We start from the raw sequence: 118429 nt of genomic DNA, 5'->3' as shown, positions 1-118429 counted from the left end.
AGTTACACTGGTATAAATCAGGAGCAACTGTACTCAAACCAACACCGGAGGTTCATCAGAGCACAGATTCTCTGCACTCTACTTCCCGCAAAACTCAACTCACTCCTCATTTCTACTATTTCACTCTTCCACTGGAATTCACTTTCCTCTGCTAATGCTTCTAGGGTGTTAATTTAGGTGCTGAAAGCACCATCAATTCAAAATCCAAATTCTCACTGACTTTAGTCAATGCGAAGATGGCATCAAGGCCAAATACCCTTGTGAAAATTTTGAGGCATGTGAGCCCCCAAGTTGTTATATGACTTGCTCCTCTACAGGAACTTCAGCTAGTACCAGGTCACCAAACACCTACATGCCTATAATCATGAGAGACACTAAGATTTCATTTGCATTATTACTTGTTATGTGCCAATGCTGTGCTTCTCTGTTATGTGAACTGCCATTTTTCTCGTGTTCACTTTAGTCACAGCTTACAGATTTCTTAGTTAAATTCTATAGTCAAAAAGATACTTGCTGAACTATGAATACAGAATTTTACATAGGTCCATTGCTTAACAGTCTGAACATGTTTGTAAATGGCCACCTATGTCAAATGGCTACATAAATAATATTTACGCAATGTTCAGTCATTGTGGTATCTAGGCAAGAACAAAATAGCATTCCAACATACAATACAAATAAATGGAATGAATAGCAATAAGAAATGGAATAAAATAAGAGACTAAATAGGAATATAAATGCAAAAATAATATAGAAAAGTGTGTGTAGACAGGCTTTTTATTTTTAAAAATATTTCTTAATTTCATGAAATATATGTAAAGTACAGCACAGGTACGATATCAAGTCAGTTTACAGGTAACATGCCAATTATTTACATGTGATATATGTACAGAGTGCAGATAACTGAAATCCCACTACAAAATAAACAAAAAGTTCAATATGATAATTTACTACTAGTAACTTTTTAAATATATTTTACTTTCTCATGTTATTGATTGCATATAAATTCCTGGTATTAAAACACAGTATAATATCTAAGAATTCTATAAACTCTAGTATCATCAAAATAATCATCATAAATATCTTTCAGAATTGAAATAATAAATGTATGATCTGCCAAACGACCTTTACATTTGCTGCAGTCCAAACCCTCAGAAGGCTGGGAGCAAATCCTGACCACCAGTGCCAGAATATTAATGCTGATTCCCAGCATTACCTTTACAAGAAGCTCAGATACACAAGGACTTTAAAATAAAGTATCCAAAGAGGAAATCACCATTTAAAGCAACAAAGACACTCAAATAACCCATGATATGATGCCACATACAGAACAACAAATACTATATTATGATCTTTAATGGCTGAAATACAGAGGATCCAACATATTTTGATTATCCTGGTTAATAGTTTGGTCAACAGTCTCAAGCCATGTCTTCACTGAGTGGAAGATCGATGCTGCCACGATCGATATTCTGGAGTCTGATTTAGCAAGTCTAGTTAAGACACACTATTTCAGACTCAGAGGATGCTTCCATCAGTGGCTGGTGGCAAAAGCTCCCATCGGCCTCCCACAGTGGGGATGGCAGGGAAACTTGAATTACAGGACATCAACTCCAGCTACGTAATTAACGTAGCTGGAGTTGTCTGTCTTGATTCGACTTTCCCCTTTAGTGTAGGCCCATCCTCAGTTTTGCATAAGCAATACCGAGAGGGGTGTTACAGCAACAATCACTAGAGCTGTGTGGTCTGGAGGAAAATGACAATGCCCTGTGTTTGATCCCTGATGGGTGGGGTGATTTACAAGGGGATCCTTTACTAGAGAAAACAAATGTTAGAAACTTTAAAGATAATATTGGGCTATATCAAACCTTCTCCTTTTAGGCAGAACACCTATTGATTTCAATGGACACTTCCTTTAAATACTGAGGGGCAGATCTTCAGCTGGTGTAAATTGTCAGCCCTTCATGTTTATGTCAGTGGAATGATGACAATTCACACCAGCCGAGGATTTGCCTTATGATTATATGATAAGGTCTTTGATTAGGAGAGTCGTCTTCTTGTCCCTTACCCAATAAGTGCTTGAATTGGTTTTTAACACAAGAAACATTCAGATTAACGTGTTTTTTTAATATCACTATTTATTCTGATGCAATATTACTAAATAGAAAGTAAAACAGGCCCCAGTGCACAAGTATACAAATTATTCCTGTGTTATAATGCTTTTTTGCTGTTGAATTACTCACTCTGTTCTGCACGCTTAAATTTTACTCTCACCCCTGCTAAGATTACTTTCCTAAAGGAAATCAAAACAAAACCCTGATTCCAATTACAGACAATAAATAGGGAGTTTGAAGGGAAAATAAAAGGAATGACGTGTTACTTATTACTACCAAGAATTAGCTCGTGAGTAATTCTCTGTATAATTTTCTCCAGAAATAATTCAACAATGCACTTGTGGGTTAGTTACATTATTATAAACAGCACCTGGGAGAATAGAAAAATTTATCAGGGCCCAAAACTATCATTTAATTTAAAAGCCATCTCACATAGTATTCAAAACTCCAAAATGTGGCAAGAACATTTTAATGCTGAACTTGTAGAAATGATCATGAAAACTAATTTTTCATTCTGACCAACTTTAATAAAAAGTTTGGCTATAGAATACTTTACAGATTTATCATAAACTATAAACAACCTTTCAACAAATTTATTTGTGCATGTTTGATTGCGATAAGTAACAAACGGTTTAACAAAGAAATACACACAAATAATTAAACTGTATACACAGACACGGTTTTCACAAGTCACTAACATCATTTTGAATATGCTAGCAAATGTGATTCTTACCCAGATACATTTGCAAACTGTGGTATGCTTGAGAAAATTGCTACATCTTTTCTAGCGGGATAATACAGAAGGCTTACCATAAGCCTGTAGTGCTTGTAGACTGAATCCAGGGCTGATCTTAAAAAAATAATACAGGGATCCACTCAATCAATATTTTAATTGACTAATTTCCTGATAGAGCAGCCTTCACACACTGTCTTTAAAAATCCTTAAAACAAACAAAAGACAAAAAGGAAAAAAAATAATACAAATCATTTAAAGAACCCAAGCCCCAAAACACCTGGAAAGGTTTTCTGCTCTGGGAAGCAGTGGGCGTACCACTACCAAAAAGCTCAGGTCCAACACTCTCTCCTGCATTCATGTGTCCCTAGGTACATGGCTTCCTGATGTCTCTTCAGTGCCAGTTTTGCTACTTTGGCTACTGGTGAGTACCTTCTTGCAACGCTTGAAGCTGGATGTGCACCATCAGCACAACAGAGAAACTGACTGCACTGGAAGTGCTCACTCAATGCACCATGTAATAGAGAGAGGAATAAAAAATTAACAAATATCTTTCATCTCTTTCAGCTCAGGTAATGTGAGAGTCACTTGTAGCAAACCACAGGAATCACATTTTCAGATGGAAATGTGAATTAAAAGGAGGCATTGTCCCTTTAAAATTATATGCAGGATGCAGAGTGGCTGATTGACAGATTCCGTATGTACCCCATCCATGCACTACTGAGGAAAAGAAGGAAAATGCTCACACAGTATATAGGCTTAAGTTAAAAAAAAAAAAAAAAAAAAAAGCAGCACTGATCTTCCTCTTCAGAGTTCCAAGACTGTAACTCACCCAAAGGGCTCTAAGGAATTGTTCGACTCCACGGGATTCACAAAAAGAGCCAGACTGTGATTGCCCTGATGGAGAAATCAGGGTGGGGGAAGGATAACTCAAATAAGCGTTTTGCCCCCGCCCACTGCACCCCTGTGCAGAGGCCAGATAGTATGTCTCAGGATACTACTTCACAGTAGGGTCACTGATAGTTCTAGGCTTCTGAGCAGGGTCTTGCCTCTTTCTGCACTCACTACCACCAGGAGTACAGATAGCGCCTCTCCTTGGATTGTTGTGAGGAGGCAAAAGCTTTGTTACCCCACCATCTTAGGATGGAGCCGTCAAGCACAGCCCAAACATCGGCAACCAACAATATGTTAACGCAGCACGAGATAAGAGAAGTTAAAATCGCAGAATTAATTACATAGCTCTTGACTCAGAGGAAGTGCCCATTGAAGTCAACATGAGTTTTATCAAATTTAAGAACTCCAAGCTTTGAGCAGCTGAGGAGCCTCCTTCCTATTTTACTTCGTCTCTATTGGATATTTGTCTTGACAATTCAAGAGGACCAGCTTTGGAATTATCCATCACAATGTACCGAGGGAATGCTCTTCATGACACACGGGGGGGGGGGGGGGGGGGGGAGGTATCACCTACTGATAGTGAACAAGGAGAGTATGAAGCTGTTGATAGTGAAGTAGAATTAAGAGCCCAAATTATTGTGAGTCACTTAATTATGCAGTCATGGATCTCATGGTCTATCCTCCAGTACCTGGTTCCAATCTGCCTCTTACTAGCTTACTTGAAACTGGTGAGAAGCCTCTATCTGTGTCATACAAAGGATTCCAAGAGTCTTCCAGCTGAGCTCCATCTGGTGCCCTCATTACCGTAGAGATGGCTCTTGCCACCAGCCTAAATTTCAGCACTAAAATTACTTTGAAGAAATGACTCATTATTAGCAACTCCCACTGCGTTGTCCAGCAGGCTGATTCAGAAGCTGAGAGAAGTACACTACTTTTGAAAGATGGCATATATTGGCTATACTTAGCCTACTAAGACCACCAAGGAAAGTATCAGAAAATTTGGCAGTGATAAATAGGTTTGTAAAGTTTTCAGCCTTGGGAAAAACTCTTATTTAACTCACTGGAAAGCGGTGCCCACTGTTTCAGTAAATAAAGGTTTAATATATTTAGCAGAGCTGGTAGGAAAAATGCTCAGAAAAACGTGTTGCTGGAATATGCGGCTTTGTCAAAATCAAATTGTTACATAGAGAGAGTTTCATTTCAACAAAAGTCTGACGGAACCTTGCCTGGTGGGCTTCCAAGGGCTGCAGCGCCAGGACAGCACGGCAGGTGTTGTGCCTCAGAGCTGAGGACCCCTGGGCTTCCAGGGTCTGTAGCTCTGGGACAGCCCATGAGGCAGTGCGCGCTGGAGGAGAGTGCCATACCATTTTGCAGAAAATGTCAAAGTTTGGGGTTTTCTTTCTGAATCAGAACAAAACCAAATTTAGAAATATCTAAATCTGTGGCACAATGGAATTTCCTTGTCTTGCCCACCTATAATTTTAATACTGTTGCTGGAGAAACAGCTAACAAGCAAAAGAGTTTGTGTGCGAGGCAATTCTTCCCATAGCATTAACACAGGCCAGCCAATGGAGAGCTGGGGGAGTGCAGCGCGGAGGACAAAGAGGACAGTTGCCCCAGGAGCACAGCAATTCAAAAGGGCCCCAGCCACCATAGAGTGGTGTGGCTGGAGCTTTGGACCCTTTACATTGCCACCAGAGGGCCTCGCAGCATGCTCCAGGTGACTCTTTGGGCCACCTGGGAAAGTGGGGGAAGGGTGCGCTGCCTTCCAGTCAGCACTGGCTGCCCTCAGCCCTGCCCCTTCTGGGAGTGTGGAGCCAGCCTCCCCTCCACTTTGCCCAGGAGCCCAGCAAGTCTGTTCCCTTCCCCGTCCCCCCGGCACTAACAGCACTGAGCTCTGCTGGCAAGGTTTGAATGTGGTGCTGAAATGGTTTTGCTTTGAATCATACATGATGACTAGCCATGCAGTTACTGCAATTTTACTGGAGCAATTCAGTAAAGAGCTACACCCTGATTGAGTGCGTTGCTTAAGCACATGTGAGATTCTGTTGACATCAGTGTAGAATTTTGAGGCCACTATGTATTGACTCTCAAGAATGGATTCACCAGGTTAGCAGCTCTGTTGATTAACTAACTTGGGATGTCCAAATTCAAGGGGAGTTTTGCCAATAAAGCCTTCAGGCCTGGGCCTTTGGTAGTTCTTTAAGCAAGCCCAGTGTTTACCTTGGACATATACTCACTGTTTACTTGGTTTCTGATATTTGTATTTTGTTCTCTCTGTAAAGGATTGTTATTCCATTATAAAGTGCCAGTGCCCTCACTGTTTATTACAGTCTTTTATCAATACAAGCCACTGAACTTTGATGGGAAAACTTACACAGAATTTAATGCCAGTAGTTACAAAATGACTGCATTTTAGTTGCAGCTGTTATTTGTAAATATCTACACCAAGCAGTTTTATTATCATGTTTTGGAATGGATGTCAAATTGTTCAATGAAATTCTAAGGAAACGATATTTCAAAAATTACCAAAATAATTACATTTTGTCTACTTCGGGTATTTTTTTATAGCTAAAAGGCGCCTTTAGAATTCATAGCTTATAAAACTAGGTACTTCACAGATAATTTATCTTGCAGCAGTGGAAAATCTGAAAAACAATTAGATGTCTGATGGCACTGTGTGACTCTGCTGGGTTTTTTTCAGGTTTTTAGATATCTTTTCATTCTTTGTTGCTAACTTCACATATTTTCCCATCATTTTAGTTTCAGGATTTCTTTTGTTTGTTATGGTCGTTTTTGTGAGACAAGCTGAGAATCCCTTAGAAAAGATGGGTGCTAGAAATATAATTTATTATTAATATTAATTATATTGATAAAACAAACTGATGAAATATATGAGGAAATAAAATAAAGCTGTACAATATGTGAATTAAAAGTTGATTTTAAAAATATCACATTTTAAAAGAGAACTTCTTGCTTAAACAGTGTACAACCTAATTTGGTTATCAATTATATAAATTACATACATTACTGCATCTGTATATTGTGATCTCATTGCATAACAAGAGGTTCAAAACTTTGCTTCATGGCAGATTAACTTCTTCCTTGAAATGACTGGGACCAGTCTCACAATCAAGTTTTCTAATCCAGAAGACAGCTCATAGAAATATATTTTGTTTTATGAACTAATATATAATTTTTACATGTAAAACAATATAATTGTAAGCATTGTCAGAGTGCATTGCTGTAAATTTCACACCAGTTGAGCAATATCTCAGGTGTCATATGTTTAACAACTAATTTTCTGATTTTATTGCTCAAATGTTCCTTAACTGTAAAAGAAGTATGCAACATGCTTGTGTTATAAACAATGGAAATTATTTAAACAGAGTACCATCTGCAGTACAAAAAACTGTGAACTATTTCATTACATCCTGTTCCATTTATAGGGAGCTACCTAATTTGCCCTTACAGAATTTGAAGAAAAACTAACATTCTCTGCTAGTGGGCTGATCCCCATATCTGTGTCAGATAAAATCATAGTGCTTATTATTTGTTACCATGGATACCATGAAGATACTGCTGTCCACTAAAGATTACTAGAGGAAGACAACGTAATTCTCAGGAACGAGTCCTGTTTTGCCTTCATAAGTTGCTTTTAACCAGCCTGGTTCCACTGATGGGTACACTGCAAAAAATTATATATAAAATATATACATTAAATTTGTTTTAGTTAAATTTAACTCTTATCCTATATAATTACATTGTCTGATTTTAAAAGAGCAATACCGTTATAAAAGAACAGCATAAGATTGATGGAGATGTAAAATCTTAAATTGAAGTGAAAATCTCTTGACTTCATCTCAAAGATGCAGTTACATTTAAATATTGTGTATAAAGGTAGACACTCTACTACAGCTTACCATTTGAAAATATTGCCCCCTGTGGGAAGGAGAGCTCATGACTGTGCTCAGCTTTACAGGAATACATGGCTTTGGCTTGTCTGAAAGAGATAAACAAGAAAAGGGGGAAGAAAATGTATTTACAAATCTGAGAAGCAGTCTGATGAGCACTGAGCTAGGAACCAGGAAACCTTGACAAAGTTCTAGAGAAAATGCAGGAATCCATTCTAAATTAACTTCAGATTTGCACATGATGTTCTGTAAGCCCTTGGGCAAGTCATTTATCTTCTTTGTACTTCATTTTCCCTAGCTTTAAGTATAGATATAGAAATTTACAGGCACCATACCACCACACTGAGGTTAGGCGAGGATACATTTGTTCAAGGAATATATTAAGTAAAAGTATTGCAGTTGTAATGCAACTGGAGATTATCAGTACCAATTTCTTCCCAATCAGGATGTTAATCTGATCTAATATACCATCTATGGTAGATTTTAATTTTTCAGCATATTATTTTATGTATAGTACATAACTCTCCCTGACTTCCCTCCTATGAAATAAAATTAGTGAACTCAACCTATTACATTAAGATGGACAAAATTTGCACACTAAGGACCTCTCCACTTTACCCTGTGTGCTAGTGCTGCCATGAAGAATGATGAAGAAGGTTGGTTCAGTCATTCCCTTTCCTTCTCCACACCCACTTTTGGAGCTCCATTCCATACACTCCTGTAGGCATTAAGCGGGAATGGAACCGCCCCACCCCAATGGGGTTCCAAATAAAATACAATGTATGGGTGGTAGTTGCTGATATTATGGTGGAAATCTGAGCGTTTAAGCAGTCTGTCTAGAGCATCGGTTCCCCAATTGGTGGGCATGAAGAAATTCCAAGGGGGGCACGAGGCGACCCAGCCCCCCGTCATTCCACCCCACCCTAAGAAAGAGTCCGCATTGGTGCTACCTCCTGCAAAAATGGAGGTAGCACCGGCTTCCTGCGGCATGGGCGGAGGGGGGAGGGAGGGAAAGTCCCGCAGCTGCACACCAGGTCCAGGTCTCACGAAGAACATGAGCTGCTTTCCCCCTCCCCAAACAGCTGGCGCGTTTCCTGAAATGCCGGGTCTATTATGCCGCCAGGGATTTCCTTCCCCCTGTTTCCTGCCTGCGTGGGGGGAGGGGTGGAGGGCGTAGGAGTCCTGGGACTGTACCAGCTCCAACTGCTCAGGCAGCACACACTTTTTGTTCCACTATTTCTTATGTTAAATTACATTTATATTAAATTTTTGTGCCAAGAAAAACTATTTGTGTTTATTTTTAATTTTAAATAAAAATGTTTATACCAAGATTTTGTGTTTATTTTTAATTTGAAATTACGAATTGAATTTGTATTAAAAGTGGGGGTTGGATGATGGTAAAGAGGAGGTGGGCAGGCGTGAGCATTTCTCAAAAATCAAAAAGGGAATGTGATGCTGAAAAGGTTGGAAACCACTGGTCTAGAGGATTCATGTATTATCAATGTGCCTTAGATACAACATTGGTTTCACAGTGCATTTGTCCAGAAATTCTTCTTCAAGGTGGTTCATGAAGAGGTTGGCATATTTGGGAGACATTTTAGTACCCATGGCTGTTTCCATGGTTTGGGCAAAGTGCTCGTTGTTGAATGTAAAAATGTTACAGGTGAGGATGAAATGCATTAGTCTGACAATGTGTTCATGGGGAACAACTGAGGATTATCCACTGTCTTGTAAACATTTGAGGTAGGAAACTATCATGTCATTGTGAGGGACATTGGTGCATAGTGAAGTGACATCCATGGTAGTGAGGCTGATGTACTGAGGGAGGATGCTAATCTCACGGAGTTTATGGAGGAAGTTGGTTGGGTCTTGGAGGTTATGTCTTGGCCCTTTGTCTGGTGAGTGGTTTGAGGATGGTTTCTGTGAGCCCTGATGTTAGTTTATGGTACTCTTGCTCTCAGGAACACTCCTACACTAGCAAGAACTTTCTAAAAACCATAATCAGCTCCAGTAATGGAGGCTTATAGACAACTGTGTATCAGAAATCCATTGATCATCACATGGACTTTCACAGACCCAGAAATTACCCCAAACAAACCAAGAAATCTGTTATCTACAGCCATGCAATCAGATACCACAGAACATGCTGAGGAGAAAGTCTGAGATATTCATTAATGCAGGGTTTTTCAAACTTTGTGATACTACGACCCCCATAAATGCTAAATTAATTTGTGTGATCCCTCCCCACCCTCACTGCCCTGGGTTGCTTCCTCCCCCCTTCTCACCAGACTCCTTGCCCTCCTGGGGTTCCTTGAAGGCATTTGCAGTCCTCAACGCCCTTGCCCCCTGCAGGTCCCTTCCCCCCCGTCTCTTTCTTCTCTATGCCTCTTTTCCGCTCCGCATCCCTCTGGTTCCTCTTTTCTCCTCTCCGGTGTCTCCTCTGCCTCCTCTTCTGACCCCCACATGCCCTTAGGGTACATCTACACTAGCTCATTAGTTCATAGGGTAACGGTAGTTCAAATTAGGATCTTTAATTCGAACTACCTACTCCATGCCGCATATAGCCACGGGCACGGAGTTCAGACTAAGGGGGATTTAAAAATGGTGGCGCCTGGGAACATGCAAATGAAGCCCGGGATATTTAAATCCCGGGCTTCATTTGCAACTCTGTTTGCCCTAATTACCCTAACTAGCTCGAACTAATGAGCTAGTGTAGACGTATCCTTATTTACCTCCGGGTTCTCTGCCCTGACCCAATCCCCCTCAGGCAGCAGGCTGGGAGCCCACCCCCTCCCAACTTGGGAAGAGTTCGGTCGCCCGGCAACCGTGCCCCAGCTGGCCCCTTGCACATCCGCTCCTGCGCCGGCGCTGGCATCACTCTCCCACCACCTTCCCTCCTGCTGCATCCGAGCCTTACTCTAGGAGACCCGTGGCCCTGGCCATGCTGCGCAGCTTGCCGGCGGCTGCCTTCTGCCGTCCTGTCTCTCTTCGTGGCTTGGGGGAGAGGGGTCGCAAGTGAAAAACCAAATCCAGCTGCGACCCCCCTCTAAGTTGCTTGTCACCCCCCTGAGGGTCATGACCCACAGTTTGAGAAATGCTGCGTTAATGAACTTAAAAGTATCTTCACCAAATAAGGACTCTCCAGAGAAGTAGATTGCACCATGAAAAGGGACACTGAAATACCCCCAGGAGAACCTGCTACAATACAGAAGTAGAACCTCTTCTGCCCACACATTGGAACTAGGGATGTAAGCAACTAGTTGACTACCCAATAAGCATAGGCTTATTGGGTAGTCGAGTCACTACTCAACTAGTCGCTCCCCCCAGCTTACTGCCTCTGTATCAGAGGCAGCAAGGGGTTGGAGCAGGAGCCAGTGCTGGGGGAAGCTGGCTTAAAAGCCGGTTCTCCCCAGCACCTTCTCTGCAGGGGAGAATTATTTCAAAATAAGGTGCTATTCTGAAATGTCCCTTATGCCTCATGCAATGAGGTTTACAGGAACATTGGAATAGTGAGCTTGTTATATTGAAATTATAAGACGCGGAATAGCTTAAGACGTGGAATAGCTATTTCGGGATACCGGAGATAGATGTAGTCTTCCAGAACAGCAAATGCAAAACCCAGACATATTTCCAACAATATAATGGTCAACACACACTGCAACATAACTTTCAATATCTATGGATCCCATGCACTCCTATCACCACTATGTGGGTGAAACCAGACAATTACTACAATCTCAAATCAACTCACACAGGAAAAGGATAAATGACAAAAATGTCCTATCACCTGTGGTCGCATGAACACTTTTGATAATGCAATCACATAATATCTGACCTATCAATCCTCCTGAGCAAAGGGAATCCACACAACACACACAAAATGCAAGCCTCGGAGCTTAAATTCATAACTCCACTAGACACTGAAAACCATGAACTTAACAGAGATACTGGATTTATGGTTTATTTACAATAATCTGTAGTCCACCCTTCTTTTTGTCCTATGATTGCAGAGATGTTAATGAGCCACTTTCCCTTGAATTTCCCTTTGAATATATGTGAATTACTTATGTTAAATAATCCATTCTACCTTGCATTTAGATGTGATGCTCGGAGTACCTGAAGAAGAGGTCTTTTTTGTGTCTCAAAAGCTTGTCTCTTGCACCAACAGAAGCTGGTCCAATTGAAGATATTGCCTCATCTACCTTATCTCTCTAATAAACTCCAGTCAACACAGGCTTAGATTTTCACAAGGCTCATACTTCAGTTTTTGGGTCTCCTCTTAAACATACCTTAAAGTGGCCAGATTTTCAAATTTTTCTGATAATTGAGCCCTTTTAAGGGGACTCAAGATGGATACCCAATAGCACTAGATACCTTTGAAAAGCGTGACCAAGCGTATTTTGTGTGGTGGTGGCAGTGTTCCGAAGGACAGCTCACCACTCCAGGAATTTATTATTTCTAGCTGGGAACAGAAATCCTGAACCCAATCCCAAGTAAGTAGACGGTGCTTCCCTATTGATGCTACTAGTATGTGGTGTTCTAGTAGCACTTAGCAGAGCCAACTTTGATTGGTGTTTCCAAACGTGACAGGCACAATAAAGAGACATAACAGGCGACTGTAAGCCCCTCAGGGCAGCGACTATCTAATCAGACATTTTGTTACCCCCTTGTATAACTGGAGAATTAATGGAAAGAGAAATTAGATTGCCTGTCTAAAGTTACACAGGAAGTCTGGGACCAGAGACCGAACCCTTACCTACTGAGTCTCAGTCTGGTGTCTTAGCCCCAACCTCCCTCTTTAATTTCCTATGATAAAAAGCTCTATAATCATTTACAATAAGTATGCCGACATAACCACAAAATATCTATTTGCCCTATTACTTAACCATAAACCCACAAAATATCTAATTCCCCATCACTTAACCATAAAACTATACATAATACATGAGACACAAACCCAACAGATAATACAAAGTATTCTGTACTGAATTTAGTAAACCACAGAGATGATTATAAACAGATGGTTAACATATAGTACCCCTTGCTATTCAGTAAGCTTGTACAGTCAGGCTGTGTTCTAAATCAAGGTTGAGAGCTGAAATGCTAGTGATAAGCGGACACTAACACCGCAGAGAGAAGAAATGATTTTGTGTGTGTGTGTGTGTGTGTGTGTGTTTTATTAATATCATTAAAATCAGATAAGAGGAATAAATGCAATTCTTTCTTCTTCTAGCACTTTCTTAAATTCAGCGAAATATACCAATTTCAGCTGACTGGTGGCTATTTATCACCAAAAATGAAATACATTTGAAGAAAAATAAGGTCTCGGTCTTTCATTCTCTAATTAAGAGAAAGTTTGTAAAGACCAGAATCTTTAAGCCATTGCACCTATGAGTGAACGAAATGCAGTGATTAACTGTCTGCACAGCAATATACATGCTCTCCAGTTTGCTAGAATTAACAGTTTCTTCAAGTGATCTTCTCATTACTTTAATTTGTTGTTACTGTTCTTGACATACAGAATAATTATACCCCACTGACTAACATTATGTACAAATAAAACGGTGTGCGTGTAACAGACCTATTCTAAGAATATACGCTCATGACTTTTTGTCTCATTTTCAGGTTCCTAATTATTCCCTCCATCTCCATCTGCCTTTGTGATTTTTAAGATATAATTTTCCTAGGTTGGTACTGTCCAGCCACAAGTGTTATCAAGTTTTCGCAGCTCAAGGCAATCTTATTGTGTGCAACTGTGCAGAGGGACATTTTCTCTTGCGGTGCTAATGCTTTCTTTCAACCAATGCTGCCAGTAGAAGAGGGTGTGAAATAGCACTATCATCTATTGTGAGGCTCTTAAAATGACTAACATTATTTTGAAGAAGAGAATTACTCATGCCATTCAGAACACAGTAGAGTTAGATAATGGCACCTAAAAGCTCAGTCTTTCTTTAACTTTTGATGAATTGGTTACTTCTCATGACAGGGTGGCTGGCCTCAGTAATGAAATAGGTCAGCTCCCCTGTGCCACAGCAGATGCTCCCATTTAGCTAATGAAGAAGGCAGGGCAGCACCTGAAAGATAAAGAATCAGAGCAGAGCAAGTGAGAGGAAGTCTCAGGAAGTCCCAGCAGGTTGGTTCGGTTAGAAATGGAGGTAGCCTCTGTCAAAGACCATAGGGCTGGAGTGTGGAGTGGTCCTGGAGGGAAGCAGAAGATGGCTCCTGGGTGAAGGCTGAAGTCAGGAGAGCAGCAAAAGTGGCTTCCTGGCTGGCATCCCCAAATCAAAGAACCAGGGCCAGAGACCTGGAGAGGGCTGATGGCAGGAGTTGCAGCAAAGGGCGTTGCCTCTTGGCTCTAAGTTGGAGAGCTACAGCCAAGGTAGAAGAAATAAAGGAAGGAGAGCAATGGAGGAGCTTGAGTTTTGATGTCTCCAGGGTCAATGAGCTGGACCCATAAGACACATGAGGCAGCCAGGGTACTGCGGGATATGCCCTTGGCAAGGATGCTCCCACAAGAAAGGCTGTGGAGATTCCCGATTGGAAGAGCGGACAGCTGTCCTGGTATGAGAACTAGAGAATCCACCACGGCCAAAGGCATATGTGGCATGTGAAGCAACAAGGCATGGAGGAGGTGTCTTGAGTTTCAATGAACACTTGTGCTCTGGTGAAAAACTGGAGAGAATTAGTGGGTTACCTGGGAGGTAAAACTGAAACAAATGTACCTGTCATGCAATGGCCTGCCACAGGAGAGTACCCTAGGACACAACCCATTCTCAGGCCTAGTTTTACATTTTTCCAGAATCCCCAATTATGAGCTTATGATTGTTAGCATCAAAACATTTGGGTGATTATCTAAATTTCAGCAGATGATCAAATATTATTGATTACTGCATGGAGTCAATAATGTGCCAGGCACTTCAGATAAGACTCCCAGCCTCTCCAAGTTCACTATCAAAAGCAAGCCCTCCACAGAACAGGTCTCGCCAACTGAAAAGGGCACCAGACTCTAGCAGAACAACAAATGTAAAACCCACAACCTATCTCCACTGCTCCAATGACCAACACCTTTCAAGATCCATTGGTTTTAAATATGTCTACCATAACATGTGGTGTACCTCCCTCAGTGCATTGAATTTCCCAACAACTATGTGAGTGAAACCAGACAATCACAATGTTCTCAAATAAGTTCACAAGAAAAATAATGAAAGACCCTCTGGGTAAACAAAGCAATCACTTTCTATCTGATTTCTCAGTCCTCATCTGCCAAGGAAACCTGCACAACTCCTTCAAGAGAAGCTTGAGAGCTTACATACATAACTTTGGCTGACACTAAAAAAAAATGGAATCAACAGACACACTGAATTCATTGCTTATTACAAAAATCTAACAACCAAAGCTGCCTCCCCTCCCTTTCTTTTACTTACTTATGCTAAACAATCTGTTCCACCTTGTAATTCTCTGACACACTGAATAACCTTCCCATACCTTAAGGAGAGCTTTGTGTGACTTGAAAGCTTTTGTTTCACCAAGAGTAGCTGGTCTAATAAAAGCTGTTAGCTCACCCATTTTGTCTCTCTAGACCCTTTATAGGCATCCTGAAGGTTAGATTCCTGCTCTAAAGAATGTAGTCTCGATAGCCAACGTACAAATGAAAGAAAGGAATGGGATGCAATTGTTAGTGCCAGAGAATTTGTTTGGATTCTTGTAAAGTTTTATGCTTTGTATATGGTGGTCAGACAACTGGTTAGGTAACACTCCTCTGCATGGATTTATAGACCTTGAGGTTCAGTGAAGATGGCACTTGAAGGAGAACAGAGGATTCCAAGGGTACATCCAGACTATATTCTTTTTTTGAAAGGAGATTTGCAAATTTGGTGCTAATTTGCATATCTTCTTCTGACCGCTTTTTTGAAAGTGTTTTTTTTTTAAAAAAGAAAGCAACTTAGACACGGTTCTTTCGGAAAAAAAAAACCCTTTTTCAAAAGAACCCTACACACCTCATTTTTTGAGGAAGAAGGGTTCTTTTGAAAAAGGGTTTTCCTCCCCAAAAGAACCACGTCTAAACTGCTTTCTTTTTTGAAAAAGCAACCAGAAGATATGCAAGTTAGCACTGAATTTGCATATCTCCTTTCGAAAACAGAATATAGTCTAGATGTACCCCAAGGCTGTGTCTACATTGGCACCCCTTTCCGGAAAAGGGATGCTAATGAGACCAGTCGGAATTGCAAATGCCGCGGGGGATTTAAATATCCCCGCGGCATTTGCATGAACATGGCTGCTGCTTTTTTCCGGCTCGGGGTTTTGCCCGAGAAAAGCGCCAGTCTAGACGGGATCTTGCAGAAAATAAGCCCTTTTCCGGAAGATCCCTTATTCCTACTTGAAAGTAGGAATAAGGGTTCTTGCGGAAAAGGGCTTATTTTCCGCAAGATCCCGTCTAGACTGGCGCTTTTCTCCGGCAAAACCCCGAGCCGGAAAAAAGCAGCAGCCATGTTCATGCAAATGCCGCGGGGATATTTAAATCCCCCGCGGCATTTGCAATTCCGAAGTGTCTCATTAGCATCCCTTTTATGGAAAAGGGTGCCAATGTAGACACAGCCCAAGTGTATAAGGACATGTGCAATAAGACACAGAAGCAAGAGGAGAAAGATGACCAGATGGATATGTTTAATCATAGTCCGGGGAGGAGTCGGGGGGAAAGAGGGGAGCAAGAAGGAAGCAAAGGGAATGTAAGACATCCATCCTCCCCTATACATTATAGTATCAACCCCCATGGATTCAAATCCTGAGCCTATTTCTCTGGGACCTCTCTGTCAACATAGATGAAATCATGGTCCCTTGTTTATTCTTTTGTGCTGTTCCCTTAACTCTGGTAGCCTCTGCTATGGTGTTCACTCCAGTCAGTGCTTCCCATTTATCTCAGCCCCCAAGAGCTGTATGCCCTTAATGGAATACCAGAGATCAGGAAACCTCATGTTTCTCAAACTGTAAGCTCTTTAGGGCAGGGCTATTTTCCGTGTGTTTCTGTACAACATCTATCACCATGAATCCCCACTGGAGTTGCTGGGCAGTAGAGCAATATCTGCATAAAGAAATAATTATGCTACTCTGTTGTGGGTGTTATCCATGAGTGACAGGGAATCCAATCCAGTGAGAAGCAAGGGGATATATGATGTCTTTTGGCTTGAGAGAAAGGAAAAAGCAGTGAGGAGATGGGGAGGCAAAAATGACACTGGGATTGGAATGAGAGAAAAAGCATGATCAAAATCTGAGTAAAGATCTGGCAACGGGCATAAATTCTGGTCTAACCTTTTCTGCCTAACAAGATGCACAAATTTAAAACACTGATTTTGTTCTTTTCTGAATAAAGAGATCAAATCTAACTTAGACCACTTCAGATAGGGTGAACAGATAACAAGTGTGAAAAATCGGGACATTTTATTTTTCCGGTGTGGGACGAATAGTTGCATATAAAAGACAAAGCCCCTAATATTGAGACAATTCCAACAATATTGGGGCATCTGGTCACCCTCGCTGCATAAGACTCACATTCATGTACAACTGAAAACAGCACACAGGTTTAAGATAAAGGAAACACGAAACAAAGAGGTTCGTGGATGGGAGTACATAATAACTGACTAAACTAAGAAGAGGTGAAAAAGACTTTTATACAGAGGGCATTAAGTATGGCCAGCTCAGAAATGTGATAATTTTAAGACAATCTCTAGACAGCTGTTAGAAATGAAAGTTAGGTGCTTTTGAAAATGCCACCCATAGTGTAAATAACAATGTTTCATTTCAGGTGGTAGAATCTACAAATCGCAACCTAACTATTTAGAGGCTAGATTCTGAATAGAGAAAAAGCAGTTGAAAATCTGAAAGCAAGGGACACTGGTGGTTTCAGGGATTAGTAATAGAATAGAGGCCTTCCTCCAGGATGCTGGCTCTATCTCAGCAGGACCAAAAGCTCTTACTATCTGACAACTGTTTGTTGGCTTATGTGAAGTGAGTTGTCAGGAACTGTCCAACTTCTTCCTTCGGTGCTCAATGACCATAGAGATTGAACTATTCTATCAGCTGGGAAACTCTGCAGAATACAGACTTAATTCTCTTGGGCTACCGCAACCTGGTGCTATGCACAAACACTAAATTCAACACCGTGTTATTTCTCATAGCCAAAAGCACTTCTATTTGTTTGAACTTTGCAGCAACGGTGAGGAAATGGAAAAAATCCTTGTTTTAGATCCTGATCTTGGAAGCTGAGAACACTTCCCATGAGCCCCACTGCCTTGCCAAAGAATTGAGGTCTATCTGGGAAGAGCAGCATGAAGGGCCAAAATCTCACGGTGTAACATATTTGGCGTAGTTTTAGTTGGCAGACAGAGATGTCAGAAATGGAATTACACACTGTACTGCAGCTTAATTTATAACAAGAGTGAACCGTGCCACTCTAACACTGCAACATTTACGTGTGTGAGCTAACTACATGGGTTCCGCTAATAGAAGGGCATCAGATCTCAAAGCTCAGATACCAAGAAATAGACACTCCAGAAATAGCTTATATAGATGAATGGATGAAAGTGGCAGCAATACAGTAAAGTTAGTGTTACCATACTTTTACTATTGGACTTTCCTGCATATATATATGAGCGAGAGAGAGAGAGAGTATTTCTCTCCATCTCTGTTAACATTTACAGGTTAAACCTCTCTAGTCCGGCAACATCAGTGGTCCAGCATGATTTTAATTAGCTGGATGTCCACTTAATCATGGGTATGGCCAAGTTTCCTGCAGCCTCATAAAGTTTTACAGACACCAGTCCTGGCTCCCAGTGTTCTGCGATGTTATTTAGCTCTAAATTACCCTTAAATGTCTTCTAAAAGCCCAGTAAGCAGTGGAAGTGTTGGTAATGTTGCTAGACAATATTGACCTCCTGTGGTTTGGCAAATTCTCTGGTTTGGCAATGGTCAGGTCCTGAGGGTGCCAGACTAGAGAGGTTCAACCTGTATTTGTATTTTTATGAATATACATACCCTTTCTAATAGGCTATTGTGGAGAGATAAAAAAAAATCACTTTGTGGAATGAGACTGGTCACATTTACATTAATTTCAATGGAGTAAAGGACAGAGGAATGCTTAAAGGGCTCGGACTGGCCCTCTTGTGCATGTATGCTGGCTAAGCAAGAATTGACAACGACTGCTCCCTTGCTGCAAAAGCTGGCCTGACTCACACTGCCCTGCAAAAACACCTGAGCCACCTTTTGTCTCTTCTATCTTCAGTCTGTCTGCAGACCCTTTCCTTCTTGTTACTGTCACTATTCTGCTTTCTTATGAAGACTGCACAGAGGAGCTATTAAGCCTGTCAAGCCTTTCCTCCTTTGCCATTTATCATCTGCTCTTCATCCCCATTGTGAAGCAGTACAGCTACTTTCTTCTTTGTCAGACTCTTGCATCATATGTGTTTTTTATATACAAGTGCAACAGAATGGGTGCTGAGAAGGAGGAAGGGGCGCATCAGACTGTGGGAAGGAAGAGGAACAGAGTATGGAGGGGGAATCGAGCCAAAGAACAGGAGAGGGGTCTCTATCCACACTCCCGCAGCTTATGTGCCACATAAAACAAGCTATGTGCCCCCTCGTCTCAGACATGCTGCTGCCTCCTCCCTCTCTCATGTAACATCATAAGGTCCTGGCATCTCCAACTGATCAGCTTTCTCTTGACCTAGACTGAGAGTTAGGAAGCATGTTTGTGCCTGCCTGCTTCCCAGTTTCATAACAGCCCCAGTGGTTCCATGGATTATTGTTATTATTAGAGGTTATATGTCTGTTACTCTATTACTTAGAGGCCCTATTTGACTCAGGTTCTTGCTGTTATTTAAGCTGAATGGATCGAGTGCTTGGAGTCTCACTATCTGAAAGTTCTTACAACAGTAAGCCTCTTGTGCAGGAGCAGCTGCTAGCCCCGTGTATTTTTAGTAAAAGTCAGGGACAGGTCTCCGACTTCTGTGAATCTGTGTTTTTTGCCACGACCTGACCGTGACTTTTACTAAAAATAACCATGACAAAATCTTAGCCATTTTTTGACTGTGCTTGAACACTCTTCTGGTGCAACTACTTATTTGCCTTTAATCTAGCTTTTTGCTGGGAAACGTACGGAAGCCCACAATGAAATATGTTTGAAAGAAAAATAAAGCAGAATGGAAGGAAGAAGAGGCTGGACAACATAAAGATAGTTCCACTTTCTAGAGGAACTCCATCCAGCAAATGGATGTTTGTACTACTACAGTTCAAGTGACAAGACAAAAACAAATCCCAATGATTGTGTAAACAACTAAATGGCCTGTGGGAAGATCACAGAATTCCCCATATGGGAACTGAAGCAAAGGAGACATAGTGGGAAGAATAGTAACAATCCTGAATATCATTAAAGTAGCCGTGTTAGTCTGTTTCAGCAAAGACAACAAGGAGTCCAGTGTCACTTTTAAAGACTATCAAATGTATTAGGATATTAGGGCATAAGCATTTGTAAGCTACAACTCACTTCATCAGATTGTGATGTTCTCACATTACAATAAGTAATTTCCCATCAGGTACTCTCACCTTCTCATCACTGCTGGAAATGAGCTACATCCACTCTAATTTAATTAACACTGATATCACACTCCCATCTCTGTATCCTTTTTCTTTCTGTCTTCTTTAGATGCTGATGAAGAAAGAAAAAAAGAAAGAAAAAAAAAGGATACAGAGATGGGAGTGTGGTATCAGTGCTAATTAAATCAGAGTGGATGTGGCTCATTTCCAGCAGTGATGAGAAGGTGAGAGTACCTGATGGGAAATAACCTACTGTCATGTGAGAACCCTCAGGCTATGTCTACACTGCCCTCTCTTGCAAAAGAAAATATGCAAATGAGGCAAAGCGATGAATATTGCCACACCTCATTTGCATACTTAATAAGCCACTATTTTTGCCATCTATACAGCTCCTTTTTGCGCAAAAGCCCCTCTTGCGCAAAAGCTGTTCTTCCTGAAAAAAAGCGGCAGAATGGCTCTTGCACAAGAGGGGGTTTTTGCACAAAAGCCCCTTGCGCAAAATGGTGGCTCATTAAATATGCAAATGAAGCACAGTAATATTCACCACTTTACCTCATTTGCATATTTTCTTGCGCAAGGGAGGGCAGTGTAGATGTAGCCTCAATTTGTCTATTTAAACCTTGGTTTAAAGTGTCAAATTTGCATATAAATTCTAGATCAGCATTTTCTCATTGCAGTCTGTTTTAGATCGTTTTTTTTGCCTGAGAATGGCAACTTACAAGTCAGAAACTGTGTGTCCAGGGAGGTTAAAGTGCTCCCCCATAGGTTTTTGAATGTTGCCATTCTTAATGTCTGATTTGTGTCCATTTATTCTTTGGCATCGAAACAGTCTGATCTGTCCGATATACATGGCAGAATGGCACTGCTGACACATGATGGCTTTGATGGGATGGCTGATATGGTAAGGCCCTGTGATGGTGTCACTAGAGTAGACATGTGGACAGAACTACCAACAAGGTTTGATGAAGGGATAGGTTTTTGTATTCTGTGTGGGGGGAGAAGTTGGTGGTGAATAGTATTTGTATCTAAAGCCAAATTTTGGAAAGGGCAATTTCACTAATGCTACACTATACAGCTTTTAGTGACAAGGCTGTGTTGGCACAGCCCTGTCACTAGAAGTCAATGCATGTGAATACAGTTTGTTGGTACTTTTGCTGACAAAATACTTCTAGCCCCCAAAAGTGGCTTTTGTTTTGTCGGCAGGAGAGCACTCCTAGAGACAAAGCAGTGTTCACACTTGTGCTTGCTGCACCAAAACTTTAGTTGATAAAAGTGTTGCTGATCAATTGCAAGCATAGACAACATCTAAGAGGCAACCTATTGTCATCAGCTTCTATACAGGTACTGTCACAGCTGATGGATGAGAAAATCAATAGTCTAAAGCTCCCTCTGAGAAATGTATAGAAAGGATGAACCTGACAAATGGTGGCATGTTTGCATGGAAAGGGATACTTCTTTGGACGGTACAAATCATTGTTTCCCACTCCTCCTGTAAATCTTTGAAAGCACATGGCTTTAATTTTAACTAAAATAAATAGTGTAGGGTACTTACCGTCCTGAAGAAGTTTGCTTAAGTGAACCAGCACTTTCGAACAACTGGGCTCTTGCAGCCACTCTGAAAATTAAGTTAAGAGGCATCTGGTATTAAACATGTTCCTTTCAATGAACTGCAGAGTTATGCTGGTGTTAATAAACTAAGGTTTTTTTCAGTTATATAGACTTGAAAATATAATTTTTTATTTTATTTTTTTATTTGATTCTTAAATTGTCGATGCTCTTTTTTTAACCTGAAAAATGTAGGAGCAGTGCAAGAAACGAAGAAGCAAGTAATGCTTAGCTTAGGTCTCAGTTCAGCAAGAAATTTACATATGTGCTAAATCTGAAGGAGCCCTGCTGAAAATGTAACACAAACATTTGCATATTTTGTAATTCGTATTAATGTCTTGCTCCTGAATAAACCTAAAATGAGGGATATATAGTGTCTGGAGAGGGAAAATGAATGTTATCATTTCTGGGTTCTAATCCCAATGATCTCACTCATCTCCAGTTCTGGGCTATAAATACTAGACAATATTTTTAACCCAAATCTTATATGAAATTATTTCCATCCCGAGAAATAACTAGCTACAAAGAAATTATCTAATAGTGTGTGCAATGGAACACATCAATTTCAGAGAAGAATTGCATTTGTCTTGTTCTGATTCTGATGGTCAGGAAAAAGAGGTGATGAATAATAACACTTTATTTTTGACATATTGCCTGGTCAGTACATGGCATTCATATCTCTTAAGATAAATAAACACAGAAGAAGCAGAGACACAATGTTAAAGCTGGCTGAATAGTATTAATCAAATAATTTATTTCACAGATTTTCTCTGTTCATTACTGGCTTAATCCAAAGCCCAGTGAAACTACTATGACTAGAGATGGGTGAAATTTTTCAGGTGAAACTTTTCCATCAATAAGTGAAGATTTCGACTGATCAAAAACATTTAAAGAATGAATACTTGTCAATTTCAGCAAACTGTTTTGGCCAAAACAAAAAAAGAAAGTGTTTGGAAATGTCAAAGCAGACCTTATGAACATTGTCACAATGAGACATTTTGATTTTTCAGGCTACTATCACAAAAGGATTTAGGCATAATTTACAAGCTAGTAGAGGAGGAGGTCATGGCAGTTGTGTTGCCCCATCTTATAATGTTTAGCCCAGTGGTCTCCAACCTTTTTACACCCAAGATCACTTTTTAAATGTCAGGGCAAGACAACATTATCCGACCCCTTCCTTAAGACCCCACCCCTTCCTTGAAGCACCACCCTCTCCGTTTCCCCTCCTCTCCATTACTTGCTGTCCCCAGCCCTTACTCGCTCTCACTGGCTTGAGGCAGGAGGTGTGGGCTCTGGGGTGGGAATGAGGGATTTGGGTGTGGGAAGGGGTAAGAGGTGCAAGCTCTGGGGGGGAATCTGGATACAGGAGGAGGTGGAAAAGGGGATGCTGGTTCATGGTGGGGACTCCAGGCTGGAGAGTGTTGGGGTCAGGTGGAGGTCTGAGCAAGGCGCAAGCTTGTGGATGTGAGGGTGCAGGAGTTTGCGTTGGAGTGTATGAAGGGCAGGGGATTGGGAGTATGATGGGCTCAGGGCACAGATTTTAAGTGTGTGGATGGTGTAGTAGTGTTGTGGCAGAAGACTGGGGATGTGAGGGTGCAGGAGTTGGGGATGCAAGGGGCTCAGGACAGATGGGCTCAGGGTTGGGGCCTGTGGGAGTGCAGGAGTGTTATGATGCTGCAGCCAGATGGGGGCTTGGCCCTAATTAGGGGCTAGTTGGCCAGGCTTCATTTTTAAATGAAATAATATGTCCAAAACAAAATGTTTCAGAATTGTCTTTATTTATGGGAGGGGCAGGGAACCTGTTTTGGGTCAGAGGTCACTGACCCACAGAAAAAAAATCAGTCAAAACCACACAAGTGAGATTTAAAAAAAAAAAAAAAAAAAAAAAACCACACAACCCTCCAGAAAACCCCAAAACTCAATGATTTTGTGGCCCCAACTGAGACATGTTATTCCTCTGGCATTCTAGCCCCATGGGCAGGGAGCGAAGGAGGGAGCAAGGAATAGGGTAGGTAGGACTGAGGTTCAAGGCATCCAGCCAGATTAACTTTTCTGGGGTTCTACGGTTAGTAGAATTTGTGGGACCCACTACAATCTCAGATGGGGTCAAAAACGAGGGATTCAGTGTGTGGGACAGGGCTGCCAGTGAGTGGGATAGAGATGGGAGGGGCAGAATCTGGGTGGAAAATAGAGTACAGGAGCAAGCTGGGGGTAGGATGTCCAGCCAGGAGGGAGGGGGCAGGAGCAGGGTGCTGGTGGGTGTCTGGCCAGGAGGCAGGAACAGGGTGCTGGATGGGGGTCTGGTTACGGGATAGGAGCAGGGTGCTGGTGGGTGTCTGGCCAGAAGGCGGGACAGGGTGCTGGTGGGTGTCTGGCCAGGGAACAGGGTGCTGGATGATGTCTGGCCAGGGGGCAGGAACAGGGTGCTGGTGGAGGTCTGGGCAGGGGGAGGGGGCAGGGTGCTGTTGGGGGGCGGGTCTGGGCAGGGGGCAGGGGCAGAAACAGCTCGGCCATACCTAGGGATCCCATGGCATGCGTGGCTCCTCCCCTCCTCCAAACAGCCGGTGTGCTTTCTGAAAAGTCGGGGACTTCCTTCCCCCTGCTGCCTACCTTCCTGCGTGGGTGGTGAGGGAGGGGAAGTCCTGGGCTGCGCAATGAAGCCAGCATCTCAGGAAGCACGTGGGCTACTCCTTTCCTCTCCCAAATAGATGGCGTGCTTCCTGAGAAGTTGGATCTGGCGCATAGCTGGGGACTTCCTTCCGAATGCTGCCTGCCTTCCTGAGCCAGCTATTTGGGGGAGGGAGCAGCCTGTGTGCTTCCTGAGACATTGCATCTGGAGCGCAACTGCGTGACTTCTCTCCCCACGCCACAGGAAGCTGATGCTACCTCCATTTTTCCAGGAGGTAGCACCAGCACGGGCTACTTCTTGGGGGTGGGGGTGAATGTGGGGTGGCAGTGGGAGCTGGAATGCCTCGTGATTGACTGATCGTGCACTCAAAATCGATCAGTCGATAGTGATTGATGGGTTGGTGACCACTGCATTAGCCTATAAGTTAGGGGCCTTCCTTTTGGTGTTGGAAACTCGGGCTTAAATCCCTGCTTTGGAGGAGGGGTTTGAACCCAGGTCAGCCCCTCCAAAGTGATTATCCTTGCCACCAAGAATAGGGTATTTTACAGTGGGCATCTCTCAGTCTCTCCAACTGAAAGCATATTATTTTGTGCAAAATACTTGAAGAGCCATTGGAAGAAAGAGAATGGTGTTATAGCCAGTGGCTTGGGCATTCCCTTAAGAGGGATGATACCCAGGTTCCAGTCCCTACTGATGACTTCTTAATTATTTAGACAAAATGGAACAGCTTCAAATGGAGAGACTGAGACACCACCGTGCTAGAGTACTCTATAGTCTGGTGGTTAGCATACTTCCTTGGAAGGGGAAAATTTGCATATAAATCACTAGTCCAACATTCAATACTGGGTCTTTCAAATCCCATTAGCGAGTAATAATTATAAGGAAGGTATCAGTTACTTGTCCTGTTCCTGTGAATCTAGCTCTTCAATTCTTTTGCTTTTATTAACAACACATGAAATGAAATGTCTTTGTTTAATTCAAACCAATTAGCCAAAAATTAAACAAAAAAAAATTGATGTCAATTCAACTTACATCTCATTTTTTATTTATTTTTCAGAACTTCCAGTAAATTGTTCTGAGAGTTCTGCTATTAAGTTCAAGACACTTTAGGGAAGCCCCCATCTGCCTAGTTTTCAGAGCTTATGAAGATTAATGAATAATTCACAAATATGACAATTTCATCTGATTTATCTCATCAAATATTCATGAATACTTTTTCCATCATTCAGCCCACTGTATAGGATAGTTTATGTGGGCACATAACGCAACAAATCAACTCTCTGCTAAGTCTGGATGACTTACACAGATCCTGGTCTCTGATAGCCATTACTCGAAGCCGTATCCAATCTTAATCTCCTGCGCATTTTGGGAGGCAGTTCTGGATTTGGTAGAGCCTTTGGTGTGTCTTTGGCATCAACTGAGGCTAAGCTCTGTACAGATCCACTGCGGCTTTTGTTACCTATAAGGAACAATCAGAGTGCGTGGACTATAATAAGATTTCAGTGTGCCTTAATAACATTTCTGTCATACATAACAAAGCAGGATTTTAAAAAAGAAATAAAATAGCTATAGCCAATAAAAAAGACTGCCTATCAAAGATAGCTAGGAAATTATTGCTACCAAAAATTGAGAGAATTATACTAGAACTCTGAAGACAGCAGACTGTTATGTTGCACTGATGATTAGAACATGTTCTCTGAACACTGATGATACTAAAACTTCATTAATAAAATACTACACAAGCCAGTCTCCTGTGCTATGCAAACTAATAGCCTCCCCCCTAAAAATCAGAACAAACAAACAAAATCAGGTTTATGCAGTTTATGCAGATGAAAATTAAAACTTGTTTAAATGACTATTCTGTTACCATATCTTCTTAAAATAAAACAAACTGTGCACAACTTGGATTTTATCTGTCAGAAACAGAAGGCCCTAATGTAATATTATAAAAATATTTAGTAATAACATCCAGGAAGCCTTCACAAAAGATCTGTCCATGTACTGCTCTATTCTTATATATGACTTCCACACGTTTCTAATAGGATTGATGATAATAATAGAATGGTTGGCATTTTCAGAGCACTGTATAAAATCTAATGTATTTCATACATTTCTTGCAAGACAGGTAGACTGTACTTTAATAGGACCCCAATTTTTAGATGGAAAACAATTACCCACGTTGATCTATTTATTTGTACTGAAGCAGCACTTAGGCATGCTAGACCACAATCCCATTGTGCTAGGCACTATACAAATTTACATAGCAGATCAGTGGCAGAACTAGAGGTAGAACTTGGGTCCATGGTTCTCAATCTCATGCTCAGTCCATTAGAATGTACATCTCAGTGACTGTGTAACCTTAGTAATTCACAATCTTATATATAAAATGGACTTCTTTTGGTACTAATTTTTAAGGGCAATGCTGAGTCAATTATCAAGGTATTACGAAAATCATCTCAATAGCTTCCTGGATTCAGTTTCTGGATTCTAAAACAAGAGAAGTGGCAAGAAATCTCGTCTTTCATCCCATGTGTGCACACAGACATGTTCAGCCACACCTACCTACTGGCTAAACTATATGCTATACTTGGGTTCACTCAAAAGAAAAGCCATCTTCTAAATAAGACACGCTGACTAGCGCACATTACAATAGCATTTATTTAGCCTTCTGCACCATTTGCTAATTTACCTTGCCGTTCAAGGTATTGTTCGTCTTTACAAAAATCCTACATGATCCATTTATTGTAGAAATAGTCTCAATCTTTTATGAGATGCAGCTAAAAAAAAAAAAGCCAGCACATAGCCTGATGAAAGTGAGGGTGCCGGGAACTGGCTGTCTAAGTCTTATGTTCAGTCATGGTGCAAGACTAGCCTCAGAGAGAATGCTGAACCTTGGCTAGCTACTCCAACCTTTCATGTAATTAAGCAGTGCTGGAAGGTAAGACAATTGTTTCAAATTATGAGGAAGCTTGATGCCTTAAAAGCAATGCAAAGGGCACAAAGGAAAGGCACCTTCAAAATATTGCTCAAAAATGTCTGAACGAATGAACACGTTGGAAAGATTGGAAGTAAATTAACAAAATCAAGGAATTTCAATAGCCTTTTGAATGGACTTACATTTTTCGGGTGCATCATGTTAAACTAGTAGTGCCCTGATAGAACAAATTAATACAACACATAGGACCTACCTTCTGCTGAAGTGATTGATCTGAGGGATGGAGCTGCAGATCTTGTCAGCCCAGACAGACCATAAACACTTTTTTTGGTCAGATCTACTGGTGGAGATGTATTCTCTGGGCTAGTGACAGAAGCCACACTTTGACAGTCTGACTCCACATCTGTTTTTGTAGCATCCTCCTTAGAGGAGGATTCTGGACTTGTGGTCCAGAGGCCAGAGCTCTTCTGTCCATTGGAAGACGGTGGAGAGGCAATCCATGGAATTCCTCCTGATTTCTCCCTGGGTTGGGATGAAGCAGACTTTGTGGTGCTGTTTTGTTCTGACGAATGAGAAGAGAGTGATTCTATGCTGCCCATAGGAGTGCTGTCTGGGCTACTACTGTATGAATCACCTGAAGAGGAGGGGAAAAAGAAGAAAAAATGATCTTTTGTGTGTAAATTACACTTTCTGAAAGTGTCCATTTTCCTAATACACGTGTGGTCTCTGGGGCCTTCAAAAATCATCACAATCATAAGTATGTGGCTTTTGCAGATAACAATTTTCAAGGGAGACTGGGTATTTGGTTAATTTGCATATCAACTGTTTTATGCCCCTCTTATGTGAAGGATGCAGTCACAAATTCCTCTGATGACTGCTCCAACTATAGGCTACCATGACAATGCATGTGCCTCATAGTGATGCCAAAGTCCCTGGTTTTATTGTTTCACAGCTATTCTGTCCTTTATTTTGTTTTAATTTGAATTTTCAGTCTCTTTGCTGATTGCATCCCTGGAAACCTTCTACTTCTGGCTCCCTGTTCTCCAATCCCACTGGTGAAGATTGAGGGGATATAGCTTTTGGATCGTAGGGTTAACAGGAGGTGCACCTTTGCCTCTGTAGATTCAGTTCTCAGAATGCTTTACTACTTAACCTGAAAATGATCCTGGAATTAGGCCTCATTAAAACAAGTTAAATAATCTTTATTGGGCACAATGGGTTGATTTTATATATGGTCGAATACTGATGCTAATTATGGCATTTTTTTAAGGATCAGAAGGGACCTCTCGCAGTAACAAAATTTGTGCTATTTCTTTACACAAGGGGTGAGATGGCAGAAGTCCATGGGCAGCCTGATCATGGAGAACAATTCCCTATAGCTTTGCTGTGTGGAACAGAGACCACCTAATTCTTTTTTAAACAAAGGACACTGAAATTACTTTAGCCAGTATGCTGGAGTAACAACTAAGAAGTTCCATATGTTAGAGGTGGTTCCTAACTAGCACTTAACTTGCCATCTGTGCATGCAGACACTCAATTGGAGTCCACGTTAGGAACACATAAGCATTTGCATGTTTGGAAAGTTGAGGCTTAGGTACCCAAGACCTCCTATTCTTTGGAGACATGTACAACAACTAGACACAATAGATACATTTATTTACAGATTTAAGTATGAATTTACTTTTTTTTTTTTTGCAGTATCGTAAAGGCTCCTACATTAGCAGATTAAATTTAACCTTGGCTACAATTTGAACTGAAACCCAATCACTCTTAATGGTAATATTAGAAAACAAAAACGTGAGCGATAATGACTCAAGTGGGACCTTTTATTCTAGTATTTATATGAAAATGATGAATAACTTTAGGTGGCAATTTACTGCTAATAAAACCCTCTACTTTTAATTATAAATCCATATATAGGACTAGAATAAAGTTCTGTCTCCATGCCATCCAGTGCTTGGCCTTTTTGTTAAGACTGCCAACATGGGTATCAATCAACGACAGCTGTGTAGTGGTTTTGGAGGTATAGATAGTTGTCTACTGGAACCCTGACAGAGACCACACAATTTATTTCACACACATGGAAGCGCTGCCTAATGGTAACAACTTTTGGCCAAGACAAACCACAACTGGATTGACCTTATTATGGATGAGGTGAAATGCTCTATTATACCATTTCTAATCTTAAAGATCTTATTAAAAGCAAACAAGGTGAAACTTGTACTCTTTGTAGTATTTTACAGTCTGGAGAAGGTCATTTCAAATCACTTAGTGGTTACTTTGGAATAACAAATAAACCACAATGTATTTTCAAACACTTTATGCTGCACAAGAGCTGCTTGACAAAGGGAGGGCAAGCACTAATTAAACACCACTGACATCTGATCTCTTTATTGTTTCCTCTAATAGAACCACTGCAAATAAGCACCCAATGTGCTTGGAGCACAACAAGTACCACTGCTTACCAATTAACAACCAGAGAACTAAAGAAAAAGACATGAACAGAGGTAAATAGCCATTAGTATGAATAAACTTACTATCAGGGTCTGCCAGACAGGGGGTGTATCTGCCTTTGGGTTTGCGTGAGCCTGTTGAGAGGCAAATTGCTCTTGTTCTCCTGGAAGCTGAACGGGATTGAGGCTGGGGAAGAGGAATGTTGGGGTCTGGAGCGGTGTGAAATATCTGTAAGTACAAAAAATTACCATAAATAACTTCCATTTTCTTCAAAGCTATGATTAACAATCACCCACTTACAGTTGCACCTGACAGGTTTGTTGTAAAAACATGTAATCATGTTAATAGGAATTTTTTGCAATGAAACTAAAATGAAAGTTGACAGAAGAAAGATTTTTGTTTTGATTTGATTTTGCCACCTAATAACTACAGCACTGGATTAGTGCATCACAACATGCAAGTGAAACTGACAGATACAAGACTATAAAAGAAATTAACTGAAATAGTTTACTTTCAATGTTCCTATTAAGAGAAATAAACAGAGCACAAATAGTAGAAAATACTACAGCTGATTAACATGACATCCATTCCAATAACCCAACAAACTATTAGTAACAAAGTAAGAGCTGGGATTTCAAAAATCTTGATTTTTCATCTGAAAACATCATTTGGTATAATGGATGGTGTGGGAAAAGAGTTGGGGGCAAGGCCATCATAGCCTATGTTCATTCTGCCTGCTTCTAACCAAAAGGAGGGACTACATTTCCCAATACGAGTCTGGACAGCCTCTGCACAGAGCGGGTTGGCTGCGGCTTGTGCGTACACCTTTCATTTCCCATATGCTAGGCCACATATGGCCCGTAGCTTTGATAAAGAAGGAAACATTCTGTCTGAAGCTGGTCTTCTATAACTGCAGCAGCCTCTTTTCTTATTTGTAGGAATTTGCTGAATGTAGTGAATAGGAGATCCGGTAGCATGTTTAATTCCAGTTGCATCACAAATTAGATTAAAGTAAAAGGTCCCGGATAAAGGTTTTTTTGTTGTTGTTTTTTTTTACCTTTTCATAATGTTCTATCAAAATTTCAACTACAATATTCTGAAACTTAATGTTCATCATTGCAGCCACCGTTTCCTCCTGAGCTCTCATCAGAGTTGGTCCAAAGATAACACCAAGATTGGAGACGGTCATGAGATTTTGCTGACTGTGCAATGATACCCTGCAAAGGAAAGTTTAAAAAAAGGCAAATTAACCATTCCCTAAATAGCGTGCTTATCTCCCATTCCAATAAGGCATACGACACCATAGGAGTGGACTTATTTTTTCTCCGTAGCTCAAGAGTCCCTTTCAAGCCTGTCAATGAAAAATTGGCCCCAAAAGTTAGAAAATGCTCTTTTTTTCTTACTGCAAAGCATAATCACCTCACGAATAGCACACAAATGATTCACACAGTAGAGACGATGGGGACAGGCAAATGCAGACCACATCAGCAGGTGGAAAAAGATGATTATGCAGGACAGAGATTAAAACTTGGTCTGCACATCCAAGAGAAAACTATCAAATATGAAATTGCAGAACTGCTAACTGTGGCATGTAATGTATCACTTATATCAGCCTTTGTAGTAGATTGCTCTTATAATGCCTGTTCTTTAAAAAAGGCTCCAGAGGCAATCCTTGCAACTACAGGCCAGTAAGCCTAACTTAATTACCAGGCAAATTGGTTGAAACTAAACTAAATAACAGAGTTATCACACAGATGAACATGATGTGTTGAGGAAGAATCAACACAGCCCTTTGTACATAAGAATGGCCATACTGGGTCAGACCAAAAGTTCACTTAGTCCGCAGTGGCCAATGCCAGATGCCCCAGAAGAAATTAACAGAACAGGTAATCATCAAGTGATCATCCCATCACCCATACCTAGCTTTGGTAAATCATGTCTCACCAATCTATTAGAACGATTTGAGGGTGTCACCAAGTACCTAGAGAAAAGTGATTTAATGGAGGCAGGGTATCTGGACTTGAAATTCCGAAAGCCTTTGACAAGGCTCCTCACCAAAGCTCTCAAGCAAACTAAGCAGTGCAGAGCTTGCCCTCCCTCTGTGCACAAACACACCAAAATGAGTGCTTGTATTGGAAAAGCATGTGGAAATCAGTGTGTGGAATCTGGCAATTTTAGACTGCTACAAGTCAGACACAAATCAGTTTGGAGTTGGGAAGTCGATCGTTGGGGCTGCAATTATGCAAGTGTGCAGGGCCATTAATCATGTCCTGCTATGAACATGCTATGTGACTAAGCAATGTGCAGAAAGTAAGTGGATGGCTCTGCAGTAAATAGTTCTGTAAGTGCATCAGGCCAACAGATGATATGCACAATATGGCATTGGGGTGTATTAGGAGGAGCACTTCCAGCAGATCTAGAGAAGTCATTATTCCCCTTTATTCGGCTTTGGTGAGGCCACATCTAGAGTATTGTGTCCAGTTCTGGGCCCCCCACTACAGAAAGGATCTGGACGTATTGGAGAGGGTCCAGCGGAGGGCAACCAAAATGATTATTTTTTTAAGAAGCACAAGTTACTATTCTGCACAAAAAGTTTTAAAATCTTTTAAGCAAACTACATCATCTCAAAATACAGACTACAGAACACAAAAAAGTAATGTTTGCCTTATACTTGGGTTTCCATGGTGATAAATTGGTACATTTAAGCTAATAAACAGAATGCTGTTATTTAATATTATTCTGACAACAAATGACTAGGCAGAAATTTGGCTATCGCATCAAAGGGTCACTCTGTTGCAAAAGGAAAAAAATTGCTGTTCAGAATGCTTATAATATGGAACATTTTGATAACCAATTTTCTCTTCACTAGTCCTACTTTTGCTGGGGTACTGAATAGATACAGACCCATGTAATCATACATTTCAGGTGGCTGCCTGTCTCATTCATCTAGGCACAATTGCTTTCTCTGGAAATCTCACTCTTTAGTGTATCACAGGTGACAGTTAAATTCGGATATTGCCACTTTGGAGACTCCTGGCTACTTGTATCATGGGAGTGTAGCGTTACTATATCACATTATGAAATGATTTAACTCTCAAGGAGGCAAATATGTAATTTCCATGGGAAGTTTTTCAAAGAGGAAAATACACGTTTTTTTGTTTTTTGCAAATGTCATGTCTCTATGTTTAAGTGTCTGCTAATGCATTATGTATTTGCACAGCATCGTAACTTTGCCTGCTCTTTTTCAGAGGGTATCTTAAAAAAAGTCTGTCCCAAAAGGTATGAAATCTGGGATTATACAAATATCTGAAGACAGATACAGGGAAGAGGGCTACAAAAAGAAAGCACAGAATTGGACTGGTTACAAACCAGGGAATCTCAATGCCGTGCGGCTCCATAACCACCCTGTCTCTTCCTCCAAGCATCCCCCTTGTCCCTGCGCCTCCCCATCACTCCGTGTGTTCGATCTCTGCAAATGAACTATTTGGGGTTCTGGGAAGGAGGGGGAAGAGTTGCTGAGCATGGGGCCTGATTTTTCCCCACGGGAATCCATGGGAATGCTGGATCACAGATGTTGTCAGACTATTGAAGGTCTGGACTACAGAGGTCCAACCTGTACCAGAATGAAAACAAATTAAAATAGCATGACTTATATTACATAGCCAGCAAATCACAGTGTGGGTTTTTTTAAACAAAAGCAAGAGAAGAATAGACAGCACAAGAATGGATTTAATGGTCAAATCAAGACAAAGGAAATGCATTTTGAGGAGGGATTTGAAAGCGGAAGTGAAGACATTAAGGTAGTTATTTTCAAAGGCACAAGCTGACTTTTAATAAGAGCTGAGAACTTCTAACTGCCAGGGCCATGGGTACCTAGAGGGAACTACCAGCAGTTCTCTTGGGGGGGGGGGGGGGGAGGGCAAAAACTTTGCACTTTCTCCCACTCCCAGGCCAATCAGGCTTTGTGGGTGGGGAAGCACGGAAGTGTCCTGGCCCAGCCCATTCCACCTGAGGCCCTGTCCCTTGTGGTATGGCCCAGGACCACTTCAAACATTTCTGAAGTGGCCCCTGGTCAAAAATTATTGCCCACCTCTGGCATAGATCCAGCGGGGAGGCTCGCATGCCACTTATGGGATGCATGCCATAGGTTGCTGACCCCTGGTCTACCGCATCTTAGTTTAAAAATAGCTTTAAAACTATATCGTTCCCCATCCCGGCTTCCATTGGACATAGGGGCACTAGTTTATTAATACTGCATAGGGTCCCATAAATCCTAAGGACATTCCTGCATTTGCGCTTTTGAAAATCTCTACCCCAACCTGAAACAGCAAAACCCACAAGCATGTGTTTCAACTTGAAACAGATGAACAGTTCCATTCAAGTCAATGGGTCTTTGAATCTTACTGCACAGAAAGGGGGATGTAACTTCTGATCCAGACAACCTCTTGTAAAATGACACTAGGTAGGAGGATGAGGATGACCATGCAATTTGTGAAACCAATAAAAAGGAGCATAAATTACAGCAGACAAGATATGAGAGGTGACATTAAAAGGTTCCAAATAGATTTTTGATGAGCAAATAGCTAATAGTGTAAAATTAAAAAGGCAAGATTATTTAAGTAAATAGAAGCAGGAAGCTTGCAAAAGAACTATTAGGACTGCTGGGTTCTCAGGAGTTAAAGGGAACAGTTAAGGATGACAAAATTATGTCATAACAAAATTATGACTGTGCATCAATCTTTACTGCAGAGGATGCTGGGGACAGAGACCTGTTCTTTTCTAGTAGTAAATATGTGGTGTTACTAGAGTTTGAACAGTCAGAAGAACAGTTGGAACAAACAGACCACATAAAAAAGCAGTGAGGTCAGTAAGTCCAGATGCTATATGCCCAAGAGTTCTGAAGGAAACTAGGAAGCTTCTGAATTACTAACAAAAAAAGGTAATTTCTCATTAAAAATAGCTATTTTTTCCAGGACACTGGAGGGTAGCAAATGTTGTACCTTTATTTAAAAGCTCCTACAGTTGATCAGGAAAATTAAAGACAAAATAAGCCTTCCAGCTGAATCTAGCATACGGACTGAAATGATAACTTACAACAGGCTAAAGAACACCTGAAGATCATGATATGATACAGCAGAGGTCAGCAGCCTTTCTAAGAGGAACCATTTTTTGTTTTTGTCTTTGACCAAAATAATTTGAGAGTCACAGCACAAATTCTGACAAACAAACAGAATAGGTGATGGAATAAACTGGTCTCTGGGAGGGAGTCTTGGTGCAGGAGGGCACTCTGGACTGGTGCAGAATATTGGCGAGCATGAGAGATGTAGGCTCTAGGGTGAAGTTTGGTGCAAGAGTCCAGACTGAGGCAGGGATTTAGGGTGTGGGAGGGGATGCAAAGGTGCAGTCTCTGGCCAGGCAGGGTGTACCACAGGTAGGCTCCTGGCCAGCGACACAGCATGGCTCAGGCAGACTGCATGCCTGCTATGGTTCAAAACCATGTCCCCTCGCTGCTTTTGGAAGCATCTGGCTGCTGGCATGTGTCCACTGGAAGGAGGGGAGCAGGGGATCTCCGTGTACTGCCTGCACAGGCAAATGCTGCTCCCACAGTTCCCGCTGAAGGAGAACTGGCCAAAAACATCCTGTGAGGATGGTGCTCTGGGCAAGTTCAGTGCACGAAGCTAGCTCACCGCTGCCAGGAGTGCACAGAGACCCACCAGCATCCAGGAGCAACACAGGGCCACATCAGGCAGACAGCGTGTATGAGCCCAGTTTGCTGCTGGACTTTGAGTGGCCTGAAGATCTCGATTCACTGGCAAAGGCTCCAGTTGGCCATGAATGATGGGTTGGCGACCATCGCTTTAGTGTGCAAAACAGTAAATACAGTAAATTCAGGTTCATTTTCAAAAAACAGCTGCCTGCTAGGGGCAGCTAAAGAGCCACATGCAGCAGCTCCGGAGCTGTGGCTGCTGAGCCCTGTGACTGTGTTTAATTAGCATGGTTTCTGCATGTATAAGGACTTCAAAAGAGGCTTTTGCCAAGATCCTGCCCACAAGGCTACTAAAGAAGCAAAGTAGCCCTGGGGTGAAACACAAAGAATTGCACTGCATCAAAAATTGGTTAGAACACAGAAAGCAAAAAGAAGGAACAAACAGTCAATTTTCATCCTAGTAAAGGGTTAACAATGAGTGCCTCAGGGTCCTGTGTGTGGTCTTGTGATGCGTAGCATATTTGTTAATGATCTGGAAAGGGTGAATGAGCTGAGGGGTAAACAAAAATGTGCATAGAGCAGTTATTCATATTAGTCAGGACCAGAGAGGATCCTTAGGAACTTCAAGGGGGCATAAACAAGGCTGCGGAACAGGCAACACAACAGCAAATAAATAATGCACTTTGGGGGAAAAAATTAAATTACTCATTTATCTTCCCATGTTCTAACTTAAGTATCAACTCAGGAAAGGGAGGCTGGGTATCACTATGGATGGTTCAATAGAAATCTCTGCTCAGTATGCAGCTGAGGTGAAAAAACAAAGATGATATTTGGATGCATAAAAATGGGATGGAAAATAATCAAATGTTTTATATAAAGCAATGGTATTGCCTCAGCTGGAATACTATGTGCAGTACTCATCACCTTGTGCTGGTGTTAAGAGAAAAGCAACATGGAAAAACTATCATCTAGAAAGAGATTTAAAAGATTGGGATTATGAAATTAATATGCAGCAGGTTTAAAACAAACCAAAGGAAGTTATTCTTCACTTAGCACACAGTCAACCTGTGGAACTCCTTGCCAGAGGATGTTATGAAGACTAAGACTTTAACAGGGTTCAAAAAGCAGCTAGATAGATTCATGGAGGTTAGGTCCATCAATGGCTATTAGCCAGGATGGGTAGGAATGGTGTCCCTTGTCTCTGTCTGGAAATGGATGACAGGAGAGGGATCACGTGATGATTACCGATTAAGTTCTCTCCCTCTGGGGCATATGGTATTGGCAGTTGTCGGCAGACAGGATACTGGGCTAGATGGACCTTTGGTCTGACCCAGTATGGCCGTTCTTATATTCTTATATGAAATTGCTGATGACAAGCATCTAGCAAGGCCCAGGAAGAGACTTAGAATTTATATGATTATCAAGAATACCCAGACTTATCCTAATTAATGATACATATTTTGGAAAGGATATAAAAATTCATTCTTCAGAGTAAAGCCAGTGTCTATCCATTAGAGTCCAGAGTGAGAATTCATTTAGGTATGAGAGAAGGAAGGATATGCACATATATTTTGTATCTGCTACGGCAGGGTTCTTAAACCTTTTCTCTGAAGAATCTGATACTGCTCATTGGGACAAGATTAAGGACTAAATTGCTCTCAGGTCACAAGTTATGGATCAGTTTGATTTATTATATGAACATTCTGGGAACTGTACTTATTAACTCAACTTGCATTGAGTGAAATCATAAGGATGGCTTTTATCATCAATTCATTTTTTGGTGTTCATTCATGTACTGAGAGTTGGATTGAGAACAGCTTTACAAATCAGTCACATTTAATAAATATAATCACTTCCTGGGAACTTCAGGGCTCTGAGTTATGATTCTTTTACTGCTTAGTTGTAATTTAGTTACAAATTTTTGTCCTGCATTTTGCAAGTGTGATGTAATTTACAAGAATTTACATTCTCAGGTAAATCCAAACCAAACTAACCCTTGAACAGCCAAAACTGAGCAACAAAAAGGGGAAAAATAAGCCCACATACATGTCCACCCCCCCAAAAACCAAATAGACAAAAGTAATGTTGGAATTACTTGACCAAATGCTTGATTAGGATGTCCAGCATCTCTCTGTTTTTCTCTGGTAATTTATGAACAAGTGCATGCACTGCCTCAACCCTGTAGTTTTGGTCATCAGATTCTGTTAAATAAAAATAAGGAGAATGTTACTAAATTAAGGTGCACCCACAGATGTGTGTACGGTTGGTATCACTAATACTACATCAGGGCACACTACACACCGCAAGGCAAACTATCTGTTGTTAAAATAGCCTTTCAAAAATCTGAGAGCAATATAGGTATGCTGATCATATGAGCATTCTGGGAATTGTAATACATTCAGTTAAAACATAATGACCCAAGTCAGGATTTGACCCAATGATCCTTTAAGCATCTAACCTCGCCCTGCTTTTTATTTATTCTTATGGTGCTTTGAGGCGGGATGGGGATAATTAGCACTTTATGCTTTGTAAGTATCAGAAAAAAAATAAAAAAATTAAGGTTGCACAAGCACAGAGCCTTGATTCTAGCATTTATTAACTTTCATGTGCTTAACTTTGCAATCTTGACATTCTTTTCACAGACATTGTTAATGTGAGTGTGGAGGAGGAGCGAGAGAGTGAGAATATCGTGTCAATACATACTTTGATTTTTAGTTCCGTGGGGCCAGGAACTGTCTTTTTGTTATGTTAGTAAAGAAACCAGCACAGTGAGCCCAGGGTTTCTGACTGGGCCTGTTGGTTCGACAAATACAAAATAATGTCTCTGTAAGTATAATGTCATATCTCTTGAAATACAGCAACTTAAATCATTGTCTGAGTCATTTGAAACAAAAGTAGGCAGGACAAAGGAAGAATCATGGTAGGGAAAGTTCTCTAGAAACAATGGGTAAGAGATGGATCAAAAAGAGTGTTACTTTCCAGAAGATTTACTAATTTCTTTAGTGGTTTACTTACTAACAGCAATAATGAAATCCTTGTGCAACTTGAAGGTCATCAGTGGTTCTGTAAGACACCTGGTTATAAAATTAAATATATATATATATATTTAAAAATGCATTACTTATTAAAATCCTCTCTCATGTTTTAATGCTGTTACTACTATTTCAATATGCTTTTATATGATGCCCAGCACCTTAGCGTCACGGTACCAGATAGTTATGTCCAATGAAAAAATTCACTGTCTATGGACATAGCATCACATAATCACATGCAAGGTCTGATGAAAACTTTCTCTAGCTAAATCCATCTCCACTCTGAGAGTAACTTAAAGAGGAATATTAGTACAGAACAAGGGCCTGACTGACTGCATTTTCACTGTAAGATCAGGAATAACTCAAGTCATCAGCAGTTTTGCTGAAGGAGCAAAAATCAGGGGACAATTAGGCTTTATGTTTCAGCATATGAAATCCAAATATATCATAAAGACCCTGGTCTGGCATTGAAATCCTGATGTGTAGTGAACTGGAGAGACTCTTCATTCTAAAGGTAATTTATGAAATGTCTGCAGTCATAAAATATCATCATTACTTCCATTTCTTATTTTAAAATAGTAGAAGTAACAACAATCCTGTCAACCTTACTGTAACCAAGACTTTCAAAGGGATTAGTGATGTTAATGCTTCCATTTCTGGACAATCAACTTTACTGAGTTTAGGAGCTTTGGGTTTTTAGGCTGAATACCTCATCTCTGCAAGCTTGAGCCCTTTACAGTATCACAAAATGTCCCTCCCCCCAAAATTGAGGACCCCCAAATCATGAATCATGTCTTGAAAATCATAATCTTTATTTTGAAAGGGTTTCTAAACTGCTGAAGGTTTAGTATGAATTTGCTAATTCTTCGGGGGATATGTTTATTCACAATTCCTGTAAAGTGATATGTATCGCAGGATAGGAAATGAGAATTAACATTTATGCAGGGAGTCATGATTTTACTCTGCTCTGACAATAAATTAGTGAAGTATCATGCTGGGAAATTTAATAAAGGGTTTAACAAATGTGAAAAATATGTCTCATAGTGTGAAGTTCAGATAAATAATTTAAAGATCAACAAATGCAATTAATTTATCCCACTCCAAATGTAGGATTTTATAGAGTGCAACTGATTCAATAGTGAGGCAGACAAAATAAATAAAATATAAATAATTACTGCAATATTATTATGCTAGCCAATATCTCTATATATTTAGTGTTTAAGGGTATGAAAGAGTCAATACAATATTGATAAATAAGGATAAATGGGACATGAAATGAATTCCATACAGAGCAATATACTCACCTGAGGTAGTTTTTTAGTCCACTTGTTATTGTTTTATTGTCCCAAAGGTCCATATCAATATCCATATCAGGAGGAGATTTAGGAGCTGGTAGAAAAGTGAATTAGGAATGTGTTATACTTTGACTATCAGACTAGTTCAGAAAACAGCATAGTACTTAAATTAGACATACAGATTTGGTGTTAATTTCTTATTGCTACTTTATTACTCGCTTAACTAACAATTTGAGCGTACGTTGAAAACATTTCATTTTTGGATAATATCAGAAAAATGAACTAGCATCTAGTATATGGACATTTCAACTATGTGCCCAACTACAAAGAACAAACTAACTCCAAGGTGATACAGGGGTTGCCAGTTCCTTTGGTTCTGATGTACAGCAGTTTTGGTTATATCAAGATTAGCAATAAAAGCAAAACCTTATGCTCCAGAAAGAAACATGTCATAAATAAACTGAGCACTGAATTTAAATTAAGAAAGGGATTATGCATTTAAATAATCCCATCTTCCCTGCTCCAAAATCGAAACAAATCCAATGGATATCATTTTTCTCAACTGTCTGCCTGTGCCACCTTTTCTCTATAATTTGCATTGACTGCCCATTTTGTTTTGGAATTGAATTTAAGGTATTGTTTTGACTGGTATAGCCTGAAAGGTCTTGGGGTGTTCTAACGGAGGACACTACCTCTCTCCTTGCGTCAAGTCACCTTAGTCAATAAATATACTCCAGGTCGATTCCCCTTAAGAGAGAGGATTATTACCAGAATGTTATCACATCAAGACCCAGTTTTGCTGAAGTGGCCTGGATTTTTTGCCCAGTAGGGTACAATGCAGTGTACATCCATTTATAATGGCTGCTGCAGGATTAGTGTTTGATTAAATGGGAGAAGCTCAGAATTCTGTATTTCATAGAGGACTAAGTCCTGTTGATAATTGGAAGGTAAAACTTTTTTCACCTTGTAATTTGTGACAGGACTGTTGATAGCCCTTGACGGATGTCCTGTTTTGTTTTTGAATAATTCAAATAAATAAATTAAATGTGAAAAATGCATATCTATCCATAGTCTGGGTATACAATGTCAGTGATTTTCTTAATGCACTGAGTAACAATGTATGCAAGTAGCCAGTTATATACATAGCCAGGGCTTGGCGAATGGCGGCAAAAACCACTCGCCAGCTCCGTACTGCGCATGCGCAAGAGCCGCATTTCGCATGCGTGCGCCGCAGATAAACAGGGCGCGCGGCCTATGGCGAGTAGATTGTATTGTTTGTCGAGCCCTGTACACAGCTAATTATTTGCATGCTTACTCACTTTATTTGCCATCTGTGCAAATGCAAGTGCAAACTAAACTTACTATTGTACGCACATTTTTGAGCAGAGACAGTGAAAGAAATCATATCCATAATGTCCTTGGTGGCTATTAGAGCTTTTCATGCAAAATATTCCAAAACTTACAAAAGATGGTATTCATCAGCTTTTGCACCTTGGAATTTACACCTCCTATTCTGTACAGCCCCAAGATTGTGATACCTAGGTGGAAAAAATAGAGGATAACGAATTGAATTAGGGCACCAAAAACAGAACATGTTCATATAAATGGACACATAGGGAGACATTTGAGTGCAAATTTTCTAAATGGTTTATGAGGGTTTAATCATCCATTAATTTACAGGAAGTTATGCAAGTAATTCCTGTACAACATTTTGGATGCGTTAATTGCATTTTGAGAAATTACCAGATATAATTCATTGAAATTATACCATATTATAAACAAACAAATAAATAAATCTAAGCTACATGTTAATAATTGGAACCCTTCCACCCCCAAAAAGCCCACCATTTTGTCTGACTGATTCACGGACAAGTGCCATGACAGCAGACACTAGAATGATGTCTGAGAGGTGAAGAGTAAGACTCAGAAGCACTCTAGAGGCATGTCCTCAGTTCTTAGCCCTCTTCTTGCTTAATGGGAAATTTAAACTTGTGTAGCATAGTGTTTCTGAAAACGTTCCGCAAAATCACTTTGAGAAACACATTAACTGGCTGCCCCGGTTTGTTTATTTACTGGTACTGCAGCCATGGAGCCTCGCGGCTCCCATTGGCTCCGTTTTGTCCTTTGTGTTTCTCAAAGTGATTTTGTGGAACACTTTCAGAAACACTGGTGTAGCACAAGAGCCTTCAATGGAGCTGTTCTGCATTTTACACAGTGCAAATGAGAACAGAGTAAGATTCTCCATATCCAAATGTGGCTGACAACTACAACAATTACTTTTGTACAAAATTTATTGACAAAGCAAAGAATTCTACTTAAAATTAATGCACAATCTAATGTTTTCCTTGTTTATCTGCAGTACTACAGCTACTTTGTCAATGATGAATGATAGCATTGTTTTAATTTGTAGAGCTCCAAAACCTGATAAAGCAACAGCCTTAGGTACCAATTGCCCACAAATGATTGAGAAAGGGATAGCCCAATAAAAAAAATATTTGTTATTGCTTCTAGATAATATTATTATTATATTTTAACATTCAAATGATGGGAATTTTATGAACTGTAGCCCAATTTTCAGAGTAATACTGAGCTGTGGTAAAAAAATCAAGTTAGAAACAAATCTTGATTTAATCTCTTTTTTTTATCCTTAGCACCTTTAACTATACAGAGATGGCAAAATTCTTTTCTGAGGATGCTTGAGGAAAAAAAAAAGATAATTTATCACAATTTCAAAAGCCTAAACAGAAGCATGCTTCCTAATTTCAGCCAATGTAAATTAAATTTCATCTATTTGTCATATCAAGTTTTACCATTTAAAATACTTGTATTATTGTTGCCCATTTAAACATAATGGTCCAAATTCTGTATATCAGCAGTAGCTGGACTTGTATTTTGTTGTTTTCCCATACAGAGCCTATATTTCTTACTATTGAATTTCAGTTATTAAATACAAACAATGAATATACATTGGGTGAAATGTAGCTTAAGGGAGTATGCTAGGGATAGGATAAATTTGTCCCAAGGTGCATTAATTATAACTGAGCATTAAATTGACTAATAACAGAAAAGTGTTATTTTTTTTAAACAAGTCGTTATTATAATTTACACTTAAAAGATAAATCAAAGAGACAATCTTCACGAAAATTTTGGCAACAGTATTTCAGATATTAAAAGCTGTGAAAAATACAAGTTGAGTGACACATCGATTCCAAACTGCACTTAGAAAATATTTGCTGTTTAAGAATTGTAAAATAACCTGCCAGAGAAAAATATATGCATACTATGTAATATATAGAATGTAATGTAATACATACCCCTTGTCTCTACAGCATGAATACATTTCCTCACAAAGTTAAAACCTGCTTCATTTAAGAACACTATAAATTGAAGAAAAATACATTATTTATTTTAATCTGATTTTGTGGTTAGCTCCATATGCATGGTAGGATCAGATGTGCGCGCTATAACATTTGTCCATAAAAGTATAGCACCTAGAGGTAGTAACAATTGTTTAAGTTATTGTTTAACTACATCTTTAGTCAAAATCATGCAATCAAATGTTATGCTCATTAGTATGTTCATGTATATTTGCATGTATTTTTCAAAACCAGAATTCTTTAACATCTGATAGAAATAAAAGTGTGGCATACTAGCACCACGCTATGCATGGCAAAAATAAGCCCCAGTATAAAGAATGCACATTCTAAGTATACAAAAACAAAACACTAAGGCTGTGTCTACACTGCACCCCTTTTCCGGAAAAGGAATGCAGATTAGACACTTCAGAATTGCAAATCTGCGGGGGATTTAAATATCCCCCGCGGCATTTGCATTTACATAGCGGCCGCTTTTTTCCGGCTTGCGGATAAGCCGGAGAAAAGCGCCAGTCTAGACGCGATTCTCCGGAAAATAAACCCTTTTCCGGAGGATTTCTTATTCCTACTTTCAAGTAGGGGGGAGAAGGGAGGTGGCTTTCACTAATACAGCAGTGTAGGAGACAGTATGGACAGAAAAAGAAAAGGGGGCACAGTGATTCCACAGTCCAGACTGCACCCAGGGGCATGTCACAACGTAAAACAATATAAACATGGAATTACAAATGCAGCTGAACAAGCATTGGGCTATGAGGCCCAAAGAGACCAATGTGGATAACTAATGAAGTGCTGCAGCTGTGGAACAAACATAGAAAGCTGAAGGATAATAAAAAATAAGACTAAAGTCTTAGAGCTAAGTCCAATGGGCTGCTTAGAGAGAATAGCACACAACAAACGACAAACAGTTGGATAAGCGAACAACTAAGACAGAATACGCAAAATATGGCACAGGAGTTGAATGGCAAGATGAGAGCACCAAGTGGGACATATGAGTCGTAGATGTTGGCAGTGAAATACAAATATGGAGAAATAAATGATCAAGAACAAGCAAACAATAAGCCATGGAAATAATATTTTGAAGAGCTGCACAGTGCAGAAGACAGTAGATGAAACTATTCGAGAAAAGCTTCTTAACACAAATGGGGGAGAAAATATGCAGTAAATTTTTAGACAAAGAAATAAATTTTTGATAGGAAGCTAGAAAAAGAAATAGGCAACATGTAGTGACAATGCAACTGCACAGCCACTGCAAGCAGGGAAGGAACACTTGCTAAACATAACGCACAAACTATTCCACAAGATTTATAAACATAAGCAAGTGCCCAGCAAATGGGGGAAAGCAATAATAGTACTGCTCTATAAAAAAAGGAGACTGAAGTGAGAATAAGAAATTAGAGGGATCAGCTTATTCAGTGTGCCATCATTCACCAAAATGTTGCGGAGGAGAATGAAGAGGTATACGGAAGAATTAGCTGGGTTTAGTCCAACAGGAAGTATAATAGATGATGTATGTGTGATAAGATGTTCAGAGAAGTACACACAGAATATAACTGAACTTGTTACAATGAATTTATAAACTTCAAGTGGGCTTTTGATAGCATTTACCAGGCAGTTTTGAGACTGTATGGTATCCACAAGATCAATCAAGTTTATAGAAAACATCTACAGCAAGTCAATGAGTGTGGTGAGAGTAAACAATATGCTAAGAGAAAGATACAGGATAACTGTAGGAATATGACAAGGATGCAAGTTATTTGCCAGTTTTTTTCAGCTTAGTACTGGAAGCAGCAATGGCTACATGACTGAGAGGTGAAATGGGAGGAGTCACATTACATTATAGCAGGGGTGGGTAATAATTTTTGATGGGGGCCCACTCCAAGAATTTGATAAATGGTTGAGGGATCCAGTATTAATGGAGGGGGTGCAGGGTCTACCAGGGGGTGCAGGTTGAGTGCAGAAGGAGATTGGGGGGCAGAAGAGTGTGTGAGGTCTGGCAGAGAGTTTGGGTAAAAGGAGGGGGTTGTGACCTGAGGCAGGAAATTGGGGTGCAGGATAGAGTGCAGAGTCTGGGAGGGGTTGTGATATGGGGCAGGGGTGCAGGAGGGGAGGCCGAGATTTGGTTTGTGACCTGGGGCAGGGAATTGGGGTGCTGGGCCTGGGAGGGAATATGGGTACAGGAGTAGGGGTGCAGTGGGATATGGGTGTAGGGGAGCTGAGGGTTGGAGGGAGGGATATGGGGTGCCAGAGGCAGGCTCTGCTTACCTAGGTGGCTTCTAGCCAGCAGCCCAGGAAGCCCCTCAGGTAGGCTCTGACTTCCACCCTCCCTCCCACACATACCGCTCAAAGTGCCCACCTCTGCACTACAGGATGTTTAGGATAAAAAATGACATACAAATGGTTTAAATATAAAAGAAACTGAAGCTAGATAGAAAGTATTGGATAGACTTCACTTGACCCATTATCACTGCTGAGCAGATGGGTGGGAATAATAATACTAATGAGAGACCTGCACAGATGCAAAGAATATGGAGTATCTGCAGGATAATGCCATATTTGCCTATCACCACAATAAAAGCTATAATGTCCATATGTCTGAAGACCATGAGCATGTTATCACATGTAGGGATATTATGTCAGAGTGCAGGCAGTCCATTTTATTGCATTTATATATAGAACTATGACTATATTGACTGTTATCTAGAGTGACATTATGCATAGTGCACAGTTTTGGAACCAGGTTAGCCACAAGCATGACTTATTTTATTTTCCCCCAGTTTATATTTCATTATAATACAAACATCGAAGCCTTTTTCACATCTGATGTAGTGACCCTTAAAACAGGGTACACATTCTTGCAACTTGACAGAAAAGGTAATTCTTGGCAATGCATGAATATACAATAATGTAATGAAAACAATCCAGGCATATTTAATAATTTTACATAATATAAAAACTTACTTTCTTCCTTCTTGCTAATAATGGCTGGCAAAGTATAAATCTGAAAAAGAAAACACTTCAATAAGAATGCTTGTTGCTCCAGTGTTAGATGTCCTAGTGCCAGGCAAATTGAGAGCGCTCAAGCCAGTGCAAAGACAATTTGCATTAGCAAGTTGCTTTTGGCAAGCCTTGCTCCTGCTTTTTCTTTAGTCATTGTACATGAAGTTAACAAGCAATGATGTTAATATGTGGCTTCTAGCAGGCAGTCTCTCTTACGTGTGTTCAATTCAAGTATGCATTTGGGTACCTGAAAGATGTTAGTGAGTACCCAGAATTGTAGACTTCATATGGTTGTATGTGAACCAGTTCAGTGAGATTGTCTGACATCCAGCTCACAATTCTGATCATTTTCATCCTTTTCAGTCTACATGTGGTGCTGTGTCATTTGTAGTTAACGGAAACCTCAAGTGCAGGTTAAAGATACGATTAAATCTCAAATGAGCTTTGCTCATGATCACTTATCAGGTCCCAGCAATCCCTTTTTCCCTGAAGCACCTTTAAGGTGGTGATACTACTCCTCAAAGGCATTAGTACTGAGATGACTTGCTGTCTCCAGCACAAATTTGCAAGTTGTGCCTTTGCACATGTACCCTGTATGCCAACAAATTATGATGTTAGCTGGACTATCAAAATCCCAATTAACGTAAGTGACTCAGAATGTGAATATAGATTGAGATAGACTATTTTTTCTGCTTCACTATTATTTTAATGATTATCTTATCATTCATGTTGATCGTATAATAGCTTTGTCCATACAGCACGTGAAATACACATGCATTGAGTTGTCAAAGTTGGTGTAAATTGTTTCTCTGACTTGAGAGATATTTTGAGATGCACAGTAATTTGTTCTTTTCACTTCTGTATATAAGACACCTGAATGCATAATAAATAATATAACAAATTTCCTTACTGGTTCCTTTCCGTCCATAGCTTCCAGCCAAAGTTTCCTGTTGGACTCTGAAAAAGCTTGGAGTGTTATGATTCCATGTCTATTAAAACAAAATATATATTATTTAAAACACATTAATTATTTTTTCCAACCAATGATATTTAAGGTCATTTTTAACAGGAACTAGTCTAAACATAATTATTTACTTTTTTTTTGTAGTGTTAGGCATGTATCTTGACCTTTCTGTGTCTGTTTTTTGTCTCTGTGAAACTACGATAATAAAACTTAGGACTTGTCTACACTGGCAAGTTTTGTCACCAAAAAGGGGATTTTGGTGACAAAACCTGGAGAATGTCCACATTGCAATGTGATAAAAGTTGCGAAAAATGCCCAGTTTTGGCAACAAAAAAATTGTACCTCCGTGAAGGACTTTTCCCCTTCCCATACCTTTACTGTCGACAATCATGCAGTGTGTACTTCAGGAGGCTTTTTTTTTGGGGGGGGGGGGGGGGGGGAGTCTATTCAACTCCAGGATGTTTCCTACAATGCCCAAGTAGCCACTCTGGCCAGCACTCTGAACTTGTCTGATCTGCAGCCAGGTAAACAGAAATGTGTCTCTCCCCTTTGCAAGCCCCAGGAACTTTAAAATCCATTTCCTGAAGGCTGGTTCAGCGTGGAGTGCTCCTCATGGTGGCCTCTCAGGGAAACAGGGGTGGCTATTGTTCAAGACACTCTCCTGCTTGAAGAACCCGAGAGATTTTGGATCTTATCAGTATGAGGTGAAGAATCGGTGCAACCACAACTGTGTGACCAACCCCTGGGCACATTTCTCGATCCGTGTGAGCAGGAATATGAACAAGACACCCTGAAATGCAAAGCCAAGATAAAGGAATCCAGCAGTCGAACCAAAAGGTGAAGGAGGCAAATTGCTGTCTTGGTGATGCACCCAATACATGCTATTTTTATAAACAACTGGACACAGTCTTAGGTGGGGACCCCACATCCGCAGGCAAGGACCCTGTGGATACTTCCCATGGCACAGAGTTAGCAGAAACAGGATTTAACCTGGAGAAAAAAGGTGCTGATGAAGAGGTGGAAGTGGACAAGGAGCAGAGGCTCACTGCAGGGTCATCTGGTGTGGCAAGAGGCCAGGAACTGCTCTCAAGTCCTGAGGCTCATGGTGAGTCTCAGCAGCTGGACATGGAGCATGAAGCAAGAGAAGAGATGAGCATAAGTTGGTCTCTTGTAGTGGGAAGGGGGCAGGAAGGTGCTCTATTGCAATGGCAGTGTGGGAGACAGTGTAGGGTGACTAAAGGCTGTTTTTCTGTGAGCTGGCTAAGCCCTGCCCAAGACTGCATTATCTCGAAACAGGGCATTGATGCACACAGAGATATCAAAAGACTCTTGCAGGAGATGGTGTCAAAGCTTTTCTTGAGGCAGCAGCCTCAGCCTCAGAATCCTGTTTACTTGGTTAGCTGGTTAAATGTTTAACCAGTTAACTGATTAATTAGGACATAAGTCGGATCCGCGTAACTCGGGGACTGCCTGTAGTGTTCTTTCAACTTTTTTAGTCTATGCTTTCAGAAAACATTTAGTCGTACGCTTTATGCATTTCAACTTAAGTCAAAATGAACAAGTTTTACTTCAAAAGCGCATAACTCCTTTTAAAGAGAACTGAAAGAATTTAAGATCTTTTTAAATAATTTGAGGACAAAACTCACTTTTAACTATCTTACAGTAGTTCTTCAACAAAACCAGAATAAGAACATCTCAGTTTTGCCCATATTTCTGAAACTGAAGGGCACCAAATATTGAGTAATTTATCCCAACAAATTCCCACACCAAAGTTGCAGTGCTAATAATGGCATTTTAACTATTCTATTAATAGAGTAGTTCAGATTACAGAAATATTTATATTTCACAAGCACAAAAGTCACTACAATACAAAATTACCATGTTATACAATAGTGACACTTCTGTGAATACTCTACTACTATTACTGTAGTCATAAAAATATTTCTAAGAGAAAGACCAGGAAAGATTTTTATTTATAGTGTGAATTTACTACAGGTTGCACGTCTGTGTTCCAGGACTCTCTGGTCTGGCAACATCCATGGTCCAACAGGATAACGGATGTTGCAGGACTAGAGGGCCCTAGCATAGAGGCTGTCGATGGCTGGGCGCAGAGCCAGACTGTGGGGCCAATGGGACCTATGGGGCAACAAAGCCTGCAAGTGGTGGGGGCACTGGAGCCTGTGGGGAGCAGTACAGCTCGCAAAGGCAGGGCCGCCAGAGTCCTTGGGGAAGAGGGGCTACAGAGCCTGCAGCCAGAGTGGCTGGGGTTGGCGGGTGGGAATCTAGAACCCATAGCTGGCGTGGCTGTGAGTGCTGGCAGGGTTGTTGAGGCCACGAGTGCCTATAGGGCTTCTGCCAGAGCTCATGGGGCCGCAGAGCCCGCAGGGCTACCACAGCCAGGGGGCCAAGGGCAGTGGTAGCTAGGGAGAGGAGGTCAATAGAGAGGCTGGATGTCTTTCTCTCACAACCTTCCCTAGTCCAGAAAATTCCCTTGTCTGGGACGAGTCAGGTCTCAAGGGAGCTGGACCAGGAAGGTCCAACCTATAATTCTGTTTATTTCATCATGATTTTAAAGCAGACGTTCACCTACTGTATCTCTCATGTCCATTAGCCCAAAATTGTTAAAAAATTACAAAATTTCACTCAGTATTTGCATTTGGCTCCCAAAATATAGCAAAACTGTTTCTATTTATTTAATAAAATTCCATATTTTCAGTGGTGCCTGCAGAAACACTTAAAAGGCATTTTAGCATATGGGAAAATACTCTCTTTACATTAACTTGAATAAGCAAATCATTCACGTACAGAATGGAGTATAGCTATGAGAGAGAATGTATTTTTTTAGACATTATATGAGTCAATATTCTAATATCAGCTTCCTCGATTGCACTATAAGTTTTCAACAACCTCCCCCCCTTCATATATACCTATTCAATATGGTTAATTATGCAAAGATAAAAAAAAGTATCATGCTATTTATATTGTGGTCAGAAAAATAATTTTTAAGCAATTAGAAGCATACTTTTAAAAGTCTGGCCTACATGCAGTTAGTTATTATGTAAACATATTTACAAACACCTTTTTAAATAATAAAATATTTTGAAAAGAAAAATTCAAACCTTTCATATACTTCAATATCAAAACAGAAACGCTTGTCAATTGAATCAGTTTTTCTCCGGATGCAAGATTTTAGCTTGAATATTTCTGGTGAGCTTGTGACAAGGCCATTCTGTAACACATGCGAAAAAAACATCAGGATGAAGAAACTACAGTGTTATAAGGAGGCCTGTGAATATTTATGCACGTGTTTTAACCCCTCTACTCTGCTTAAATTTAAGCACATTGGTAATCACTACAAACCCTATTTAAATGTAAGCATGTGTGTAAGTGTTTGCAAGCACATTTCACAATGATCTCTTTATGTCAGATTTGTGTGTGTGTGTGTATATATGTATATATAGTAAGAGACAACATTGCTAAATGTATTTTCTCTCACACATAATTGTTTACCTTTCTTGCAATAGTTCCACATATATAATAAAATGTCTAATTGTGAAAGTTTACTTTGAAAAATGTGTCTACATAAAACTAATGGTATTTATCAAGTCTGAAAATGGCCCAACATCTACATCTGTAGATATGATATGATTAAATGTCAGTCAACTTTTAATCAAGGAAAAAGGAACATACCTACCTCATATTTCTGTGCAAAGTGCTGTAGGTTTTTTTTGCATATTCTGAGATGCCATAGAAAATGATAATATTGTATTTACAACATAAATTAGTTATGGAAAAAGTAGATATTTTCATTTCAAACTGTTAATATGACTTTTATTTTCATAAGTAAAAAATATGTGCTAATCATTTTGTGGATCCATGAAAACAAAGGTCATTTTGTTTACCATACATTATTTTCCCCCATAAATATGCTGAGTGGATAATATAAAATAGGCAAGCCAAATCTCATGTATATACTAAGAGATCTGTCAAGATAATACTCACAACTTTCCCACCAGACTTTGTTTCAGCTGCACTCATTGTAAATGTTTTTGTCCCTTTATCGTAAGTACAGTAATGTTTTATCCAGGTAAATCCAAGAGGTCCTAGATTAAAGAAATGTAACTGAAAAAAAAAATCTCTGGACATTTTATCATGTTAGAGATACATTAAGTGGTCTTGTGTAAATGAGCACAGGACTGGGAATCAAACTTCACTTTTCTACTTCAGGCTATAACACTTGACTCATTCCTGAAACTTAGTCATGTCATTTATGTCTAATTTTCAAGTGCCTCAATTTTGGGCTACCCAATTAAAACTTGAGGGGTTGGACTTTCCCTTTTGGCTGGATGGAGAGAGTAAAGAGCCTAACAAGTTACTCTTCTCCATGGTATGTGTAAGCAAAGACACTTGACCCTCTCTTCCTTGGGTATCAGTAAAGATTTTTACCACTGGAGAAAGAGAGGCAGTATTCATTCCATTCAAACTCAGAATGGTCCTTATCTGCTTAAAAGATGGTTGAAGACCCAATGACTTGAACACATGACTCAAAGTCAGGGCATAGTTCCTTAGAGCTCCTTTCTCAGCTCTCAAGAGTGTTGGTCCAACATACTGCTTGGGAATTGAGAATACAGGTTGAATCTCTCTAGTCCAGAACTCTCTGGTCAGGCAACATCCATGGTCCAGCATGATTTTAGTTAGCCAGTCGTCCACTTATGTGTGTGGAACTTATCATGGGTTTCCCAGGTTCCATAAAGTTTGTTTACTGCCACAAGTCCTGGCTCTCAGTGTTCTGTGCTGTTATTTATCTCTAATTTACCCCTAAAAGTCTTCTAACAATCCAGTAAGCAGTGGAAATGTTGGTAATGTTGCTAAATAATACTGACATCCAGTGGTTCAACAAATTCTCCGGTTCGGCATCAGTCAGATCCCAAGGGTGCTGGACCAGAGAGGTTCAACCTATATCATAAAATATCAATCTGCAAGAAAAGTTGCCATGACAAACTTAACTCTAGTAGCTGGTTTACTTTTCAGGGATGTCTTTGCAAAGAAAGGGGTTAGAAATATTCTTCTTTGTAAAAGGAAAGCATAAATTAGTATGGCATATACAGGGAAAACTGCCAAATTGTCCGCTAATTGATAACTACATATATTCAAACAGAACCACTAAGCAATGGCCTGAGGGCCTCACAGACATATTGTTTAGTACTGCTATGTATGTCTTCCCAATAATGGGCCTGAGGCACTGGTTCATTACTGACTCAGGGGACTTCTTCATACTGCAGAGATAATCTAGCCTCTTGTTCAAGTTGTTCAAACACCTCCAAAACACCTCACACACTGCTCCATACAAATAAATCCTTTTACAACAGTTAGTGATGCTCCTGTAGGATCCACATGAACTTCTGACACCTCTCATCAAAATATTGTGCTTGATGGGGATTGCAAAATCTAGTGGGACGAAGGACAAGGAGCTTCAGGTTTGCTCATGCACAGATTATTAAGGGAACTAGAAAATAGGAACAGATTGGATGGCATCCTGGAGCAACATATGCAATTCCAATTAATTTCAGTGAAAATTGCTGAGGCACAAGGAGGGCAGAATATGACCCTTTGTTTTTTAAATTCAATGTGCATCAGGATACATGCTTTTGTTTTTAAATTAGGGTAATTACTGAAGTAAAAATGTGATTGTTTTAACAGAAAAAACCTAACTGCTGAAATCATAGATATTAAAAGAAAAAAACAGTAATTTTATTCTGATTACCATAGATTTGTCTTGAAAATGTGGCCATCCACAAATGCAGCAATATTTTCCCGCAATATTTTCTGTGACTCTTGTACATTTCAAAGGCAGAGGCATAGTGGAGAACTGGAGCCAACGGGAACTGAAGCAGTCCCAACACGAGCGGGATCCCAACTGCTGTGCCTCTCCCTTTCAAATGTACAAGAGACATGGGCAGTGCTTATACATTTCAGAGGGAGAGGCACAACAATTAGGACCCCACGCAAGTGGAGACTGCTTTGGACCCCACTCACACTGTTTCCCCACTGTGCCTCTGCCTCCCCAGCACCCCTGTGAAGACGGTTCTGGCGGGAATAGCTTTTAAGCAGGTTCTGTCCCCCCCAGCACTGGCTCCTGCTCCTCCCACTTAGTGCCTCTGATACAGAGGCAGTGGGAGAGAGTGACTAGTCGAGTAGTGACTCGACTATCCAATAAGCCGAGGCTTATCAAGTAGTTGACTAGTCACTTACATCCCTAGTGGGAAGCTAAAACCATCATGAAGAAATAAATAATTAGTACCTCTATCTCTGAGGCAGAGATTATAGACCTTCTGACTTTTCCCCAAAATAAACTACTGACCAAATCCTTTTTCAATGATAGAATGTCACGTTGGCCTCTCACTACTTAATGAATCACTTCATGTGCCTGACATTTCACTCCTTTCTTGTTCTCTCATTAATAATGCCCAGTGTAGTTTCCACTTAACACTGGTTATTATTATTAGTATTATTCGATTAAGGGGTACATGCTCTGCTCAAACCTCATCAATGCTATTGCTGCTGGTGCTAAAAACCAGCAAGGTTAACTGAGAACAGAACATTGGCTCTTCTTTTTACTCATATACCGTAACAGGAATTAAGGCCAAGATTTCAGTGGGAAAATCAATTAGCTACAACATTCTACAGTCTCTGGAGAGGGTTCAGGGAAGGTAGATATCCTCATGCTCGAATCTATGCTAGTCTTTGCATGAGACCAGGTATGATACAGGAGATTCTACTGCCAGATTCTATGTTTCTGAATGTTAGACTCAGAAATTAGGAATTGGTCAAAACTGAATTTGTATTCAAATAAATACGAGCATTTTATCATTATTGGTATTCGTTAGAACACCACATTTGCACACAAACAAGGTGTCCCTATTTCTACAAATTGAGCCAGACCCTCAGAGCACTGTGTAGCTCATAGCATTGAAACTCTTTTAACAATAAACTTGGTGCAACTCACTCAGCCTAGTTATTTACATTTAATTAGCTTTGAACAGTGTGATTTGATACCGCAGATCTCACAGAGTTTTTAATGTCTCTTCTGTCCTCAGTATTTGGTATTCAGGACTTTGCACTCTTTCAGTTTGGGTCAAACTGCTCTATGGTTCATTTCTCCTTCCCATTGATATGTATTCGTTGGTTCCTCCCGGTGTTCTTTGTTAAATCTATTTACTTTTCATTCTATTTACTTAACTTATTTAGAACCTGCTTAATTCCAATGGCTTTTCTTATCACTTGTGTATAGTTGAGCTATAAATCTATAACTCTTTATCTGGGTTCTCCAATTCCCTTTGCTTTTGCCTATCATATTGTTTCTTTTACATATTTGCTTCTAAGTCTCTATATCCTATATATAGGAGTGACACTGGCCCATTTGGGAGCATGTGGCTGCTGATATTCAAGCAACAGAAGTGGTGGCAGGGAGTTGCTGAGACACATGAAACTGCTAAGAGGCCAATCTGTCAGTTTTAAAGAAACAGCCTCTAACAAATTCGGAAGCTTTTTTCCAGCTTGTGATTAGCTGGGGCCAGATATCTCCTAGGGCAGGCATGTCCAAAGTCCGGCCCGCGGGCCAATTGCGGCCCGTGTTCCAGTTTAATACGGCCCCACAGGTAATTTGGCAATATCTATCTTTAATGGCCCCCAACGAATCCAAATGTATTGAGATGAATACATTGTAAAATCTCAGTTAATGTCAGTTGGTCTAAATCAGTTATAAATATATTTGGACACAACATATATACTTGGTGTTATGTTCCTGTTCATATTTTTTGAACTTAAAAGTTGACAGACAACCTTTATTACCAATAATATGTAATGTACTTTACAATGTTCCTGACATATATTTCAGCTTCCTGGATTTTTTTTTCATCTGGCCTTCAGATATGAACGGCAGAGTGATTTAACACCTGTTTAGATTTGTCATCCATGTGACGAAATGAAAAGTATGCTGTTTGCAATAAACTTTACATAAAATAGTTAATTTGCATTTAATTTTAATGGTTCAAAGAATGTCAGGCAAAATGGTCGGCCCTCACGCATGTTCACTTCATCAAATCTGGCCCTCTTTGAAAAAAGTTTGGACACCCCTGTCCTAGGGGAATTTCCAGCATCCCTGTGGGCCAGTCTGACCTTAAACATAAGCAAACAAAACAGACATGAAACCTGCCTTACAATTCACCCTGAACAATTTATTGGCATCTCCTAAAAGCTGAAATGCAATAAAGCAATCTTCAAATACTGCCTGTACACAGATGTATTACTCACGTTTCTCTTGCACATATAGATAGCCTTCCATTGTCCATTGACTTGGTGGCTGGTAATCCTGGCTGGCAGATTTCATTCTCTGCATCAGTCTCTCTACTTCCTGCCTGGTACTTTCAAAATTATTTCGTGTCTAAGGAAAATAAAAAGAGCAAAACCACAACAGGAACTGACTACCTCTAAGTACACATATTATTACTATCGCTTCTATTGCATTAGATTATGCTAGTACATTCTCATTTAAACAAACAGGGATGCAGATCCAAAATAAGTTATTAGCTCTTGATGTACCCTAATCTCATTACTATACTTTTAAAACTGCCATCGGAGTACTGAAAGTCTTGAATTAAAACTAGAAAAGTCAAGGAAATTTAGAAGGTCACTAACCGCAGAAAGAACCTTATTTCATCTCTCAGTCAGCCCCATTGCTCTCCCATCCACACTTAGGCTTCGTTTAAACTGCAGTGCTATTTCGAGATACCGGAGTATCCCAAAAAATTATCCTATGTCTTCACAGCAAACCCGTTATTTTGAAATATAGTGGGCTCGCTATTTTGACGGCCCTGAAAACTTCATTCCATGAGAAGTAAGGGATGTTTCAGAATAACAGGTTATTTTGAAATTTGGTGCTGTGTAGACAGTGCCAAAGTACAAAATAAGCTATTCCAAAATAAGATTGATATAAGATATCCAATTTTCATAGCTCAAATTGCTTATCTTATTTTGAGCTATGATACATTGTAGATGCACCTTTACTGACCAAGAATATTTTATTCTGAAAACTCCATTGATAGGACTATATTAACGGTAGAACTAGGTAAAATGTATTTATTTAAACACGGATAAAGCCAAGTTTACTGTGGTAGAATTGTGTCAAGAGAACATGTGGTCCAACTGCAAGGATCTGTGCATACATCCTAGCATCTGTTCATAAAACTGCACAGTTTATGGGGCACTTGCATTCAAATGCATATTTTTGCCATTGAAATTGATGGGGTCAAGGTTTGTTCCCCACATATCTAGTTTGTGTTATTTAGCAGTTCTAAATTATGCTAGCTTGCTGCCTATACTGGCCTGCTACTACTAGGAGTTAAGCGCCCTCCCTTGCACTAGACCAATGGCTCTCAACCTTTCTAGACTACTGTATCTCTTTCAGGAGTCTGATTTGTCTTGCATATCCCCATATTTACCTCACATAAAAACGTACACAATCAGACATCAAAATACAGAAGGGCCACAGTACACTATTACTAAGAAATTGCTTTCTCAATTTTACCGTATAATTATAAAACAAATAATAGGAAAATAAATATAATTCTCATATTTCAGTGTATAGTATATTAGAGCTGTAAGAAGAACTCGTCCGTATAAAATTTTTGTTTGCACTGATTTAGCTAGGGCTTTTAATGTAGTTTGTTGTAAAACTAGGTAACTGTCTAGATCAGGGGTTCCCAAACTTTTTGACACGGGGACCAGTAAATCCATTCATGAACTTCTGGAGGACCGGTAACATTCATTTGCATATTCATTAATCAAATGATGAATATTCAAATAAGTTGTTTCTGGTCCTCCCAAAACCCCCAGTGCCAGCTTCAGCAAAGCTTTTGATACGGTTACCCACAATATTCTTGCCAGCAAGTTAAGGAATATGGATTGGATAAACAGACTGTAAGACAGACAGAAAGCTGGTTAGACCAGGGTTTCCCAAACTTTTTACTTTAGTTGGAACCCTTTTTTTTCCGTACTGTTTTTTGCAGCCCCAAAATATAAACACATAAAAAACAAACTGAGAAAATACCAGACATATGATATGTCTGGTATTTTCTCATTAGGTACGTTTTATTATATCTAGATGTATCCGTTTGTAGTTTCGAACTGCCTGGCTGGTAAATGTGCTCAGGCACATGAGGGGATGGGGGGTGGGGGAAACAAAAGAATCCCCAGGCCGGACTAACTCGTGCTTTGTGGGGGGGGCAGGGGAGGAGAGGGAGGAGAGGAAGCGTCCCGAGATCTGCATATGGCCAGGTCAGTCCCGCTCCCAGCCGGCCAATTCACTCCTCCCCACCCCCGCTGCGCCGCTGGCCAGCCCCACTTCCCCCAACTCTCTCCTGGAAAGCCAGTTGTCCCCCCGCTTCTCCTCCCAATCTCCTTTGGCCAGTCCTGCTGCCCGTGTCCAGCCCTGCTTCTGGCAGCCACTTCTTCCCCACCCCTCTCATCTCCCCGGCCTGATCAAAATACACAATCAGATATTTGGAAATTTGTGAAAATTAACCTTTGTTCTGCAGAAAATTTTAAAAGCTCAGTAAAAACAATCCCAATACTTAACAGTTAATAATATAGCTTTATATTTTCATGTAATGACATTAACTAATTAATCCTCATAGGGTCCCTATGAAGTAGGAATAGTATATACAAAACTTAAAAAAAAATAAAAATTAGTAGCCCATGTCTGTACTAAGGATGTTAAAATGTGATTACTTTCCTAATCAAGTAGTCGATAGATTATTTATTAATTAGTTGATTACCTGATAAGGATCGGCAGTTACAAAGCTTAGTGTGGCTCGTGCCGGGTGCAAGCATAACCTCCCCCCACTGCTGCTCTGCATTACAAAGAACAGGGGAGCTGGTACATGAAGACACTGGTCCCAGGTCTCTCAGGAGTCAGCATTAATGCCCCCGCTTTCCCACTGCCACTCCACATTACAAGGGACAGGGGACTTGGCATGTGAAGACACTGGCTCAGTCCCTGGTCCTGGGGAGATGTGACTAGTTGCTAGTGCTAACCAATAAGCAGAGCTAACTGATAAGCAAAGTTGACTAGTCGTTTAGGGTACATCTACATGCACAGCTATTTCAGGATACTAGAAGTATCCCAAAATAGCTACCCCGTCTCTACACAAGCTGCCTGTTATTTTAAAATGCTTTTTAAAATAACAGGCATGCTATTTCGTCATCCCGGTAAACCTCATTGCACGAGGGATAAGGGATGGCTCAAAATAGCGCGTTATTTAGACATCTGTCTCTGTGTAGGCATGCCAAATTTCAAAATAAGCTATTTCAAAACAGTTTTGAAATAAGATATGAAATTTGCATAGTGCAAATTGTGTATCTTATTTTGAGTTTAAGGAGTTGTGTAGACGCGCCCTTTACATCCCTCGTCTGTACAGCACTTTGAAGATGTAAGTACTTACTAACACTCATGCTACTGTAATTAGAAAACAGTAAGTGATTTAATTGACAATAAAAATGTAAACCACACACACTTATGGCTTCAATCAGCAGTATAATCACCTGGAGGTTGAAGTGTTCTTCTTTAGCAATTATGTTTAGCAAGTTTTCTCCAAGAACTTTTCAAGATAATTTCTTCCTAGACCAAGGGCCCAATCCAAACTCCACTAAAGTAATTGGAAATCCTGTCACTGACTACTTCAATGGGCTTTGCATCAGGGCCCGTGTCTCTGAAAACAGGAAGGACCCTGTCCTCATCCATGTGTCATTACTGATTTTTTTTTTTAAAACCAAGATAGCATTTTGTCTCAGCTCTTATATGACTGAGCAGAGTGGCCCCTTGAAGAAAACTGTCAGTGAGCTGAGCCAATGAAACTGACATTAGGCTGGGTGAGAACATGTGAACCTTCCAGGACCAATCACCTGTGGAAGGTCACTCATGTTACGGCCATCCTGCCCTCTATCAAGTCACATAATAAACAACTCTGTGGAGACAGCCTTCCCTCATGTGTAAAGTGTGAATCCCGTTCAGCCTGAGCCTGGGCACTGCTATAAGGGATGAATCTACAGGCAGTTGATTCATGCTTCTGCTTAACTCCTCTGCACTATTGGTGAGTACTGGCTACTAGGGGGAGAAATAAAATGAGACAAGGAAGCAGATGAAGGACAGAACAGAGGAGATAGAGTGAACAAACATTGCAGAAGGTGAGATACAAGGCAAAATGCAGGGAGGAAGGATGAAAGAAGCAGGAGATAGGAAATCAAAAAAGAGGGAAAAAACCTAAAAAACTGAAAATGTAAGAAAGTATTCAACATATTTTTTTCCTCCTTTACTTCCCCATCTCCTGATAGCTTCCTATATGCGTTCCTGATCTCCACCACACCCAATTCACTCTCCTTTCTCTCTCCTGAAGGAAAACCATATCTATGAATTCACCATTCTCTTGCTTCCATAATGTTAAGTTTCTAGCTTTTGCATGTTTGGGGGGGAGGAAAGGAGGAGGGAGACAAAAGGTTTCTTTTCTATGCCTGACTCAGAGGTGACCTTCTGTGGCTCTGCAGATGTCATCCTCAAAGCAATTTTTTAAAAGGCATTAACAATTATTTAAAAAAAAGAAAGAGGTGAATGTGTTTTTACCCAGTGGTGAAAGAATTGAAACAACACAGTAATTCTGATTTTCATGGCATATTTACATAGACACGGGCCCTGATGCAAAGCCCATTGAAGTAGTCAGTGACAAGATTTCCAATTACAGGCAGTCCCTGGTTTACGTACAAGATAGGGACTATAGGTTTGTTCTTAAGTTGAATTTGTATGTAAGTCGGAACAGGCTCCAGATTCAGCTGCTGCCACTGAAACTGACCAGGGCCTGACTACAGGAAGCCGGAGGCAGAGTTGCTCTGCCCCCAGCTTCCTGGAATCAGCCTGATCAGTTTCAACAGCTGCTGAATCTGGAGCCTGGGACAGAACAGCTGGGGCGCTGCCTGGTAGGTTCCCACAGGACCAACCCGGCAGCACCCCAGCTGCTCTACCTGAGGCGTCACGCAACAAAAGCCTGGTCTGCTGGGGGGGGGGTGCACTAGCTGCGCCCCCTCCTCCCCCCAGCACACCAGGGAGACCCAAGCAAAGCCGCACAGGCGGAGGAACCCCGCCGCCCGTGTGGCTTTGCTCCTTTGCCCCCGAGCAAAGCCGCTGGACCCCCCCCAGCAGACCAGGGACACCAGAGCAAAGCCGCCACCTGGACGGCTTTGCTTGTTTGCCCGGGAACAAAGCTGCCCAGGCAGTGGGACCCCCGCCACCTGGGCGGCTTTGCTCCTGTCCCCCTGGTCTGCTGGGGGAGGGGGTCCAGCGGCTTTGCTGGACCCCCCCAGCAGACCAGGGAGACTGGGAGAAGCTTTTCTCGCCCCGGAGGACACAGGTGGCGACCCACCGCCCGTGAGCTCCGGGGCAAGAAAAACCCCGTTCGTAAGTGCGGATCCGACATAAGTCAGATCCGCGTAAGTTGGGGACTGCCTGTACTTTAGTGGAGTTTGGATTGGGCCCTTGGTCTAGGAAGAAATTATCTTGAAAATTAACACTGTCTGAACTTATATTTTCTATCTTTGGTCCATATTCCTAGACCTAGATTGGTGGAGAAATTGCATGGCTTAAACTACTTAAATCAGGCATGTCCAAAGTCCGGCCCGCAGGCCAATTGCGGCCCGTGTTCCGGTTTAATACGGCCCCACAGGTAATTTGGCAATATCTATCTTTTATGGCCCCCAACGAATCCATATGTATTGAGATGAATACATTGTAAAATCTCAGTTAATGTCAGTTGGTCTACATCAGTTATAAATATATTTGGACACAACATGTATACTTGGTGTTATGTTCCTGTTCATATTTTTTGAACTTAAAAGTTGACAGACAACCTTTATTACCAATAATATGTAATGTACTTTACAATGTTCCTGACATATATTTCAGCTTCCTGGATTTTTTTTTCATCTGGCCATCAGATATGAAAGGCAGAGTGATTTAACACCTGTTTAGATTTGTCATCCATGTGATGAAATGAAAAGTATGCCGTTTGCAATAAACTTTGCATAAAATAGTTAATTTGCATTTAATTTTAATGGTTCAAAGAATGTCAGGCAAAATGGTCGGCCCTCACGCATGTTCACTTCATCAAATCTGGCCCTCTTTGAAAAAAGTTTGGACACCCCTGACTTAAATCATTACACTGGAACATTTTCTCATCTCTGTAGTGAAGCAACAGTGACCCCTTGTGCCTGTAAGTGAAAGATCCTTTATAATGAAAAGTGGCAATTATACAATTTGGAAGAAGAAATGACTGTGAAGCTCTGTGAACAGAGAGGGGACTTCCACATGCAGACCTGTGTGTGAAGTGAGGGCACAGTTACCACAGCCTTGGACCATGTTCCACATGGGTTCCAGGTTCCACATGTGGGAGCAGGCATAATGGAAGGCAGAAAGATTGGGGCCAAGTGAGATACATATTGTCTCTCACATCAAACTCACACTAATACAGTCCAGCGCAAAACCACCTACATGTTGTGGAGCCCCTCACAACTCTACCTCTGAAGTGAAATGGGTGGTTTCAAGGGCTGCAGCTAATGATAAAAGTCCTGTCAGCACATCTCCCCTGAAGCCAGGAAGAGCAGAAACTGGCCTGTAGATTAAAAGATGGCCTTGTGCCTCCAGAACAAGGGTGGGCGATAATTTTTGCAGAGGGGTCACTTCATGAATTTTTGCATTGGTTGCAAACCACCCCCCCAAAGGGGTGGGGCGTTGGGGGCAGGTCATCGGGCAGAGAGGGGCTGTTCCATCTAGGGGCGGCTGGCCCCTAGCAGTGACATGGCAGGAAACTTCCCATGCTCCTTTGCCCCCAGGCCAATCAGGACCTAGGGGTGAGGGATTGTTCAAAGTCTCTCTTCCTGTTCCTGCCCTGCCAAGGCCGCATGGCAACTAGAGGGAACTTCCAGCCATTTTCAACAGCTGGCGGTTCCCTCTAGGCACCCCGTACCCCTGGTAGGGGCAGGAGTTTTTGCCCACTCACCCTGCCCAGGCCAATCAGGGCCTGAGGGCAGGGAAGCACACAAACTTTCTCACCCCTCACCCACGCCCTGTGTGGGACATGCGACCTTGAGGGAACCATCAGCCATTTTAAACAGAGGGTGGTTCCCTCTAGGTGGCGCATCCTCTTGGTGAAGGGAGGAGACCTCGCGTGCTCCCCCATTCCCCGGTCTTGATTGGTCTGGGGTGGAGGAGCAGCAGAGCAGGCCACAGACCAGATCAAAAGTCTTGATGGGTCAGATTTGGTCCACAGATCCTATCTTGTTCACCCTTTCCCCAAAAGATATTCTGAGATCTGCAGGCTTGGGAAAGGTGATCTCTCAGGTAACTAGAGCCATTCCCCTGCGTGGCTTTAAGTATCAGGACAGAGACTTGAAAGTAAATTTTGTGTTCAATGAGGAGCCTATAAGAGACCAGAGCAGCAGGATTGGGATTCATGGAAAATAGTGATGCTAAGCAGATGAGCTGTTGCATGCAGAACCACTTCAAACATTTTCAATATGTGTTTCTTCATTCCCGGACATAAGCCCTGAATCAGAAAAACACTTAAGTGTGTGCTTAAATCTCTCCTTATTCAAGACAGAACTTTAACATTAATTTAAAAGCAAATGCTTAAATGATGTCCTGTACTTTATATTGCATCCTTTGTTAACAGAGACAATGAGTTGCATTAGTCAAACCTGGAGCTCATGGATCAAACATCTGGAAGCTGAATTTCAAAGCCTTCTGGTAGAAAGAAGCTTGAAGCCATACTTTTCATTCAACAAGTATCTTTCAAGATTTAGAGTTACAATAAAGCATTTCTACTCTCTCTCTCACTCTCATTATTTTGAAATTCAATTAGCTAAGAAATTGTAGTAAATACTGTTCAGTCTTACATTCTGTAAATTGAATTGCAACTGTTGCTTGTATGGGGTAAACTCCTGGGCCAGCTCATATCCCTCATGGTAAAAAGTAAACAGTCCCTGAAGAAATGCCAAAAGCTGAAAAGATAAAAATAAAACGTTAATGTCAAAACATGCATTACAAATATCAATCATAAATCGAATACATGCTGATTAGAAATGACATGGAAAAGGTATTAACTGCAAAAAAGAAAAAAGTCATTACAAAGCACAAATGACCTATTGTCCTTATATATAGGTGAATGCTAGGATACTGGAAATAAAATCTTATTTTTTTATTCCTTCTAATTATCAAAAATATGATCTTAATACTTTTGGTGCTCATGCTTGCATTCCCGGAATAATCAAAACTCCCAGCACTTTTAATGCATGAGCAACAAATGGAAACTCAAAATTCAAGGTAATTTTGTTTTGTTTTGATTTTGGATCTATGGCAATTCAGAACATTTTTCCACCTTCCTTGTTCCAAAATCTGTCTATGACCTACTTTCTCCAAATGAGACTCCTGAAAATAAGTGTTGGACAGCTTAACTAAAATGAAAACAAAAAGTTCCAGACTACTTCTTCCTGAACTAAAGATCAAAATATAAACTCTAATGAACTTTGACTGGTATGTTGCTTGTAGGATCATGACTGGAAATTTTGGGGGGCTTTTTATTTTTATTAAATTAGCATTTAAGCAGGAAGACTGCCACTGAAGTTTTCAAAAGATTACTTTTGGACCCTCAATGAATAGAATCTTGCCATCTATTTATGTTTAAAACCTTTGTGTTGAGGTAGATGTTTTTATTCTGTGTCTATTGATAATACAAAAAGAGGCTGACTATTGCTGACACAGCAAGTTATATGACTATAAAACCATTTATACTTTTTTCTTGTGGAATATTTTATTATATGGCATCATTTAGTTTACTATTTTCTAACACAAGAGCCTGAAAATGAAACCACTAGCGACACAAAGTATTATTAGTACTATTATTATAATTACAGTACTTTATATTAGAAGTCAAATCGGCAATAAGGATGTTTTCCACTTGGATACATAATTGAAAAAGTGGAAATCACATGCTTAATGTATTTTTTCTTTGTCTATGTTAGCAATACCACGGATTTATGGAAAATGAAACATGTTTGAAGTACTGATTTCAACACTAATGCAATTTATATAATAATTTTTGCCCTTCTCACAGCTCGGATATAGAAACTAGATTGTTCTGTCTCATTATCTGGTTATCACGTGCCAACAGACTGCATTGTAGGGTGGCGAACAGTGCAGAGGAATATCTGAAATATGGCCCCAAAACTCTTCTATGCCCAGTGGCAGAGGTCCCATTATACTGTGACTCATGTCTGGCCTGGCACAATCACTACCCCCAACACATTGTTATAATATGTAACTAAAAGGTGTCTGTCATGTAAACTGGTGATATGTTGGCAACTGCGCTGGAATATTTCTAATTGTGGAAGGTGTCGAAAGTTAGTCCCCTTATCTCTGTCCACCCCACCCCCTGAGCTGGGGCCAGGATCAGGGCTGTGTCTCTGGGAGGGGAGGAACCCAGACAATTAAAAGGGGGCCTAAGGCTGGAGACAGCCACAGAGTCCTAGGCAGGGGGCCAACAGCTGGCACCCCACGCAAAACATGGGGTGGCTGCAGCATCTCTCACACCCCTTCTTCCCACGTCTATGCACACTGGTCCTGAAAAATCACTGTGAAGTATGTACTGTGCAAAGAGTAGCATGTGTACAGATACAGGTCCTTAGAATGTGTCTGGGAGGTAGTGCATGCATGGAGCCTGCCCTTGACAAGGAATGTGGATTGCCTCTGTCTGGTTGGAATACAGGCAGAGGACAATAAAAGTATACTTTCATGTAAGATAAACACAGCAATCAAGTTAACAAGCAGTGGAGGAAGGAGCTAAGAGAGTGTGTGGTCTTTAGATGATATAAGGGAAACAAAGAGACATTTTAGTTATCAATCACTTAGGGAACAGAGGATAGAACACTGTTTGAGCCTCTGAGGCCAGGTCTACATTAAACCTGGAAGGTTGGCTTAAGCCTAAGGTATGCAACTCCAGCTACGTAGTCTATCTCCACAGGGGCTTGGGATGGAGTTTGCTGGCTGCTTTTGAGAATGGTGCAGGGCCAGGATGGAGTGAGCCTGCCTTAGCCCCACTGCACTGACTGGGGTAAGCAGTGTTCAGCTGGAGCCTACATCCTGAACCCCCTGCCCTGGTCATAAACACCCTCCTACACCTCAAGCCCCTGCCTTATCCCTGAGCCCTTCCTAGACCCAAACTCCCTGTACCCTAAACTCCCTCCTGCACCCCAACTCTCTGCCCCAGGATCAGTTTGGAGCAACTCCAAATTCCTTAACCCAAGACCAGAGCCTGCATCCCATACCAACTCTTTGCCTTTGCCTGATGAAAAGGAGAAAGAATGGGGGAGGGAGGACGGAGTGAGCAGGGGTGGGGCCTGAGAAGAGGGTTGAGAAGGAGGTGGGGCAAGGGTGTTTGGGTTTGAGGTAGATCCTGGATTGCACTTGAATTCGAAAAGTTATCTCAGGCTTAAAAGGCCTGCTTTACAGGCTAGTACCTATACCACTTCCTTGGAGGCAGGAAACTTTTGAGTGTGTCTCAGTGGGAGGCACTGCAGAGAAATATCTACAGGGTACTCTGTATCTGGAGTTCACTGACAAGATTTAGATTGGCAGTCTCAATGAGCTTGCTGGTAAGGTAGACAGACTGGTGTGCAAGGAGCTGACACACTATCTAGTAATCAGTGAAGCTCCACTGCTGAGGCAGATGAGTAACAAAGTATCTTGAAGTTTTGGGTGTCCTAAGGAGAACATCGTAGGCTCTTCAATCTGTGGATCTCAAAACTCAAATAATTACATTTCAGAATACTCTTTTCTATGTCGATAAGTATTATTATCCTTAGGCAAAACAAAAACAAAGAAATAAAGAATTCGTACAGCAAGTCAGTAGCAGAGCCTGAGATATAAAATAGGCCTTTTGAGATACAAGCTTTTTTAACACCTCATGTTTATTTTACATATATGGCTCTGAATTACATGGCAATGTCCATTTTAAAGCAACTGCAGATTACACAGCCATAGGAAATTTTTTCAGTTCCATTGATTTCAACTGGGCTATGGCAAGTTACATAAAACATTTGTCCCTTGCAACTTCCTCTTTACTGAAGTTTTGCAAATAAAATATGAGAATTTCTCAGAAATGAATAAGAAATCCAAGATCTGAGAATTGACTTTACTGCTCAATAACTTAGGAATTTTTAAATTTTGACTTTCTTTACCCAAAGTATTTTTAGGAATTTTTAAAGCTACACTGCAACACAGTGTACACAACACATAATGCTTTTTAATATAATAAACCAAAATTAGAAGAATGTACTCTATGTTTATAGTGGGCTTTCTTAAATGACCTATTAAAATGCACAAAACCATTCTTGCTATATCAATTTGTAAGTGTTTTAAAGATAAGTTTAAGACCTGTTTATGAACAGCACGCATTTTTAGCTGTTTAATCCATAACTCTGAGAAAGATGTAATAAAAAAATCAACCAACCTCCTTTATATATCTTATTTACATTTTCGGGGTTTTCTCCTAATACAAATGACTTTTGTTAAGATTTGAGCATACTGTGAAATAAGAGAAAGTAACAGGCAGTAGATGGCAGCAAAGTCGCATGTATAAGAAAGGATAAACTATCCGGGTAAATAAAAGTATAAAATGCTTTATGTTTTAGTTATGTTTTAGTTAAGTTTATTTGTTTTAAAGTAGCGATTCTTCCTGTAGAGCAACTGCACATTGCATGGGCTCTGGCATTCAGAATCTCTTGGCCAAGAGCTCCATAAACACCCATTCCACCTATCCATCCCCTAAAAATGTTCCTGTGTCTCTCTCATGAAGTTCCCAGGGTGATGTATTCATGCCTTGTATAAAAATCATGCACATTGAGGATGCAACTATGTATGTATGTATGTATGTAAATACCACTGATGGCAGAAGGAAACTCTATTCTGAAATGCCCTTCTACAGCTCCTTCAGGAGAGACTATGGCATGGCCTAAGAAGATCTGTGTTTGGAGAGACAAAATTGAGGGGAAAATTTTGTCCCTGGCTCACGGTGTTGGTGGCTTTTTGCTGGCTATTTACAGACCACTTACAAGGTAGGCCAGAATCTAGCCCATTATGTGTACATTTAGAGAAAAACATTCTGAATGTTTTTTAAAGATGATTCTCACTATGTATTTTTTAAAGGTGATCTTAATTTGTTAAGTGATTGGTTTCACCAAATGTTACACACAATCCCCCATGTGTTTATATGATCAATTTTCCAAGTTCCACAAGCACTTTACTGCTACTTCACTCTGAACACCTCATCAGCCAGATCAATAAAGAAATCAGACTTCTACTCATTTAACCCAATAATCTGGCTGCATGCTGCGAGAGCTGCCAGGATTTCAACAAAGAACCTGAAACAGAATCCAAAGACTGCTTGGGACTTTATTTATTTTTATGTAAAGTTTGTGACCCTGAGATTGCTTGGTCATTTCATTCTCACAGGAAGAAGATTGTACTTAGGTTCTGGACAGAAGAGGAATTTAACCTTTAGCCTGCAGGGCATCAGCCAGAAGTTACTGTCTCCTTACTTCGGCTTATATATGCATAAAGTAAGGTACTTAGCTATCCAGTTTAAAATGCCTTTGGTGAATAACGTGGGAAATGCAAGAAAAATAGAACTGGTTTTTGAGGTTTAATATCTAGACAAAATGTCTTTCTAAAAAACAACAGTATTTATTTTAGATAGCTCAATGTAGACCAAGACCATCATCAAAACATATGCAATTAGAATTAGTGGGGTTTTTTTGTATCTTTGGTGACCAGTTAATGATTTTATTTATCACATAGGGCAGATTTTAATGACCTCTAAGGATCATTAAAACGATCCTTTTAATGATCTCTCCTATTCTGTGGAAATCAGTAGGTGTTTTGCTGTAAAAAGAGGGAACTGGACCTGATTCTAAAGAGGCAATAAGAGAAGTCTAAATTCAGCTTTCCATCAAACCCATGTAAATCTAGAGAAAATAGCATTGGTTTTGCTGTGGATTCGCACTGGCATAACAGATAGCAGAAGTTGTTTGATAGGTTGTTTTCATTTATTTATTTGCTTTTGTTTTCAAATGTGTTGTAAGGTTCATTGTAGAATTCACTTAAATTGTGCTTCAAAATTCAGCTCAAGACATTATTTATCCTGCTCCATGTAGATCTTCACTGTTGTTTTCCAAGAAAGAACAAGTTTAAAGGAGTCACATAATATGGTAGATTGCACTATGTTGATAGCTGTGTGCTATAACATATATGCTGAACAGAAAGTCTGGGTTACACACCTGAACACACTTGAAACTGCCTTCGCTAAAGAAAGACACACCACCAAAGAAGTATGTTGTCTCATAGAAAGGGCCACTCCAAAACTTCAGGAGAATCTACTTTGGCGGTGGGGGGGGGGCAATAATTTTTGATGGGGGACCACTCCAAGATTTTGGAAAGTGGTTGAGGGCTGTACTCTCCCATGTATTAATGGAGGAGGTGTGGGGTCTGGGATGGAGGATGGATGCTGAAGGTAGCTTAGGGTAAGGGATTGGGATGCAGGAGGGAGAATGGAGTCTGGGTGGGAGTTTGGGTGAAGGAGACAACTGTGACCTAGGACAGGGAACTGGGGTGCAGGGTTTGGGGATGTGACCTAGGGTAGGAGGAGATTGTGATCTCAGGAAGGAGATTTGGGTGCCAGCTCTGTGAGGGAGAATGGGTGCATGTGGAGTAGTGGGGCAGGAGTGGGAGGCAAAGGGTTGGGGAGGGGACGGGCTGGGGTGCCAGAATTAGGTTCTGGCCAGGAGACTTACCAGCCAACAGTCAAACCAGCCTGCCTGCCTGCCTGCAGAGCTAAAGGCTTGCTGAGCTTAAAATGTTTCTGCCTCCTCGGTCATATGCTTGAGTGAGTAACTGAGCAGAAGGGGGGGGGGTGCTACATGGCTGCCTGTTATTTAAACAAGCAGCTCCCACTGACCAGTTTCTGTCCAGAAACTAGCCAATGGGATTTTGCTTGGGGTGGGAGCAGCATCTGAATCTTCTCCCTTCCCCTCTGGACTCAAAGAGAAAGTGCCCCACAGCCTCGTTTCTGAGTGGCATGCTGAGCTGGCAGGGGAGCCTGCATGGGGGTTCCCACTGTCTCCGCAAGCCAGATACGATGGCTTGGCGGTCTGGATCCAGCCTATGGGCCATACTTTTCCCAGACCTGATCTGGGAAAAAACTCACTACAAAGTGCACACTTCTAGTTATCACCTCCCACTCTACACCAGAATCCATATGGGGAATCAGAGAGGACCACATCTTGAAATAAATCTTTCCCCTAAGCCCTCTTCTTGCCTTGAAACAACACCACACTCTCCAATCTCATCATCAGAAACAAATCTGCCATAGACCAGAACACACCAACTCAAAGCAATACCAGGCTGTGGTAGAGATGTAAGCGAATAATTGACTAGTCCTACTTTTGCTTATTAGGTAGTCAACTGGAGTATCGACTACTCTCTCCCTTCCACCCCTTCTGCCTCTCAGGGTACGGCTAGACTGTGTTTTATTTTTCGGAAGAGGTATGTAAATAGTGCTCGCATTTGCATACCTTCTTCTGTTTTTTTTCCTGGAAGAGGCTTTTCCGCCCTTTGGCCCCATCTAGATGGGGCCAAATGTGGGGAAAAAACCTTCTTTCGAAAGCCCTCTTATTCCTCCTAAAACAAGGCTTACAGGGGCTTTCGAAAGAGATTTTTTTCCCCCTACATTTGGCCCAGTGTAGACAGGGCCAAATGGTGGAAAAGCCTCTTCCAGAAAAAAAATGGAAGAAGGTATGCAAATGCGAGCACTATTACTAGCTATACCCTGAGAGGCAGCAAGTGTAAGAGTGTGTGTGTGCGTGCATGCGTGTGTGTGTGTGGGGGGGGGGGGTTGGGAGACACAAGCTGATGCTGGAGGGAGCCAGCTTAAAATCCAGTTCCTCCCAGTACCATCTCCATGGTGCCACCTGCCCTCGCCTGCTGCCTCTGGCAGCATACCCTCTCCATGGCCAGCCCTGGCCACCGTGAACAGGGGCTGCTGGATTCAGAGCGAGCAGTTCCAGCTTGAGTTCCAGCTCGAGCTGGCTCCTGGAGCTACCCCTGCTGTGGCTATGCATAGTGATCCTTATCAACTAGTTGTGTAGTTGATACAAATTGTATCGACTACACAATTAGTTAGATAACCACAATTTAAAATCCTTAGGTTGTGGTAGAAAAACAGATACCAAACCCACAGACAAATCTCCATTGTTATGATGATCAATACTCCCACAACACTCCTTTCAAGATTCATGGGTTCTATACATACTTATAGATTGTGTATCTTATCAAGTGCACCTCACACCCAATAACAACCGTGGGAAACAACACAATCATTGCACTACTGAACGAACTTTCACACACACACGACAATTATAAAAGACAGAAATACTTTGTCACCAGTGAGCAAAACACTTTCCACGAAGTGATCACTCCGTATCTGAGCTCCCAGTCCTTATCCCCAAAGGAAACCTGTGCAACACTGTCAAAATACAAGCCTGGGAACTTAATTTCATAACTCTGCTGCAAACTAAAAATAATAGACTTAACAGAGACAATAGTTTTATGACCCACTGCAATAATTTTAACATCCTCCCTGCATTGCCTGCTAACCCTTCTTTGTCCTAAAACTGCAGATGTGTGAATTATCCACTTACATTTGTGTGTCTCGTATAAGCGTGCGAATCTTTTATGCTTAACAATCTATCCCACCTTATATTTATCTTGGACACTATGGTGACCTTTTGCAGACCTCAAGAAGTAGTCTGTGAGGCTAGAAAACTTGTCCTTTTCTTCATCAAAAGCTGGTCCAATAAAAGATATTACCTCACACGCCTTGTCCCTGTAATACAGTAGAGGCTACCCACGCACTGCATTGTTAATATAATATACTAAAAAAGAGAGTCCGTAAAAACGTTACTGATGCAAACACATTTTCTAACACCTGAATTATCAACAACAGCAAAAAACAGAAGAGGGACTTCTGCATCATAATTCTATAAAACTCTATGAATACGGCCGATAAATACAAAACTACACAGCATACAAACAAAAACTGCTTTAGCCAGATCTATATATCTAGGGTTACATTTATCCTCAAAGGTTACATTCTTCCACCCAGCAACAGTGTTCAAGAAGGGGACAAAGCAAGGCAGCTAGAGAATACAGTGATTCAGTTTCTAGCGGGCAGCATTCACTGCAGTGCTTCTACAGCCTCCTCTCCTGGTAGGATCACCAAAGTCGGGGCATGAGGAGGAGGGAGGAAGTGTACTGCAGATACCTCTGCTATCCTTGCAGAATGAACTCTCTTGACCTACAAAAGCCTTACCTACAACCTGGGTGACCAAGTTGCCTACAAGGGTCATTGTCTCCATTGAAATTATTATTCCCAAGGACAATGGGTTTTGAAGACTTCAAGGCCAGGATCTTGGGACATGGCAAGCATAGAAGTAGATCCTGGCTTCTAGCATTGGATACATATGACTTTGGAAAGTGTTACTGCCCCCAGTTTAGAGATAATCCACTGACCATGATTCATCCATCCTCCTCCTCTCACAACTCTCTTGTCTACCCCTTCCCCCGCGCCCCGCCAAAAGAAGACTATCCTCTCACTTTACAATTCCTTCCAATGCACTAGTGTAGGCAAGACTAAACTTGGGTAAACACAGGTTAACAAACTGAACTCCATATTCCCCAAGTAAGAAGTGATAGCTTACCCATTTCTTTCCCGCACCTCGCTTCTCTATGGGTCCAGTGGATATTACACACCAGACAGGATTTGCTGTTACTTACCTCACTTTGTTTACATAACATCAAACATTTCCAAGACTCAATAAGCAGCAACATTACTAGTGAATATGTAAGAAAGTTAAAAGTGACCGAAGTGAAGAAAGACCCGGGTATACTGGTTGATCACAGGATAACTATGAGCTGTCGATGTGATGCAGCTGTGAAAAAGACCAATGAAGTCCTAGGATGCATCTGTTGAGGTATTTTTAATACAGATCAGGAAGTGTAAGATAATACCTTCATACAGGGCACTGATCAGACCTCATGTGGAATATTGAGTGCAGTGCTGATCTCCCATTGTTAAGAAAGATTAATTCAAACTGGAACAGGTGCCGAGAAGGACTAGTACAAAGAAATGGAAAATCTATCTTATGAGAGAAAACTCGAGAACTTGGTTTGTTTAGCCTTATCAAAAGAAGGCTTCGGGGAGATATGATTGCTCTCTACAAATACATCAGAGGGAAAAATATTGTGGGGTGGGAAGAGTTATTTATGGTAAGGGCCAATGTTGATATGAGAACAAATGACTATAACCTGGCCATCATCAAGTTTAGGCATGAAAGTAGACTAAGGTTTTTAAGCATCAAAGTGAATTTTTGGAATAGCTTTCCAAGAGGAGCAACGGGGACAAAATACTTAATTGGCTTCAAAATGGAACTTGATACATTTATGGAGGGTACAGTATGAGTGCCGCCTACAATGGTATGCAGGCAATATGTGGTTACTAGCACCAAATATTTCCAAGGGTTGGTGATGGGACACTAGATGGAGAGGGCTCTGAGTTTCTGTAGAGAATTCTTTCCCAGTTGTCTGGCTGCTCAGTCTTGCCCGCATGGTCAGAATCTGACTGACCACCATATTTGAGATGGGGATGGAATTTTCTCTTGGGTAAGATTTGCAGAGACTTTCGTGGTTTTCCACTTTCCTCTGCAGCATGGGGCACAGGTCACTTGAAGTTTTAAACTACAGTAAATGGTGAATTCTTTGTTACTTGAAGTCATTAAACCCCATGATGTGGAGACTTCAGTAACTCAGCCAGAGGTTATGAGTCTATTACAGGAGTAAGTGGGTCAGGCTCTGTGACCTGAAATGTGAAAGAGGTCAGACCAAATGATCATGATGGTCCCTTCTGACCTTGAAGCCTATGGGTATGTCTACACAGCGAAGTTATTTCGAAATAACAGCTCTTATTTCGAAATAACTTTCCTAACGTCTACACAGCCAAACCACTATTTCAAAATAAATTCGAAATAGAGGAATGCTTATTTCAAATTTGATAAATCTCATTCTACGAGGAATAACGCCAAATTTGAAATAACTACTCCAAAATAAGTGCTATGTAGACACTTATTTCAAAATAGGGGGCCTCCAGCCTTCCCAGGGTGCCCTAGTGGCCACTCCAGCCTCAACCAAGAACACGTCTCTCTTTCCTGCCCTCCCCGGAGCCCTTAAAGGGGTAGACTCTGGCCACAGTGCCTGTGCCAGCTCCAAGCCTGCCAGCCCAGAGCCAGCAGTCATTGCCCCTGACCCAGTGGCCCCAAAACATGAGCCAGCAAGCCACTGGCAGTCTGCCAGCTCCCAGGAGCCTGCCAGCACCCAGAGAAGGCGGGCACCTTCCTGGTCCAGTGTGGAGATCATGGACCTTATTCAGGTTTGGGGCCCCCAATGTCCATGATCTCCATACTAGACAGAAGAATGCGGCATGTGTTATGAATTACATTAAGCCATCAATTGCATCATAGAATAAACATCAGACAATTATTTAAGATGACATTGGTCAGTACTCAAAATTTTCACTACACTTGCCTCTCCACCCCCCCCAAAAAAGTAGTAACAACAACATAGAAATAGCTCTGTAAAGCCTAATGCTCTCCCAAATCCCTACTGAAATATTTAAAATAAGTGACTTTATTTGCGATTTACCCTTTGGGTAAGTGCTAACCGTATGATTTTTTTAAATAAAATCACATTAAACCTCAACACGCCCCAACTATTTACTGCTAGTTTGCTGCTTTCCAGGAGCTAAGTGGGGAGAAAAAGCCCAGAAAGGCAGTCTCCGTTATTCATTCCATTGATTTCAAATGAAAAAAAAAAAAAAACCAAGACTCTCATTTAACATTTAGTTGTTAACTTCCCACTTGTATCCACCTTAAAATGCACTTGCAACCTGTGAATAGCTTCCTCTTGTGTTCAGTTATAAGGAAAAGCCTTACAGAAGAAAAAGTTACTGGAAAGTCGGTGCTTTGGACTTCCTAAAATCTTCAGGTGAGATTAAAGTTTTATTTTCTATCTACTGAATGTGCTTGACACTACAATAATATTTTGCAGTGGAACAGTAAATCTTCACCAATGAACATTTCTATTACTTTTGTCCATGCTTCCTCTTTAGCTCGAAATGTCCTTTCAAAAATCAAGGTATGTTGTACCTGTGTCAGTCCCAGGATATTGGAGAGAAAAGATGGGTGAGATATTTCTTCTGTTGTACCAAACTTCTGTTGATGAGAGAAACTTTTGAGCTACACATAGGTCTTCATCAGGTCTGGGGAACTCACTTCACATATCACAGATAGATATAAGATGGAACAAAGTGTTCAGCGTAAGTAGTTAGTATATTTCAAAGGACCATGCAGGCTGAAGTGGCCTTTCACATGTCTCCAGTTATAGGGAAGAAATGAGGGAAGGAGGAAAAGCAGGTGAGGGGTGTTAGTGAACTATAGATTGTTTTAACAAGCCATGAATCCAGTGTCTCTATTAAGACCACGATTTTTAGTGTCTAGCAAAGTTATGGATTTGTGGACACTGGAAAAGCCCACACCTCTGAGCAATGCAGTTATACAAACTAATGCCCCATGTAAATAGCACTATGTTGGTAGGAGAGTTCTCCTGCTGACCCAACTGCCTCTTGGGGATTAACTATGCAGAAGGGAGAGCTCTCTCTCCTCCTCTTAGAGAGTCTTCATTAAACTGCAACATTAAATAGCTGTGTGGATGCAGCATTTTAAATGTAGACTTGCTCTAAGTTTCCCAGCCTGTAGAAGAGCTCTGGGTAATTTAAAAAAGTTTGTCTCTTTCACCAGCAGAAGTTGACCCAATGAAATATATTACCTCACCGACTCTGCCTCTTCTGAAATCTACTCGGCAATTCCTTTCCTCGTGCTTTTCAAATCTTTCCTAAAATTCCATTTCTAGAGCTCCAGTATGAAATGAGGGTAAAATCCTTGCTCTGATTTGCAGCTTTCCTTACTTCTCCCTATTTTTGTCCGTGTTATAGCCCCAGTGATAACAAGCCCAGAATATAAATGATAAACCCTCTGATTCAGAGTCGTGTTTTTTGTCAGAGATAGCATATTGGACTAAACAGATCACTGATCCAATTCAAAACAACAAACACTGTATTATAATCGAATTATATTTACCAGACTCTTAAGCCCTGGTATAGCAAAGCAGTGCAGAGGACCATAAAAGCAGCTCTGTTGCTGTGCAGTAACCACATTTGGGCCCCAGCACAGGGGGGTAGGGTCAGAGACCCCTGCATTCTGGCAGTCACCAGTTGCTGTAAAGGCTGGTTGAGGTCATAGAGGCTGGGTGAAACCCAGAGCAGCCTTTACATTATAATAATATACTGACCTGGATCCCTACTGGCCCCAGGAACTGAAGACAGAGGCAAAGATGTCTTTATGCCAGCTTTGTATTTCCCTCCTTTTTCTGGGCCAAGTACAATTAGGCTGGATATCTGGCTTGATATGTTCAGACAAGGTACAGGCAGTCCCCGACTTACGTGGATCCGACTTACGTCGGATCCCTAGATACGAACGGGGTGAGGCAACTCCCGCACATGCGCAGCAGCATTCCCGGGGCTCGCTCACCTGGGTCCTAGGATCCTCCTCCTCCTCGGGCCAGCTCCGACTGGGGTCCCGCAGAGCTGCCGGGCAGAGGAAAAGTGCCTCCCCACGCCCGCTGCCCCCCCCCACCTCCCTGCCAGCAACAGGCTGCCCCCTCCGCTGAGCAACAGGCTGCGGAACAGACAAAAGCAGCCTCTCCGCCCCTCCTCCCCTCTATACATGCCGGGCTCCCGGAGCGCAGCAGCGTCCCCGGGGCTCGCTCACCTGGGTCCTAGAATCCACCTCCTCCTCCTCTTCGGCCGGCTCCAACTGGCCTCTGCCTGCAGCAGCTGGCCACAGGGACAGGGATCCCGCAGAGCTGCCGGGCAGAGGAAAAGTGCCTCCCCACGCCCGCTCCCCCCCCCCCCCCCGCGGCCTCGCATCCTGCACGCCTCCCCCCTCCCCCCCTGCCAGCAACAGGCTGCCCCCTCCCCTGAGCAACAGGCTGCCGAACAGCAGACAAAAGCAGCCTCTCCGCCCCTCCTCCCCCTATACATGCTGGGCTCCCTGGGCAAACAAAGACTCCACCAAAACAAACAAAGTGCTGGCCTCATTGTGTTAGCAAAAAAAGGAACCCTGGGTGTTGTGTGGAAATAAAGCTATTAGCTCAAAGCATGGTGCAGAGCTGTTTGGTATTTGATGAGTTACTCCTTTAGTCCTGAGTTTGTCACAGGGACAGAAATAGATGTGAAATCTTCTGAACAGGGGAATAGACAGCAAAACAAACATTAGAGGGGAGTTAACCTTTCCCTATGCTATCCAAAACTAAAAAAAATGTTTGGCTAGAGTTTCCCCTACAATATGTACCAGTTCCGACTTACATACAAATTCAACTTAAGAACAAACCTACAGTCCCTATCTTGTACGTAACCCGGGGACTGCCTGTACATGCAATGAAATGCACTATACTTCTCATATCTTTCATTTGAGACACATCATGAAATTTACCCTGAATTAAATATATGCCCGCTGCCGCCTCCCAGCCGGCTTTCCCTGGCCCCTCTGCACACAAGGCGCCTGACCCCACCAACGCTGCCCCGTGGCGCAGCCCCCAGGTTGGGGTCTAGCTGTATCCCGCTTGGGCTTCAGCCTCTGTCGGCAGCCCTGATGTCTCCCAGCATCACCCAGCAGATCCACAGGCAGCAGCAGGACTGCTGGGCAACAGCCCCTCTCCTGGGTTCCTTGCCCCATCTCCAGGCAGCCCCGTGGTAAGGCTCCCAATCCCGGGGGGCAGCCTCTCTGCCTTCTAATCCCACCGGGCAGCTGCACCACTTGGCAGTAGTGGGGCTACCAGGCTCCTGGTTGTGCTGTTAGGCAGTCTCACTGCTTCCTGGTCTTGCCAGGCAGTTTTGCTGCTGGATTCCAGCCCCACTTCCACCCCCACAAGGGAGGGGGAACGGGAGCTGGAGCTGGGGGAACCCATGCGGGGACAGGGCTGGCTTCAGCATACAGGAGCTGCTGGACTCAGTGGGAGTCGGGACCAAGCAGTCCCTGATGGGGTCTTACCACATTTAAAATGCAGAGCCACAGTGTAGGTGACTCCTGGAGCTATCCCCGTTGGGGCTCTGCATAGCAGTCCTTATTGACTAGTTGTGTGGTCAGTACAAATTGTATCGACTACATGATTAGCTAGATAACCATAATTTAACATCCTTAATGCTAATATTGTTTGGTTATCTGTTAATAGATCAGAAAAAAGGAAAACACGCTGTCCACTTGAAATGTTTCACCACAGCTGGGAGGTATCAGGATTCTGTCGTATCTGTTTTGTATGTGGGGGCTCTGACAATTGAGAGGAACAGAACACTTCTGGCACTCATCCAAATGATGTGGGTCAATAGTTGCAGAACTAGTAGCTTAAGGACTCAATGGACACTGTAGTGTCCAACAGTCTGTACTATCAGGCCACGATAAGTCCTGATACTTATAAACCTATACATGTACTGAACTTTAAGTGTAAGAGTAGTCCCACTGAATTCAGTAGGCATGCTTATATGCAGGGCTCGACAAATAATACAATCTACTTGCCCGTGGTGAGTAGATTGGAACGTGGAGGAGCCGCTGGCGAGCAGGGCTCGCCATGGTTCGGCGAGCCCTGCTTATATGCCTAAAATTAAGCGCATACACACACAAATCTTTGCAAGTCGAGGGCTGAATTAAGTGTCTTAGCTAGGTCTACACTGCAATTAAAACCCTGCACCTGGCCTACACCAGCTGACTCAAGCTCATGGGGCTCAGGCTAAGGGTTGTTTAACTGTAATGTAGACATCTGAGCTTGGGCTAGGTGGGTCTAGGATTCTGGGGCTCCTATCTGAGCCTCATCTACACTGCAGCCCGAGCCTCAACATCTACAGTCCACCAACCTGAGTCAGCTGGCAAAGGCCAGCCCTGGCTGTCTATCTGCAGTGCAGATGTATTTTAAATATGGACTAATTTAATGGTAGAACCCTAATTGGCACAACTTCTGCCAGTCACACAGTCATCTGAGACATGTTCTGCTACAGATATTAAGTAACTTTACAAAAAAAAACCTTAATAATTATACAAATACATTTTTAATGTTATATTCATGTGATATCATATTGACAAGTTTCAGCGGGATAGCCGTGTTAGTATGTTTCATTAAAAACGAGAACACCTGCAGAATCTTAACGAATCTTATGTTCTTATGACTAAGAAATTTATTTGGGCATAAGCTTTTGTGGGCTGGAGCTCATCAGATACATCAACAAAGTGGACTGAGAAAGTGGGTTCCATCCCACTAACGCTTATGCCCAAATAAATATGCTAATCTTTAGGGTGTCACAGGACTCCTTGTGTTTTCATATGTAACTTAGCAAAATTAAACATGAGGTAAACTGTATATACTGAGCACTTAAACACTACTATGCCTTTAATTTTGTTCCCATCTTTATTTTAGGAAATCTCTGTTATGTATTGCACAGCCACAATCTTTTAAGTTCAGTCATTAAAATATCATGTAGGTTTCAGACGTATTTTATTTCACATTAGACATGAAAACTTTTGTGCAAAATGGGGATAGGCCCCAAGGAAAGAACTTTCTTCCTGTTTGCTCATGAACTACTTTCAAGAACTCCTTTAGTTAAAAAAGAGACCAAAAATAAGAACTTTAAACAACATTTTCATCTTTAAATACATTCACTATAATAAAGGAAGTGAAAAATAAATATAAAACTTACTGGTTCAACAAATTCAAATTTCTTTTTCTCCTGTACTTCCTGAATTTTAAACACATATTCCAATGATGCTTCATAAAAGTTTTGATGCTCTCTGTCAATCTGCGTATCTGCCTAAAAATAAAAATGAAGGGTATAAAATAAATATCAATTTATGGTTATGTTTGGTTCAATTAGAGTTTCCATCATCATTTATTTAAGAGTCCCTCAGATTTCAGTTTCCTATTTTATTTCCTGGTCCTATATACACTGTCCCTCCTTTTGACAGTGAAGGATTGGGATATTTGCAGCAGCTAGAGGAGGGTGCTAAAAATGATGAAATGCCCTCTATCAGGTGTTACAGTAAAATGTTTCTACAATGTTCTCAGAGCAGGGACCTGTGTCCCAAGAGATCGCTAGACAAGCCAATGTTTCTCTTTCTTGAACAACCAACTTTTCCATGAGAGCAGTGTGAAATGTATTCAGGGACCTTTTATTTGCCAACGTTTTTTAACTACTGAGCCATTTGAAAGTGAACTAAGATGAAAGGTGATACACAGTGCAATTCACCAGTCCAGATATTAGCCCACCAAATACCACGTGTCCTGGCACAAGTTCAAGGAACACAAAAGGATGATGACAAGCAACCAAGGACCAATTCTGCAAGACTTAAAGCAATGAACATTATTTTTTTGGGCATGTAGAAGTGTTTTTAGCTGCCATAGAAACACAAGTAGAGACAGTCCTCATTATTTTGCTGTCTAAATATGTGACAAGACAGAACTGGCCAGTGTCTTAAGCAGACAAACAGAAAGTGAAGGGGAGAAAGAGAACAGGACATCAATAAGATCAGATGGTTCCTAAGTAAGGCAGGGACATATGGTGCCTAAACCAAACCTGCATGCCTAAAGTAAGGCAGCTATGTAAATGGCTTCCCACCCAGAGCTGCTGGGCATTCATTAAGGTCAGTGGGAGTTGTGTGTACTCAGAACTTCTGAAAAGTACCTTAAGTTACTAAATACAGATTTAGGACCCTAAGTTTTTAGACATCCAAGCTTAAAATAATTGGGCCTTAGCGTTCCCCCTAAACATGCTCCTCTTTCTTTTTCTCTCCTTCCCTGGGTTTATTCTATGTGAGTTTTAGCGGAGCCTAGCATAAGGCAAGGAGAAGTGGCTTGGGGGAAGGTGCACCACAACTTTGGAACAGCATGGGAAAAGGTGCAAAGGATGGAGTGGGACAAGAGAACAACAAGGGGCTTTAATAGCTGATATGCCGTGTTAAGGATTCCCTTGAATATTATCATGCATGATCATCTGTTCATGATTTCCACCATGAGTAGTTTCAAATGCCCTTTCCACAGCTTTATATATCAGAGAGAGAGAGAGAGAGAGAGAGAGAGAGAGAGAGAGAGAGAGAGAGAGAGAGAGAGAGATTTGTAAACACAGAAATTTTGCAGCTTATCATTTCATAACATGGTCAAGCAATCTGAGATTATACAAATATTATATAGTTTTTACATTTGCACAATAGCTAATCTTCATGTTTTAGTTTTCCCAATGTTTTACTGAAAGCACAATATGCAGTGCTTCCTGGAAATTTGTTGAGTAATGGGTTATGAGCAGGGACTGAACCTGGAAGCTTCAGCACCAAAGTAAAAGCTCCTGGCACTAGAAATGAAGAATTTACTTCCCCTATTTATACAATTAGTAACTACACTAATTGATGAGAGTAGTAGGCTCTTCTCCTCCATTTAACTCATTTTTTTCAGTTATCTTTCCTCAGAGAAGAAGTTCCTTCTGGAATTATGTCTGGTCCTAGCTCTAAGGGATTTTTTTTAAATTGTGGAAACTTTCAGTTACATCAATTCAGTCATTTCTGATTTACGTGAGTATAAAAATAATACATTTTTTCTAATGTTCTGATTAAATTTTGAGACTCAAATAACAAACATATGCGAAGCTAAAAATTGGAGATGGCTTGTTTTATAGCTTCCATCAATCCATAGAAAGAATATTCATTTTTAAAGAAAACAAGCTTAATTTTTTTAAATCATGTATCTATATAATCTGTATTTGCCATCAGTTAAAGATTCTGCCTATTAATGGCACCTCTAATTAATACTGCTTCAGTTAAGAGTGTGAATATAATCATTTAGTAGCATGGAAACATTTAACACTGAACCACTTCTACAGTACTCCAGTAGCACTTTAAAGCACAAATATTAGCTTTAGCCATATCTTTAAAGTGAATCAGTAGCACTTGTTCCTTTTTAGGTCTACAAAAAGCAAAACAGGAAATTAAATGCAAAAGCTAACGTTAAGGATAGGAAATCAAGCACCCAAAAGCCTTGAAATTCCAAAAATTAAGACTTCTACCACAAAGTTAACTTGTCCATGTGGCATTTTTGTTGTATTTTGTATTACTAGTTTCCTTGATGAATCTAAAACTTAGTGTATAGCGATGTTATAAAAAGTATATATGATAGGATATATAGGGTGTGCAATTTGGCAGAATTTAACAAAGTTTTACAACTTTAGGGTACAATCCTGCAAACCTTTATCCACTGGAATGCAGACAATGAAATTTGCATAATACGGGCTTCATTTTTTTTAAACAATAAGCTCTTTCAGGACTCAGTTCAGGAAAGCACTTTAACCACATGCTTAAACCATCCCCATACTGCAAAGCACTTAAGTGTGTTTAATTTAATGGGTCTCAAGAATGTAAAGCCCAAAATTTTGGTCACAATGATCATTTGGGTACAGGGATCAAATCATACTTTCCAAGAGCCATCTTCTGTGAATACTGTTGAGTTTACTTGATCAATGAGCATTCACAGTTGTAAGAATCAATTCAGAAGTGGTTTATTTAGACTTTTTCAAGGCAGGGAGGATTTTCACACCTTTTTATAAACTGCTCAGCTGTTGGTAAAGAATGGCTTAGTATACAATTAAATATAGCAGCAGCTTTTATGATAGACAGTCAGAGTCAGTATTATTTTGACTGACTGGCAGTAGCACTAGAATGCGCATCAGAACATGAGCTGTTGTTACAAGGTGGACATATCTCCGTAAATGAGCATGATTCTGAAAGCTCAAATTCATAGATCTGCATTTAGTGATGTGTATGGGGCTTCCAAAATTGACCCTTGATACAAAATTGTCCCCCACTACAATTAGGTCCTGTCTTGCAGAGTCTGCCTGCCCACACCTGGTGCACTTGGCCCTTATGGTCAGGGCCCTAGGGTGTTTCTGGAGCAGGCAAAGTCCTTGTGATGTGTCAGGGTTGGGGTGCAGTCAGTCTCACTACTGAGTTCACAGCCCAGCAGAGGGGGAGCTACACAGTGATCTTCCACCTCTGTGCAGCCAGTGGTCTGTGCTCCCCGAAGCCATGCAGGAGCCTCTGCATTTATGTAACAAATATAATTTTCAGAATTTGAAAATATTATATACAGAATTTCTGGCGTCTTTTGGCACAGAATTCCCTCAGGAGTACAAAATATATGCCCAATATTAAAAATGCACATTTTGAATCTAACTCAGAACTGGAGAAGCTACCTCATTCTTCATGTAACCGAACCAAAATCAGCTTTTATAATTTAAATGCCTAATTCTCCACTGTGCTTCCTCCAGTTTTATGCTGGAGTAACTCCCATTGATTTCAATGCAGTTATATTAACATAAATCTGGAACAATGTAATGGTGAGCTAGGACCCATATGTTCTACAATCATGGCCCTCAGAAAAATAGACTAACTAGCATCTCCTATAAAATTCAAGTATCTAGACATGAAGTGGTCATTTAAGGACAAATGGAAAACTTTTACTGTTATTTTCTATTAGTTTGTATTCTCAAGTCAAATCCTCCATGAGTCTAAGACAGTTTGTTTAATTATATTCACAGTTGATGCATTATATGCAATTTTATTTAGTTTTTAAACTGCAATATAATAAATAGTGAAGCATACCAGCAAAATGTGCTCTATTTAAACCAATCAGTAAATTAGCATTTAACTTGACTTAACCAAATCTTGATCTATAGGTAAATACATCAAGAACTGTTTTCTGACTTTCTGTTTAACCTCTAATGGAACTATTTTCCCATTAAGGCAAGGGGAATTTATGAACCTGTCAGAGTTGTGAACAAGTAAATTTGGCCCGTGAATAGAACAAAAAACTCCTGCAAAATTAACGTTGTTTTCTTTACACTTGATTCATCATACTGACATCTGTTTGGCAAGTACAATATAAAATAATAAATGTTTTGAATTTGCCCTGCTATATCAGGAAAACATAAAAACTGCACTTTGTGACTTTCTGAGAGATAGGTCTTGTGTGTAGAATTTTGTCAGCCAAATACTATCCAAGATTTCAGAAATTATTATTTACAGTAATAATGCTTCTAAAATAGTGCTCGTCTTTTTTGTAAAGTTTCATACAGTGTCAGTAATACTACTGAAAAAACAACTTGTCATTTGCTTCACAGAAAAACAAACTAACAATGCAGCTAAAAAGGGAATCTTTCTACTAAATTATATCTATGTATACTTTTTAAAAGTAAGTAATAGTTACTGTACATACTCTTTAAAATGGACAATTTGGCTACATCTGATGCTATGACCCTGGTAGAAGTCCTAATGAAATCCAATGAGCGCCACATAATAAAATGCATGGTTATATAGAATTGATTCAGATTCCAGGATCAGGCTTAAATCCAGCAGACACTTTTACTATGTATAATTAGCGTTTTGTGATCATAACAGAACAATCCTTTTTTTAAAAAAAAACCACTGTAAGTCAATCAGCACAGGTTACAGCAATTAAACTCTATACACTCTATTTGGAAGTACGGCTAGTTAATAGGAAGTAAAAGTAATGCAAGAAAAAAATGTGTAACTCTGTGTCCAATTATGCAAGCCTCTATGTATGCAACTAGTCTCGATGAGACTCAAGAGTCATTGCCTTGTATCTGTCTAATCATTTAAACTACAGTCAGTCCCCAGGTTACGTAAAAGATAGGGACTGTAGGTTTGTTCTTAAGTTGAATCTGTATGTAAGTCGGAACTGGCATCCAGATTCAGCTGCTGCTGAAACTGACCAGTTTCAACAGTGGCTGAATCTGGACACCAGTTCCGACTTACATACAGATTCAACTTAAGAACCCCAGGCGTCCCCAAGTCAGCTGCTGCTGAAACTGATCAGCAGCTGATTCCAGGAAGCCCGGGCAGAGCAACTCTGCCTCGGGCTTCCTGTAGTCAGCCACTGGTCAGTTTCAGCAGCAGCTGACTTGGGGACACCTGGGGCAGAACAGCTCGGGTGCTGCTGGGTTGGTCCAGTAGCGCGGCCGCTCCTTGGCGCTACTGGACCAACCCAGCAGCGCCCCAGCTGCTCTGCCCCAGGCGTCCTGATTCAGCCGCTGCTGAAACTGATCAGCAGCGGCTGAATCAGGACTCCTGGGGCAGAGCAGCCGGGGTGCTGCCGGGTTGGTCCAGTAGTGCCAAGGAGCGGTGCTGCGGGACCAACCGGCAGCGCCCCACCTGCTCTACCACAGGCCCCGGGCTTTGCTCCACGTCTCCCTGGTCTGCTGGGGGGGAGGGCACTAGCTGCGTTCCCCCCCCCTGCAGGCCAGGGAGATGCTGAGCAAAGCGGCGGAGGACCCGGGTCCGGACCCGCGGCGCTTCCAGATCAGCTGGAAGCGCCGCGGGTCCGGCCCCGGGTCCTCCGCCGCTTTGCTCCCCATCTCCCTGGTCTGCTGGCTCCCCCAGCAGACCAGGGAGACGGGGAGCAGCTTTTCTCGCCCCGGAGGAGGCGGGCGGCGGGACCAGGCGTCCCGCCGCTCCAGTCCTCCGGGGCGAGAAAATCCCCGTTCGTAACTGAGGATCTGACATAAGTCGGATCCGTGTAACTCGGGGACTGCCTGTACTGCAAAATGCTACAGATGTAAAATGCTATCAGATAAAAATGGCACTGTTTACAGGCATTAATGGCTACACTAGGTACAAGGCAATGCAGAATCGGGCCCACTGACTTTTGGTGAAACCGCTGGGGCAAAGGAGTACTACTCACAAAAGTTTGAACCAACCATTATTTGTTTAAACTAAGAATCTCATGAGGTCATAAATTGACTACATTTTGTTAAGACAAACACAAGTTTACTTGAAGATCACATGCACAAAATCTGTCAAAAACTTTTGGCAATCTATTATTTCCTTGCTTTATGGCCACTCATTTCAATTTCATAAAATATAACCATATAGTTACATAATGGAACAAATTTTTCTCTCCGATTAAAGGAGAAAACATGGTATGCTGAAAAGCATAAAAAGCACGATTAAAATGCTTCAGATTCAGTTATCTAGTTATCTTATGCAAAACACCATTAATTAAGCAACAAAAAGTCAGCAGAACCCTGATTATATTAATTCTAAATATTCCACGTACACTTTGCCAATAAAGGTCATCCATTTTTATTAGTGCGTTACAGATATTGTAAATGGTAAAAATTAGGTATGCAATTTAAAATATGGAAGAGCACTTGGGAAATACTGCCCTTTTAAAAGTTTTATTTCACATCAGAATAGTATCAATTTCATATAGCCTGTGTATGAATTTATGTATAGGTAAACAGCAATAGGAACTGGCAGAAATCATAATCCATTTTATAACACGGAAAATAAAGAATGTCCTACAGATAACTCTTTTTAAAAGATAAACGTATGGTCTAGTAAAAGAGTAAGAGCTTACATCTTGCAACTGAGATTCTTTTTTCTTTGCTGATAAATTTAAGTGCTTCTCTAGAATGGAATAATATTTCTCGCTTTCCTTGTCAAACTTTTTCTTCCCATCCTGAAAAACAAAACATTACAAAATAAATAATTTAATAGAACTGCAAAGCCAACAAAAAGGAAAAGCTAAAATATTTCCTAAAAAGACTGGTTGTACAATTATGTTTGCTGATTCTACTGGTTTTAGAGCAATAGACTAATATATGAATTGGGAACTAAAAGTTATTTCATGTTATTCAGTGAGACATTAATTATATGCTTGTGTTCAATGGAATTATATGTTTAGGCACCTTTCTGAACAGAGACCTAAAATGGTTTAACTTCCACTTTCTACTTGCTCCATAAATGTGTGTGTCTCAGATCATTCCCACTTGCAAAAAACCTATGGGGGTGAGTTCTCATGGGGAAAATTCTTTGCAGCAGTTCCTTTGTGGAACTCTCATCTTATCTTTTCATTTAAATTGAGGTTTGCCTGACTTGTGTCCACAGTGCTGTGGGGGTTTTAAAATCCATATTAGAATATGACAAGGAGGAAGGAACAGCATATACAATTCTATAATAGATGTAAGGGGAGCTAATGCAGGCAACTCAGTTTTCCAGCAAAACCTTTGTATAGTTTTGAATTTTAAACACGTATTTCTTGGAGTGTTTCTCCACAATCCTATCTATCCTCTTTTGAAAGATTTCCTCATGTGGAATCAGGTATCTCACATTCCCATCAGCCAAGTACTTTCATGTATAACAAATAATCCAGAAGGGAAATTATTGATTATAAACAATGCAGTTTGAGCTACACTCTTCTACTTTTTAAAAAAAATCTGATGCTTATGTGCTGTAAATGTAAGAAAAAGACATCTCTCTCTGTGTTGGGATCTCTCCCATCATTCTAGAAGAGACAGCACTGGGAAGGAAGGGAAAAAAGGGGAAATCACTAAGTAGCCACAGCATATTAAGGATTAAAAAGCTCTTGTTACCGCATTGTATTATTGCAATAAAGTGTCTATCCTGTGGTTGGCTGTGGTTCCCAACAATGTGTTTTATAAGCCCTGCAAAATTCCCTATAATGACTAACAAATTGAGTATTTTGAGAAAACAAAGGAAGGCTAACAGGACTGGTCTGTTGAGCACATATGCAAAAGCTATTAATGGTGGGAAACCAATCACTAGATATTATGGAATAACATTAGGTCATGAGCGGGGCTCAATGATCCTTTCCTTGTGCTCCTGTTCTCTCTCTACAAATTAATGGTTTATATTAAACAAGTTACTGTAGTACATTTTAAACAGAGGATTTGAAAATTCTCCCCAATTTATTTTTTGTCATTATTCCATGAGAAAGTCATATCAACAGTCAAACAAATAAGAAATAGCAGGGAGAGGTTAACACCATACACAATGAGCTACAACAGCTAATTATTTCTAGCAACACTAATTTCACAATGACAATCATACCAAAATGGAAAAAGAAAACAAAATTTCAACTATGTGGAAGGTTCATATGGCACATAGATTATTAATTATTATTATTATAAGCATATTTCTAATAGCACTAGTCCACATCAGAAGGGTGTAAATTCTAGAGCACACTAGCATGTTGTGCATTAAAAATTGCCTATTGATCATAATGTAGTCCAGTTTTATACAGTATTGCACTAATAGGCATGAGGGAACTTTTAGTGCATGCTCGCAGGGTCCATGTGGGCCTCTTATTGAGCAACACATTCTAGGATGTAGTAGAATATACCCTCTTCTAGTGCAGACTGAGGTATACAAGACCTAAGATGTTCATCATCATAACCAAAAAATCTGGACTTAAAAAGCAATTGACTATCCCTGTGTTAAATGATCAGATCTGAAATCCAAAACATCTAAACCGGGGTGGGCAAATTATAGCTCACAGGCTGGATTCAGCCTACCAAACTGCTGGATCCATTTTTCATGGCTGTGAATTTAGTAGGATCCTTATTCATTCCCCATATCCTACATCAAACACTTACATTTTGTTCTGCAAATTACAAAAAAAAAAAATCACTTTATGAACTTTTCAGTTTAGATGTAGAAGTACATAAAGTGAGTATTTTTTTTTTAAATTTGGAGAACAAAATGTAAGTTTTTGATGTAGGATATGGGGAATGGGTAGGATCCTACTAAATTCACAGCCATGAAAAATTGATCAGATTTATCTACTCTACTGCCACTATTCCTAGCCCCTTTAGAAAATGCAGGAAACTGACCTGTTGGGTGTATTGTAATGATCCACCCTACCTGAAAATTGATTCTTTAAACACCTCTTAGTTTAAAAGAGAGACCTAACAACTGGAACTCCCTGTTACCAGGGTAACTTCTGATCTGACTGCAGCCTTCATGGAGATGTCTCATCAATCAGCTTTTTATTTTGTTTCACAGTTTAGAGCTCGACAATTTCTCACTCTAAAGACAAGCAAGAAAAAGACAGCAAAACAAAGTCGACTGAGAAGAAAGGCAATCACTCAGACATTTCAGCTGTATTTGTATCTTTATTTTAACTCAGACTTTGATGGTGGTTCTGGGAAGAAGACTACTGTGTCAGTAAACCAGTTTCCGGCACTGTAAAAATCACTCTCAGAAGTGCTCCTGGGAATAGTTTAAAAAGTATTTGGCTGCTTACACCCGCAGATCAGTAAGTACCCGTCTATTCAAAAGTTCCTCTGATACTGCCAGCAAAAACACATATTTGACTTCAATGAAACCCCCAAATCTGTTTACTTAATGAGAAGGAGAAAAAAAGACGTACTCAGCAGCAGGTGATTCATTTTCTGGAAAACACAAGACACATCTGGGAATGCCAAGTAATACTCACCTCTCAAACATAGCGACTCAGTGTATAAGAGCATCCTACAGGGAGAGTTTTCTTTCACTCCAATGCAGGCCACCTTTCCTTCTGTAATCTCCAAAGTCCTATTTTGTATAAAGGGGCTGCATACTCTCAATCAGTCACAAAAGGATTATAAGGAAAATTTTAGATACAAAAATCACTCTCTCTAGAGAGTTTAGGAGACAGAGGGTTAGCTCTCTCTCTAATTGGAGTCTGTATCTGGTTCAAAATACAGGAGATGTGAGATTTTTCATGGAGACAAATCTCAGGTCTGGTATTGTTGTCAGGTCACTCAGTGAGACAGTTACACAAGAAGAAACAGAAAATAGATTGTATGCTGACACTGATACTCTGTATTCAGGACACAAACAAGTTTGAGAATGGAAAAATATGTTCATAAAGCCATTTGCCCAAAATATCAGATACAAGCACAACAGCTATACACAGGAGTTATCAGCTTTATATCTGGAACAAAAATAACACCTATGTTCAGTTCTCACAGACACCCCCTGACAAAGCTGGTTTAACAATTCTGTGCCTCAGCTCATCACCTGTAAAATGGAGATAACATTGTTCTACTTCACATGTGTGTTCCGAGTTTAAATCCAATCATTCCTGTGAAGTTCTGATATATTATGATGACAAGGGGTGGGCCACATAAGTACTGACAGTTATGAGGAAAACATTGTTGATTTTTAGATTGATATTATTAGGCTTTAGTGTTAATACCACATTGGGCCACATAGCGGTTACCTCACTCTTGTAAGCTCCTATTTTACAAGCTCAGGAAAGGAACTCTGCACATTCATATTTTTTTCTTTATACAACAACATAGGGTATTAACAGAGGGCACCAACACAGTTAGTCTTAATGGCCCTGTATAAATATAAAAACTCATGTTCTCACCTAATATTTTACTCCAGCAATTGGACACGTGGTTTTGTTGTCTGACCTTTCCTTTGAGAAGTGGGCCAAGCGGTTCTTCATTTCCTAACTTTGATGGAAAAACTGAAGAAATCTAACTTCTTGTTTCTTCAGTTGATAAGCTGAGGTCATACAATACAGAATGGACTCCAGCTTGCTCTCCCACACCTGTACTGAATTTTGGAATACAAAAGCTTGTGCTAGTAACAAACCCACGTGTCTTGAATAGAGAGCTGATAGCAGATTGAGAGCTGTCTGCACTCCATTGTTACAGTGGCACAAGCAGTTGCATCTGTACCATTGTAGTGCTTCATTGTAGACACCATAGCTGTGTCCACACTGTGGAGCTATTTCGGGATATGGGAAGCATCCCAAAATAGCTATTCTGCGTCTTTAAAGCACCCCGTTATTTCAAAATAGATTTTGAAATAACAGGTGTGCTATTCTGACATCCCTGTAGCCCTCGCTTCATGAGAGTTAAGGGACATTTCAGAATAGTGCTTTATTACAAAATTTGGCACTGGCAGAAAGCACCACATTTATAAATAAGCTATTTTGAAGTAAGGGTGCAGTGTAGATCCACTCTATGTGTGGACTTCTCCCATCTGCATTAGAATGAACTTCTCTGAATGGTAGTAGCTAGATCGATGGAAGGATTCTTCTGTCAAGCCTGCACTGTCCATACTGGGGATTTGGCTGGCTTATCTGCATCTTTCATGGATGTGGATTTTTCACACCCCAATTAAGCCAACTTAATTGTCTAATATAAACCAGGCCTAGCTAATAAGATGTTATTTCTACTAGACACTTTTCTGACCATAACTGTACTAACATTTTTTCTTAAATGGAATTAAACATTGGGATTTTGACAGAATTCACATGTTTAAATATTTAATCTATCTATCAATCTATCTACCTTACCCAGTCACAATAATATCCAGGTTTTTTAATTATTTTTTTCCTATAACACCTCTTTGAAGAAGACAACTATTATTGTATCCATTGAAGCCTGTTACTTCAATGTAAAAGATTAATGATTTTGTGAGGCCTGAGATGTCAAAAGTCAGAAGACTTACTTTTCTTAAATAAAACAATTTAAAAAATGATGATGGGTAAAAGAATGGAAGGATTTAAACAGGGGATGCAAGCACAAGTAAAAAATCCAATAAGTGTGAAGCTTTAAGTAAATTGCACAATGCTTTCAACAGACCAGATCACTAATCACATGGTTGAGCTGACTCATAGTAAAATAAAAAGACTTTTTTCACATTTTACCAGCACTTAGCAGCTTCTGACAAAAGCATAGTTTCACCATCAAAATTAGAAATGTGGAATTCTCTAAAACTACAAAAGAAGATCCATGGGTTATTTTTAATTTAATCAGTGAATTAATAATCCTTTGGTCTAAAATTTATATGCGGATTTCCTTGGCAAGTACTTAATAAAAATATATCTTACCTCTCTTTTTGTCCACTTATAAAAGTCACACATATTTACTAGCATACATTGACACAGATTTTGCTATGAAGAATGAACGGGCTTATGGAATTTAGATTGTTTTATTTTATTAAATAGAATAGTTCAGAAATAATGCACCATAACTTGACCTGAATGCTACTGTATTTTAAAACAGAAGCTAATTTAAAATCCCTCTCCACTGGGTTTGTTGCTACTTTTTTATGCAATGCTCACTGGAATTGTACAGTCCTTGAAATCTTTGTTCCAATGCTAACCAACAATAGATCAAGAACATTAGTGACATGTTTGATTTTACATATTTTCCCATGAAACTTTTTATGTCATCACAGTGTGAGTTTAACCCTTGTCTAAGGAAGAACTAGATTCATGTTATGAGAAAGCTTTCAATTAATGTGCAAAACTATAACACTATTGTTTACAGAAGAAAAAAAGGTTATTATGTCACGTGTTAATGGCAGCAGTGTCAAGATTTCTTTTTTTACTCACTGATGCTCTTTTAAGAAATTATGCTAAGTTGGCACCTCAGTATGCAGGAAAGCAGAATATACGGTCTACTTTTCACTAAAAGATATGTCAGTTGATGTAGGTTGGTCCTCTGGTGGCACTCTTTTAAAGATGCTGACCGGTACAAATTATGTGTTGTACAAGAGGGTAGGATGGATCTAATCCTTAAAATAACTTTGTCTCCATTCTGCAAAATTAATTCTGAGCTCACAGTGGAGATGTGTGCTACTCAACATCTCTTATGCATTGCAAAGGACCGTTGATGATCATCCCAGCAGCAGTGTGACAGGCAGTCCTGTATGAGGCTAATGTCCTTCATCTGAGAGTTATGATGATGAAGGAAGTTCTGCAGAGATATGGTTCATGGCTAAAGTACTCACATGTTGAGTTTAACGTGAAGTCATGCTCAGGCTGCACAATGCTTAGAACTACTCTCACACTGGGGCCCTTTGAAAATAGTAGCTGTAGACAGACCATGGCAGAAAATTGCAGTGGCAATTATTGGCCCCTCAGTTGCATTGCACAGCTACACACTGTTAACTGTTATAGACTTTTAAGGGTGTGTCTAAACAGCAGGATTTAACTTGAAATAAGCTATTCAAATTGAGCTACATCAATTGCATAGCTTATTTCGAAGTACAGGCAGTCCCCGGGTTACGTACAAGATAGGGACTGTAGGTTTGTTCTTAAGTTGAATTTGTATGTAAGTCGGAACTGGTACATATTGTAGGGGAAACTCTAGCCAAACATTTCTCCAGAGCTCAGTTTTATTCTCCCACACCTCACTTCCCTCAGTCCTTTATTCTCAAGCTGAGGTGTCTGCTGAGAAAAGCCGCTCCACGTCTCCCTGGTCTGCTGGGGGAGGCGTTAGTTTCGCGTCTCCCTGGTCTGCTGGGGGGAAGCAGCTAGTGTGGGGTTGCCTCACCCCATTTGTAAGTAGGGATCCGATGTAAGTCGGATCCATGTAACCTGGGGACTGCCTGTAGCTGATTTTGAAATAGGGCGCGTCTGCACAATACTTATTTCGAAATAGAGCACTCTTCCTCCTACTTTCCCTACTCCGCATAAATTTAAGGTTACAGGAGACGGAGTTAGAAGTCCTCCAGCTTGACAGTATTTTGACACTATTTCGAAATAACTGCCTGCTGTGTAAATGCGGACTACATTATTTTGGAACAGTGCTGGTTATTTCAAAATAGTATTGCAGTGTAGACGTACCCTTACTCGTGTTACCCTTCTGCATTCATAATTTCACAAGACACCTACAGGGAACTAATTTCTTGTAGCCACTTTATTCACAGGCAGCCTATCAGAGAGTCTCATTTCAGCCTTTTGTATCAAGAGTATGAAGGTTTTTATGACAAATATTGGTACAGTACATTACAAATCTGCTGAGTACCATCACCAAAGAAATGGGGCAGCAGAGAGATTGCATGTGGCTCTGAAGGAGAATGTAATTCGCATACTGGAGGAAAGTCAAGATGCACCCTTTCTTATTGTATTAAGTCATGCTTTACACGATCTAGATAAATTGTATCAAGTATACGGTTAGCTAGGTAATCGCAATTTAACATCCTTCCTCCTGCACCCTCCCAGCCTTCCAGACAAACTACCCTCAGCCCACTCCTGCACCTCCCTCCCAGCCAGACCTCCATAATGCTAAAATTGCACACTTGTCAATGTAGACAAATAATACATTTCTGTAATTTGACTCTTGTATTTGATTTGGTCACTGTTTAGTTTTATAAATGAAAACTGACTACATTTAAATTCCAGATTTGAAATATAAACGTATAGTATGTGTGTGTGTGTGTATATAGTATATAATACTCATACAAGTATTGTGGGTGTGTGTGTGAGAGAGAAAGAATAATGGTACCCTATGGTATATCTTGGGTGGTTAACTATAGATTTCCATAGGACCTATACTTTTTACTTCTGGATACTTGAATACAATTAAGATGTGATACTTTTGTGCTTTTGTACTCAAGTAGTTTTCCAGAAGGATACGCTGTCTTTTACTTACCATACTTACATTTTTTTCAAAGCAGCAGTACTTTTACTCAAGTAACTTTTTTGGGTACTTTTTCCCCACCACTGATATTACCCTAGCAAGACTATTGCTATAAGCATTTTCTTGCAGGTCCAGGACCATCAACAATTCTGCCCCTAAAGAATTTAATTTCTAACAAAAACAAATGAAGGTTGAGGATGAGAACTGGTGCAGCTTTGTTATTTATCAAGTTTTTAGTTCTTTAGTTTTTTTTCAATTGGTGATAGATATAGAATGAGTAACGGCTGGAATGAGGAGTTAGTGAGAATATATGAAGGCAGGAAGAGGAAGAGAGGGTGAGTCAGAACTCTTCATCTATCAAGCCATAATGAGAGATGATTTTTGTTTCCCTGACTCCTCTTTATGACCTACATTTAGGCACCTTCTTGCAGACACAAAGAAGCAGAATCGTGCTACTACAAAGCTGTTGTTGCTGTTTGTTGCTGCTAATGCACAGCATTAATGACTGATCAGGACCATCCATTTCAATTATTGAATTAAGTAATTACATGAGCAAATGCTGATCTATGTACATCGGCTGTCATGGATACATAGTTTGTGTTATGCAACCATAGGTGCATGTTTTGCACTCGGAAAAGAGATAAATTTATAAGTTTGGATGACATTGGCAAGCTTGTTGCTGAACAAGTAAGCCTATGTGTTGAAATTATTCCAGGCTAGATCATGTGACGTGGTGGACAACTCCACAGTGAACAAGGGCCAAAATAAGTTAATCGTCTGTCCTGAATAGAGGTGGCAAAATCAGTCTTACCTGGCACCTGCCACCAATATAAAGCCTGGAAACAGAGCCCAATAGAGAGAATAAAAAAGCAGGACAGAACAAAAGACTTGGAGGAAACTGACTGAGCAACTCTGAGCTAGAAAAAAAAGCACAGGATTGGATTTCAGATTGCCTTATTGTTCATGTTTGTTAAAGCAAAACCCCAGGAGACTGAGTTTTGGTGCTATGAGTTTGTAAACTGTTTCAGAGTAGGTGGGAAAGTGCCCCTCCCCTCAACACACACATCCACACAAGACAGTAAGGAGTTAATTTGTATTTCTTTCCATAAATACAGGAGGTTGATTTGAAACCACTAAGCACAGACCAAAGACTCGCTAAAATCACAGGACACCTCATACCATATCAGCTACCTATAAAATCGTGTAAAGGATTTATACACTTTATCTCTTGTTCATCACAACAGGAATATTTAAGAAATCTGAAACAATCCAGCTTTTAGAATACATTTGTCCTTGCTACACAGATAACAGCCTTCATCTGAACAGCAGACATTTAAAGTCTAGAAAGAGGAACAACAGTAGGCTTTTAAAATACATATGTTAAACTCTGCAGTCAAACTTTAGACATGGATTGAGTTACCTGAATGAAAAATAACACTCAGCTGCCACACACAGATCAATGGAATTTTACCAGAGAGAGAGAACAAATAATCTGTTCGGTTTATTTATTTCTCTGTCAATAAAGACATTATCCAAAGAATGAAATCGTTGAAGTGAATAATATTTGTTACTATCCAACAACTGTAGCTAGAATTTTTTAGTCTTAAAAGTCAGTATCTTTTATGGGTGGCAAAAAATGAGGCTTTCCCTTAGATAGATAGATATTATTGGGTAAGAACACAGTTACTTTCTCACAAATAATATTCAGATTTTCAGTGGAATCTTATTGTTTGAACCTTCCAATCACTCTGGGCATTGTACTATGGATAAAACTGGAAATCTGGTGCAAAAGCAGGAAAGTGGGAGGAAAAAATCTTTTCTGTAAAAATACTGGTATTGCCTTTTGGACTCTTTCCCTCAACTCAGGCCCCAAGTCTGTTATGTATTCAAGTCCTACCTTTTGGGGACAGTTTATTCTTCAAACACAATGAAACAACCCAACCTAAGTTCCTTTGTCTGGGCCAGCAGAGGAAAGAAAACTCCTGGCCCCTTTAAGGAGTGGTCCTCTTCTGGTGGGTATTTAGCCTTTTCATGTTCATGGGCTTGAAGCAGGGAGATGGGGGAGGGGGGAGGAGGTTGAGAGGAAGGATCCACTTTGGTGATTAGCTGCATAGAAGGGTGCAGAGCACCTGAGCGTCATATGTCCCTCTCCAGTGTTCATCTGCTTGCACCTTCTTCTGAAAGAGCTCCTCAATCAGATTTTGTTTCCTCTCCACTAGAGATGTTAAATTGCAGGTAACTGACTAATCAAATAGTTGATGCATTTTGCATCAACTATTCAACTAGCTGATAGAGCTCTCTAAAGTGTGGAAACAGCCCTAGGACAATTGCTACACTCTAAAGGTAAAAGCACCACATGGAGCCCGATTCTGGGCTCTCGTGGCAGCATTTCAAAGCTGTCAGTGGGAGAGTACCCTGCTGACCCTGGGCTCCAGGTGGTGCTGCTGCTTTGAAACTCTGGGAGGAAACCCTTTTCAAAGTACCCTCTTTTCCCGTCCCCCCTTGCTGCCGCTTTCTGATAGAAGCTTGTCGACTAGTCCTTCACATCCCTACTTTCCAGAGATAACCAGGGGAGCTGCTGTTATTGAATGGTGAGGAGAGTGGCTGGAGCCCTTTTCCTGTTTCCTTCCTGTCACCTCCTCGCTAGCAGAGCCGAAGATGCTGGTGCTTAACGGCTTATTTTTCCTGTATCCCAGTTGCCAGATGAGCTGTCTCTACTCCATTGTGCTGCTCTGTTGTTTCCAAAGCCCACAATGGCAGGCTAGGCTAGGAACAGGGTCAAGAGGCAGCAACTACTTGGCCATTAAGGGGAACTCAAAGAACCCCAACTTCTGTCCCCTGGACTTCATATCAAGCACAAACTAGGGCAAGTCAAAAAGCTTAAAAAGCCCCACAGGGACCTGGCTTAGGGCTACAGTGACAAAATAATGATCAGCTTAAAACACCTAGCAATTGCTTACAGCCTTACAGGAGGTGACATGCACTTTTTGTTTTATAATATGGCAGCTAGAGATGTTAACATGTAGTCGACTATATCATTAGCTAATTAAGCCCAGGCTTATTGGTGAATCTTGTTGACTACATGCATTCTGGCCTGTGTCCATGGGGAGCTCAGACCCCCACACAGACAGGGGCAGCTGCTGGACCAACATCTGTCCGCAGCCAGCCCAGGTTGCCACAGACCGAGATTGCTTTGCAGCAGCCTCTGTCGCACACTCTCCCCCCACTCCACAGCAGCCTCAGTCCACAGGGCGCATGGACCCTCCGCAGACAAGAGCTGATGCCAATTTGTGATGCTGCCTCTGTATCTGTGGCAGCAGGCAGCTGAACTGTATGGAGAGCTGGTTTTTAAACTGGCTCTCCTTGCGGACCAGCTCCCTCCTGGCACCCCGCACTGCTCCCTCAGTATTAGAGGCAGCAGAATGCCATGGCAGGAGGCTCCCCGGGAATGGGGCTGGAGCGCACTGGCTGCTGGCCCTGCCCCCCAGGACTATAGAATAGTTGAGTAACCAATAAGAATTCATGCAGTTATTCGACTATTCGATTACCCAATATCTAATATTCCTAATAGCAGCTCAGATTGATACCGATACTTGAAAGGTTTCAAAATTGGTGATCTTGTGGACTCAGACTATGAATCAATATAGAATCACAGGGTTGAAAGAGACCTCGGGAGGTGCTCAAGTCTAATCCCCTGCTAAAAGCAGGACCAATCCCAAGTAAAGGCCCAAAGTTGACCCTGCTCAGATACTGGCTTACAATGACACATTTACTTTGCCCAGTTCTCTCATAGTAAGGAGCTCTTCTGTTTACCCCAATGAAAAAACAATTAGCATTTATAATGAATATTCTTTATGAAATCATAGTGGATTTCCAGCTGCTATAAGGTGACTCGCCAAGAAACTCTAATAACTTCTGCATAAGGTAACTATAAAAGCTATATTTTCATTTTGTTTTATGAGCTTTACATTGTTGGGCAACACAAATGTGACAGTTACAAACTACACTGTACCTTCTGTGGCTAGACTAAGTGAACTGCTGTGAAATATAGCTGGGGTAAATTAATCCCAGAAGTGAACATGCATTTGTTTTCTAAGTTAAAAAGAATACTTCTAGCTAGGAATGATTTAAAGTAAAAAGCAACAACAGAATATCTCCGGGGACAGAAGTAATAACAATCTTCTGAAACACAAATTTTTAAAAAGGGTAATAACACTGTTCTTTTAACTCTTACAAAATTATGTTTGTTTCTTTTCTCTTTGATCTGATTTAATCCATAGTAAAAGCCAATGAACATTTGAACAAACATTGCTAAATACTGTACTTGATGGATAAAGAGAAACATGAGAGTTTGGCCGTAGCGCACACAGCACATCATACAATGATCTCACCAACATTACCAGCTGGGGACCAGCAAACCACATTTACCAAATAAGGTAAGTTGCTTCGTTCCTGAAATTTTTTCCCAGTTATCTCACTCCTCTTTTCCTAGGATTTATACAATAATTACAGAGGTCATTTTTTCAACTCAGATGGAGTAAATCATCGGGCTACCTAATGCAAGACTGAATTTGTGTAGTCTCTGGAGAACTCTCTGTTTTACTGAAACTGAGTGTGCACAAAAAAGGAAGAACTGAAATATGTGGAATAAAAACAAAAAAGCAAGTAATATAAATAATCAAGAAAGTGATGCAGATAGTGTATTGTTAGTTTGCTTACAAACATGAATATTTTATTTCCAAGATCTATGGGGACAGTTTTTGGTTTTGGTTGTGTACCTGCATATCTTGAGCGCTTACAAAGGATTATTCTTTATTACTGGACCTGTACTCCGTGGGTTTATGATGACACTGAATATAAAATATGATGTACAGTTTTGTACTATATTTTGGGTATAGTTTATCCTCAATATCCTTTCTGAAAAGTGCAACTGCATTATTACAATTCTATCAGAAGTCCTCTTCCTAACTCTTATTTTTAACTGTTTGAGCCTATATCTACTTTAAGCAACTCTAAGTACTCCAAATTCTTCCTCACATCCTTTCCTTCCCTGCTGAAATTTGACAAAAGCTCATATTGATATGTATAAATGACACCCATTATATACATATCTGATGCAAGGTGTTACTTCAACAAAGTTCATGCTATATTTTAAACTTAAGTTTAAAATAAACAATTAAAACTAAAAGGCTGATAAAGAAGGAAAATAATACAATATTAAGAACAGTTTTTTAAAAAGATGTAGGTGCAGAAACTATGGTCACAATTTTGGGTTGTCGGGTGTCCAGTTTTCTACCCGACAGACCGGTATTTGCGCCCTCTGTCCGGTAGAGAAATTCAGAAAATACCGGACATGTGCAATGTCCGATATTTTCTGAAACTCTGGCTGGGCGCCGGATGGAATCCTGGCGTGGACGGGGGAGTGACTGGGAGGTGGGGTCGCAATTGGCGCTGGGAGCCCTGTGGTCACATGCAAAAGCCGAGCGGGGCGGGGGCCAGGATTCCCAGACACTCCCCCCGCCCTGCTTCTGCACACAACCAGAGGCTCCCAGCACCAATCGTGGCCCCGCCTCCCAGCTGGGAGCCTCTGGTTGCATGCAGAAGCTGGGAAGGGGGCGTGGCTCTCAGCCACTCCCCTTGCCCCCGCCCGGCTTCTACCAGCAACTAGAGGGAGTGCCTGCCGGGGGCACGGCCTGTTGGACCCCGGCTGTGGCCAGTGGCTGCACTCCCCCTCCGCCAGTCCCGTCTCCTGTCCCTCTTCCTCCCGGCTGGTCCCACCCTCCCCCACCCATGATCAAGTGTGTCCGGTATTTTGAGGGGGGTCTACCTGGTAACCCTAGGTCACAAAGGCTGATAAACTTTGACTGATTCTTGAATTGTGCTTACAAGTTGCAAGAACTATGCATGAAAACTAGGTGCACAATTCAGCCTACTTTTGCATACCTGATTTCTCAAGAAAAAAAATCAGGCAAAAATCACCTCCTAATATATTACTTTTTTTCTGGTTTATTCTACATAGGTTCTTTACCACACTCACAGATTTACCATTCTTGTTAGAGGCTTTTAGACTATTGGAGTTTATTTTTAAGAATTTTAAGTATTATTAACGATCACCTCTGTGCTGCTCTTACTTAACTCAATCCCCTTCCCAACTATTTCATTTGGCAGATCCAGCTCTGATTAGCTCAAACTAGACCCAATCAGACCCTAAGTTATGTGTGTGGTCTGACCCACCTAGTGCTGAAACTGACACTGAACTCTGGCAAAGCGGAATAAGAAAAGACAAACATATTTATTTTGGATTTTTCTAAAACACTCAACTAGCAGAGCTCTCATTTGGTGGCTGAACCTAAAAGGTGTTAACCTAAGAACCTAATGATCCAAAAGTGAGGCAACAAGGTCTAATGGGGCACAGGATTGAGTTGGACAATCTCGGTTTGAGTCTTAATTCAGCCACTGAATTATTGTATGGCTTGAACATGTTCCTTTTCCCCCAGTTATGCACCAGCAGGGATTAGGGATATTAGACAGCATATAACTGAACAGTCATGTAACGGCATCAGATTTAAGCAGTTACATGACTATTTGATAGACCCTGTAGGCTAGGTTGGCAGTCAGTATGCTCCCGGCCCAACTCCCGGGGAGCCCCCTGCCACTCTGCACTGCTGACTGTCTATCAGAGGCAGCAGTGCAGGGTTGCAGGCATGAGCTGATCCATGAGGGAAGCCGGTTTAAAAAAACAGCTCCCCATGTAAACCAGCATCATCATGTTGCTGCCTCTGATACAGAAGCAGCAGCATGAGGTGGCAATAGTCTAAAAGCCTCTAACAAGAATGGTAAATCTGTGAAGTACAATAAAATGGCTTAGTAATAAGGGTATACAAAACTGAGGTTATGTCTGCACCACTGTTTCCTTTGTGCCTGGGGAGTCCAAGCTCTGTCCGAAGCGGGCCCAGGATTACTGGCGACAGAGGCTGTTCCAAGGGATGTCTGATAGAGGCAGCAGCGCAGCGGAGGGGAGAGGTGGCACCCCAGAGCCAGTGCTGGGGGAGAGATGGCTTTTAAGAGATGGCTCCCACTCATCACCAGCTCCTGCTCCCACATGCTCCTGGGGCATATGAGATGGGCTGCTCCAGCACTCCACCTCTGTAGGAGAAAGCAAGGGGGAGCAGCCGGTCCACGGAGCTGGCATGCATGGAGAACTGCTTAAAAGCCAGCTCCTGGCAAGTACTGGCTCCTGCCTGCTCCCTTCACCCTTTGTGCTTCTGTCTCTCTATCACAGTCAGCAGTGTGAGGGTGACGGAAGGGCAGGCGGATACCCACTGGCTCCTGCTTCCTCTGCACTTGCTGCCTCTAATATAGCTGATAGAGAGGCAGCTATGGAGTGGTAATATGTGTAATCAATAGGATTAACCAATAAGCCCAGGTTTATTGTTTAATTGTGTAGTTGTCTACAGGTTGACATTCCTAGCAGAAACATGGTAAAAATTAATGTTTGTAAAGTTCTCTGCCCAGGAAGAGGCTTGTACAAAGTGGTTAGTGTTACTGTTAATAGAAACAGAAAAACGGAGGGAGCAATCTCCAAACACAGAAGTATTAACTGTCTAGCAAATCGATGATTTCATAAATCTAAAGGGGGACAGTGAGTGCTGCAAATTGCTCTGCAATGACTTCTGCACCCGAGGAAGAAGCCATGTTAATGACCTCTGGATAGAGTCTTGTTTAGCCTTTCCAGACAGAACGCCTGTCAACAACACAGTGAGTCTCTACAGAAAATGCAGTTACATCTCTGAGGCTCCATTATTACAAAAATTAAATAGGAACACAAACAATCAAATAACTTCCAGTACATGTAGGAATGAAAACTGCTAAAAATAGAAACAATTTTTAGATGACATTAAACTCTATTATTTGCAGCATAGTTAAAAACAAATTACCATGTTCTGTCCTACCATAGTAGGACATAGGTGCGGTGAGAAAAGCATGCAGCTGCCAATATATCAAATACAAGTGAAGAAAAAACATCCTCTTTGTCCACAGAAGTATGACCACAAGTTCACAGCAGGAATTTGCTCCAAACATGTGTTTAGTTTCTGTACAGAGGATTCTCCATCTTTGTACACTCATTAGAGTAGTACACTCAAACATTATCACTCATCCATTTCTCCTCTCATCATATTTATTTCGCCTCATGTGACTCTGCTCTGATGCAGGAAGAGTGCAAGCCCTTCTGTCTATTTTCTTGGCCCACCATGTCATGCTGTTTATATAAGAACTAAACTTAACTAGAATGGTTTCCTGAAACTAAAACAAGATTTAAAATGGAAGGGTTTCCCAGATAATCTATTGGCAAAGTTTTAAATAAAGGTGGCACTATTTCAGAAGCAGTACATATACTCAGACACCAGTGGCTTGTACCAGAATTATGCATATTATGAGCTCCTGTACCCTTTAAGACTCTCCAAAGCAACTATTCAGCAGAGTTCCTGTTTGCCTTAAGAATTCTATCTAGAATTGAGCAAGAAATAGGACTTTCTAGGCTGAGAGCACACCTAGGACACTCCTTTCTTGAATATGTCCCCACATGGCCTAAACTCAATACTAAGCTTTGCTGCAGCCACTATGTACTACTCTGATAACTATTTAGCTAGCCTAAATCATTGACAAAGGCAGAACTGTCCCATCCAATGGATGGTTTGGGGCAGCTGATCTGGGCTCTGTGCTTCAGGGGAACATGAGCCCTGGATGGCATAGGGGCTGGCAGCAGCTACAGGCCCCATTCTGCCTAATGGCTCCTGGTGTCACTTGGAAGAGTAGGGGTCAATGGGGAGGGGCAGAATGGGGACTGGGTAGGGGCAGAGCAGGGGCAGGAAGAGGCAGGATGGGGGCAGGGCTCCATTGTGCTAGGCTCTGTAAAAACTCCATAGTAAACAGTCCCTATCCCAAAGAGCTTGCAATCTAAACACAGACATTGGGAGTAAGAGGACAGCAGCAAACAGATAACGAGCACAGAACAGACGAAAACAGCAGGAAGTTTTGTCAAGGTCTTTGGAGATGTTCACAATGCATATAAGAGAGTGAGCAAGTCAAAACTGAATGATTTCAATTATTTCTCAGTTACTTTTTTGTTTTCCAGATGGGATTGAATTAAACCTAAATATCTAAAAAATAAGGTAACTAAGGATATGAAAGATTTGCTGCAACAACTAGGAGTTCTCTTAGTGCCTGAGGTATGCAATATATCCAGAACCTTAAAATGTCACTTCTAAAATGTTCCGTTCCACTGAAGCAAAGAACTAAGTCCAATTTACCACTACATAAATTCAATGAGAACAATGGAATATTTTCTTTAAAATGTGTATAACCTATCAAGTGACATAGTATGAACTTCAAGCAAATATCAAATAAATAAGAACTGGTTCCTTACTTTTGCTGCACCTATTTGTTCTTTACGAAACTTTTCCAGAGGTGCTATTAACACATCATTGGCGTTCTGGATCTGAAAAGTCGAACATAAATATTCAAATTATACCTCTTTTCATATATAGTATTTGCAGAAAGTTGGGAGTGAAAGTACTATAGTAAATCAAACTTTGCTAATCTACAAACTTGATAAAAACCCAAAGGTTTCATCACACTTGTCATTGAAGGTTTCACAATAGAGTACAGGCACGGATACACCTAAAAAAACTTCTTAACATTTATAAAGTATACTATAAAATATTTCCCCAAATATTTTGAAGCATCATAAATAATAAAAACTCAGTTATATTTGTCAGTTTAAAATAAATAAAAAGGACTAGTGCGGGATTCCTGGTACTTGTTTTTCCTGGAACTTTAAGTTTACAATCTATTTTCAGACAAGATGCCACAAATGGAAGTAAAACCATCTGGTGGAATTAGGGAGAAGACAAAGGTAATAATGGTAGGAACCTGTTTACATAGACTAGTTATGTGTACAAGTGAACAGTAATCCCCTCTGAATATCTAAACATGCTAGTGATAGCTTTTTTTTTTTGCCCCCATTGTTTGTTTATTCAAGGCAAAACTTCCCCACTGCATAAGGCAAGCAAAAATGCCTGTGCAAGATTTAAATCTTATTTCACTTCAAAATTAAGGAGTTATGTGGCAAGTAAGTCACTCATTAAGCCTTGCCTAAGAAAGATAAATTCATGTTTTTACCATCTTTATTCATTCATCTTTTGCCATGTAATACCGCTTAGAGGAAAAAGGCTATACTCAATCTTAGATACATCTCATCATTTTTATAAATTATTCACATCAGAAATACACTAGAATCTGAGAATTATGAACACCACAATTATGACCTGACTAGGCAACCAAATTTGGAAGCAGGAGTACACAATCAACAGTGGGAGAAACAAAAAAATACAGTTCCGTTCTATGTCAAATGTAAACTACTAGAAAAATAAAGGGAAAGCAGCAATTTCAAAGCTGTATTAAGTCAGAGTTTAAACTTCAGAGATAAGAACATTGTAGAGTTACAAACAACTTTTATTCCTGAAGTGTTTGTAACTCTGAGGTTCTACAGTAAAGAATAATAAAGCTGATTACACAAAGTTATTTTTTCTAAAAGGAATTAGCAGCAAATTATTTTCTGCATAAATAATTGTTTGTTCCTCCCATTTCTACTCCTTACCACTTACATCCATTCCACGCTTGGATCTTGGCAGGTTGGGAGATATGAGCAGAGCTTACATGAATGAATAAGACAGATATGAACGTGGAAAGTTGTGGTAGCATTTACATAATAAGCAACAAGATAGTGCTTTTACAGCATGAAAGCTTCCCAAAAGGCTATAATTGCCCATACAAAATAATCTGTATAATAAAAAAAAAAATCCAAAAAACACATTTTTTCAAAACTAAGATGTTATTTCTGAAGCTCAGTCACTCAGGCTATGTCTAGACTATGGAGTTTTTCCTGGGATACCGGAGATACCCGGAAAAACTCCACTGCGTTCAGGGAACGCGTCTGCTCTTCTGGCATTTTTGCAGAAGAGCAGACGTGCTCTTTCGGAAGCCCAGTTTTCCTCATTTTATGACGAATAAGGACTCTTCTGAAAGAGGAGGTTTTTCTGAAATTTGGCCCAGTGTAGCTGGGCCAAATTTTGAAAAAGCCTCTTCCAAAAAAAATAATCAGAAAAAGGTACAAAAATTGCAGTGTGCAATTTGCATATCTTTTTCCGAAAGAAAGCGGCAGTCTAGACGTAGCCTCAGTCAGGTGGCCCCTGTGGACAGAAGGTGGCTTGAGGAAAAAAAGCAAACCCTCATTGCCAGAGCTACTTCTTAGAAAAAGTAAGGCAATACTAGCTAGCTGCATTTGATAAGTTTGAGGAAGCGGTAGCCCAAACTGACCAAGTTGAAAACTATACAGAAATTGACACTACAGTTGATAAGGTTTATGACAAAGACTAAATAATAAAATCTAGCCCATGAACGTTTATGCCCAAATAAATTTGTTAGTCTTTAAGGTGCCATAGGGTCCTTGTTGGTTTAACATAGGATAGGCTGTCCTGCAAACTTGTTAAACATAATAGAACTAAGACAAACAAAAATAGGAGTCTTAGGCATCAAACATCACCTGCATACACTGTGCCTTGTTGATCATCAGGGTGCATTTCTATGCCACTGAGCTTTTATTGAATTAAAGATGACAAGCAGTACTATAAAATATTTTTATCTTATTAGTTTTGATATTGAATTAAGTGTTATGCTGTTCCCAGCACTATCATTTTTCACTGACTTTCTCATTTATTATTTGTATTTAAGGTATTAAGTACTAAAGAAGTTAAAATGCATTTAAGTAAGTAATTGTGTAACTGCTGGGGAAAAAAAGTCAGTGGTTGCATGTGGGGGCAGGCAGCTCCGACCTGTTCCCAATGATGCTGCCTTTTAGAGAGGCAGCAATGCCGGGGGAGGGGTGGAAGGGAGCACCTCCGCCAGAGCTAGTCGGCTCCCCGTGCTGTTGTCTCTGATACAGAGGCAGTAGTGCAGGGGGTGGGCCTTGTATGTAACCATATACACAATTACATTTTCACATCTCTAATAACTACAGAACTGAACTGAGACTGGCTCCTTATGTGCTAAGCAATGTGCAAACACACAGCCAGAGAGACCAAGTCACAAAAATCTTTCATTCTAATTAGACAAGACACACAAGGGCAAAGCGAGGAAAGAGGTGAAGTGACATGTCCAAGGTCACATAGCAGGTCTGTAGCCCAGCCAGGAACAGAACCTATGTTTCACCAAACCCAGTTCAGGGACATAACTTATTCCATGCAATTTGTGAGGAGGAACCTAGAGGTCTTGACAGCTGGGCAGAACACGCCTGGAGCTTTTTTAGCATCTATAAAAACAAGGAAGGTAGTTTTAATTTTGGCACAAGAGGAGCTGTTGAGATTTTTGGCACTTTAGAGTGGATGTATCTCTTGTTCTCCTATTCTCACAAGGAAGGAAATTGAGATTTTGAGTGAAGACTTGAATTACTGTCTAACAACCATTTGCAACATTTTTCCAATGTCTCAATATCTTTTGCAGCATCCAGCAACTATAAACACACAAGATGAATGTTTTTCTTTATAACCATCAGTAAAAATGTTAATATTGACATAAATGATCACTGTTTGTCTTCAGCATTAATGCTGAACTGCATGAATGAGGAGATTGTTCCCAACACTCAAGAGCTGTCACTTTCATGTGGTTTGCGTGCAAACTCAGGAGAACTCAGGAGACCACTTCAAGCAGTTCATATTTTAAAGGCTTCCTTCACAACCTTCAAATGAGAGAAACTTACTTTTTACTATTAACCGACAGTTTAACTTATGAAGCACAAATCATTTGCTGCAAATTCTGTGCTGTGAAATCTCAGAATACAAAAGGGTCCCAGCAGTAGACATCCTTAAAGAACTAATTTATATACAATCCTATGGCATTCTAAGGAGATGCCCAGGAAATAGAGTCATAAAGAAGGCATTTATTATTTGAAATGAGCAATGGGCATAGTCAGAAATTAAAATAATATTTTCGTTTAAATAAATATACAAATAATTTCCAGGTCTAAGTTGAGATGTATAGACAGAATGCTGCACGTTAGTCCCAATAGAGAAAGCCTCTAATGACAGACAACTGATGTGGCAATCCTCTTCTTGGCAAAACTATGTATTAGAGAAGCCCAGAAAGAATATTTAGTTGGGGAGAAAAAGCCTGCCAATGAATTACTGGAGAAAATCCTGGAAGATGCAATTCAACAGACCTCATTACAGGAACCAGGCATTTAGCTGTGTAAAGATTCCCTGTCTATCTCCATTGGACTTTGCTGGCCTAGCTTTGATAAACCATAAATATACAGCTGGTAGAACTTCTGCCTTACACATTTATTTTCTTTTCATTACTGATTCCTATCACTGGAATTACACTATGTTATAGTTGGCTTGTTTTGGCGTCTCATTTCTTAGTTGCATGACTAAGCACTGGATAACCTTTACAGTAATCCTCCAAAATGTGTCCCTTTGCAATAGTAATGCCTATATGACATGATCTGTACAAATAAAGCTCTGGACCTTTCTTTGAACTTTCCTTTACCGAGTGGCCAATATACTATATTACACTATACTGAGAGAGAGGAGAAAAAATATTCTTACATTACCATCTATCTCAAACTGTCGAAATAAATAAATATATGTTCTAGCTAGGGATGTTAAATTTTGATTAACTAATCGAAAAGTTGATGGAATTCCCATCGACTAGTCAATTAGTCAATAAGAATTTCAGCATTCTACCTTTGAAACGTACATTTCAAAGCGGAAGCGCCTGTGTGGAGCCCAGGTTCAGTGAGACTCTCTGCTGGCCCTGGGCTCTATGCAGCATTTCCAACTTTGAAATGTACAAAGGTCCCCCGCGGGGGCTCAAAGGTGAAGCACCCGCATGGAGCCTAGGGTCAGTGGGGGAATCCCCACTCGCCCGGGGCACCACGTGGTGTTCCAGCTTTGAAACGTACAAGAGTCCCAGAGGGGACACCTGTACATTTCAAAGTTGGCTGCCGTTGTGCCCCTGTCTCCTCCCATGGACCTGGAGCTGAGGGAAGCCGACTTTTAAGCTGGCTCCCTCCAGTACCAGCACCCCCTCTCTTCTTCCTTCACCTTGCTACCTATTTGTGATAGAGGCAGCAAGAGGGGGAAGTGATTAGATGCTTACATCCCTAGTTCTAGCTAATGGTGAAAACCGATGGGAAGTGCTTTGAGCATCTAAGATTTATTCAAAGAATGTTTCTTAAAGGATTTTCCATGTAATAATCTTGTATTTCAAAATGTAATCTTTTGAAAAAGTAATCTCTTTCATTTTGTAGAATGAAGCCAAATTCTCCTTTTTGACTTCTAAAATTACTTCACTGATTTGGATGACCTATCACTGTAACAGGTATGTCTAAAAGCTATATATAGAGATGTATTGTGACAAAGCCAAACCAGACAGGCTACAATAGACAGAGTAGGAAAAGACAGCCCTAGAAGGGTAAAGGGCCTACTCCTCAATTAATGAGAAGTAGGTTACTGCTGGTCAATCAGGATCAGTTAAAAAGGGATTGGCTCAGATAGATTAGGATCATCCGAGACAGGGCTATACCTCGGACCAGCTAAGATCAGCTGATTCCATTTGAGGGCTGCCTGAGATCTTTTTAAACCCTTGCCTGTTGGGGGAGAGTGGGCAAACACACACACGGAGATGCAAAGCTAGAGACAGCAGGGGAGTGAGCAGCTCCAGGAGGAGAGGCTGGGCTCCCTGATTTAAGGGAAGACAATGAGCCTAGAACCTCTGCTAAGGGGAAGGCTGACTGCCTGGATGCAGCAGCTAAGGGGTGCTTTACCTGAGGCCCATCTCACTAGGGAGGAGAAGTACAATGGCTGGCAAGGGAAAGATGGGTCCTTGCCACAGTATGTATACATTAATGGACGGAATACCACCAAAAGACTGAACACCCATAAATCTGAGATTGAGAGTACAGTAATTTGATAATCTAAATTATCAAATTAAAACTATGAAGTCAATAATTATTAACATCCATATAATGTTTTTAATTCAAGAATGTCAAAGCAAGTTGCAAACAATTCATTCAACACCCTTACAAGAAAGGCACAGTTAATATACTCATCTAGAAATACAGGCATCTGCAGACTGAGTGGCCCATCATGTCCACTATCTTATCTTTGATAATGTCAGGTACCCCATGGTTCATGGAAAGAGGCAAAAAATGCAATAGTAGGTAGTTAAGGAATAACTTGAAGACAGTTCTCACTGATTCCACAGGTAAGTCTAATAGAAGTACCAGGCAAATTAGTTGAAACTATAGTAAATAATAAAATTGTCAGACACATAGATGAACATTTGTTGGGAAAAGTCAACGTGGTTTCTATAAAGGGAAATAATGCCTTACTAATCTACTAGAGTTCTTTAAGGGGAGGGGTCAACAAACATGTGGACAAAAGGGAAGCCAGTGGATATAGTATACTTAGACTTCCAGAAAGTCTTTGACAAAGCCCTTCACCAAAGGTTCTTAAGTAAAGTAAGTTGTCATGAGATAAGAGAGAAGGTCCTTTCATGGACTGATAACTGATTAAAAGACAGGACACAAAGGGTAGGAATAAATGGTCAATTTTCAGAGAACAGAGCTGTGTCCTCTAAGGATCTGTCCTGGGACCAATCCTATTCAATTTATTTATAAATGATCTGGAGAAAGGGTTAAACAGCGAGGTGGCAAAATTTGCAGATGATACTAAACTGCTTAAGACAGTTAAGACCAAAGCAGACTATAAAGAGCTTCAAAAATATCTCACCAAACTAACTGATTGGGCAACAAAATGGCAAATGAAATTTTATGTTAATAAATATAAAGTAATGCACATTGGAAAACATAATGCCAACTATACATACACTGTAATGGGGACTAATTTAGCTACAATTACTCAAGAGAAAGATCTTGGAATCACTGTGGATAATTCTCTGAAAACATCAGTGTGTAGAAGCACTCAAAAAAGCAAAAAACATTAGGACTCATTAAAAAAGGGATAGAAAATAAGACAGAATATCTTATTGCCTCTATATAAAACCATGGTATGCCCACATCTTAAATACTGCGTACAGATGTGGTTGCCTCATCTCAAAAAATGATATATTGGCATTGGAAAAGGTTCAGAAAAGGGCAACAAAAATGACTGGGGTTTGCATTTTTCAGTGGAAAAAGTGAATAAAGAAAAGTTATTTACTTGTTCCCATACTATAAGAACTAGGAGAAATGAAATGAAATTAATAGGTAGCAGGTTTAAAACAAACAAAAGGAAGTTTTTCTTCACTCAGCACACAGTCAACCTGTGGAACTCCTTGCCAGAGGATGTTGTGAAGACTAGGACTTTCAACTGGGTTCAAAAAAGAGCTAGATAAATTCATGGTCCATCAATGGCTATTAGCCACGATGGGTAGGAATGGTGTCCTTAGTCTCTGTTTGTCTGGAAATGGATGACAGGAGAGGGAATCACATGATGCTTACCTTATGTTTACAGCTGGTGATTGTTTATGCTCTGAAGCAAGAAGGACAGAGGCATTTGGTTAAAGTCAATCATTTGCATAGGTAGAAACAGAATTCAGTGGTGAAAGAGCTGGTTCCCCTGAAATTAATTGGGAGTACAATGGCATCATCATGCAGTAGAGCCATGGTCCCCAACACGGTGCCCGCGGGCGCCATGGCGCCCGCGGGGGCATTCGTGTGCACCCGTCACGTGCTCGGAGGTGGCCTGGCCCTGGGCATGTGGCGCATGCACAGTGCCGGAGCCGGCTCCAGGCGCATGGTGAGCGCCGGCCCCGGGCGCGTGGCGCTTGGGGGCGCCGGCCCCGGCCCCAGGAGGAGGGGGGGCGCCGACCCTGGCCCCCGGCGCTTGGAGGAGGGGGGGCGCCGACCCCGGCCCCCAGCGCTTGGAGGAGGGGGGGCGCCGACCCCGGGCGCACGGCGCTTGGAGGGGGAGGGGGCGCCGGCCCCGGGGGCGCGGCCCTTGGAGGTGGCCCCGGGCACTTGGAGGAGGGGCGGGGGGTGCCAGCCCTGGGCGCGGCTATGGGGGGGGCCCGCCCCCGTCCCCTGGCGCCCGGCGGGCGAATGGCCACACCCCCTGGCGCCCGGCAACCTCCACAGGTTGGGGACCACTGCAGTAGAGTACAATGGCATCAGGGGTTTCATAGATTCCAAGGCCAGAAGGGACTTTTGTGTTCTAGTCTGACCTTCTGAACATCACAGGCCATAAAACTAAGTGCCTAACTCCTGGTCCCCACAACATCTAGGGGTATGTCTACACTACCACCCTAGTTTGAACTAGGGTGGTTAATGTAGGCAACCGGAGTTGCAAAGGAAGCCCGGGATTTGAATTTCCGGGCTTCATTTGCATATTGCCGGGCGCCGCCATTTTTAAATGTCCGCTAGTTCGGACTCCGTGCCCGCGGCTACACACAGCACGAACTAGGTAGTTCAGATTAGGCTTCCTATTTTGAACTTCCGTTACTCCTCGTGGAAGCCTAATTCGAACTACCTAGTTCGTGCTGCGTGTAGCCGCGGGCATGGAGTCCGAACTAGCGGATATTTCAGAATGGCGGCGCCCGGCAATATGCAAATGAAGCCTGGGAAATTCAAATCCCGGGCTTCATTTGCAACTCCGGTTGCCTACATTAACCACCCTAGTTCGAACTAGGGTGGTAGTGTAGACATACCCCTAGATAGAAACTCTTCCCAATTACTGATCAACTGCAAACATTTACAATGATCCAAAAAGATTTCAAGTTTTGCATCATTTAGGGTTTTCAATGTGCCAGTTTAATAATAGCATCTCACTTCCTGGAAAGCTCATATGCCCTTCCTTGCTCAGGTATGGTGCTGAGGTTGAGATAAAAGAAATGCAAAGAGAGGGATAACCTCGTAAGGCTATAATGGTTTGCTAAGAACATTAGATTAAAAAGCAGGCCTCTTTTCCCTAAGCTTTTAAATCTTTTATTGATTGGTTCTTGAGTATTGTGCTGTCTATTCCCCATTAATATTTAGTAACAGCTCCCCTAACACAGATCAAACAATACAGTTTGGTTTGTGTTCTGTAGCTAAGCACATTTTACACAAGAGAAGGAAATTTCACAGTAACCTAGGGTATGTCTAGACTACATGCCTCTGCCAATAGAGGCATGTAAAATAGGCTACCCGACATAGTCAGTGAAGCCAGGATTTAAATATCCCCGACTTCATTAAAGTAAAAATGGCTGCCACGCTGTGCCAGCTCAGCTGATCGTCGACACAGCGCGCGAGTCAAGACGCGGATTGGTCGACAAGGGAAGCCTTTGTTGACCGCTCCCTTATGCCTCATGAAACGAGGTTTACAGGGGAGGTCAACAAAGGCTTTCCTTGTCGACCGATCCCCGTCTTGACTAGTGCTGTGCTGACGATCAGCTGAGCCGGCACAGCGCGGCGGCCATTTTCATTTTAAATGAAGCCAGGGATATTTAAATCCTGGCTTCATTGACTATGTCGGGTAGCCAATTTTACAAGCCTCTGTCGGCAGAGGAATGTAGTCTGACATACCCCTACTGTACAATAGTCAGAGATAATAGGGAAATGATACACTGGCAAAATTTTACAGTTGTACTAGACGTATCAGAAAAAAAAAGGATGAATATTTTACCCCCAAAAAACCCACCAAAAATTCTAACTGACATTTTTGATAGCCTCTAGTAAACAGCACAGGTAAATGTGTGTGTATACACATACACATGCACAAAATCATTTAATCATAGTTATTCTGGTAATCCACGCATGTAGTTATTGTTACTAACCTCTTCTATTCCAACCTTTTCTTTTCAGTTTTTCACAATTTTTCAAAAATTCAGATCAGAAGCCATTTAGGAAACTTACTTTTTAAGACACACATATACATGAACACATTATATATCATTCTATAAATGCTGGTCATGAATCCACAGAGGAGTTTTGCACTTAAATGAAGGATCGATCATTTTATTATGCAGGAAGAACACAGTATATACTGCCCAAAAATTAAAGCACTGATTACAGAATTAATCTTTAGAAAATGTACTTAAATTAATTTTTATTTACAAAGAAAGAGCAAGTAACTACATAAGGTAGACTCTTAAAACTTCCTATATATTTAAACTCATTAAAACCATTGCATCTGGTAATTGGCATGGTCACAGCACAAGCTGTACTCTATCCGCTTCCAGTGTGCTCCCTCAGATGTTAGACCTAAGGCTTTTACCACTTCCTGCCTTAGATCAGGCCCTGACCTACACTATCCTGTGAATAAATCATGCTTACCCAGCAGATTCAAATGGTTTCAGCACCTGCACTACTTAGAGCAGGGTTAGCAACCTATGGCTCACTTGGGAGCCAAACATTGCTCATGGTTCGAGGTCGAACCCCCCTTGCTCCCTCCCCGCCCACAATGGGAGTCTGTGCTGGTGATCCAGCATCGTGGTCCCCCGCAAGACTGGAGACAGCACTGGCTTCCTAGGGGGGCAGGGAGGGAAGCCCTGAGGCTCCATGCCGGATCTGGCGTGAGCATGCTGCTCCTCCCTTCCCCACAGCAATGCACGTTCTTCCTTATCCACCCTACCTTTCCCTGTGCTCCGGAAGGCAGGGCACAGGAGCTGCGAGGCCTCTCCCTCTTCCCCCCTGGTGATCACCTGAGTGACTAAGATGACTGTGGAGCATCTGGCCTTTGGGGACTAGGAGTTGCACATACGCTTCTTCCAGCACTGCCTGCAGATCCTGCCTAAGAGATACTCGACTCTGGAGACCAGCAGGTACCAGCCAAGTTGGGGAGGCGATGAGAGCAGGATGCTGCTGTTGTTTCCAGGCTACCGCCAGGTGGTGGATTCAAGGCTGAGGGGGCCCATTGGACATGTCTCAGGGCCCATCCCATTGAGGCACCTCAAGAACGGGTTCTGTTTGTGGCCAGATCCCAGGCTGGGGATCCCACTGCTACTCCACTGGTCAGAATCTAGCCAATGGAGCAGCAGGAAGCTATGCTTGGGACAGAGAGCCTGAGAGCAGTGCTGGTGGAAAAAGCAAGTAAGTGCTGTCCAGACCCTGCACGCCCTGCAGCCCCAGCCTGCTCCTGCCATCCTCCCTTGGCCAGACACCCACCTGCACCCTGCTCCTGCCCCCTCACCCTTGGCCAGACACTCACCCACGCCCTGCTCCTGGGGAGGAGACGTCTGCAGCGAGCTCTGCAGCTGGCTCTTTGGGCTCAGCAGCCCAGGAGCAGGTCAATAATCTGTGCCGGCCCTGCACCTGGGGAGCTAACATGTAACCTGCAGCAGACAGGCAGGGAGGCTGGACTAGCCCTGTCACAGATAGAGGCAGCTCCAGTCTGCCTGTGATGGATCCCACAGGACTGGAGCAATCCCTCTGCTCTGGGTGGGAAGGGAGAGGCTCCAGATCCTCACTCAGTTAACTGAAACTATTACCTATTTAGGGTGATGCTTACTGGTTAACCATTCACATCCCTAATGGAGAGGGGGAGAGAATGAGAGACTTGCCCAAGAGCACACAAGTCTGAGGCAGAGCAGGGAACTGAGCCCAAGTCATCTCAGTTCCAGTAAAATGCCATGAAATTAAACTTCTTATGCTTTCTTCATGTTTAACAAAAAAACTTTCATTTTTTCCTGAGATATGCTACATTATATTGCATCATATTATCCACTTCCTGTACAAGAAAGGAAATCTTTATCTGGGACTTCAAAACAGAGATTTTCCCTGAAGAGTTTAATGACTCATGCGTCCTGAATTATGACAAAATATTAACTTGCTTCAAATTTATTTGAGATGTCTAGAAAAAGGTAAATTTAAATGCATTTCTCAGACAAGGCCATGCATTTCTATAAAAATACTCTCATTAACAAAAATACTTGTCACTAAAATGGATGACTGTGGCAGAAAACCAAATTAAAATTTACATTATAATCACTTAGGGAAGAATCATCTTTCTGTCAGCTTGCACTGTGTTTGAACAGCAATTCATCAATACTTCCTGAATGTGTTTGGGAAATAAAAATAATGGGTTAACATGCAAGTTTTTCATGTCTAATAAAATTACACACAACAGTATTATCATGAAAATGCGGCACTCATAATATAATCTTATCTATATTTTTGCCTTAAAAGTTACAGAAAAAAATATTATAATGAATATAAAAACCTAATTTTACATCATCCAGTAGCGCTATAAAATGTCTTAAATATTTTTCAGAGACTTTAAATGTGAAAAATTGCATACTTGTCAAACTGTTACAAACAGAATTTACATATATCCAATCTTTATCATAAGCGTTCTCATAGCTGCAAATAGATAATATCAAGCAATACATCATTAACATAAATGTTGTTTAAGCTTCTTGGAAAAAATTATAAATGTTACCCTTTATTTCAGCTATGTTTTGAGAAGGGAAAATCAGATGATGTTGAAGTTAAACACAGTTTAGAAGATAAACACAATTTTAGGCAGGACTTAAAAATACCACACAAGGTCAAACACTTCAATATACTAAATCTAGCAAAATATTAAGCTGCCTCTCACTCCCTTTTTGCTATTTCAAGTGGGTCCTATAAATTGCCACAAGAGAGTGCTCATAAATCACTCACAAATGAGGGGTAGAAATGTTTATAAATGGCCCAAAGACCAATTTTTCCAGTACATGTTTTACAAGTGCATATTAATTTTAATTTTCCATCTACCATGACTTTTAATGTGGTGCTGAAATAAAATATTAGATGTTTTAGTTTCTTACATTAAACAATTTTTTTAAAAGAAAGAAAACATGTTATGACTACACTGTTAAAAATTACAGATAGTAAAGAAATGCAAGAGATAATGTTCCTTCACCAACATTAACTAGCTACATAACATAATATGACATAGCAAGCCAGTTATTAATATATACCAGGTGTGGCCAAGCTTACTGACCATCCAAGCCACAAACAACAATTTTCAGTTTTAGAATCAGAGCAAGCCTGCCACAGCTCAGGAGTTCAGTATCACTGCAGGGTGGTGGGACTAAAGACTTCAACTCTGGAAGGATGGGGGATCTTGTGGCTTCAGCCCTGTGGGAGATGCCTGCCCGGGGCCTTACCTCCACTCCTGCAAAATTCTGAGCCCTACAAGGTTTGCCCCATGGACCTTAAATCCCAAGAGCACCCCCTTGCTGGACAGAAGCCAGAAGTAACATGTTAGGGGGAACATGTAACTCCATGTGTCCCCCTCAATTTTTGCCAGGACTCGCCAGCCCCAATCAGTCACATGGTGCCACCAGACCCCCTTGATGCACAGCAATAGCTAGAGCCCACAAGCTGAGAGCTTGGGCCATGGATAGAGGCAATGGCAAACAGCTGGGAGCGGCAAGCACAGCAGCTGCTTTTGCTGCTGCTTCTCCTAAGGAGCTAAAGCAGCAGCTCCTTCCCTGCAGCTGTTTGTCCTGGCCTCTCCATAAAGAGCTAACATTTGGGAGCTGCAGGGCAGGGTCACCAAAGGTGAGTTTGGAGGCGTGCCTGGGGAAGGCATGACTTAAGCTATTGGGAGGGCTTTAAATTATACAACCCCTCTCTCCCCTGCCCTCGCTCCCCTGTAGGCACCAGTTGTCTCTGGCAGAAGTATTTAGCCTCACCACCTGCTGCAAGGGCAGAAGCAGGGCCAGATATGAGAGGCCTAAGGCTAGAGCCTAAGTATGAACTGCATATTGAAAAAAAAAAGAAGTAATCATACTTTATCTAGGTACTTTTTTATGTAAAATTAACACATTTATTCTACTCTCACTAGATTTGAACAATTTTTTCCCATGTTAGCTGTGGCAAAGTCACGAATGATGTCGTCATAGTTCAAAGATCTGACCATTTCATTCTCAGTGTTCCAAAGGGAAAAAGCACTGAGATGCTCTTGAGCCATGGTGGATGGGAGGATATTTTTGTCCCTTGTTGGAAGAGAAAAGAAACAGTTGCAGCTATAGTTAGTGATTATTAGTGACAAATACAGCTGTAATGCAGTTTCAATATCTGGGAAACACTCTGTCACATTGGATTCAGTGATAACTTGGTGCATCCGAATAGAGAAGCCTTTGTTATCTTTACTCTCTATATCTGAGAGTGATATGAATCCAACAAACTGAAGAAATTCTATAGTAAAATCTAACTGGGAGATCATCTGGGTAATTCTTACACAGATGTTTGACAAGACCCGGGGCCCGGTGTGGGAGTTCTGGCTATCATCAAGTGGCTTTCGGATAATTTGGGAGCTAGAGAGCCAGGGGAATCTACGGCTGTGTATTCATTAGCTATTCCACAATTCGAATCATAGAATCACAGGACTGGAAGGAACCTTTAGAGGTCATCTAGTCCAGTCACCTGCACTTTCAGCCTTTAAATGAGTAAGACATAACAGAGCTATCCCTTGTTGTGTTCTCTGTCCCCTTAACAAAAAGATTTAATTGAAAATCAAGATCTCAAAGGAAACATCAGGTTTGAATGGGGTTTGTTTACGAGGCTGGCATAGAATGAAGGATCAAGGGGATGCATACAGACCTTGCTTCTCCCCAGCTCCCTTTCATGTGTTCACCAGGGAGGAAAGTAAAGAAGATTTTGCTTATCCAGGTGTGAAAAAGCAGAAGGAACCTAAATCTATTCTTGTGCAAAAATTTGTTCTCCCCAACCCTGCCCTGAAGTCAGCAAGGTTACAAAAGTGTAACTATCCCCATGGAAGTTGCCTTTGTTCTCATTCCCTTCTCAAATCACAGTCATTCCAAACCAAACACATCAGCCACTTGATCAGGGTCTCATTTAACTGCACATCCACTAATTTGATCTATGCCATCAAATGCCAGCAGTGTTCCACTGCCATGTATATTGGCCAAACTGGACAGTCTTTATGGGAAAGAATTAATGGACATAAATCTGATATCCAAAAAGGCAACACAGAGAAACCTGTTGGAGAACATTTTAACCTGCCCAGGCACTCATTAATGGATCTCAAAGTCACCTTGTTGTTCCAGGTCAATTCCACAAGCCAAATACACAGGGTAGCCTTAGAACTTAACTTCATTTACAAGTTTGATTCCCATCAGAGAGGAATGAATAAAGATATTGGCTGTCTCCCACACTACCTTCCACATCCTAATGACTTAACCAAACAAACAATGGGTACTTATAGAGGTGCTAACTGCTCTTATCAGCTTCTTGTTAACTTGAACAATCCAATTCATTATTTTTTTTCTTTTTTTCCCCTTTTCCCTCCACCCCACCCTTCCCTTATTTATTCTTGGATCTGAACTTTTAATACTCCAGTCAGCTGAAGAAGTGGGTTGTACCCACAAAAGCCAACTGACAGCTTATCCTGCATTAATTAATTAATCCACTTTAGCTTAGTTAGTCTGTAACAGGAAAAACTTAAAAAACAACAGTAGCACTTTAAAGACTAACCAAACATGTAGATGGTCTTCCACTACTATCCCGCATAGCATAGCAGCACACCTGGACTAGCCTCTGTTCTCCTGCA

General features: G+C 41.1%; 1 protein-coding gene across 1 annotated transcript; it reads right to left on the bottom strand.

Annotated features, from left to right (window-relative positions):
* Positions 1-761: 761 nt before the first annotated feature.
* Positions 762-103356, bottom strand: ARHGAP42 (Rho GTPase activating protein 42; the record flags this gene model as incomplete). The annotated part of the gene is made up of 21 exons (XM_075920006.1): positions 762-7429; positions 7665-7744; positions 21793-21855; positions 25777-25933; positions 27663-28043; positions 29947-30091; positions 30921-31080; positions 37666-37771; positions 38586-38644; positions 39907-39991; positions 41361-41435; positions 43212-43274; positions 46230-46269; positions 47179-47257; positions 50352-50461; positions 51235-51335; positions 55546-55675; positions 63229-63333; positions 79296-79406; positions 86015-86116; positions 103258-103356. Coding segments are annotated over 21 exons (2340 nt in total), but the record flags the coding sequence as incomplete, so codon positions are not given.
* Between the last annotated feature and the right edge of the window lie 15073 nt (positions 103357-118429).

The sequence above is a fragment of the Pelodiscus sinensis genome, chromosome 1 (genome assembly GCF_049634645.1).
Source record: "Pelodiscus sinensis isolate JC-2024 chromosome 1, ASM4963464v1, whole genome shotgun sequence".
In the NCBI taxonomy this organism is placed as follows: domain Eukaryota; kingdom Metazoa; phylum Chordata; order Testudines; family Trionychidae; genus Pelodiscus; species Pelodiscus sinensis.
This window is presented reverse-complemented; position numbering and strand designations above follow the sequence as displayed.